Source organism: Balaenoptera ricei, chromosome 13 (genome assembly GCF_028023285.1).
Source record: "Balaenoptera ricei isolate mBalRic1 chromosome 13, mBalRic1.hap2, whole genome shotgun sequence".
In the NCBI taxonomy this organism is placed as follows: domain Eukaryota; kingdom Metazoa; phylum Chordata; class Mammalia; order Artiodactyla; family Balaenopteridae; genus Balaenoptera; species Balaenoptera ricei.
Genome location: NC_082651.1, coordinates 42,634,394 through 42,778,572, shown reverse-complemented (window position 1 = coordinate 42,778,572; position 144,179 = coordinate 42,634,394). Strand labels below are relative to the sequence as shown.

Below are 144,179 nucleotides of genomic sequence, written 5' to 3'. Positions count from 1 at the left end.
AAAAAGAGTCATGTACCACAACGTTCACTGCAGCTCTATTTACAATAGCTAGGACATGGAAGCAACCTAAGTGCCCATCGACAGATGAAAGGATAAAGAAGATGTGGCACATATATACAATGGAATAATACTCAGCCATAAAAAGAAACGAAACTAAGTTATTTGTAGTGAGGTGCATGGACCTAAAGACTGTCATACAGAATGAAGTAAGTCAGAAAGAGAAAAACAAATAACGTATGCTAACACATATATATGGAATCTAAAAAAAAAAAAAAAAAGGTTCTGAAGAACCTAGGGGCAGGACAGGAATGAAAACGCAGACAGAGAGAATAGACTTGAGGACATGGGGAGGGGGAAGGGCAGGCTGAGATGAAGTGAGAGAGTGGCATGGACATATACACACTACCAAATGTAAAATAGATAGCTAGTGGGAAGCAGCCGCATAGCACAGGGAGATCAGCTCGGTGCTCTGTGTCCAACTAGAGGGGTGGGATAGGGAGGGTGGGAGGGAGACGCAAGAGGGAGGAGATATGGGGATATATATGTATGTATGGCTGATACACTTTGTTATAAAGCAGAAACTAACACACCACTGCAAAGCAATTATACTCCAATAAAGATGTTAAAAAAAAAAAAAAAAGAAATATGCCTGCCAAAAAAGGCTTAAAATTGCAGTCTTGGGAAGACATACCCAGTGGGTAAAATTTTCTTTAGGGAAAAGAAACAGGTGGCAGATTTAGAGGACCAGAATGCTTTGAATCAGGATAATTCTTGATTATATGCAATTTAGTCCTTTTGTTGTCTCCTAAGTTTTTAACATTTACTAAGATCAACTGTCTCTCTACAAGATAAGGTCCTCTGCAGAGACCACAGACGGTCTACCTTAATGGTTAAGTATATAGGCTCTGGGCTCAAATTGCCTCGATTCAAATCTTCGTTTTACCACTTAACAGCTGTGTGACCTTAGATAAATCTTTCTCTTTGTACCTCTGTTAAAATGGAAATAACATCACCCCCATCTCAGGAGGTTTTGTGAGGTTTAAATGTGTAGATTAATCATATTGGTCACAACCTAATAATGGGTTTTTCATCCTTTAGTGTGATGTGTGCCTCTTTTTTTTTTAATGTAAAGAAGACAACAGAAATTACCAGAGTACACTGCATGTAGTATGAATAAGTACTGTTCTGCAATAATTTTGTTTCCTTTATCTATATGTGTGCATATATGTTTCAATTACGTAAAATATACTTCTCATGGTGGTTTGCTTTTAAAACTGTGAGAACCACTGAATTAATGCACAAAATAAAGGTTCAAACAGTGCCTGGCACACAGTGAGCACTTAGTGCTATGACTGTCATTGTTGCTGTTATGTACCTACCTGTTAAAGTTGTTTGTAGGATTATCTAAGGTAATATGAAAGCACTTTGGAAAGTCTAATATACAATATTAGTGTAAGTTAAAGGAAGCAACAAGCCCTCCTCTCCACCTCTTAATACCCATACAAGCATAGCCCTGTTTCAGCACATATTTGTTGCTTGGTCCACAAGTTATTTGTTACATTGAACTGAAAAGTCCACAGACCATGACTTATCTACCACTCTGTCATGCTCTGTCAATATCTGCAGAGAAATAGAGGTTTGGTGCCAGAGTAAATTTATTTATTTTTACCTGGGTGGAGGTTGGGATGGGGAAGGCGGAAGTCATGCCCATGGGTAGCTGAAGGAAGCAAGTGAGTCAGAGAAATTGCTTGCTCCCACAGAGCCAGGTAGACTCAAATGCGCCACAAACCAGGCTGGACTGACAGATACTTGAGCCTTTATGCAGGGCTTAATCACTTCCTTCTCTCTATCCTCACCCAGACAACTCATTAAAAAAAATAGCCTCTGAGCTCCTCACAGGCATAGCTCACACCAGGAGAAACTGGGAATCCCCAAATAGATACAAATAGGGGGTGACTATGCAACAAAAAATTACCTGAGGGGTTCCTTGAAATAACAAGCCCACCTAAACGTCCAAATAGCATTTAAATTCAAAACCCTGACTTCGAGAAAAATTTGGAAATGTGCTCACCAATAACTGTATCAGGTCTGGATTCCATCCTCGACACTGTGTGACCTTGAATTAGTCACTGCATCTCTCTGGGCCTAAGTGATTTCATCTGCTAAAAAAAAAAAAAGAGAGAGATAACACATACCTCACAGGGTCATTGTAAAAATTAAAGACAGTATGCAGTAAAATGGCTAGCACAGGATCTGGCACTGGTAAATGCACAATAAATGTCTGTCCCTTCTAGCCTACAAGTCAACAACTATGGCAAACTGAGGTTCACTGGCCAGCTCTTAGGTATCCTAGTCGCTTCATGGAAATTGCCTTTTTTTAAAAAGAAACTTTATAATACCATTTCTTTATCTCTCTAGCACAATAGCCTATGCTAGAAGTCTAGGAAAGCAATAATTTCCCATCTCATTCTTTACAAGTAGTGATTCCTAAATGTTTTGGTACTGAGGGCCCAAATTATGCATTGGTACTGCCCCCCCCCCTTATCCATTATTAAACGAAATGAGCAAGAGACTCGGTATGATGCCTACGTTTTACAGTTATTTGCGTCCCCGTTTCAAATTAATGAGAAATGTATTAAAATTCGCCCGGTGAGGCTGGGACCAGCCTGCGGGGTTTCATCCCAATCTGGTCAGAGCACTCGCTGCGCGGGGAAGGCCCCGGCTCACGGGCGGGACGGGGGGATGGGGGGCGGCCGCGTTCTAGAGCTTTCGGCCCGACCCCTATTTCTCGTTGGCGACGAATATAGGCCACGTGTCGCCATTTTGTGTTCAGGAAACATGGCGGCCACCCCCACGGGGAAGAAAGGGAGGGGGGAGGGAAGGACCGCCACGTTAGCCGCTTTCCCTGGGGGATCCTGAAGCACCCCGCGCACTCGGCCTTTTCTGTCTCGCTCAGCCGAGGAAAAGGAGAAGGGGCAGAAATCACAACTGGCGCACCAAGGGCCCCAGCGACCTTTCTTTACCGGGAGGAACGCGCGGCTCCACACACGGCAAGAAAGGCCCTCCAAGATGGCGGGCCCTGTTGGGGGCCGCCCCCGGAGAGCGTGGGCGCCGTGGCTGCACCGAGCGGGGAAAGGGCCGAAAGGCAGCAGCGGGAGCGTAAGCCGCGCGGGGAAAACCGCAGGAACTCCCCAGAGCAGGAGTAAATGCGGTCCCCCAAGATGCACGCCATTGTCTTAAATGTCTGACGAGGCGGCAGCGACTAAAACGACACCAGCGCAGGAGGTGGGGGTTCTGCGGGTAAACGAAAGAGAGTTGCAAAATGCAGACAAAGCATTATGTAAATGGACGCCATTCTCTTTATGGCCATGTTTCTAGCCCTCCCCAGAAACCATGAGCAGAGCCGTGAATTTGACGGCAGCGCGTGGTGGGTTTTGGTCTTTCTCCCCACCGACCGCCGCCACGGGGCCGAGGCGGGGGTGGGGGCTGGCGCTGGGCGCCCCGACGCCGAAGATGAAGGGGCCCCACGTGCCCGCCCGGGCGGGGGCCCGCCCCGCAGGCCTCGCCTCGCCGCCCCTCCCCCCCGGAAGACCGCGGCTGCCCCTCCCGTCTGCCCCACACCCTCACGCATGCGCTCTGGCCGCCTCAAGCGCATGTTTTAAACCCGCGGCGTCCTAGCAGCCGCCTGCAGTTATCGCCGGGGCTGCCCGTGTCGCTCCGCGCTTAAACCGCTTTTGTAGGGCGGGAAAATAATGTGTCGCCTCCGCGCACAACACTACCGTTTCCAAACATCTGCCGGCGCCTCTGGGGTTAATAAAATACATGTTCGTTTTAAAACTTTGCCGGACTCACAGCTTCTGCCTACCGGGGCTTTCTTTTCAATGCTAGGCTGTTAAAAGTGTATTTTAAAAACTACTCTATGGGGGTTGGCGCAATCTTGTGACCTAAAAAGGACGGGTCCTCATTTTTTTTCAAGGGGTCCTGCGCAGCAAGCACTTCCGGGGTCAGAGGGTACGCGGGGTTGAAAGCGGGCTTCCCGCCCCGCCCAGACCGCCGAGGCTGCCGCCGGAGTCGCCACCGCCGCGCCCTCGCCCACCCGCCCGCCCGCCGCTCCCGGCCCCGCTCGCCCCCTCCGCCGCCGCCGCCCGCCCCTGCGACGACGCCGCGGCCTCCCGCCCGCGCCCGCTCGCTCCCGCGGCCCTCGCTCGCCTCGCGCCGGCAGTTTTGGGCCTACACCGCCCCTCCCCCAGCCAGCCACCAAAGACTTGACCACGTAACGAGCCCAACTCCCCCGAACGCCGCCCGCCGCTCGCCATGGATGCCGGTGTGACTGAAAGTGGACTAAATGTGACTCTCACCATTCGGCTGCTTATGCACGGAAAGGAAGTAGGAAGCATTATTGGGAAGAAAGGGGAGTCGGTTAAGAGGATCCGCGAGGAGAGTGGTGCGCGGATCAACATCTCGGAGGGGAATTGCCCGGAGAGAATCATCACTCTGACCGGCCCCACCAATGCCATCTTTAAGGCCTTCGCTATGATCATCGACAAGCTGGAAGAAGATATCAACAGCTCCATGACCAACAGCACGGCTGCTAGCAGGCCCCCGGTCACCCTGAGGCTGGTGGTGCCGGCCACCCAGTGCGGCTCCCTGATTGGGAAAGGCGGTTGTAAGATCAAAGAGATCCGCGAGAGTACGGGGGCCCAGGTCCAGGTGGCGGGGGATATGCTGCCCAACTCCACCGAGCGGGCCATCACCATTGCTGGCGTGCCGCAGTCTGTCACCGAGTGTGTCAAGCAGATCTGCCTGGTCATGCTGGAGACGCTCTCCCAGTCTCCGCAAGGGAGAGTCATGACCATTCCGTACCAGCCCATGCCGGCCAGCTCTCCAGTGATCTGCGCGGGCGGCCAAGATCGGTGCAGCGACGCTGCTGGCTACCCTCACGCCACCCATGACCTGGAGGGACCACCTCTAGATGCCTACTCGATTCAAGGACAACACACCATTTCTCCGCTCGATCTGGCCAAGCTGAACCAGGTGGCAAGACAGCAGTCTCACTTTGCCATGATGCACGGCGGGACCGGATTCGCCGGAATTGACTCCAGCTCTCCAGAGGTGAAAGGCTATTGGGCAAGTTTGGATGCATCTACTCAAACTACCCATGAACTCACCATTCCAAATAACTTAATTGGCTGCATAATCGGGCGCCAAGGCGCCAACATTAATGAGATCCGCCAGATGTCCGGGGCCCAGATCAAAATTGCTAACCCAGTGGAAGGCTCTTCTGGTAGGCAGGTTACTATCACTGGTTCTGCTGCCAGTATTAGTCTGGCCCAATATCTAATCAATGCCAGGCTTTCCTCTGAGAAGGGCATGGGGTGCAGCTAGAACAGTGTAGGTTCCCTCATAACCCCTTTCTGCTGTTTTCCCATGATCCAACTGTGTAATTTCTGGTCAGTGATTCCAGGTTTTAAATAATTTGTAAGTGTTCAGTTTCTACACAACTTTATCATCCGCTAAGAATTTAAAAATCACATTCTCTGTTCAGCTGTTAATGCTGGGATCCATATTTAGTTTTATAAGCTTTTCCCTGTTTTTAGTTTTGTTTTGGGTTTTTGGGTCATGAATTTTATTTCTGTTTGTCGATAAGAAATGTAAGAGTGGAATGTTAATAAATTTCAGTTTAGTTCTGTAATGTCAAGAATTTAAAAATTAAAAAATGGATTGGTTAAAAAATGCTTCATATTTGAAAAAGCTGGGAACTACTATCTTAAACTCTTTGTTGGTGCATTTCTTTTCTTCCCTTCTAGTGTTAGGCTTTTGTAGGGAGAAGGGTGGGCCCGTCCCTGGTATTTTCTCCAGCCCTTTTCACCTTACTGGTAAGATTCCATTCCCTTTCCATCCCAACAAAGGAGAACGGCAGGCTGGGCCTGCTTTGGGACGTTTGCAGAGACAGTGGGGGTCTCTTGGAGAGTGACATCCCTCCAGCCAGGTTCCAGAGAGAGGCCTCTGCCCATTTCTCTGGTAGAAAACATAAGGGGTTTCTCAGCTGGGAAGAGTATGCCCACTCGGTAGGACCTCTGATGAATGGCAGTGTGTCCTCTAGTCCCACCAGCCCCGCCCTCAATCTCACGTGCAAAACTCTTAGCCAGGAACAAAAAAACGTTCTGAGGTGGGAGGAGCCTGGGGGACCCAGAGAAGAGGTGGGGGAGGGAAGGGCTGGGCTGGGGGGGAAGGGAGGGGCTGAGGTGGGGGAAGGGAAAGGGGCTGGGTGGGTCTAAGGGCTTGGGAGAGGGTAGCTGCTACAGGGTGGTGGTGGGGATAGTGGGCTTGGTTGGGCAGCAAGACTGAATGGGGGATGGTTGCAGCGGGGCGCATGTGTCGCGCATGCACCTGTGGCAAGTGGCCTGTCAAGAGGATGTTATTACACCTGCCAAGTGGCTACCCAGAAACAAAGGAGGCCAGCTTCTAATTCTCCTGCTGTGTGCAATGTTTAGAGAAATCATTGTACCAGGAAATAATTCTGCCTAAATGGGGCAGTCCACACAGGCAGGAATGTAGGCTGATCCATTGACAACCGCCTAAGAATGACCTCAGTGTTAAAAAATGCAGATTCCTGGGTCCCACCCCAAATCTAATCAGAAGACTGCATTTTCAGCAAAACTCCAAAAGGTCCTTAGATGTGAGTGCCACTGATTCTCTTCACCAGTGGAGTAGGAAGATATTGCTGTAAAGGCCTAGCAGCCTCGTGTCAGCCAGTGGGTCTAGGCTGAAACTGATGAGAGAAGAAAATTTTTCCACCATTAGGCAGAAACACTAGAAACAGCAGATTAGGACAATAGACGATTAGGTGCCAGAGTGTGTTGTTCAAACCAGGCACTGTGGGAGATCACCAACAGCAGAAATTCCTGTGGGAGGGGAGTATTAGCCACCATAAATATTTGTTGAGGTTTCTTCTCCACAGGGCATCTGCTCCTGTTTTTGGAGGTACAGACCTAGTTCCGAGGGTCCCTGGAGGTGAGATTGGCGTCTACCATGTACTTTATACCCACTGCAGAGTCAGGCAGTTAGTCCCTGAAAGGAGCCCAAGTCTTGGAGTTAAACCTGAATTTAAATTTGAATTCTGCCACTGCGGCCTTGGGCAAATTACTTAAGTTCTGTATAAAATGGAGGTGTTGAAGTACACATCTGGGCTTGTGAAAGAAAAAAAAAAGCGTGTGTAAAACAGAACAGTGCTTATAACACAGTAAACTTCAGTATACTTTAGATTGCAAAAAGCCAAAGGCCCGTTTCTGCCCCCAATGTCTTTGGGCAGAGAAATATTGAAAGAAAGCAATGTGTACTAAATGATAAGCTGAGAGAAGACAGTTGTCTTGAGGGACCAGGATAGGTAAAGGAGACACTAGTGAAGACCCAGCAATGGGTTTGATGTCTTCTGGAAATAATGAGCACAAATCAAGTTTGTGTAGAGTAGAGCAGGAGGGGATAATTAGGTTGGACCCTCAAACACCACGTTGAATGGTTTGTGAGATATCCTTGAAACTTGCTGGGGGAAGTGGTTCCAATACCCTATAAAAAGTAGGCCTCAAATTTTCCTCAAACCCCATCCCCACCCCTTAAAAGGCAAAGCCGGCAATACTATGTAAAATAATGATTTAGGCAGCAAGGATGGATAGGATAGGATGGGAAGAATGGCAACTTGGAGAGAATAAAGGCAGGAACAGCAGTTAGAAAACTACCTCAGGTAAGTAGGTTCTAATATTGGTTGGGAAGCGGTATCAATAGAAATGCATATAGAAAAGGACCAATGCAAGAGAGATTGAAACTGCATGAGGAGGCCAGAGAAAGAGCTGTAAGGAAGGGGAGCAGTGAATTCAGACATGGTGATTGGAGTATTTGCAGGCAGAAATATTCAAGTAGCTTGAAATAGGAGACAAACTCTGAAGGGAAATCAGAGCTACAGGGAGACAGGTAACAAGAGGAGAGGGCTAGAGATTGAGCTTTGGGGTATAAGCTGGGGGTAAAGGGACCTAGTCAAATTGTTCACCACTGTATCTCTAGTGCCTGTCACCATACCTGGTGTACAGCAGGGGCTCAATAAGTATTTGTGGAATAAATATGGAGGAAGCAGCCAATGAAGAAGGAATAGTCAAAGCAGCAGAAGAAAAACCAGGATAGCGCCCTTGAGCGTAGTCAAGGAGGAAAGTTTCAAGGCCAATGGAATGACAGTAATGCAGCAATTGTGAGGTTTAACAGGTTTGATTGAACATCTATGTGCAAACATAGATTTGAACTAAAACTTGAAGCTTTGGTACAGTTGGGAGATGTGTAATAGCCCATTGTAGTTAGAGCATGTTACTTGGTAAAGGGAGGGAAGGGGAGGTGGAGGGAGCCGCAGAATCATTTGAGGCTAAATTATAAACAGCTTTGAATGCCGAAATAAGGGTTTGAGCTTTATCTTGAAAACCAGTCGTCTCCAAACATTTTCTTAAAGTGTACCCCTTCTGTAAAAAGTCTTTAGCCTATACCCTTATTACATGCTCATTTATTTATAAATTACGTATATGTCTATAGTCATGCTTTTTTATAAACTATATACAAGCATAATTCTAAATATTATGTATATTAGAAAATACAAAAAACTTAAATGTTAACAGTCAAGATAAAAACAAATCTAATTTCTAATAGGGTTTTTTTACTCCCTTTCCCCCCATTCATTTTAGAGATTAAAGGGGATACTGGAGAAGGCAATTTCAATGTCATGAGTATCCTTAGGGAGCAGAATTTCAGAAATATGGGGAGAAGCCAGACTGCAGCAGGAGGGGAGGGCCTGGGGGCTGTGGAATGGAGACAGGAGTATAGATGGCTCAAATACGTGGTACAAAGGAGAGAAAGAAATAGCACAGTGACTTGAGGGGGGAGAACTGGGGGAAAGGTTTTCTGTTGTTTTGTTGTTTTCGAAAGGAATCTCACTAAAGGCAGAGTAATAAGGAAGCAATAGAAAGCTAAAAATAAAAGCTACAGGTTTAAGAAGGCTGTAAATAGAAGAGGGCATTGGAGCAGTGACTATCATCAGGTGCCAGGCCAGTCTGACTACTAGAGTTAAATTCACTTTGTCCCCTCTCTTATGGGGACTTGCACTTCAAGACTCCTCCCCTTTCTCTTTGGGGCAGCTTGAGCAGGTCTCATCCTCTAATGGATGGAGGACTGGAAATGCATGAGCCCCCCCTGCAGATGCTTGTCACAGCCCTATCATTCCTGCCACCAGCTGTTAGGCCACCGCCACTGCCACAGTCTGGAGGAGACTTAAACAGGTTGACAAACACCTGTGGTGTCACAGCCCCTGGAGTTGTCCCCCATATTTAGAAGGCTGGTCTCCCCCCAACCTCCAGTCCCCTCCCTTGTCCCACTCAACAGACACACACACATCACCACCACATGCCCCACCCCAGCCAGCAGTTTGGGCAATGGGTCACCATTCTTGGGTTCACCTGTAGAGCAGTTACTTATTCTCTGTCACCTGTTTGCCAAAAGCTTGAGGTTTGTGAGCTGAATCCACCTCACACAGGTGGATTCAGACATACACACACACACACCACACACACACCCCGCCCCCGGCTACCCCAAGTAGTGAGCCACATATGGTCCAGCATTGCTGGGCCTGTCATCTCCTGCGAAAAGGCAGCACCCAGCCAAACATATAAATAGGCAGTCACCACCGGAGAAGCTGTCCACTGCCAAGTCCTCTGGCCACCTTGCTTGGCCTGGCCACCTGAGGATTCCAATCTGACCACATCACTCCCCTGCTTAAAGGCCATCAAGTCTCACCTCTACCCGTGGTCTACAAAAGAAAATCCAAACTTCTCAGCAGAGTTTCCAGACCCTTCAGGATCTGTTCCCACCAGCCTCACCAGTGAAAAGACTGCTAGTCTCTTGCAGTTCCCCAAAGTCATTCTGTTTGGGCATCCTTGCATTTGGGAAATCATTGTTTCTTCGTAACTCTGACCCTGGCTGTCCTCTTCTTCGTTACCTGCCTGGGGTTCTGGGGTTCCTGCTCTGGAGCATCAAAATTCTGCAAGGAAAATTATACTCTGCTGGGTTCTAGGTTCAGAGACCTGAGTTCTAGTCTTGGCTCTAAGTGATCTGGGACAAATTGCTCCCCCTTCCCGGGTCGCAGTTCTCCCTCTGAGCTAACTGGGTAAGATAATATCCATGGCTGCTTGGGAAATACTGCCTTCGTGGGCACCCACCCCTGGTTCTGCCTCCTGCCACAGGGCTGACTTTTGACACACAGGCCTTCTGTAAACACTCTAAGAGAGAAAAACGGAAGTTAACAAAAAACTGGCAGCAGCAAGCCCCAGCTTGGCATTTTGGGTAACTATTCAACCAGGGCTTGATTGAGGAGGAAGCAGAAAGGAGCTACCAGAGAGATTTGCTCTGAATATCCCTGAAAGTGCTGTCCACTTTAGACTTTCTGGGGAAGAGGAGAGGGCAGTAGGGGGAAAGGCAAAGGGGGCATGCCAGAGAAGGTTACATGCGGGCAGGCGGAGATAGGCCCCCAAGCAGACCCAGGCCCCCTCCCCCTCCTTCCCCTGCTCTCAGGCCCTAACAGTGAGGGCTCTGTGAGATGGCTCTGGCCCCCCTGAGTGCCCCCTGGACCCATGTCCACTAAAGTAGGGAGAGGGTAACTATAGCTGCCCCCTTCTCCTCCCAGCAGCCAATTAAGACTCCGGACATCTGCCACGAGGCTGAGTCCACCGTGGTGGGGAGTTGAAGCAACTAACTCTGCTTCAGTGATAGCATACACATTCCCCAATTAGTCACTCAGGCGGTGGAAGACCCCAAATTGCTTACTCCCTGAGCCATTCGACCATAGCAAGGAGACAGATGCACTTTCTTAAACCTGCCTCCATGTAGATGAAAACCCGTGCCTTCATTTGTTAGTTTACCTCTATTTCAGAAAACATTTTCAGGGCTTGCTCAGTGAGCCCTTAAGAGAACCTTCTCCCACTGGCTCCTGACAGGACGTCAGTGAGGTCAGATGTGGTCATTCCCCAGCCTGCAACCTGAGCCACTCAAGCAACATCTCCAGGACTGGCTAACATTTATCAAAAGCTTGCTATGTGCAAAGCACTGTTCCAAGCACTTTAAATGAATTAACTCCTTGAATCCACAGGGCCCTATGAGGTACAGTTATTCTGATGCCATTTTACAGGTGAGAAAACTGAGGCACACTGCAGTGAGGTGACTTGTCTGAGCTTACAGAGCCAGTGGGAGGCAGAGACCGTATTTGAGCACAAGCAATGTAGCTTCCAAGCTGCTTTCTAACCACCATTCTGGACTGTCCCACTAGGCCAGAAAAACTGCCCTGGGAGAGCCTAAATGGACAGATAGTCTGCACATTGTTTCATTTTGTCTTTAATAACTTTTATTGCCCAATTTTTCAGTTAAGACAGCAATACATATTTTTGTAGAACATACATAAATATATAATACATATGAAAATCCATTTTGTTACGTATTGCTAACTAGAGGTTAACATCCTCTAGCCTTTTGTTTTACATACTGCTCTTTTAAAGTAGCATATATAGGGCTTCCCTGGTGGCTCAGTGGTTAAGAATCTGCCTGCCAATGCAGGGGGCAGGGGTTCAAGCCCTGATCCAGGAAGATCCCACATGCTGCGGAGCAACTAAGCCCGTGTGCCACAACTGCTGAGCCTGCACTCTAGAGCCCGCGAGCCACAGCTACTGAGCCCGCGAGCCACAGCTACTGAGCCCACGTGCCACAACTACTGAAGCCCGTGGGCCTAGAGCCTGTGCTCTGCAACAAGAGAAGCCACCCCAATGAGAAGCCCGCGCACCGCAACAAAGAGTTGCCCCCGCTCACCTCAATTAGAGAAAGCCCGCGCACAGCAATGAAGACCCAACGCAGCCAAAAAATAAATAAATAAATTTATTAAAAAAATAAAAATAAAAAAAATAAAGTAGCATATATATACTACCCTTTAAAAAATGGATATACTCTACACACTAACTTGTATGCTATTTTCCTTTTTATTGCGATATCATTCGTATACCATAAAATTCACCATTTTAAAGTGTACAGTTTAGTGGGTTTTAGTATATTCACAAGGCTGTGCATTTCATCACCACTATCTTATGCCAGACGTTTCACCACCTCAAAAAGAAACCCATACCTGTGACCAGTCACTCCTCATTCCTCACACACCCCGTCTACCCCATTCCTTGGCAACCAGTAATCTACTTTCTGAGTCTATGGATTTGCTTATTCTGGACATTTCATATAAATAGAATTATATAATATGTGACCTTTTGTGTCTAGCTTCTTTCACTTAGCATAATGATTTCAAGGTTCGTCCATGTTGTCACACATATCAATACTTTGTTCCTTTTTATGACTGAATATATTCCACTGTATGGCTATAGCACAAGTTGTTTATCCATTCATCAGCTGATAGACATTTGAGTTGTTTCCACTTTTTGGCTATTATGAATAATGCTGTCATGAACATTCCTGTATAAGTTTTTGTGTGGACATAGGTTTTCATTCCTCTTGAGTATATACTTAGGAGTAGAACTGCTGGGTTATGTGGTAAATCTGTTTAACTTTTTGAGGAACTGCCAAATAGTTTTCCATGGGGGCTGCACCGTTTTACATTCCCACCAGCAGTGTATGAGGGTTCCAGTTGTTTTTCTACCTTCTTGCTAATGTTTGTTAGTTTCTTTTTTTTTTTTTTTTGGAGTCATCCTAGTGGACATGAAGTGATACCTCATTGTGATTTTGGTTTGCATTTCCCTAATGATTTGCATTTCCTTCACTGAGAATTTTTTCTTGTGCTTATCAGTCATTTGAATATCTTCTTTGGAGAAATGTTTATTCAAATACTTTTGCGCATTTAAAAATTTAGGTTATCTTCTTGTTGAGTTGTAAGAGTTCTTTGGGTTGGGTCTTTGTTGCTGTGCGCGGGCTTTTCTCTAGTTGCGGAGAGCGGGGGCTACTCTTCATTGTGGTGCGCGGGCTTCTCATTGCGGTGGCTAAGCTTGCTGTGGAGTACGGGCTCTAGGCGCTCGGGCTTCAGTAGTTGCGGTGCACGGGCTTAGTTGTTCCGCGGCATGTGGGATCTTCCCGGACCAGGGATCAAACCCGTGTACCCTGCATTGACAGGCGGATTCTTAACCACTGCGCCACCAGGGAAGTCCCGTAAGAGTTCTTTATATATTCTGTATACTAGAATCTTATCTCATAGATGACCACAAATATTTTCTCCCATTCTGTGGGTTGTCTCTTAACTTTCTTGATGGTGTCCTTTGAAGCATAAAAGTTTTTAATTTTTTTTTTTTTTAGGCCGCACCTCACACGGCTTGTGGGATCTTAGTTCCAGGGCTCGAACCCAGGCCCTAGCAGTGAAAGCTCCGAGTCCTAACCACTGGACCTCCAGGGAATTCCCAAAAAGTTTTTAATTTTGATGAAGTCTAGTTTATTTTTTTCTTTGTTGTGCTTTTGGGTGTCATATCTAAGAAACCATGGCTTAATCTAAGGTCATAAAGAATTATACTAATGTTTTCTTCTAAGAATTTTTTGTTCTACCTCTTATACTATAAAACTCTTAAAACATAAGTATAAATCTTCATGACCTTAGATTTAAGCCTTTGATCCATTTTTTGAACTAATTCTTATTTATGGTCTGAGTAGGGATCCAAATTCATTCTTTTGCATGTGGATATTCAGTTGTCCCAGCACCACTGGTTGAAAAACTTTTTCATTATATCCTATTTTTTAACTTAATAAACTGTGACTATTTTCCACTGTGATAAATCAATAAATATTATTTTGTAGTAGTATTTTTTTATTAGCCATATGTGCTCCATTACACTCATGTAATTTATTTAACTAATCTCCTATTTACAGACATTTAAATTGTTTTTACATTTTACTGTCTTAAATAATAAAGTGGTGAATATTCTTAGAAAAATATCTTGAGATACATCTCTGATTATTTTCTTAGGACAAATTATTCAAAAGAGTAAAGGCTGGATTAAAGGGCAGCTTTATTTTCAAGGCTTTAGATGCATACCACCACCTTACTTTAGAGCAGCAGTTCTCAAACTTTTTGGTCTGGGGATCCCTTTACACTCAAAAATTATTGCACTTCCCAACAGGCTTTTGTTTGTGTGGGTTATTCTATTCGTATTAACGGTCTTAGAAATTAAAACATTAAACAAATTTAAACATTTATATATTCATTTCAAAATAACTATCATGAACCCATTAAGTGCTAACATAAATGATACTTTTTTTATTAAAAATAGTATTTTCCACAACAAAAAATATTTAGTGAGAAAAGTGGCTGTTTGACATTTGTGCAAACCCTTTTAGTATCTGGTTTAATAGAATATGCTGGAGTCTCATTATCTGTTTCTGCATCAGGCTGGCTGAGATATCACACATCATCTAGCCTCTGGAAAACTGCACTTCACGCCAATGAGAGAATGAGAATGAAAAGGGCAAATAACATCTCAGTATTATCATAAAAATAGTTTTGACCTCTTAGATCCCTAAAGAGTCTCAAGGAGCCCTAGGTGTCCCTGACCACTCTTTGAGAAATGCTGCTCTGTGGAAAGATTTTACCAAAGTATATTCTTATGACTGTACCCTTTTCCCTGCACCTCCAACAACAGTGGGCATCATCATGTTTTTTTTAATTTTTATTTATTCTTTTTTAAATTTTTATTTTTTGTGTTAGTTTCAGGTGTACAGGAGAGTGATGCAGTTATGCATATACATGTATCTATTCTTTTTCAAATCCTTTTCCCATTTAGGTTATTACAGAATATTGAGTAGAGTTCCTTATGCTATACAGTAGGTCCTTGTTAGTTAGCTATTTTACATCATTTTTTAAAATATCTTTATTGGAGTATAATTGCTTTACACATTTTTTTTTAACATTTGCTAATTTGTTAAGCAAAAAGCCTGCTCTCTTTATGATTTGACTTTGCATTCTGTAATTTCTCATAATGTTGAAACTTTTTTCATGATTTTTGTAATTTATATTTTTCTTTTATAGATTGCCTTTTCATATCCTTCTCACGTTTTCTTCCTGAGATGAACATCTTCTATCTCAATGATTGTAAGAGCATTCTATATATTTAGGATCTTAGCCCCTTGTCATGAAAGTTGGATGTGTTTTTGATGTGCATGAGTTTTTTGTTTTGTTTTGTTTTGTTTTATATAAGCAAACCTACCAGTATTTTTCATGGTTTTGTCCTTTCCTTTTGCCCTACCTAAAGTCAAATAAATTGTCCTCTAATTTAATTTACCACCAGCAGTGTGAATGTGCCTGTTTGGCCTAGGAAGGCATCCGGAAGTACCAGATTAGCACTTTTATAGTATTAATAACATCTTCTTATTTTTATTCTATTGATTATGTGGGTATTACACAATGAAAGTGAAATCACATTTGAGCCAGAATGAAGATGACCTTTGATGTCATCATGCCAGGACATCTCCCAACCAAGTGTCCTTGGGGAGAAAATTCCTGCTTACCCAGAACAAGGTGACAGAAGTAAGGTTTATTGTTTGCGTGTCTGATGAGGTGGGTCTCACCTGCTCCGAAGTCTGGAGACTTGTGAGTCTCCTGCTCCTCCCAGGGGAGGAGGTGGCCCATCCGGGTGGGCTCCTGGCCTCATGCCAACGCTGTGGTGCCCAGCAGGGGGCTGTCTCAACGTACCTGAGATGGGGCCAATTTATACCCAAAAATTTAGCAAGGGATTCGGGTCTCCAGAAGTTAAAGCTTTATTAGGGGACAATAGCCAAAGCACTCATGACCCATTTCTTAGGAAGAGCCATTTGAAAATAAGAAAAGGAAACTAGAACTTAACAGTCTGACAGGATATTCTAGCTAACCACAAATTTACAGAATTATAGCTTAGCTACAGAGATATCCTTTCGCAACTTTTTGCAAATCTCTCCAGTACATGCTACCTTCTAGAGCTTGACTGCTCTCTGAAAAAGGTAATCAGAAAGCATTACAAAGTGGATTTTTGCATCCAAGATGACTAAGCCCCGTGAGCAGGGATTTTCCCAGGATTGTTTCCCATGTTCTTAAGCACACTAGAGATTTTTCTTGGCCAATCTGGCAGGTGAAAACAAATGTCATGGCATTGTGTTAATTTTCATTCCTTAGATTACTGGTGAGTAAAAAAAATAAAAATAAAAATTATATGTTTCTCAGCTGTTTGCACTTCTCCTTTGGTGAATTACCTATTAACACTTTTTTCACCTTTTTCTGTTGGGGGTGTTCATATTTTTCTTACTGACTGAGGAGCTCATTATATAGTAAAATATTAACACTTCATCATATATACTGCATTTTCCCCCTCAATTGGTCAGTTTCCTTTCAGCTTCTGCTCTGCAGAAGTTTCTAATGACTAAGAAGCTAAATCTATCAATCTTTAACTTTATGGTTTCTGTCTTTAGCGTCACGCTTGGGAAGTCCTTTCCTCACCACAATTATAAAAAAAAAAAAAAATCCTCTTTTTTCTTCTAGTATTTTATGTTTTCATTTTTTACGTTGAAATCTAATCCATCTGAAATTTATTTTGGTATATATGGTAGGAAAAGCTAATAATTTTTTTTCCCCAAAATTGCTGGCTAGTTGTCCCAATGATATTTCTTGAATAATCCAGGAATGACAAATATGTGGCCTGAGTGTAGTCTTCTGTTCCTGGGCCCCTGGAAGACATTTCTAATCAAACGCAGAACTCCTGGCTAAGCCTAGACTAGGCCTCACAGCCCTCCTAGAACTTCACGCAGCCACCTCCTACTCCTACCTGTGACATTTGGTATCAAGATGAAACTCTTCATCATTCTCTAGACTAATCCTTCCTCTTCCCCATTGATGTGAGAGGCCTTTATTAGAAAATACATTCTTTTTTATTCTAGACTTTCCTTTCTGCCTTATCGATATGCCTGTCTTTTCCTGTGCCCTCTCCACCCTCTTTGGTTATTACTTCTATGCACTAAACCGTAATAACTGGTAGCACAAGGCTTACACCCTTTGCAACACATTCTTGAGTATTTTCTCTCATTTAAACTTGTAAGTTTATTGAATCAAAGTACCTCCAAAATAAATTAATTAAAACTTAAAATACATGTTAGATTTTGCAATCTAGGTAAATAGTATTTCTTTCCATTTTTAAAGACTCCCTTTATGTTTCTGAATAGTTTTATTCTAAGTCCTACACACTACTGATTAAGTTTATTCCTAGATATTTTATATTTGTGGTGAGACCTTTTTTCTAATACAATATGTAACTTCTTATTACCAGAATGAAAGCTTCATGGGAGCAGAGACTACATATCTTTTGTTCATAACTGTAGCCCTACAGCTTAAGAAACAGTGGCTTCACATTGTAGGCTCTATACATTTCTAAGTAAGTGAACATAAAGCAATGCTATTGTCTTAGTGTGTCATTAATTTGTAACAGGCAACTTTGCTGAATTATTGATTAGCTTTGTTTTCCAAGTGATTCTCTGGAATTTTCCACATTTGCAAATATTGATAATTGTTTTCTTTCCAACATGTATTGTTCTTATTGACTTTTCTTCTAAGACTTATTGAACTGAATAGATCTTTCTATTCAGGTTTCTGTTGTTCTTTCAGAACAATCCAAAATAATAATGATGGCAGTGGGCACCTTTTTTGTGTTCCTAACTTTTATGGTAATACTTCTAGTGTTTCACTGTTAAGTATGATGACTAGAGTAAAAGCAAGTTTGATGGAAAGAATATAACGGGTCCCATTCTGGACGTGTTCAGAGGTGTATTAGTGTGGAGATGTCCAGTAGACAGCTGGACATATAAGAAACCTGGGCTAGGGACTTCCCTGGTGGTGCAGTGGTTAAGAATCTGTCTGCCAATGCAGGGGACACAGGTTCGATCCCTGGTCTGGGAATATCCCACATGCTGCAGAGCAACTAAGCCCGTGTGCCACAACTACTGAAGCCCACATGCCTTAGAGCCCGCGCACCGCAACTACTGAGCCCACGTGCCACAACTATGGAAGCCCGCACATTCTAGGGCCCATGCTCTGCAACGAGAGAAGCCACCGCAATGAGAAGCCCACGTACCACAACGAAGAGTAGCCCCCACTCACTGCAACTAGAGAAAGCCCGCATGCAGCAACAAAGATCCAACGCAGCCAAAAAAAAATAAAAATTAAAAAAAAAAAAAAATCTGGGTTAGAGGGACTTCCCTGGCCATCCAGTGGTTAAGACTCTGCCCTTCCAATGCAGGGGGGACGGGTTCGATCCCTGGTCAGGGAACTAAGATCCCACATGCTGTGCGGCACGGCCAAAAAATAAAGTTTAAAAAAAAAAAAAGAAAGAAATCTGTGCTAGCGACAAAGATTTGGGAGTGAACATCATATAGGTAGGAGCTGAAGCCTTGGGATAGATAAATTCACATAGAGAGAAGGTCAAGGATAGAACTGGGGAACACCAATCTCAAGGCTGAGTAGAGGAACAGGAAACCATCAAAGAGATGAGGGGAAATCAGTAAAGGAGTCACAGGAGACCAAAGATGAATTTCAAGGGAGAGGAGGTGATCAACACAGCCAAAGAGTGAGGAGGGGAAGATAGAAAATAGGCCAAGGATTTAGTGTCTAGGAGGTCACCTGTGACTTTAGCGAGTGTCAGGAGTGTCAGCATTGTGATGGAGCTGAGCTCAGCTCACCTGTGGGGGGTTGGGGAGAAGTGAGAAAGTGCAGACCACCATGAGGATGAGGACTCCTTCAAGAAGCTTAGCAAGGAAGAGGAACAAAGAGATAGAGTACTAAACTGAAAGGGAGACAGAATTGAGGAAGGGATTCCAATTTTTCAGGTGGTAGTGACACGAGGATGTTTATAAGCTGAAAATGAAAAGACAGTGAAGCAGACTAAAAGTCTGAGAAAGAGACAGAGGAAAAATATAGGTGAGCAAAACACAGAAGGTGTGGAAGGGATGGACTCCTGTGGTGGGGACCCTGTTAGCCTCGGTCTCTGCTTCCTCTGAAGTGGGAAGGACATAAGATGGGTGAGGATTGGCACCTCCCGAGAAAGTAACTTCCCACCTCTGTCCTTTCCCACCTAGACTGGCAGAGGAAGGAGAATGGGAGTCCAGAGGGCAGTGGAGGTGTGGAATCATGGCCTGGGCCTACTGACTAGGGAGCCCTGAGGGGCTGCTGGGCAGAACTTAGGGTTCCAGCTCAAACTGGAAATCATAAACCCACCTGGTCACAGAGTAAAAGCTTCAAGAAATTCCAGTTTAATTGGTCTGGTTTTGGGCCTGGGCATCAGAATTTAAAAAGCTGCCCCAGTTAAACAACAAGGTCCTACTGTACAGCACAGGGAGCTATATTCAATATCCTGAGATAAACCATAATGGAAAACAATATAAAAAAGAAAGTATAGGGACTTCCCTGGTGGCGCAGTGGTTAAGAATCTGCCTGCCACTTCAGGGGACATGGGTTCGATCCCTGGTCCAGAAAGATCCCACATGCCATGGAGCAACTAAGCCCGTGCACCACAGCTACTGAGCCTGTGCTCTAGAGCCCGTGAACCACAACTACTGAGCCCATGTGCCACAACTACTGAGCCTGCCCTCTACAGCCCGCGAGCCGCAACTACTGAGCCCGAGCACCACAACTACTGAAGCCTGCGCGCCTAGAGCCTGTGCTCCGCAACAAGAGAAGCCACCGCAATGAGAAGCCTGCACACCGCAGCGAAGAGTAGCCCCCGCTCGCTGCAACTAGAGAAAGCCCGTGTGCAGCAACGAAGACCCAATGTAGCCAAAAATAAATTTAAAAAAAATTTTAAAGTATATATATATAATTGAGTCACTTTGCTGAACAGCAGAAATTAGCACATTGTAAATCAACTATACTTCAATAGAATAAAAATTAAAAATAAATATTTATAAATAAAAGAAAAATAATAACTTAAAAATAAAAAGCTGCTCCAGTGATTCTAACATGCAACCATGGTTGAGAAATGGTGGGGTCAAAAAGTACATTTGTGGGAATTCCCTGTTAGTCCAGTGGTTAGGAGTCTGCACTTCCATTGCAGGGGGCAAGCGTTCAATTCCTAGTCGGGGAACTAAGATCCTGCAAGCCACGTGGCATGGCAAAAAAAAAAAAAAAAAATTCATTTGTGCATATAGAGACTCCAAGCCTAGCGGGGAGGACAAGGAGAGGCTCAGCTACCCTGGCTGAACCTCAATGTCCTGTGGGGCTGTGGGCATCCCCCCAAGTGACAAGAGGACAGATTCCTGACTTGTTCTGCCCTTTGGTCAGGATCTGAATTCCTCTCCAACCTCTTGCCTTGAGTTAAACCACAGAAAGTTTCCCTGACAGAGAGACCCAGGGAGCCCTGGAATAGCAGTGGAGGGCCAGGTTGAGGAATATGACAGTAATTATGGCAAACAATACGCTTTCCCACTTAAGAACCAAGCCCTCGGCCTGGCTCACTGCTAGTGTGTGTGCCTGTATGTGTGTGTGTGTGTTTCAGGCGTCCTATTCAACTGAAATACAAAAGCGGCTCTGAGACTGGAGGGGAGGTTGAACAAGTGACCAGGATGAGTCATGCTGCTTGGCTGCAGAGACCAGGAGGCTGCCACGCCCAGTGGGGTGGGGCCTGGGTGGGAAGAGCGGCAGGTACAGCAGTTCCTGTGAACTTTCCACCCTGCCCCTGGGCAGGCTGCCTTTTGGGTCAAGCAAATATTTTTGTAAAAATTAAGACAGAAAATGTAACTTTCCGCTTATGGCCACAAATTTCTGGTGCAAGCAGACAAGCTGAAGCAAGGATGAGGCCAGTGGATCTTGCAAAGCCCTGGGATGTTTGCACAAGGGTCGGGTTTACAATATCAGGCAGAAAACTGTGACCTTTTTCAAAACAGGCTCCGGATGGAACAAGAGAAGGGCTGCAGGGCATGGATGCCCCTGTGAGGAGGGGTCAGGAGTTGGAAACGGCCCAGAGGAGCACTTTTTTTTTTTTTTTAATAAATTTATTTATTTATTTTTGGCTGCATTGGCTCTTCATTGCTGTGCACGGGCTTTCCCTGGTTGCAGAGAGCAGGGGCTACTCTTCGTTGCGGTGCGCGGGCTTCTCATTGCGGTGGCTTCTCTTGTTGCGGAGCACGGGCTCGAGGCGCGCAGGCTTCAGTAGTTGTGGCACACGGGCTCAGTAGCCGTGGCTCGCAGGCTCTAGAGCGCAGGCTCAGTAGTTGTGGCACACGGGCTTAGTTGCTCCGCGGCATGTGGGATCTTCCCAGTCCATGGATCAAACCCGTGTCGCCTGCATTGACAGGCGGATTCTTAACCACTGCGCCACCAGGGAAGTCCCTAGAGGAGCACATTTAATGGACATTTTCAATGTGCAGATATTGGGACATGAAGGAAACTGCCCAACACATAGCCCCTTGCCACGTGTGGCTGGTGAGCACGTGAAACGTGACTGATCTGAATTAGATGTAAAAAGCACAACAGATTTCAAAGATATAATACAGGGGGAGAAAAAAGTGTAAAATAGCTCATTAATAACTTATTGATACTTTTTTTTATACTGACTACACATTAAAATTATAATACTTGAACATATGAAGTAAACTGTTTTATTAAAATTAGTTTCACCTGTTTCATTTTACTTTTTAAAATGTTGCTATTAGAAAAGTTGAAATCACATCTATGGCTTCCATGATATTTCTGTTGGACAGTGTTGCCATATGCCCTTCACCCAGTGAACTTTTATTGGACACCCACTTTGCCCAAGGAAGCCATATAATATTAATAATGGCTCCAGTTTTTATAAGGCTGACTACTTGCCAGGCACTTTGCACTGATTTAGTAATTTGCCCTAGTTAAGAAAGTACACTGGCTTCCCAAACCCCCATTATTAACCAATTGGCCAAACTGCCTTCCTGGCGGCAAAGACCCTGGGGTATAGTTGGGGTGCATCACAGATGCCTGCTCCGACATAATAAAAGGGCTGTGTGAAGCCGCGAACACCCAAGTTAAAAACCCACCCTCAAGAACACATACACTTTAAATGTTTTTTTAACATGATTGAAACACACAACCATCTATCTGCATTCTCTTTCCCAATATTTTTTACAAAGATTGCCAGACTTTTTTGACATACTGGTCAGTTCCTCTGAGGTTCAGGATGTGACCTGGGGAGAGAACAGTGGTCCTCCACCTCGGCTGCACAGTGTAATCAGCTGGGGAGCTTGGGGAAATGCTGATGCCTGGGCCCCATCCTTAGAGATTCTGAAGTAATTAGTTTGGCGCCTGGGTTTGGGGACTTTTAAACCAGGGAGGGGGTGGTTCTAATGTGCAGTCGTGGATGAGAATCACTGGAGTAAAAAGTTAACTGGTCCATATGGAGATTGGATCCCACAACCCCAGGCTCCCTCATTTGCTCTCTTCTGATTCATTCTGCCCACCTGACCAGCTGAAGGTGTGCTCATGTCCGGAACTCATTATGAGGGGCTGCTGGGGTGAACAGAGCTCAGTACAAGGAAGGGGACACGACCATAGAGCTTCTTAAAGGCTAAGCATTTTGACTTGGGCTCTTTCTGAATGTGTGCATTTTTGAAATATAGCTACTCTAGGGCATAGTCTGTTCAGTCTGTTAATAAACTTAATTCATCTCTTAAGTTTTATTTATTTAAAAATCTATACCCGGACTTCCCTGGTGGCACAGTGGTTAAGAATCCGCCTGCCAATGCAGGGGACACAGGTTCGCGCCCTGATCCGGGAAGATCCCACATGCCGCGGAGCAACTAAGCCTGTGCGCCACAACTACAGAGCCTCTGCTCTAGAGCCCGTGAGCCACAAATACTGAGCCCACGTGCCACAACTACTGAAGCCCGTGCGCCTAGAGCCTGTGCTGTGCAACAAGAGAAGCCACCCCAATGAGAAGCCCGCGCACCGCAATGAAGAGTAGCCCCCGCTCGCCACAACTAGAGAAAGCTCTCGTGCAGCAACAAAGACCCAACACAGCCAAAAATAAATAAATAAATTTATAAATAAAATTAAATTAAATTTAAAAATATGAAATGTTTAAAAAAAAATCTATACCCACATACACACATGCTAGTGGATGAAATCAACAGGAGGTTGTGGAATGTACGATGGACATTAAGCCAAGAGCACTTGCAAAGAGTAGTAAATAAGCCCTAGAGATTTAATGCACAGCATAGTGAATATAGACAGCAATATTGTATTATAATCATCAAATCTACTGACAGACTAGAATTTAACGGTCCAACCATTAAGAAGAAAGGATAATTATGTATCATGACAGAGGTGCTAATTATTGCTACAATGGCAATCATATTACAATATATAAAGGTATCAAATTAACATGTTGTGTATCTTTTTTTTTAACTTCTTTTATTCTTTTTTTTAAATATTTATTTATTTATTTATTATTTTTATTTATTTTGGCTGTGCCAGGTCTTAGTTGCGGCACGCGGGATCTTCGTTGCCCCATGTGGACCTCTTAGTTGCAGCATGTGAACTCTTAGTTGTGGCATGTGGGATCTATTTCCCCGACCATGGATCGAACCCGGGCCCCCTGCGTTGGGAGTGTGGAGTCTTAACCACTGGACCACCAGGGAAGTCCCAACATGTTGTGTATCTTAAATTTACACAATTACACAGTGTTGTATGTCAAATATATTTCAATTGGAAAAAAAAAAGCCAAGAGCATTTGTCAACAGGTCCAGTCTGCCACTTCAGAGATCTCAATGTCCCTATCTGTAAAATGGGTAGGTTGGCCTAGACAGGTCTAAGGCCCCTTCCAACGTAGACACTGCAGAATTCTAGATTGAGGTCAGACTCTGCCTTAAATTTTGTGTCTGATTCCCCAGCTAGAGAACAGGGCTGGTTCCCTCGCTAGTGCAGATCCAATGCTGTTGGCCATGACGGAGACAACTTTTGAAAAAGAAATTTCCTTCTGCATCCTATCTTGCTAATCCCCACCCTCCTCACTCCCACCCTCCTCATGTAAATCAGCCCGGGGAATCAGATCTTGGAGAAACTTTGATCTCTTTATCTGAAGGCACAAAGATAGCATTGCAAAGCCTGATGCTGGTGTGGAGGTGGCATGGTTCGGAATGCTTCACATTCTTCTAGCAAGTTTCACTGCTACTGTATTCTCAGAGGAGGGACCTTCCTGCAGCAAGGCCCTGGGGAAACTGGTGATGGAATGTAGGGAAGAACAAGGACAGGGTAGGAGGGAGTCTTCTTTGAAAGGAAACATCAGCAAGTTCTGATATGCAAAGATTTGAAAAATCCTTCACATCAGTCACTCAGAAAGAACCTGGGACTGGGCTACGGACTTGGCTCTCTCACTGTATCATTAAAAAAAGACGTTTCATGTTTCCAGGCTACTAAGTGCAACAGGCCTCTCACTGAGCCCCTGAGTCCCTCCAGCCCACCATCTGTCTGCACGGCTGCCAGCGCTCGCTCTGAAATGCACATCTGACCATGTTCCTCCCTAGTTTAGGATCAGTCTCCAGCTCGACTCCTACCCCGCAGCCTCCATGACCAGTAGGAAAAAAAAATCTAAACTCTATGTCCTTTGAGGCCCTTCAAAATCTGGTCCCAGGATGCATTTTTTATCTCATCTGCAGATCTGCGCCTTTCTCCTGCTCTCCAGACCACTGAACCTGTTGCCCTGTGTGTCATATCCGGCTCTGGACAGCCATGAGCTCCACCAGGAAGGGCAGTGGCTGGACCCCTCTGGCCGTGTCCATCCTCCAGCACCCATCCCAGTTCCTGGGACACGGGCTCAGTTAAGGTTTGATGCCTGAATGACCAACTAAATGAGCAACCATGTAAATTAAGGCCCTTGTACTGGACAATTCCTAAATTCTCTTCTGGCACTAGCTTCTGAGAACTGTTCCCCAGGGCCGAGCTCAAAACTGCTTAGAACTTGACCCAGTTCATACTAACAGTCACTGCAGTTTCCAATCCAGAAAAATGGAGACAAGTGGTCTGACAAAGGGTTTAAAAGTTTTTGTTTATTTTTAGTAAATCATAAAAATTTTTAGTAAGTCCTATGGTTGCATAACAATGTGAAAGTACTTAATGCCACTGAACTGTACACTTAAAAATGGTTAAGACAGTAAACTTTATGCTATGTGTTTTTCACCACCACTTTTTAAAAAAGACCTCTCTGAGTGTTCAGTTGCTACCACAATGCCCCTAGCCCTTCTGTCTAGTGAGATTTCAAGGTGATCAAACAAAAACCCCTTTGAGTAGGAAAGGTATCAAAACCTTTATTCTTAAAGAAAATGGAGAAAGAGAGGATTCCTGGTTTAATAAAATGTTCAAATGCAGTGATACTCAAAGCACCCTAATATCACACATTTCCAGAAGCTTCAACTATCTATCACGGAGCCCAGGACTAAGAAATAAGCAAAAATAGCCTCTGAGTGACCACAGTAAATGTCACTAGACTAATTAAAGAACCGATTTTATGAGGTAGGCGATCATCTCCACTTCATGATCAAGGAACTTGGGGCTTAGAAAGGGTAACTTGCCTACATTTATACAGCTGGCCAGTTAAAGAACCAAGATTCAAGACTACTCTGGATGTGGAAAGATTTTAAAAAGAAAAAAACCCCAAGTTCATGCTCTTTCTACTTCACCATGCCTCTACTTCTTGGATGCTATAATATTTATAATGTCTTTCTTGTTTCGCTTGGTTTGGTTTTTGTTTTGTTTTGTGTCGTTTTTATTGAGGTATAGTTGATTTACAATATTATATTAGTTTCACGTGTACAACATAGTGATTCAAAATGTTTACAGATTATATTCCATTTAAAGTTATCATAAGGACTTCCCTGGTGGCGCAGTGGTTAAGAATCCACCTGCCAATTCAGGGGACATGGGTTCGATCCCTGGTCTGGGAAGAAGAGAAGCCACGGAAATGAGAAGTCCGCACACGGCAACGAAGAGCAGCCCCCATTCGCGGCAACTAAAGAAAGCCCGCGTGCAGCAACGAAGACCCAACACAGCCAAAAATAAAATAAATAAATAAAGTTATTATAAAATATTGGCTACATTCCCTGTACAATATATCCTTGTAGCTTATTTATTTTATACATAGTAGTTTGTGTGGTTTTTATTTTTTGTTTTTGTTTTGAGTCCTCCCAAAACAACTTTGACTACCTGCTCCAAATGGGACTTTATTGGAAGGAGACTGTGGGCTCAGAGAACTGAAGGAACAGTTAGCAAACGGGGCCAGACTGGCAGGAACCGGGCAGCTGGGGGACCGTCTCTCTAGAATGTGGCAGTTCATGTGACATACACCTGAGCTTGCCGGGCTCAGAGACTCTCCGTTCAGGTTTCAAAGTCCCAGGAGGGAGAATCGGTTTGCCTGCCTGGGTTAGGTGTCTACAGCCCTATTAATCAGCTCTGCCCAGGGAAGTGGAGGACTGGACACCAGTCTTGGCCACTGGGGCTCATCCTGGGTGTTGGCTCTTCTCAGAGAAGGGGGGGAGTCCCTGTGGGCCAGGCAGACCCCCAGATGTGTCTTCAGAAGGAAATTTCCTGGGGGAGGGAAGAAGGCAACAGGAGTACCCTGGCACCCCGAGAGGCCCCTGTGGAAATGCTCTGAGCTATAAATTCAGCCTAAGCTTTGCATATTGTTCCATTCACAGTTTCATCGTTATCCGGAGTTACAAACTTTGACAGCATATCCGCAATTTTGACCTCAGCGGACTTAAAGTGTTAAAATTCATCTCACCTGTGCCAAGGTGGCTGCTCTGGAGCTTGCCTTCCAAAGTAACCCTATAGGGGGTTTAGTGGGTCAGAGGGCCGCTCAGGGCAGGAAGAAATGAAGGCCTACAATCCAGAAAGCTCAGAGCTGCCTGGGTGGCAGGCTGTGCTCACTCTCCAGGAACCCCTGAGGGCTCTCTAAAAAAGACAATTAATATGTAATGTCATGCATTTGACTCCATTTAACTGTGTGTTTGGGCTCATTGCATAGAAACCTGCCCCACACAGCCAGTCTCATCAAGCAATAACCAAGCCTGGCCTAAATTCTAAAACTCATTTAAGGCTATTAAAACCATTAGCTCTAACTGAAGTTCAGCTTATAGGCACAAACCACTAACCACATTAAATGGCCAGTAGTTCAGCCAGCCTTTCAAAGTCAGGAAGGCCTGTATGTGAATACACAGCAGCAACTACCATTGCACAGCACCTTACTGCTAGTTCAATTTCATGTCTCTACAATCCTGAGAAAGCTGCTATTATTACAACTATTTATGGATGAGAAAAATGAGAGGCACAGAGGAGTTTTGACTTGGCCCTAGAACAGCATATTGGGAAACTCCATATAGAATGAGGTCTTGAATTCAGGTCTTCTAACACCAGAGTATGTTACCTAATGATTCTTCACCTTTACACAGAGGGACTGGTTTCTCCATGCCAGTGTACTTTTAAAGAATGCATCCGATTAGTTTCTCTGCCCAAGAAAATAGTGTCACCCTTTTCTTGGGCTCTAATTGCAAGAACAGCTGAGCTGGAGCAGATCCTGTTGACCATTTGTTGCCAAATCCCGGATTACACAGTAGACAAGAGGAGTTTTCTAGGACTACATTAAAGTGAGTATAGTTAGGGTGAGGATTTCAGGACCATGGAACTAGAAAGAGCTTTATTCTAAACCTCAGGATTGAAATCCAAAACCAGTTTTTGCTTTTGCCTGTTAGATGTCAATCAAAGCTTAGTTCAGCTTCAGTGCTTAAACACAAGGTCTTCAGTGTTCTCTATGGATTGATGATTGTCTGGCCTCTCCATCACCCCTGGGTGTGGGAGATGAGTGAAAGTGGCATGGAAGTTGGTACGATTTGGGGAGAGTGAAAATCAGCCTCTTCATGGTTCTGATCTGTGTTTTGCAAACTCTAGGTCAGGCTCCACTGATGGGTTAAGTCAATTTACTGAGCCAAGACTGACACCTTTTTTAAATGAAATAGAATAGAATTAGTCAAACAGGAAATAGACTATATCACATGTAGTCAGGGTAAGTAATGTTTCATGAAACATTTTAAAATACATACATTTTTTAAAAACCAATTTTTTTTTAATTAATTAATTTTTTTTTTTGGCTGTGGCTTGCGGCTTGCGGGATCTTAGTTCTCCAACCAGGGATCCAACCTGGGCCCCAGCAGTGAAAGCACCAAGTCCTAACAACTGGACTGTCAGGGAATTCACTGAAATAATTTTTTAAAATAAACATTTTTGTGGGTAGTGGCTTGCAATGTAAAATTTATTTTTTACGAGTCACAGTTAAACAAAAAAGTTTGAAAGCCACTGGCTAGGTGGACTGAGCTGGAATGCCTAGGTTTATAATCCTCTCCACTTAATACTAGGTCTCAGCTGTCAGGGAATATCATGGGGGCTATTTAAAACCTGCCACCTAGAAGCATGAAACCAAAACCAAAAGCTGCAAAGAAAAGATTTAGAAACTTGGTTTTGAAAATATTTCTAAATTTTCTACATTAAAAGGTGTAAAACAGAATTGAAAGGTAAAAAACAAACTGAAAAAAAAATACTTGCACACAAATTTCAGAGTAAATGTTCTTAATATAAAAATGACTATACTAACACAACGTTGCAAATCAACTATACTGCAATAAAATAAATGTTTAAAAATGATTATAAATCAAAAAAAAAAGTCTAAATACCCAATAGAAGGAAAAAGGGCAGAGGCAAATCATTTAAAAAAGGGAAATAAATGAAAATATGTACAACTTCACCAATAATGTTAATTAAAACAAAATATCATTTTTTCACCTCCCAGTGTTTTTTTTAAATACCCAGTTTTGTCAAAGATGTAAGAATATAAAAGGCATCACATACAGCTGGTGAGACTATAATTAGATAAACTGGAGGAAAAATTGGCAATCCACACCAGAAGCCTTCAAAATCGTGTACCCTTTGACTCAGTAATTCCTCTTCAAATAATTTATCTCAAGGAAACAATCATGGGTGTGTTCAAGGTTACCGACAATAGTAAAAACTGGGAAAACACCCTAACTGTCCAATAATAGGAATGTTATGATCTCCTTTGTGTAAAAATTGAAATAAATAAATAAATAAATAAATACACACATAGCAGAGACTCCTAGCTAAGCCCAGCCTGGGCTTAGAGTTTGGGCCATTTGTGGGGCTGGAAGGCTGGTAACTCCTCTGGGAGTTCATTTTCCTGAGCTGACAGGTGAAGGTAGGAGGAAGGAGGAGTTTGGGGAACACAGGATTGGGGGCCGGGAAACGCAGACAATGGGACTGTTGACTATCAATGGAAAGAGAGACTTGAGACAGAAGCAGAAAAGCTGTTTTCATGAGGGACTTTGTGAGACTTTAAACTGTTGCCTGGGATGAACGAAAAAGATATCATAGGTGTGGTGGTGAAAACTCTTCTGGAGAAAAGTAAAGCAGATAAGAGAGTATAGGGAGTATGGGCGATGGGGGACTTTGCAGGTTTATTTAGTGTGGTCAGGGAAGACCCCTCTAATGGATTGACATTTGTCGGAGACCTGAAGGAAAGGTGAGAACTACCAAAGGAGTCTAGGCAGAGGGAACAGCAAGTGCAAAGTCCCTGAGGCAGCAACACACTTGCTGTGTTTGAGGACCAGCAAAGGGGCAATATGGCTGGAGTGCAGTGAGCCAAGGGGAGAGTGAGAGAAGACAGGTCAGTGAAGTAGCCAGGTCAGGTCATGTAGGACATTGTAGCCATTCTAAGGATTTGCCTTTTACTCTGAGTGAGTCGGGGAGCTACGGTGGGATTTTGGGTAGAGAAGGGACATGACCTGACTTACGCTTTTAAAGGATCGCTCTGGAGAATGCAATGTAGTTAATAGACTTAGGGGTCAGGTGTGAGGGCTAAAGATAGAAGTTGAAGACTAGTTAGGAGGCTACAGCAATAACCCAGGCAGAAGGCAGTGGCTTGGACCAGGGTGATGGCAGAGGAGGTGTTAAGAAGTATTCATATCCTAGATATATTTTGAAGGTAGACTGGCAGGATTTGCTAATGGATGGGGTGAGACTTGTGGGCTTATGTGTGTTTGTGTGTGCGTGTGTGTGTCTACATTGGGACCCCCCCTCATCTCAAGTGAATCAGATCGTCTGCATGCAGATAGTTCATGATATTTCTTGAAAGTTCCACAGGAGATTCTAACCAGGGTTGAAAACCAATGCTCTAAGTTGGTATAGGCTATAGGAGACTTTTGTTCTTTTTTAATCTTTATTTTCTACAATAAAAGTTGTAATAAGGGGGAAAGATATTTTAAACAAAACATCTCTCTTCCCCCACTCTGGGATATAAGATGTGGGTAGAATAACAACCATAGGGCTTTATTTTAATGATACCTCCATTTGCCAAATTCCTACCACCCTTCCACGACCAACATAAATGCTACCTTCTCTCTGGAGTCCCTTGAGCTTCCCCAACCCCCTGTGATGGCTAATTTTTGCCCATTCCTGTGGCCCGTGGCCCTTCCTCTTGGAGCTTAGTTCTCTAGTGTTTGTGCGCGGAGTCTGCGTTTTGGCTAGAGGGAGTGGTCTTGTAAACCCAGTCTGGAAGCTGTGAAAGCAGGCCCTGAGGGGTTCTATTTGTCTGGAGGCCACAATCCAACTGGAAGAAGTGGTGGAGAGATGACCTGGAATATCAGCAGGGGGAAACAGGCAGGCCGAAGGCCAGCCCTGGATCTGGGACAGGCTGTGGCCTCCCCTTAGGCACTTGGCTCCGGGTTCATCTGTCCTGAATCCCTGACTCTGGGGAGGCAGGGAGTGAGCTATTTGTGTAAGACTCTGGTCGTGGAATGTATCCCAAGTTCTCCGGCACCAGGCGCCCAATTTGGAGGCCTAGTAAAAAGCTAAGAAAAGAGGTGGGGAAAGCTCCTTACCCTCCTACACCTCTTCTCCACATGCACTATTTAGTATCCTGCTTTTTAAACTTTCATGTCAAATTATGACTAGTTTCCCATGTCATTAAACATTCTTCAGAAATATAATTTTGATGACCACATATTATTCCCACTGCCTAACCATCCTTTAGTCATTCCCCCATTGTTTAAAATTTAGATTATTCTGGGAGGGGGGAAATAAAAAATAAATGAAAAAGAAATAAATAAAAAGAAATAAAATTTAGATTATTTCTAGCTTTTACTACTATATTTAATACCATATATTTGATCTAAAAGGAAGAATTAGAATGCCGTCCCCAAATTTTGAGAATGCAACCAAGAGGAAATGCTCTCTCGTTTTCCAAAGATTTCCCCACTTTTTTTTTCTGCTTTGGAAAGGCAATCACTCTTGCCAGCATCTGAGTAATATTATCTTTACTATTATTATTTAGATCTGTATATAGCTTTACGGTTCACAAAGCACTTTTTCACACGTCATCTAATTGACGCACCAACACTATGAAACAGGTTGTTATTCCCACTTTACATTTGGAGAAACTGACGCTCGGAAAGGCTATGTGACGTGTTCAAGAAAACAATTATTGAGTGTCAGAGCTGAGACTTGGGTCCAGGTCTTGGGACTCCTAAAACCATATCCTCTACGATGTACAAAGTATTATGCTGGGGGTCGTGGGGGAGAGGTAGACAGCAGTAGAAGAAGAACAGGTATGGAACAAATGTACAAAGCAGACTGGTCAGTGCCATTGATGAGATACAGATAAAGTGCTACCAACAGTGGCCTTGCAAGAACAAAGCGGTTCCTCTCACTGGGGGACATTGTAGAGGCTTTTAGAGAAAAAAGACTGAAAGTCAGGTCTTCAAGGATGATTAGGATCTGGATATTTAGAATAAGAAGGGGGCTTTCCAGGGGCGCAGTGAGAGGGAAAGGAAAGTGTGGCTGATTGGGAAAAGGACCAGCACAGGGAGTGGGAGATGGGGTGGGGCTGGAAGGAATGGAATGGTAATTGTAGCCTCACAGAGGCTAGAGCCAGAAAGGCCTTGGAGCTCATCTGGTGAGGAAATCAGAGATGGGGAGGAATTTGCTGAAGGCAATAACAGGCAAGGAAAGGGCAGGATCTCGATTCTACCCTGGTCTCTGGTCACCCAGGCCAGTGCTCCTTCCATGCAAGAGACTTTTATCAATCTCCAGAAACCAAGGGGCCATTTCCTTGGCATAGTCTTTGCGATGGATCAACGGCCCGCAGCAGGATGAGGGATCAGCACCAGAGCTTGGGAGGAGACGGCCAGGAGGCTACTGCAGTGGCCTGGCAGGGTGACCGATGAGGCCCGAAGAAGGAGGAGTTGGAGGAACAAAGAGGAGGGATCAGAGAAATAAATATTGCAAAGGTCACACTGCCAGGACCCAGCACCTAATCTGATAAGGGAGGCAATCCAGAGGAAGGGACTAGACCTGAGTTTCCAGCCCCTCAGAAAAGGCAGCTTTGGTGGTGTGAGGAGACCAGAAGCAGAGAGGGGGTGAGAAGTCAGGTGAGGAGCCAGAGAGAATAGATAGACTGTCAAGAAATCCTGCAGCATTGTAGAGCAGTCTGCACCTCTGGCTATTGTTTGTGAAAGATATATATGTTGCTATAATTCTTCTGGAAAAATACGCAAGGAAGTGGTATCACTCGGGGGCCTTGGGAGAAAAATGGGTGGTTAGACAGGGGTCTGTTGTCTCTCCCATTTAGATTATACCGTTGGACAATGAGCCATGGACATGTAATATCTAACAGCAAAATAATTAGAAGAAGGTTTTCAAGTTGTGTAGAAAATGGAAGGAAAGAAGTAGGACACAAAGGAGTAACAGCTTCTTTTTTCCTTAGGAAGGGGAGACTTGAGCACCTTTGGAAGATGAAATTGAAAATGGGAGGGGGAGGGGGGAGGTGAAAAAGGGCCCGGGAGTGGAGTGGGAGGAGAGAGCTCCGAGGCCCAGGAGGAAGTCAGTCTTGCCGGGGAGGAGAAAAGACCTTCAGGAGGAGCAGGGTGGAAGGGAGGGAAATGGAGGGGACGTTGCCGGCGGATTCCATCTCAGAAAGCAGGCATGATGAAGTGACACTGACACCCGGCGGGCCGGCAAAACGTTCATGGGCCTGGAGAGAACGACCTCTCAGACCTCACTGGTGAAAACGGGAATTGTTCCGGCTCTGGGGGCTGGATATTCAAGACAGCACCGTTTATGGTGGTAAAACACAGGAAACAAAGGGAAGAGCATAAACAACAGAATTATTAAGTAAACCGAGGTGCTTTCATGCCGTGGATTAATATTCAGCCATTATTAGAGTGAATCCCAACTGGGATTTGGGGTTTCCATGATGTACTAGAAAAGCAAGACGCAGAGTAGTGCAGATTATATGAAGCCATTTTGGAAAACAAAAGGAAGTACTGTGTGTGTGTGTGTGTGTGTGTGTGCGCGCGCGCGTGCCTGTGTCTGATTTTACGTGGTCATGGGGAAAATCACGTAAGTATATCGGTTAAAATTGGGATAGTGGTAGATGAGGAAGGGAGAGGGGGAAAACCCTTCCAACTTACACAGTAAAAGGAGCAAGTGCAAAACAAAAGCAGAAACTACCCAGGTCCCGAGATCGGTGATAAAGACCCTGAGGCCAAGGGTCTGGGCGCAGTCAGAGGAGCAGCAGAGCAGCGGAAGCGCCCGGCAGCGTCGTTTCCAATTCGTGGGCGTCGGTGCCGGCTTCCTCCCTGCTCTTTGTTAAGGAGGACGTGAAGAGGGGAGGGCGTGCCGCGCCGCCAGCGCCCGGCGAAGGGCAGGGGAGGGTGTGCGGGCGGGGTCCGGGACGGTCCGCCGTCCGTCGGCCGGGCCCTGTGCCCGCGTTAGCGTTTCCCCGCGGGCGGCCCTCCCCAGCCTGGGCCGCCCCGCGGCCCGCGCCCCGCCTTCGCCGGGCAGCTGCCGCCTTCTGCTCAAAGATGCCTGCGCCGGGCGCGGAGCTCCGGCGCCCCGCATGCACCTCCGCCGGCCCTCTGTCCCCCTCTTCCTGCCGCCGCCCTCCGCCCCGCTCCCCTCCGAGCGACCCTTTGCTCCGCAACCCCCTTTTTTTTTTTTAATCTCCTCTCCCTTCCGCCCCTCAGCTCCCGGTAACCTCTTATCTACTCTCTCCATCTCTACAAATTTGCCCGTTCTAGGTATCTCATGTAAGGAATCGCACAATATTCCCCCTTTGCGTCAGGTTTATTTTGCTTAGCATAATGTTTTCAAGATTCATGTTGTAACGTATATGAGGATTTCATTCCTTTTATTTTTTATTTTTATTTTTTAAAATCTATTTATTTATTTTTGGCTGTGTTGGGTCTTCGTTGCTGTGCCGGGGCTTTCTCTAGTTGCGGCGAGCAGGGGCTACTCTTCCATGGGGTGCGCGGGTTTATCATTGCGGTGGCTTCTCTCGTGGAGCACGCGCTCTAGGCGCACAGTCTTAAGTAGTTGCGGCGCGCGGGCTCAGTAGTTGTGGCACGCGGGCTTAGTTGCTCCGTGGCATGTGGGATCTTCCCAGACCAGGGCTCGAACCCGTGTCCCCAGCATTGGCAGGCGGGTTCTTAACCACTGCACCACCAGGGAAGCCCCTCATTCCTTTTATTTTTTATTTTATTTTTTGCGGTAAAATGTACATAACCTGAAATTTACCATTTTAACCAAATTTCAGTGTACGGTTCAGTGACACTAAGTACATTCACATGGATGCGCAACCGTCGCCACTGTCCATCTCCAGTACTCTTCCATCATCCCAAACTGAAACTATGTACCCATTAAACAGTAAGTCCTCCAGCCCCTGGCAACCACCGTTCTAATTAGTCTCTGTGAATTTAGGGCATCCATCACCTTGGTGGGGTATCTGCAATTGCCCGTGTTCCCTCTTTGTGGGTTTGAGGGGGACAAAGCCATACACTGGAGAATATCCAGATGTGGATAACGAGGATGAAAAACCTGGTCATAGGAGAAATCATATATAAGAAAGAGTAGAGGAGACTAAGAATATTCAAGAAAGTGAGGTCCTAGGATGATTTTAATTCATGTTTTAAAAATAAATAAATAAAAGGAAGGCAGACATTTAAAAAAACCCTCAAAACCCTGGAGGTTTTAAGTTAACAACACATTTTTTAAAAGTCAACAACAGGCTCCCTTTCCTTCACCTGAGGACATAGCAAGAAGATGGTTCGCCATCTGCAAGCCAGGAAGAGGGTTGTCACTAGACAGTAAATCTGCTAGCACCTTGATCTTGGATTTCTCAGTCTCCAAAACTGTGAGAAATAAAAGTTTGTTGTTTACACCATCGGAAAAAAAAAAAGCCAACGATGTGATGTGACTGGAAAAGACTCAAGGGACCACAAAGGCTCTTCACCCAAGTGAAGGATGGCAGCAGAGGAAAATGGTTAGAACTGTCCTGTCAATAAAAATATAAAGTGATTCATATTTAAAATTTTCTAAAAATAGAAAAAAGAGGAAAACAATTAAAAAAATAAGATAAAATAGGGAATTCCCTGGCAGTCCAGTGGTTAGGACTCTGCGCTTTCACTGCTGAGGGTGCGGGTTCGATCCCTGGTCAGGGAACTAAGATCCTGCAAGCCATGTGGCGTGGCCAAAAAAAATAAATATAAAATAAAATAAAATTTTCTAGTAGCCACATCAAAAAAAATTTTTAAGCAGTAAAACATTTTACTTAGCCCAATGTATTAAAAATTATTATTTCAACATATAATCGATTTAAAAGTTAATCATGAGATCTCTCCCATTCTTTCATACTTGGGCTTCAAAATTAGGCTGGCCACATTTCAAGTGCTCAGTAGCCACATATGGCTACTGTACTGGCCAGTGCATGGTTGGAACCTGGGATGGGTGTCAGACAGATAGCAAGAGCCATATTCCATCCCTTACTAAGGCTGTGTAATCACAAATTACTTGTTCTCTCTTACCTGTTTCTTCATCTATAAAATGGAACTAACAACAGTACCCACCCTATAGAGTAATTGTGAGGATTAATGGCACATGAAGCACTTAGTACGTGCTCAGTAAATGTTGATTATTATTAGTGGTAAATTAGGTGATTATTAATTTGAATTAATGAGATTTTGGTATTACTGTTAGTGTGAACTCATTCATTCCCATCAGATGGTGTGCTTTGGAGACAGTCCAGAGGGACAAAGTTAAAAGAAATGGACAAACTGGGAAAACTTATTTGCAACATATATGATAAGCAATATGTTATTTTCGATATGTAGGAAGTGCTTGCAAATAAATAAAATGAGGAATATGACTGGGGAATTCAAAAAAGGACACAAACATCAGAAGATTTTTTGTTTTTTTTTTTTAAAGGAAGACCCATTTGAAGTTAAGTTCAACTATCCTAGGGACTGGATGAAAATAAACACATAATACCATTGTTCAGTAACAAATTGGCAACAACCAGAATTTGGTGGCACCTAATATTGAAGACGGTGTGAGGAGATCAACTCTCTATTCAAATCAAGATTTTCTGAAGTTTCCATCCTCAGATCTGATCCTAGATTATCAGGGTAAACAAGCTGAGTTCTGGCTTCAAGGGGGCGCTAGCCAGACACCCTTTTCTACCCACCTTTTCCGTCTTCCAGGTGAAACTGAACAGCCACAAACACCTTCTAGCAAGTTTGATTTATGTTTCTTTATCACATGTGCAGTCACTTCATATTTGCTTCGCTAATAGTCCTTTACCACTGTTGTTGACATTTCACGTGGCTTGAAATAGCCCCAACATTGTTCCAAATTTGGGCAGGGCTAACTGACATTCTTACTTAAGCCACAAAACCCCCAGAATGTTCTTAGGCTTTGGCTAACTCCTTCAGGAATGCTTTATCTGCCAGCAGGTTCAGCTACATATTTGCGGGGCCCAGTCTGAAATGAAAATGTGGGACCTCTTTTTCATAAAAGAAGGAAAAAATGCTTTTCCCTTTCTTCTGCAGTCTCTCTCTCAACCTGTTATGGTGGTTTTTATTTGCTATTTTTTTGTTGCACTCTCAGGCATGGGAATACTCAGGGGGCAAGTGCAGACCCTCACAGGTGCCTGGGGCCCTGCATTCTCAGTCTGGGAAAACTTGATCTTCTGGTAGGGGAAGAAACTAACTCAGACTGATCTAAGTCGGTCTTTGCTCTCTGCATTCTGCTCTACAGCCGTACATTGAGGTGAAAGATGCCTCATGGTGCAGTCATCTCAAAGGGAGGGAGGGTTACAAGGTAACAGGAAACAGAGAAAAAAATATGTTGGTTAGGAGGTCAAAATATTATCCCTGTGCATCATCAGTGTCTGAGAGTTGGGTTAATGAGTCAGCCCCCAGAGAGCTGATCCACTCTTCGCGTGTTAATAAATCAGGTCTTGAGCCAGGCAAGGCTGAGGGCCAGTCAGACTAAGCTCTGAGGTGAGTTGACACCACGGGGAATCTCTGTGGATGGCCGGCCAGTCTTACGGTGGTGACCCCATTCTGTCTCCTTTCACACACTTATAGGAAGTTGCTAGACTGTTCAGGGGCCCAAATAGGAGAGAGGACGGTTAGCTAAAATCCTGTTTTATTGCATCACAAGATGCCTCTCTTCAAGCACTTCCAGGCCCCTACTTTGGAGGGAAAAGCTTTCTGTACATTCAGTAAAAGATAGTTATGTAGGAAGACAGGGCTGAGGATGCCTTCAGTTACAGTTTAGGGACCAACGTGTCCCACTCACATAAAGCCAGTTTCTACACGTGTGTGTTCCCTGCCTCCCCCACTCCCTGGAAGTCCAGGATTAAAAGAAACCAAAGCAGGTCCCTCACTTTAGTCAGCCAAAGGATGAGAAATGATTCTTTCCTGACTCAGAGGGATGGGCCTAACACCCAAACACTGGCAACTACATGAACCAAAGAGGAAGGCAGGAGGTGGGGGGGGGGGGGCGGGAAAGCACCAAGCTGGCCTCATTTGGTGTCCTTTCTGACATCTCCCTCGCCCCTGCAGTGTCCTTAGGGTTCAACTCTTCCCTGGGAGAGTTCCCTCCTGTCTGGTCGTTATGGTCACCCTCTGCCCCACCTGGACCATGTTCCTGTGACCACTTGAGCTTTGAGAAAAAGAGTGAGAAAGTTGAGGGCTTCTTATTAGTCAACATCACTCTTTTCCTGTCGGCAGCATTTATATTATTAACCATCTTCTTCTGAAAAGCCTTTTTCCTCTTTTTCAGGGGGTGGGGTGAGGATATATTATCTCTATTCTGGTTCATTCATTTGTTTATTCACTCAATCGTGCCTGTTGTATGCCAGGCATAGTAATGGATATGGGGACAAAAGGTAAGACTCCTGGTGTCTGTCTTCAGGTTCATCACTCACAAAGGATCTCCCCTTTCCCTGGCTACTTTTCCACCTCCCCACTTCCTCCTCTTCTTCCTCTCAGTGCTTAAAGATGACATCTCCTGAGGCTTTTTCCTTTGGTCCTCTTCTTTTCTCCTGCATGCCTTCCTTCACTCCCATAAGTCCAATGCCACCACAGTGCAAAAGTCTCTGAAATCCTACCCCCAGTGTAAAACTCTCTCCTGGCTTACATTAATTGATTTTTCCAACAACTGACCAGTTATCCTGGATGTCCCACAGTAACTCAATTAATATGGTCCAAGAAAACAATTCTCTAACTTTCCATCACTCCCACCCCGTCCTGCCTCATGCCTCCTGACCACCTTATCCTACTGACTTGAATGCTTGTGTGAGCATAAACACTCTTTCCCAGGATAAAAAGTATGCTTTGTTTGACTCATTACCCATGGCCCTGCCCTTCCATAGCCAATCCGTGGTCAGTTTCTATAGATTGTACAGCCAGGCTGTGTCCCACAGATGTCTCTTTATTTTCATTCCCACCTCCACCCTGGCTGAGTCTCTCCTGGACTGCTAAAAAGCCATCTATCTGGTTTCCATGCTTGTGACTTTTCCTCTTTTTAATGCAGAGCTCCCAGCATGCCTTTTTCTTATCTGCAAAGTCTTCAGGGGTTCACCACTAACAATCACCAGAATAAAATGCAGAATCCCAAACCTGGCATCCAAGGCCTCATCAAAACAGCCCTGTCCTTTCCCACATATTCTACTTTTCCTCAACACAGGCCCTGAGCTTCAGCCAAACTGAACCACTATTTTCTCTTTTTTTGCTCATACTGTTTGTTCCACTTAACATGCTTTCCTAACTCCTATTTCTCCCAGTCCAAATCAAAGCCCAACTCAGATCTTTCCTATTCCATGAAGACTTTTTCTCCCAAATAGTTGAATTTTCTTTTTCTTCTCTAAAGAATCACAGCCCTCAATGTGTACCTGAGAGCCACTCATCTTGTTTTGTCTTACCTCTCCTAATGAAGCGTAATCCTGAGGCAAGAAGAGTTGATTTCCCATGGCTGCATCTTCCAGGGCCTAGCACAGAGCCTTATATAGAGTAGCAAAAAAATGAAGTAGAAAGAGCAAGAACTTACAATGAGAAGGCCTGGTTACTGTTAAACTTAGGTCACGTCACCTAATCTTTCTCAGCCTGTTTCCTTATCTGCTATTTCCTACCTCATGGGGTTTACTGTACATCAAGTAGATATATATGTGAAAGGCTTTATAGATAGCAAAAATAACCTACATGAATTTATTTAGTCAATAATATCAATATTTATTTCATTGAAAGGGAAAAGGTTAAGGAGAATCATAAAGGGAACATGGGAAGATATTCAGGAATAAGAAAGCACAGTGGTAAGCACTACCATAGAGGGCTTCTACTAAGTTGCCTAAAGAGTCTCCCCTCCGATTGCACCTGGTCACACGGTGGAGACAAAGTCATCAGGCCCACCCCTAGCATGTGTGGGGCTCGGGACAAGCATGTAAATGGAGGCCCATATACCATATGCCACATACCTTCATGACAACAAAATTGCAAAATATGAGTGAAACTATGGTTTTATACAATTGAAAGTCTCACCAAAGTCAACTGAATTTAATTACTTTTACATATATTGGAGCATACTTTGATAGACTGGTAATATAAAGTAATAAACAGAATCTTAATTCTTAAATTATCATACGTTCCATAAAATTATTTTTCTTGTACTCATTTTGGCAAAACCTCTAAAGATGTGTTGTAAGTGTAAAATACACATGGATTTTGAAGACTCATTACAAAAAAAAAAAAGAAATGCAAAATATCTCATTGATAATTTTTGTATTGATTACATATTGAAATGATATTTTGGATACATTGTGTTAAATAAAATATATTATTAAAATTAATTTCACCTATATCTTTTACTTTTTAAGATGTGCTACAGAAAATTTAAAGTTATGTTTTTAGCTTGTGTTATATTTCTTCTGCATAGTGCTGACCTAAGGATTAAAAATTAAAATGTATTTGAAGTGTATAAAATTTGAATAATTCATAAAATTTTAAACTAATGTAAAATATTTAAAAAATTAAATTATTTTTCATGTTTTCACAAATATTTATTCTAAGATATTGAAAAATATTAAAATTAAAAAGAAAAATATAAATTATAATTAATATCAAACATTTAAATCAAAATTATTTAAATGAATTCAAAATTTTACTTAATTTTTTAAAAGTTTAAACATAATGACGTATTTCTATAAAACCAGAACTATTTATAATTCTAGGAATATATATATATTGACTTTACAAAGAATTATGCATGTAACAAATACATTTATGTAAATTTAAGAGTAATATGAGTCTTTTAATATTGCAAAAGTTCATTTCCTAAGGTGTCATATGCAATGCTGTGAATATTTGGTAAGTCATGACTATGTCTGTAACCATGAACTAGAACACAAAGAAAGAAAATTGATAATCTGCACTACTGGGAAACCATACTTTATTTTGCAAGAATCTGTTGTATCTCTGCTATGGTACGTTGATGGTAGAGAAGGCCTTATCCTAATCCCCAGAACTTGTGAATATGTTGCCTTTTACGGCAAGAGAAACTTTACAAGTGTGGCTAAGGTAAGGATCCTGAGTCGGGGGATTATCTTTGTGGGCCCAATGTAATCACAAGGGTCCTTATGAGGAGAAGGCAGGAAGGTCAGAGAGAGAAAGATAGATTGGAAGATTCTACATCACTGGCTTTGAATATGGAGGATGGGGCCATAAGCCAAGAAATACAAGTGGCCTTTAGAAGCTAGAAAAGGCAAGGAACCAGATTCTCCTCTAGAGCTTCCAGAAGGAACCGAGACCTGCTGACACCTCAGTTTTAGGACTTCTGATCTCCAGAACTGTAGGATAATAAACTTGTATTGTTTTAAGCCATTAAACTCGTGGTAATTTGTTACAGCTGCAATAGGAAACTAATACTCCTGCTATCTGAGAAGGATCCAACAATTAATTTGTTTTTTCTCATAATAAAGTGGTCTGTTCCTCATATCTTCCCTGAACCCCAAAGCAATCTTCCAACACAGAGGCACACAACCCACAACCTTCATAGCATCTGGATGCAGTCCCCTCTTGTGTTGAGGACACAGGTTAACAGATGGAGAAGAGTGTTTCCAAAGGCCTGAATACAGTTAGTCATAAGAGTAGGTGTTTAGGGTTATGAGAGGGACTGGGCTGGAACTGAATACAAGATCCTGAGTGACAAAGATTCCTGTGAGTTCTTTAAATAATTTATTATTTTATGTGTTTGTGATATATGGGGCCCTCTAAAGTATAGGTTACAGAGTAGGCACTTCTTGCTTTAGTCTAAGCTCTAAAAGTAACAATTTGTTACAATTCAGTAACAAAGCAGGAAAGAGTGAATTAGTTGGGTTTGTTTGTTTAGCACCGATCTAATTAATTTCAAATCTAGAAGCAAAGGCATTGACAGAAGACCTCTTTTTTTTTTTTTTGAAATTCACGTTCTTTTATTTATTTATTTATTTATTTATTTATGACTGTGTTGAGTCTTCGTTTCTGTGCAAGGGCTTTCTCTAGTTGTGGCAAGTGGGGACCACTCTTTATCGCGGTGCACGGGCCTCTCACCATCGCAGCCTCTCTTGTTGCGGAGCACAGGCTCCAGACGCGCAGGCTCAGTAATTGTGGCTCACGGGCCCAGTTGCTCCGTGGCATGTGGGATCTTCCCAGACCAGGGCTCGAACCCGTGTCCCCTGCATTGGCAGGCAGATTCTCAACCACTGCGCCACCAGGGAAGCCCCAGACCTCTTTTTTTGTGACTAAAAGATCATAGAATTGTCTTGTAAAAGTTTGCAAACCAATAGTTTGATTATACTCAATGGAGTAACTCTAGAGTTATTCCTTTAAAGGCTAGAACAAGGAAAGAATGCTCACTATTTTAAAACATTGTTCTAGAAATTCTAGCCACTGCAGTAAGACAAGAAAAAGAAGATATTTGAAAGAAGACAAAAGTGTCAATATTTGCAGATGATATACTACTTTACCTGAAAATATTAGAAAAATTTCTGAAAAACCACTAGCATTAATAGGCAAATTCTTGATTATGTATATCCCAATTACAAAATATCTACAAAATAAACATACACAAAAGTGACAGATTTTCTATATGCCAATAATATAGTTACAAAATATAATGGTAAAAAAAAAAAAACCTCAGAAACACGTAGAGCCTATGTGAAGAAAACTATCAAACATTACCTAAAGACTTAGAATAACTAGAGAAACATTCTGATTTGCATGGAAAAACTAAATATTATTCCAACGTATGTGTTTCCAACACCACCAAATACTTCTCTAATTCTTAGTGGACACTGACTATAATTTAACTCAATTCTGACACTATCTTCCTGGAGGTGGTGTCTCCCACTTCAGACACCAATTGCAAGTCCAGGTTGTTACCTGTGCTTCTGAGTGACCAGCTATAAATTGAGAGGCTCTCATGACCCCCTTCCTTGGGTTCAATTAGTTTGCTACAGTGGGTCACAGAATGCAGGAAAACAATTTACTTACTAGATTACTAATTTATTACAAAGGATATTAAAGGATAGGAATGAACAGTCAGATGAAGAGATGCACGGGGCAAGGTTTGGAAGGGTCCAGAACACAGAAACTTCTGTGCCCGTGGAGTTTGGCATATGCCACCCTCCTGGCAAATAGATACATTCTGATTAAGCAAACTGGAAGCTCTCTAAATCTCATCCTTTTGGACTTTTTATGGAGGTTTCATTACATAGGTATGACTGATTAAATCATTGGCCATTGTTGATTGACTCAACCTCCAGCCCCTCTCCCCTTCCCGGTGGGTGGGACTGAAAGTTCCAACCTTCTAATAACGTGGTTGGTTCCCCTGGCAACCAGCCCTCATCCTTAGATGCTTTCCAAAAGTCACCTCATTAACATAAACTCCAGGGGACTTTCCTAGTAGTCCAGTGGTTAAGACTTCGCCTTCCAATGCAGGGGGTGTGGGTTCGATCCCTGGTCGGGGAGCTAAGATCCCGCATGCCTCACAGTCCAAAAAAAAAAAAAAAAAAACCAAAACATAAAACAGAAGCAATATTGTAACAAATTCAATAAAGACTTTAAAAATGGTCCACATCAAAAAAATCTTTAAAAAAAAAAAAAAACAAATACATATAAACTCCAGTGTGGTTCAAAGGGGATTGTTATGAATAACAAGACAGTTTTTTGCTCTTATCATTTAGAATAAAATTCCAAGGGTTTTAGAAATGGGATGAAGACAAATATATTTTTTTATTATAAATCACAATAACCCAATTATAAAGATGTCAATTTTTCTCTGTGGTAAACTGAGAAATGGTGCCCTCAAAGGATATACACGTCCTAATCTCTGGAACTTGTAAATGTTACCTTATTTGGAAAAACTGTCCTTGCAGATGTGATTAAATTAAGGATTTTGAGACGAGGGGACTGTTCTGGATTATCCAAGTGAGCCCCAAATGCCATCGCAGGTGCCCTTATGACACAGAGGCAGAGGGAGATTTGACACGTACTGAGGAGGGGATGATGTGACCACGGAGATCAGGGTGATGCAGAATTTTATGTTATATGCACATTTGGTTAGAGAAATAACTTGAAAGACAGATCAAAAGTTAGCAGTAATTTTTTGCAGTGGTACGAATATGGGCTATCTATATTTTCTTCTTTTTACTTACCTGGATTTTTTTTAAAACAATAAACATGCATTGGTTCAAAAAAAAAGTATTTAAATTTATGTGATTATTTAATTAGGAGCAATCAAAGTATCTTCAAAGTCAAGGAAGGCCAGCAGCCACCAGAAACAAGAAGCAATGAATGGATTCTCCCCTAGAGCGTCCAGGTGGAGTGTGGCATTGTTGACACCTTCAGTTCTACTCAGTGCCACTGATTTCAGACTTCTGGCCTCCAGAACGATAAGAATTAATTTCTCATCGTTGTTGTTAAGCCATAAAGTCTGTGGTAATTTGTTATAGCAGCCATAGGAAACAAATACATCCTCAAAGGGATGTATAAATTAAATATAATTCAATTTTTCATCCAATTCCATTTTTCTAGAATCTGGAAAAATTATTCTAACATTCTGAGAGAATAAGAAAATTAAAATGGCCAATACATTCTTGAAAAAAAGAACTGTAATGAAGGACTTATACCAGTAGATATTTAAGCATACGTTAATGAAATTGTGATTACTGCATGAGAACAGAGAAGCCAATCCGCAGAATAGAATAAAGTCTAAAGTCAAATCCATCTATACATATATAAGGATTCAGAATATGATTAAGATAGCATTTCAAACTGGTGGGGTAAGTGTGGCTTGTTCAGTAAATGATGTGATGTTGGGCAATTTGCTAACTATCCATTTGTAAAAAAAAAAATAATAATTTAGATTACTTACCTCATACCATGTATCACCATTAATTCCAGAAAGACTAAATATTTATGTGTAAAAATATCTACCCAGAGAGAATTTTAAATAAATTATTGTAAATCCAAAGGATGACATACTAGGCAGTCATTTAAAACAATGAGAAAAATATTTTATGACACGGAGAGATGATTGCAACAAAAAAGCATGTACAGCACCATTCCATTCAGAATTTTATATTATATGCACATTTGGTTAGAGAAATAACTTGAAAGACAGATCAAAAGTTAGCAGTAATTTTTTTCAATGGTACAATTATAGGCTATCTATATTTTCTTCTTTTTACTCATCTGGATTTTTTTTAAACAATAAACGTGCATTGGTTCTGAAAAAAAGTATTTAAATTTATGTGATTATTTAATTAGGAACAATCAAAGTATCTTCTTTTTCAAGATTAAATTCTAATATGCCCAGTTGCAAGGTATATTTTTTCACTGAGCACCTACTGTCTCTCAAGTTCTTTGTATATTATTTAATCTTTCACAATAATCTTATGGGACAGGTAATAAAAATATAAAATAATCCCCATTTTATGGATGAGGCATTGAAGGCCTAAAATCAAGCATCAGACTAGGATTTGAAGGCACATCTGTTTTTTTGGGTTTTTTGCTTTTTTAAAATTAATTAATTAATTTATTTATTTTTGCCTGCGTCGGGTCTTCGTTGCTGCTCGCGGGCTTTCTCTAGTTGCGGAGAGCAGGGGCTACTCTTCGTTGCGGTGCACGGCTTCTTATTGCGGTGGCTTCTCTTGTTGTGGAGCACAGACTCTAGGTGCGCAGGCTTCAGTAGTTGTGGCACGCGAGCTCAGTAGTTGTGGCTCATGGGCTCTAGAGCGCAGGCTCAGTAGTTGTGGCGCACTGGCTTAGGTGCTCCGCGGCACGTGGGATCTTCCCGGAGTAGGGCTCAAACCCGTGTCCCCTGAATTGGCAGGCTGATCCTTAACCACTGCACCACCAGGGAAGCCCGGCACGTCTGTTTTTAAGGTCCATGCCGTCATTTGTAATACCAAAAGACTGGAAATAACCTAACTGTCCATCAGGTGAACCAGTTAAATTACAGTACATTCATACAATGTAAAACTCTGCAACCATAAAAATAAAAATGAGAATGCTCTCTATACACTTATAAGGAAATGTTTCCAAGACATAGTGTTAAGTCAGGGGGAAACCCAACAAGGTGCAGCAGGTATGCGTAGCATGGCACCATATATGTTAGAATGGAGTAAAGAAGAGTATATGCCTGTTTTAGATTGTCTATGCATAAAAACATCATTAGAGGGATAAACAAAAACCTAGCAACAGAGTTATCTATTTGGGGTGGGGGAAATGGACAGATGGGGCACAGGAACAGGAGCGAGACTTTTCACTATATACCTTTTTATATTATTCTAGTTTTGAGCCATGTACATGAATTACCAATCCAAAAACGTAAATACGTATAAACACTTTAAAAGCAGAAAAAAATTTAAAAAAACTCCTGTCCTTTCTGCTCTTCCACATGCCTTAGACATCTTTGGAAGGCAGTCTGCATCTGCTTTTCAATGAGACACGCAGGGCAGCAGGCCTCTGGGCTCCTCCGGTGGCTGGAACAACAGCGTCAGCACACAGACCAGGAAGATTGCCTGGCCAGCAAGCAGCGCCAAGCCAAGCACAGCCTCTTTCCTTATCCTTGACTTAGAAAAACAAAACCAATACACAAATCCACTCATCAGCATTTCTGTAGCCAGCTGTTAACCAATCCTCTTCCTGCCCTTTACTCTTTCTTTTCTTCCTTTTTCCAGAAAAACCTGGAAAGCTCTGCAAAACTTTGTAAAAGGACTTACTAGCTCTGGCTGCCTTGTTGTTTTCCTTCTCTCCTTTGGCCTGTGTCATCCTCTCGGGCAAGGACCGCAGTCTGACTTCCTGCCAGTTCGCCTGCTGGGTTCCTTTCAGTGTCTTAAAAAAAAACAAAAACAAAAAAACCCCAACTATATTTTCCTAAACCTACAAACCTCAAGTTAGAGGTCATTTTGTCCAACTTCATCCAAAGTAGAACATCCCAGTTGTAAAATTTAGCAGAGTAAATGTAATTGGTTTTAAAAACACAATCCCTTGGTTTCACTTTGTCTATCCAATCAACTCGGAGTGACAGCTCTCATAAAATATCTGCTCTTGCTAAGAATCCCACGGGGCAGGTCTATTTGTGTGTGGAGTTTAGCAGAGCAGAGGGCCCCAGTAAATTTCCATTTAGTAATTCAGTGACTGTCAATCGACACCTAATATGTATCCGTGGCTGTCTGAGGCCCTGGGCTGGGGACAAAAACAAACATGACACTCAGCTCCAGCCCTCAATCACTAATAACCCTGTTAGGGCACCTTCAGTTCATTAATGTGTCTGGACTCATTCGTTCTGTTCTTTAAATCCATTTGCAAGGTAACAAGTATATCACTAAGTTGTGGACATTTTCATGGTTAGCTGTGTGTCAGAAATATGATGTACAAGAATGGCTTTCTCCAGCCTCTCCCTTTTTTTAAGATTTTGGGGAAATAGCTTTTGCATTACAAAGATCATAGTCAAGAGTTCAAACTCTAGGTAATGTAATCCACACAAGATTCTCTAACCTTTTAGGGTGTTAATTAGTTGTAACAGTGTCAGAGCGTTCAGCTTTCATTAGCTATAATTCCTTGGCTCATATGCAGGAAATTTGAGACATATGTCAGGTGCATTCAATGAAAGGTTCTGCTCAAATCAAATGTGAGTCTAAAAGCAAGTCATTCTCAGTGACACTGAGCTTGGCAGGGATTCAGGTGTCCAGAACCATACCATGTACCTCCCCTGAGGGTGCTGGGCCAGAACACTGCCATCGAGCGAGCGCTGCTAAATTTGCTGGGAACACGGGGCAGAAGGCCCCACGGAGACTGCAGGCCCGCTCCTGTTACACAGTGTACAGCATCACCACGAATGATACCATGAGATCCATTCTGTACTGGCTTATTCTCAGAGGAAAACCCCAACCGGATTGAGAATAAGGAACACCACAGACTGAAAGAAGCAGCCAGAAACTACTGCACCACTGTGGCTTCCATAGATACATACAAAACACACTGGCAGGAAGGAGTGTTGTGTTTCTCAGGTTTCCTGTCAGGACATCCTGGCTTGAAACACAGTTTGTCACTGAAAAATATAAGCTAATTGACAGATGGGAAACTGCCAGATTGTGTCCTTGAGAATCTCAGAAATCTGTCAGCTTGCAGAAGAGAGCTCAAAAGCAGATATGAAAATAACCCATTTCCATTAATAACAGGTAGATTTTCTTCCAGGTAAAGAAGAACACGGGAACATGGGGGGTATGAATTGATTCAAGGAATGTGGCTTGGGGAAGGTTCCATGTACGGATCCTGAGCAGCAGGGCCCTGTCGGTTTTTTCTTTTTGGCTGTGCCTCAAGGCTTCTGGGATCTTAGTTCCCCGACCAGGGATCGAATCTGCGCCCCCTGCAGTGGAAGCGCAGAGTCCCAACCACTGAACCACCACGGAATTCCCAGGGCCCTGACTTAAACAGCCTTGGACCAAATTTACAATAAGATTTGACAAACTCGGGGACTTCCCCGGTGGTCCAGTGGTAAAGAATCCGCCTTCCAATGCAGGGGACGTGGGTTCGATCCCTGGTCGGGGAACTAAGATCCCACATGCCGCGGGGCAACCAAGCCCAAGCGCCACAACTACTGAGCCCATGGGCCCTGAAGCCCACATGCCACAACTAGAGAGAAGCCTGTGAGCCACAACGAAAGATCCCGCACGCCTCAACGAAGATCCCGCGTGCTGCAACTAAGACCCGATGCAGCCAAAAAAGTAAAAAGAAAAAAAGAAAAGAAATTGTTACAAAAAAAAAAAAAAAAGATTTGACAAACTCAGGGTACAAGCATTACAGCGTAAGGTGGAAGGCCCCATTTTGCTTGTGATTCTGAAGATCACCTGTGAATTCCCCATTGCCCCATGGACTCTGCTACCCGCATTGAACAGTTCAGTTCAGCATAACAGTATAAGGCTATATATTGAACACTATAAGCCATCTCCCTGGGAGAACTGCAAGATAAAAGAGGACCCATTAAAAGGAGAGTGTAGGCCAGGGCCCTGTTCTCCAGGTTTGTCATGGCAAGCTCCGGATTACACAGAGCACTCATACATTAATTAATTTATTCATTTACTCATTCAACAAACATTTATAGAACACCTCTGAGGTTGCAAGCACTATGCTAGGTACTGGGAATGCAAAGGTGCATAAGACCCAGATCCCTGTCTTTGAGAAGTTTAAGGTCAAATGGTGGAGAGCCAAGAACACCAACACTTAACAGTAAGGCAGTATGTGGATGTTTGCACAGAGTGTGCCTGCCTTGTTCCAAACGTGGTGGCACAAAGAGAGTTAGGGAAGAGTGATCAGAGACTGTGATGCTTGAGCTGAACACCTGAAGAGTAAATACAAGCCAGCCACGGGAAGCAGGGGAAGGAAAGAATGTTCAGGCAGTGAGACCAACATGTGCAAAGGTAGAAGAGAAAGAGTAGACATGGCTGTGTGGATGGAGAATAGAGGGTGGGGTGGAAGAGATGAGGGTGGATGAGGAAATTAGAACCAGGTGACCAAGGCTCTTGTTGTCATGCTTAGGCAGGGGCTGGGTCTCATGTTTGTTTTTGTCCCCCATGGGGCTCAGAGACACTGGTAGATACGTATTAATTGCCAATAAATATCTGAAGACAATGAGGGGCCACTGATGGGTTTTAAGCAGGGGAGTAACATGACCAGGTCTGCATAGGAGACAGGCATATCCGGGGAAGACTTGAAGAGGCTTAGAGTGGAGGCAGGAAGACCATGGAGGCACCTGCAGTGATTGAGGTAAGAGATGAAAATGGGCTGAACTAAGGTAGTGCCAGTGGGAGTGGAAAGAAGTGGGTGGACACAGGATGGGTACATCATATAGGAGAGAGGGGGCTGCCATTTTTAGATCAAAGAGTATGGATATATCTATCATGTCTCATGGGCACTGCCAGACCACATGCAGAAATTATTAGTCAACCTGAAGATTCTTCAAAACCAGAGACTGAGACTGTAAAGCTGGTGGTCTCCGCTGCCCATTACTGTGTCTGGGTGAGATGCCACTTCTCAGGTCCCCACAGAACTTCTCTTGTGCTTATACCCATTGCCTCTTCTGTGCAGAGGAAGCAAAAAGGGAAAACACTGTTCAGAAAAGAAGGACACCTGATTATCTTTAAGTGACCAACCTCTGTCCACATGAACAGGTTGGGTTATAAATGAAGAGGCCCCCATCTCTTTACAGAATGTCTAAGGGAACAACAGGGATCAATTCAAGTCCTTCTTGCACAGAAGAGGAAGCCAGAACTCCAAGAGGGAGAGAGACTTGCCCAAGGCCAGAGCTAGAGAGGAAGAGAGATAGCCAAGAACACCCCCCACCAACAGAGGAAGTCCTTTAACTCTCCCCCAACCTTATCATTAACAGAGGGGGGAGGAGGAGGGGAGAGGTGAAGCCAGGAATGTAAGCCGAGCCAAGTTCAGTTACGGGCCACACCCACTTCCCCAGCTTCAAAGAACAGAGATGACTACTGACTTTGACACTTGCAGGTCAGTGCAGACTTTTGAGGCCCTGTTGTACATCCCTCAGCCTTGTTCCAGTGGGTACTGTTAACACTCGTAGTCACACTATCCACCTTTAATCTCTCCCTCCTCAACCACAAGCTTCTACCTCTTTGACTATTCTGTCTTATCATGCTCATAAGCCATCAAAACATCTTCAGAATGCCAATATTTTCGTCCCAATTTCACATCTGGCACCAAGAAGGAGTATGATAAACTTTATAGCTCTGAAAGCCTTGGTCAGCAAACAGTGCTGTGACACACAAGGTGGGCAGGCTGAGATCCCTCCTCAACTTCGTATCTCCAGCCTCACAGCCCCATCTGTGAACAGGGAACCTCCTGAGGAAACACATGTGGTCTCTGCAGATTCCACAGCCACCCTGTCTCAAGACCTGACTTCCTCCCCTCCCCTCCCCCACCCCCTGAGCAGGAAAAAGAGCATAGAAGGTGCTTCTTTAGCTCTTTCCTCTTCCCCGCTTAGCTCTATCACATCTCACGAGGTCAACACCTATTTTCTTAGAACCATGATGTTTATATTTAGGGGTTTAGGGTACAAGTCTGTTTTCCTCTATCATTGCACCTGGTTTTTCTGGCTTTCAGAAGAAGTGCTCCATTCATAGATCGTGGCTTATTTTTCCCCAGGCAGTGAGTCATATTCACAGACAAATTTTATCTCCTCGGTCACAACTTGGTCAGCTCCCGCAACTCACAGAAAATGATCAAAGACTATGTGTACTTTTACCTTTATATTAGCTTGCACATAATTCATTAAAAATTTAGAAGAAAAACACCTCAGCACATCCTCCAACCTCCCCACCCCTTGCTTTAATTTTCTCCACAGCACATCTGATATACTGTATAGCCCTTCATCTAACCCTCCTTCTTTCCCTCCCTCCTTCAGTCTCTTCTTTCCTTCCTTTTTTTTAATACATTTTTAAAAAATTTATTTATTTATTTATTTATTTAGTTTTGGCTGTGTTGGGTCTTCGTTTCTGTGCGAGGGCTTTCTCTAGTTGCGGCAAGCGGGGGCCACTCTTCATCGCGGTGCGCGGGCCTCTCGCTATCGCGGCCTCTCTTGTTGCGGAGCACAAGCTTCACACGCGCAGGCTCAGTAGTTGTGGCTCACGGGCCCAGTTGCTCCACGGCATGTGGGATCTTCCCAGACCAGGGCTCGAACCCGTGTCCCCTGCATTGGCAGGCAGATTCTCAACCACTGCGCCACCAGGGAAGCCCCCCTTCCTTCCTTTCATAGTCTTTCTTTCTCCTCACTAGAATGTAAACTTTTTGAGGGTAGGGCTTTTGTCTGTTTTGTTCATTTCTATATCCCTAGGACACAGCTCAGTGCCTGGCACATAGTAGAAACTCGATAAATGTTACACGAACAAACTGTTGAATGAACAGTTGATTTCCCTTCCTTTTCTCTGGAGCCTACCACTCCCTCTTCTGCCACAACAGTGTTTTTTCTTTGGCTAACAGCTAAGAGATCAGATGACCATGTAGTTTACATCAGCTCTAGAGGGGAACTTCACTGAAACGGCAGTGGGTATTTCTTCTCCACCTCCAACATCTCCACCTATTGAAATCGTATCCATTTGTCAAGTCCTACCGAACTCTTCGGTGGCACCATCCTTTAACCTCCTACAGTAATCTCCCCTACCTCTGAAACCACAGCACTCAATGCCTGCATCACTCATCTAGAATTTAGCACCTCCTGCCTTATGCTGATAATATAATTTTCCTGAATGTGACTGCAACAGGAAGGTCAACAATAAGACAAGGGTAGTATTTCCTTGGCAAAGCTGGCTTCCTGCCCCTGCTCCCCTTCCTTCTACCCGCTTTCCCACAGATCCCCACTTAGCAGTGCTTATCTTGCTGAATTGAACAAGGACCCAGATCTGGGCTTTACACTTTCAGGCTGGCCCATGTGAAGGGACCCACCTCTCAAACACCTATTAACCAAGTTCACACAGAGGTCGCAGGGCATATAAACCAAATGCCAATGTACTGATGCATACCAAGGAACAGTGGACATTCTATGGACTGGAATGCTTGAATTGGCCTGACTAGCTGATCTTTTCCTCATGGGCTAACGAGTGTTTGGTAAACAGGGACTCAGAACAAAAGTAACCGACCTAAAGTCACCTCTCTCCTTTATGGCAGGGTCCCCCTTCCTTGCTACAGGAGCAGTCGGACCAAGGCAATCACAGCGCTCAAGTCCCCTTAGTCAAGACCTGCCCTTCCTCAGGCAGTACCAGGCCCACTTCTTTACTTCAGAGGATGGCCAAGTCCCTTCTGCTCAGTTCTCCAAACTGCTTTGTAACTTAACCTAAATTACAACCACTTTCCAGCCCTTCCTTCCTGAGATTGCTCCCAGACATCTGATTAGTGTTCAGAGTGTCCTCAAACATTTGGGCAACAAATTTACAGACACTTTCTAGGTTTACTTTCATGGAGAGCTAATCATCCATTACATGTGGGTTTTACTGGTCTGAAAGCAAACTTATTTCCTGTCACTTAGGTATACAAGCTACACTGACAAAATAGAAGACATTTCTCCAAATAAGCACCTGAGGGCCCATGCCTTGTAGATTTCAGTAAGTTCCTATGACAGTATAGAAAGGACTGCTTTGGCAGCAAAGAGGAAGAAAAAAAACTCACCCTCCATTTAAAGTGGCCCAGGGTCAACTAATGAGGCTCATCTGCTCTCTTGATCTAAAACACAAAAGCTATCTGCCTTGCTCAAAACCAAGGAGTATTTACCTATAAAGCCCCGGGTTTTGAGGAATGACTCCAAAATACCTGGGACCTTATTAGTTTACCTTATCTTGGGAATTTCTCTACCTTTTGCTCTAGCCAAGTTCAAGAATTTACAAAAAGAAAGAAAAGAAAAGAAAGTGGAGAGGGGACTTCTGCGTTTGTTGCCTTTCTTTTGTCTCTTGCAGTTCCACGTACAACTTAGCAGTGAGTATGGGCTGCCATTCTCAGGACATAATACAGAGAACACAGACCCCCCCGGAGGTAACAGTGAATCTAACTTACACAGGCACCACATTTCTGCCCTTCGCACCGTTGACTGGCAAATGAGCAATGGTTTGCAGATAGAGCAGGTGCAGGAGAGGTGGCTCCTGCCAGACGGTGCTAAAAAAAGGTCCAAGTGTGATACACAAGAGTCCTTCCATTAACCCATCCATGACCAAGGCAAAGTATGTGGGTGGGGTTGATCTTTCTCTGACTTTTGGGGCTTCTAGAGTCTCAAAGGGTACCCTTAAGTGATCCATCGCTTAACCTGGTTTTGCCTTGACACAAATGGCAGGGATGGCCAAGAGACAGGGGATATGGAGGGGAAGCCTTTAGTGTAATATGCCTTCACTCATACCTTCTAGATGGTCCTGAGCTTCTCATACCCCAGAAAAGGGCTGACTAGGTACTGCCGCTTTCTTGCCAGAGTCCTGCAGTGGAACTTCAGTATGGCCTCTGAGAGCACTTCGTCTACCATATTCTTGCTGTAAGATGTGATGCATGCCATTTACCCTGCTGAACCAGTTTCTTCCTCTATATAAAGGGAGAATTCCACCTAGCTCACACGACCAGCTGTGGGGATCTAATGAGGTAACTTGTGTGAAAAGGCAAATACAGTCTCCGATGCGTGCTAGATAAGCACTCCAAGATACATCAGTTTTCTTCTTTCCAGGAGATAGTCTTGCATTCTGTTTACTCAGACCAACTTCCTATAAACTACTGGAGGCTAGCTTGTCCCCAGGGCTCGGGCCATTCCAGGAAAGATGTCTTGCCCATAGCAGTGTAACATGAGATGAAAAATTCCAGGAAGGGGCAGCTAGAGGAGAAAGACAGCTGAAGGGTGCCACAAGGCAGAGTGTGCCCTAGACAGGACTCCCAGCAGGAAATCCTGCGGCTTCTCACTTCAGCAGTATCACAGATGCTTGGGCCCAGAGAAAATCCCCCTAACCACCCTTCCCTAAATTCTGACCAGACCCCAGGTTCAACTCATCAGATCATGGATGAACCCTATGCCTTTTCCTCCAAACCCACTGGGCAGGCTGTGGAGCTCATGCTAGGAAAAGGGAAGCTTCTGTCCATTAAAAATCAGTACAGGGAACCACACAAAGCCTTTTGTTTTAAGGACTACCCTGGGATTAATGCCCCTGCAAAGTAGCTCTAAGGACCCGGTGAGAAAAAGTGGAAAAGCAATTTTTGTATTTTGACTGACCGACTACCACGTGCTAGACACAGACTAGTGAGTCTGTGGAGTGGGTATTTTGCAAAGGAGAAAACCGACAGAGATATGAACGACTCGCTCAGGGCAAACAGGCTGGCCAGAGCCCACGCTGCCTCTCGTTCCCCACCTGGCAGGCCAGCCAGGGCGAGGCTCGGCCAATACCGGGAAGACGGGAGGGGCCCGGGTCCCCGGACGCAGCTGCTCCTTCCCCGCAGAGCCGCGCTGTCTGCAGCTCAGGGTGCGGCCCAGCCCCACGTGCCCCGCCGCCCCGGCGGACCCGTGGGCAGGAGTCCAGGATCGGCCCCGCCCGCGCGAGGGTGCCAGAAAGTCGGTGCCCAGCCTCAGAGCGGATCTGAAGGCACCTGGGGCACGCCAGGGAGCCCGGCCGACTAACGACCTCGGGAAGGCCTCGTGCCGGGTCCCGGCACCCCTCCCCTCCCAGCTCGCCTCGTCAGCACCTTTCCCGCAGCCCGGCCCGCCGCCCTGGCCCACCCCGGCCCCACAGTGGGTCACGAGGCAGCGCCGGAGCATCATCGACGGGTGTGGCCCGGTCAGTCCTGGCGGGGCCAGCGCTCGGCGCCACCCCCCGCCCCCGCCCGGCGCGCGCCACGTCCCCGGCCCCGCCCCCGCGAGCCACGCGGGGAACCCCGGTGACGTCACCGTCCTCCAGCTCTCGCCTTCCCGCGCTCTCCAGAAAAGACGCGAAGGTGGTGACGTGTCCGGGGGTTTAATGCGGCTGCGCAAGAGACGTCCGCAACAGAACGTCCTGCGGCGCCGCCTGGTGGAAGAAAAGCACCAAACCCGCCGGAAGCGGCGGAGCGGGCGAGAGGAGAACGTGACTGACATCAGCTCGCGGAGCCGAGGGGGCGGCAGCCGCGTGACTAGCCCCCGCCCTCGGCGCCGGGAGCCTTTCTCTTCCTCTTTTTTTCAGTACAGTGTGGAAGCTTGATTATTATGCCCCTTCTTTTAAGGTTTTAACCTTGCCTTTTCTCTAACTTATCAATAGAAGTTATATTGCTATAGAAAATTTGGGGGGGAAAATAAAGGAAAAGATATGAAGATAAGGAATAACAGTACCCCTTTTCATATTTACTTCCAGACTTTCTTTTACTTTAATCTTGCTGTATAGCAGTGTAAGTACAAAAGCTCTTAAGGAGGGACAAAAAGCAGAGCTAAGTTAGAAAAACACCGTAGAGACTTCCCTGGTGGCGCAGTGGTTAAGAATCCGCCTGCCAGTGCAGGGGACACGGGTTCGAGTCCTGATCCGGGAAGATCCCACATGCCGCGGAGCAACTAAGCCCGTGCGCCACAGCTACTGAGCCTGCGCTCTACAGCCTGCGAACCACAACTACTGAGCCTGCTTTACCTAGAGTCTGTGCTCTGCAACAAGAGAAGCCACTGCAGTGAGAAGCCTGTGCACGGCTACAGAGAGTAGACCCCACTCACCACGACTAGAGAAAACCTGCGCACAGCAATGGAGACCCAACGCAGCCAAAAGTAAATAAATAAGAAAACACGGTAGAAGAGAGAAGTGCAGAACAATAGGCGAGACGAAAGGGTAATAGTATTTAATAAGCGTTTAACAGACTATCTTATTTACTCTGCACATCATCCAGACGAGGAAACTGGGGCTTAGAGAGTTAAATAATTTGCCCAAGGTTGTACCGTTAATAAGCGGGTAGCAGAGTGGGGGTTTGAACCCAGGGGTTAAAATCTGAACCTTAAGATGGTGGTCTGGGGAGAAGGGCGAAAAACGGCAGGGAACATATATGGGAGCAGACTGGCTTTGTACTTCTGTAACTGTCGGATGGGAACTAGTTCCTAGGAACAGGGCTACTGCCTCCATCAGTTGGATCAGGTTTGCAGGAGCGTGCCATAAAGCAGCCCAGACTAATATGCTGCCTTGAAACACCTGGCTATATGCAAGGGCCACTAGTTGCGGAGTGTCACTGACCCCAGCACTGCCAGTGAAAGGTGGGGGTCAGCGCCTGCTCAGGTATTAGGTCCTGCAACTCAAAGTGAGGCTTGCAGTGAGGCAGCGTTTCTTCAGTCCATCAACTTTCTTCATTCAGCTTGATGTTACAAATGCGGAGTCTTGGACCCTACCCTGGAACTTCTGAATGAGAATATGCTTTCTAACTAGATCCCTGGGTGATTCCTATGCACACTAAAGAACTGTTGTTAACATGTCACCCTGCTCCCTTGGTGATACAGGTGGGATGGTAGAAAGATGTGAAGGGAGCCTGTGGAGCTGGATGGTGGGAGGGCAGGGACAGGAAGGAGGTTTTGGTTTTTTGTTTTGGCTGCGCCGAGTGCCCTTTGGGATCTCAGTTCCCCGACCAGGGATTGAAGCCAAGGCACAGCAGTGAAAGACTGGAATCCTAAGCACTAGGCCACCAGGGAACTCCCTGTAAGGGGGTCTAAAAAGAGGATCAAGTAAGGAGTATCAGCAAATATCACAAGATGTGAAGGAAGAAAACTAGGAAATCGGAATCTGGGAGATTTTTTTAAAAAAGGAGTATGTTGAGGGGGGAAGCAGGTCCATCTTGGGAAAATTCACCAAAAAAATAGACACAAGGGCTGTTCTCTGTGACTGACTTTTCTGTGTTGTCTGTGACTTATGCCTGAGAGGGTCCATTCACTCGAAGGGCTGGAAGAGGGCAGCCCCTGCCCATTCCCTCACCTTCAGCACATAGAGTGGGATTTCTCTGAATTCTAGTGGAGGGCAAATTTTGGCCTGTTTCTGACATGGGACACCAGGCAGTGACAGCAGAGTGCTTCTTGGATGACATATACAGGTTGCACTCTGTAAGTGGCCAGGCCTGGGGGCTGGTGTGGGTGCATGTGTATGCACATGTGGGCTGGAGGGGAGGGAAGTGATTGGCAGATCAGACATGACAGGAATCAGTGAAAGATGGGGTGGACATATGTGACTGGAAATTGCTAGGCCCAGAAAGTCACAGAGCTGATGACATCGGGTACCTTGAGAGAGCCAGGTGGCAGGCCAACAGAACTTCACTTAGGTGGGTGCTTCTTGGAGTCAGATTTTCTGGAGGTCTCTGAGTGGCCTATCACTCCTCTAAATAGTAGCAAGCTGTTGAGATGATAGCAGTTCTGGTAGAGGCAGGTGTGAACCAAAGTGTTCTAGGTGTAGGAATAGCAAGCTGTTCTCATGATGCCCATCATGTTAGGGGCCCCCCCCATGTTGCCTGGAGGAGGAGTTAAGATGCCATCCATCTCAGACCCAGCAATACACTCAGTCTGAGGATGGTCCGTCTGTCTGTGCAGTAGACAGGAGGCTGTGTGGACCTGGAGGGTCTTGCGCTGCTCACTTCAGAACACAAATAGTGGCTGCAGCTTGGGAAAGCAGCAGGTGGGCAACCCTCAGAGCTGGGAGATTCCAACAACTAATGGGGGTGTGCAATGGATGGTACAGATGGGAGTATGTGTGGGTGGGTGCAGGGTTTGAAGAGCACTGGACTGATGGGAGTAGCTAGGACCACTCTACTCTTCTGGCATGGGGCAAGTCTGAAATGAGGTCAATACTGATGGTGTCCCAAAGGTGTCTGGATGCTGGGAGTGGGTGCAGCGACCCTACTGGTACTCCTAGGACCATGCTTGACCTGGTAGAGAGGGTATCAATGTAGAAAAGGTCAATGTAACTCTGAACCCCATTTCAGATTTTGATGAACTGTGTTGGTGGGCTGGGGTGGTCCTGGGTGGAAGACCTTAGCACTTGAGTGGGGGCCTCTTTGGGTGAATTATTTGCCCCAGCCATGTGTTTTACGGCTCCTGTGGTTCTTCTGGCCCCTGTGGTTGGAGTCAGGTACTGCTAGACCCAGCCAGGATTTGCCTGTCACTCACAGGTTTGGCTTGATCAAAAAGCTGTGACTGATGTCCTCAAAAGTACTCAGGTTGAAGGACTTCTCAGAATAGGCCAACCACTGTGTTTCCTTGGGTGTTTTTGCTTTTCAGGCAGACACTCTGCCTCACCTAGTTTTAATTTCTCCTCTTCTCTATACCTATCCAAGCCCTTCCTCTCCTTTATTTTATTTTATTTTATTTTATTTTGTCCGTGCGGCACAGTTTGTGGGATCTTAGTTCCCCGACCAGGGATCAAACCCATGCCCCCTGCAATGGAAGCGTGGAGTCCTAACCACTGGACCGCCAGGGAATCCCCACCTTCCTCTCCTTTAAAGCCCAGCACAAGGTCTAATTCTCCATGGACCTCTGGATTCTCCTCAAGGATTTCCCCCATTGTCAGAAGCACTTGGGAGCTCTCCACACAAGCTAGCTCCTCAGTCGTAGATAGACAACCCTTAATTTGCCTACCCATCCCCCTCTTGTAGGGGCACAGCTCCCCCTTGTACCTAAAATGCTCACAGACTCCCCCACCCCCACCCCAGTTAGGCCCAGCAGAGTCTTTCTTTCGGGGATTTTGAACTTTGGATCAGGGAGAGTAGAGCAGTCAGTCCTGCTCTAGTGTGGAAGTGAAAGCCATACTTTCAGGTGCATTAGGAGCCAGAATTCCTACCAGGAGATGCTCGGTGCTGAGAGAGAGTGAAGCCTCAGGAGAGGTGGAGATGGGTCAGATGGACCCTGGCTGCAGGGCTTCAGAGGCCTAGCCACACCCCAGCTCCACCCCAGGATGGTTGGCCAGCCCTATTTTAATGTCCATGAACCAGTCATTCATTCGCATTTTTGCCTGAGCTGGTTAGAGTTGGGTTTTTGTTATGTGCAATCAAAACAAAAAGCCTACCTAAGGACTTTTCTTGTCTTCCCAAGGACAATGAATTATAAGGAATTTATATTATAAAGCAACATGACAGAGTGGAAAGAACATGCACTTTGGAATAAAATGAAACATTTTTAATGCTGTTTCCAGCAAGATACTTAATCTCAAAGAGACTGTTTAAATTTATAAAAGAAGGGGTGATGGCTAAACTCAAAGAATGATGAGGACTAAATGAGAAAAATTATCAAATGAGAATCTAAATGAAAATGCCTGGAATGTAGTAGGCAAACAGGAAATGTTGATTCCCTTTTTTCTCCTTAAAGGCAGGCTTTCATTCTGTATCTTTCAGTATCTCCATTCTGTGATCAATGAATTAAAAAACAGGAATTGAATTTTACCACCTGTTAAACTTTTTGGAGAGTAAAGAAGGAAATAAAAAATCAAGTAAACAAGCAATTACGAGCATTAGTTTGAAATGTCAAATACTGCCTTGACACCTGGATCTCTTTTTCCTGTTTTACTATCACCTAAATCTCCCGAAAGGTTTATAATTTTATAATTAGGCCAACATGAGATATAATTTGGAAAAACTAGTGACACTGTGCTTTGAGAAGAGAATAAAAGGGCATGACTGGAATTCTGCCAGGATGATCTTCAACATTCTGCCCTAACCAGGGTATTACTAACTTTCCAACACTGCTGGTGTAAGGCAAGTGCTGCGAACTTCTTAGAGAATTAGGAAAAGGTTGAAACAAACTCTAAAGGTGAGTTCTTCGAGAAGGTATGTGGGCTGGTTTTCTTTTTGTTCCTTTAAAAACTAGCCAGGAATACCACCCAATTTATAATGAAGACTATACACAGCAGCACCAAAAGGGCTATGTACAAGAAGAGTTTTTCTTCAACAGAATCCACTTGAATGTGTTGAGAAACCGCATCTTAGCTAAGAGTAGTTCAGTAAGGAACAGAGCCATCTAAGTGCCTAACTAGTATTTAAAGTTGTCAAAGGGTGGGGATGTGCAAATTTAGCAGCGAAAGACTCTTTTGTTTTGCCTCAAGGGAAAGTGATGGTGGTCAGAGGGGCCAGTTCCAAGGGCTGGTCCAGGGGGGGCCGCTGTTCTTGGTACTCCGCCACATGCCCATTGCGGTGGTGACCATACTCAAACTTGATCCGCAGCTCGCCAATCTTGGATTGGGGAAGAATATCTGGGATCCACTCAATGATGAAAGGTGTTGGCTCCTTTTGATCTGGGGAAGTGTTGCCTGAAGAAAAAAGAAAAGAAAAAAGATTGATTAGTACAATTCCAAAATAAATTTGAGTCTGGACAGGACTTCCCTGGTGGCACAGTGGTTAAGAATCTGCCTGCCAATGCAGGGGACATGGGTTCGAGCCCTGGTCCGGGAAGGTCCCACATGCTGCAGAGCAACTAAGCCTGTGTGCCACAACTACTTAAGCCCACGTGCCACAACTACTGAAGCCCGTGTGCCTAGAGCCCGTGTTCCGCCACAAGAGAAGCCCGCGCACTGCAATGAAGAGTAGCCCCCACTTGCTGCAACTAGAGAGAGCCCGCGCGCAGCAACAAAGACCCAATGCAGCCAAAAATAAATAAATAAATTAATTAATTAAAAAAAAAATTGAGTCTGGACAGATCTTACCCTGTTCACAAATTTTAAAAGGAAATGAAAAAGAAGTTTAAAAAAAAATATATATATGAGGAAAAAAAAGGGGGGGGGCAACAAGAAGAATCAAGGGAAGGGAAAAGTGATTACTGCTATATCTATCCAAAACAAAGTTTCAGGGAACTGTCTGGCATCCTCAAATAAAATAAGACCCAGCTTTTATGAAAATAGGGCCAAAAGAATCATAAGGAGAGCCCAGACGAAGAGGAAAAGAATGCTTTTGAAAAAATGTAAAATACTAGCAGAATTAAAAATAAGCATATGGTATCACCTTCAAAACTATGGAGACAATTAAGCATAGAAAACATAGTCCATTTAGCAAAAAACAGAAGAACAAAACGAGACAGAAGACCAACTATATCAATTATAATAAAGGGGATAAACTATTGAAATTGGACAAAAATCAAAACCAACAATATAATATTGATAAGAGATTCAATAAGAACAAAGTGTCACAAAAAAGTTAAAAGGATGGCAAACATCAGAAAAATGTAAAACAAAAGAAAGCTGGTGTCACTGTTGTAATATTGAACAAAGATGAATTTAGGGCAAATATTATTTTTACATTGATAAAGTATTGCTATAGACTGAATCTACATTCTCCCAAAATTTCTCCCAAATTTTGTATCCTCCCAAGATTCATAAATTGAAAACCTAATCCCCAATGTGATAGTACTTGGAGGTGGGGCCTTTGGGAGGTGATTAGGTCATGAGGGCAGATGAATGAGATGAGTGCCCTTATTTTAGACCCCAGAGACATCCTTGCCCTTTCTGTAATGTGAGGACACAAAGTGAAGACTGCTGATGGCCGTCTTTGAGCCGGGAAGCAGGCCCTCACCAGACATCAGATCTGTTGGTGCCTTGATCTTGGATTTCCCACCCTGCAGAACTGTGAGAAATAAATTTCTGTTGTTTGTAAGCCACCCAGTTTATGGTATTCTGTTATAGCAGCCCAAATGGACTACGACAATATATTTACATTGACATCTGTCAATAACTCTGATGTACCAAAAACATTGCATTACAATACTCAAAGCCTTTTTGCAATATCAGAAGACATTTAGAGAAACATAACTGTAGTAGGAAATTGTATCACAACTCTGCTATCTAAGTTGTATAAGTCTTAAAGCTACACAAGACTTTACATTGTATAAATAATAACATCTTTGCTAGCACAAATTAATATCATACATTAGGTTAGTGAGAAAATATTTTTAAATCCCTAAAATAAATAGAAATTGAAAAGGCACATCTTCTGACCTCAAAATAATAAAAGTAGAAATTGATAACCTAAGAATATAAAAATCAAACCAACTCAACCAACTGGAAATTTTAAATAACAAAGTGTTGGGGACACAGAGAAACTAAACTATGATTAGAGACTATTTAGATATTAAAAATAAGAAGAAGAACCTTAAATGTTCTTATTATCGAACATGAATTTTAAAAATTAACTGATAATTCCAAAAGGTATACAAATTTAAAAATTCCAAGAAAATGTTAGAAAAAATTTTTAAAGAGTTAGGATAAATTTTTACAGACAAAAGCATAAAATAGTTCAAAACAGACATTCAGATAAATACAAGAGCCAGTTCTTTGAAAAAGACAAAAAATTCTTGGAGTATATAACTATAGACCCAGGTTGTAAAAGTTATGTGATTATCCTCTATACCAAAAATTATAAAAATGTACACAATTTAAATTTTGAATGAAAATAGAAGAACTTTTTGGGAAAAAAAAATTAAAATTGACTAAAGAAGAGATAGAGACTGTGAGTACAAATATAAATCAGAAGAAATTAAAGAAGTTTTTAGAGAACTGCCTGCAAGTAAAGGTTAGGTCCAAGAGAATAAATTCTTTCAAACATTCAAGGAACAGATATTTCCTAAGCTATTTTTTAAAATTAATTTTTATTGGAGTATGGTTGATTTACAATGTTGTGTTAGCTTCTGCTGTACAGCAAAGTGAATCAGTTATACACATACATATATCCACTCTTTTTTAGATTCTTTTCCCATATAGGTCATTACAGAGAATTGAGTAGAGTTCCCTGTGCCAAACAGTAGGTTCTTATTAGTTATCTATTTTATATATAGTAGTGTGTATATGTCAATCTCAATATCCCAATTTACCCTCCCCCCCAAGATATTTAATTTGGTCCAAAGCTTTCTAAATCATTTTCTATATAACTATTACAAAAACCCAAAAAAGATAGCCTCCAAAAAAGAAACTGTAGTCAGTTAATACTTATGAATCGATAATAAAAAATCCTAAAGAAAGTATTAGCAAATAGAATCTACATACATATTAAAATAAAAAAGACCACACAGAATTTATTCCAGAAAGGCAAGATTACTTCAATATTAGACATTTATTCATAAAACTCACTTTGTAAATCAATTATACTTAAAATAAATAAATTTCATTGCACTTGGGTCAAAACCGTTTATCTTTTGAGGTTTCTCAAAAGATGGTAAAAAGGTATTTCAAGGGACTTCCCCGACGGTCCAGTGGTTAAGACTCCGCCTTCCAATGCAGGGGATACATGTTTGATCCCTGGTCGGGGAACTAAGTTGCCACATGCTGCGGGGTATGGCCAAAAAAAAAAAAAAAAAAAAGGTATTTCAAAAAGTTAAATTCTAGGGAGTTCCCTGGTGGTCTAGTGGTTAGGATTTGGTGCTTTCACTGCTGTGGCCCAGGTTTAATCTCTGGTTGGGGAACTCCCGCAAGCCATGTGGTGAGGCCAAAAAATAATACATAGATAAATAAAAATAATTTAAAAAACAACTACATTAAAAAAAATCAATTCTAGTTCCTAATAAAAATACTTAATAAACCAAGAATATGATATGCTGTTATAATAAAAAATTTTATCTGAAATCAATAACCTATTGGTTAGTGAAACACAGAGCAGCTTTTCCCAGAAAAATTCTATGAAATGCTAATGGTATTCCCCTGAAAAGTGTTGACCAGTCAAATAAACTGGGGAAAACTTAAGTTAAATAAAGTTCAACAGGTATTTTAATTTCAGAATCTTTTTAATATGCAAATTTATAGGATGAGTTACTAAGAGAGATACATTATATTCTAAGACACTACTCCCTACTGCCTCCCTACTCCACTTGTAACATTTTCTGAGATCTGAGTATATCATACAACCAGGGAATTTCTCATGTGGCAAAGCTTCTTTTCCCACCAAAAAAGTTATTACAAAATTGACTGAACATCTTACAGTCAAGGGTCTTAGAATCAAAGAAATACAGTATGTAGCATTTCTCAAACTTATCAGATCATGGAACACTTTTTTCACAGCATACTTATCACTATCTCTTCTTCAAGATAGAGTTGGAAAATGCTATGCTGGAGGAGTTTTTACTATAGTAAAAATGATAGTTTTACTATAGTAAAATGAAAATCTCAGCTGCTAGCTTTACTATTATTCACTGTTGCTCTTGAAGTTGTAGCTAATTTAACAAGAAAAAAACAATGAGATATAAACATTTGAAAGGAAACAAAATTATCATTATTTTTCAAGTGATATAATTGATTTCCCAGAAACAACAGGTAAACAACTATCATCACTACTAGGAACTCATTAAGGAGGGCAATTTGATAGTAATTATATCAAAATCAAGAGCTTTCCATACATGGGCAGTAACAAGTTAGACACATGATAAACATCTTATTCACAAGAGCAGCCAAAAATATATTTCACAAGAATTTGACAAAATAATTATAAATTCTAAATTTCTTGGTGACATTGTTCACTGCCCTGACACTGCTTATAGCCTAGTCAGTGGAAAGACAGGTGAGTGTTGGATGGCTAGGAGTGAAGGCTATGGAGTCCAAAACTGCCTGGGGTTGAGGACCAGCTCCACCACTTTACTAGCTGTGTAACTCTGGGCAGTTTACTGCACCTATCTTCACCTCAGTTTATTCATCTGTAAATGGGTATCACAGAATCTACCTCTGAGTGGGCTGATGAGCATTAAATGGATTAATCTAGGTAGAGAACTTAAAATAACAGCTGGCACAGAGTAGGTGCTCATTAAGTGCTACTTGTTATAGTTGTCATTATTATTATTAAATTATTATACCCAAGTTAAAAATAGACAAAAAGCAATTCATCAAATACAAATGACTAATATGAAAATTTACTCTCATTAACATTTGAGGGCAATGCAAATTAAAAGAATGATAGGGCTTCCCTGGTGGCGCAGTGGTTGAGAATCTGCCTGCCAATGCAGGGGACACAGGTTCGAGCCCTGGTCTGGGAAGATCCCACATGCCGCGGAGCAACTAGGCCCGTGAGCCACAAATTACTGAGCCTGCGCGTCTGGAGCCTGTGCTCCGCAACAAGAGGGGCCGCAATAGTGAGAGGCCCGCGCACCGCGATGAAGAGTGGCCCCCACTTGCCGCAACTAGAGAAAGCCATCGCACAGAAACGAAGACCCAACACAGCCATAAATAAATAAATAAAAAGAATGATAGAACATTTTTTGGCTATCAAATCAATAAAGATTAAAAAAAGAAACTCTTGGGGACTTCCCTGGTGATGCAGTGGTTAAGAATCCGCCTGCCAATGCAGGGGACATGGGTTCGATCCCTGGTCCGGGAAGATCCCACATGCCACGGAGCAACTAAGCCCGTGCACCACAACTACTGAGCCCACATGCCACAACTACTGAAGCCTGCGCACCTAGAGCCCATGCTCTGCAACAAGAGAAGCCACTGCAATGATAAGCCCGTGCACCGCAACAAAGAGTAGCCCCCTGCAATGAAGAGTAGCCCCTTTCTCGCCACAGCTAGAGAAAGCACATGGGCAGCAATGAAGACCCAACACAGCCAAAAGTAAAAAATAAAAAAATTAAAAAAAACTCTTTCATGCATGGCTAGCAGGAGTAAACTGTAGAAGTATTACAATCTTTCTGGAGGGCAGTGTGACAAAAACAATCAAAAGTCCTAAAAATGTACATAACCTTTGACCCTCCTGTTTAACTTTTAAGAATTTACCTGAAAGAATATCCTAAATAAATTAGGAAATAATTAAGGCTATAAAAGGTTTGTCTAAAAGGAAGTTAATTATAAAAGGAAGCATTATTCATAATAGCAAAAAGTTTGAAACAACTTAAATTCAGGATTGACTAGAGTGAGATAACTTAATGAATGAATTTTATGAAGCTGTTTAAAAATGTTGTATTCACAACAGCCAAAAGGTTGAAGCAATCCAAGTATCCAAACAGATGAATGGATACACAAAATGTAGTAGATACATATAATGAAATATTTTTCAGCCATAGAAAGGAAAGAAAATTTGTCACATGCTACAACGTGGATGAACCTTGAAGAGATTATGCTAAGTGAAATAAGCCAGTCACAAAAGGACAAAGACTGTATGATTCTAATTTGAGTAGTCAAATTCACACAGACAGAAAGTAGAATGGCAACCAGGTCTGGCGGGAGGCAGGAATGCAGAGTTAGTATTTAATGGGTAGTTTCAGTTGAGAAAGATGAAAAAGTTCTGGAGATGGATGGTGGTGATGGTTGCACAACAGTGCAAAAGTACTTAAGGCCAGAAAACCTTATGCTTAAAAATGGTTAAAATGTTAAGTTTTATATTACATGTTTTATAATAATAAAAAAAGTTTAAAAAATAATGTTGAAAACAGACATGGAAAGCTGTTCATGATATATTTTTAAGTGAAAAAAGCTGTTGAGATATGATCCCATGTTTTAGAAACCCTTTTCTTTTTCTCTTTTTTTAAAATTAATTAATTAATTTGTTTGTTTTTATTTTTGGCTGCAGTGGGTCTTCGTTGCTGTGGGTGGGCTTTCTCTAGCTGCGGTGAGCAGGGGCTACTCTCCTCTAGTTGCGGTGCACGGGCTTCTCATTGTCGTGGCTTCTCTTGTTGCGGAGCACGGGCTCTAGGCACGCAGGCTTCAGCAGTTGTGGCGCACGGGCTCAGCAGTTGTGGCTTGCGGGCTCTAGAGCGCAGGCTCAGTAGTTGTGGTGCACGGGCTTAGTTGCTCTGCAGCATGTGGGATCTTCCGGGGCCAGGGCTCGAACCCGTGGTCCCTTGCATTGGCAGGCAGATTCTTAACCACTGCGCCACCAGGGAAGTCCCTAGAAACCCTTTTCATGCACAGAAAAAAAAGTCTGGAAGAGTATACACCAAAATCTTAATGATGATGTCATCTACAGTGGGTGGGTTTACAGGTGGTTTTTATTTTTCTCCTCCTTTATGCTCTATAATGAAATCTATGATTTCTGTATAATGAACAGGTATTACTTCTCTAATTTTATTTAATTTTATTTTTTTAAAAATAAATTTATTTATTTATTTATTTTTGGCTGTGTTGGGTCTTCATTGCTGTGCTCAGGCTTTCTCTAGTTGCGGCGAGCGGGGGCTACTCTTCGTTGCGGCACGTGGGCTTCTCATTGTCGTGGCTTCTCTTGTTGCGGAGCATGGGCTTTAGGTGTGCAGGCTTCAGTAGTTGTGGCACATGGGCTCAATAGTTGTGGCTTGCGGGTTCTAGAGCTCAGGCTCAGTAGTTGTGGCGCACGGGCTTAGCTGCTCTGCGGCATGTGGGATCTTCCAGGCCAGGGCTTGAACCCATGTCCCTTGCATTGGCAGGCAGATTCTTAACCACTGTGCCACCAGGGAAGCCCTCTAATTTTATTTTTAAAGTACTGGCTCAAATGAAACAAAACACCTTATCCCATGACTGCCTTTACAAAATGTGTGAATGTGTCTTCTTTGTTCAAGGTCAAGCCCCAAAGTCGAGGATAGCGTAATACACACACAGGTGACCCTCAAAGGAAGGTGTGCTATTGAAACCACCAATTTACTTACCAACTTTGAGAAAAGTTTTTAGTTCCAAGGGTCGCAGCACTGGTTGCTTTTCTATACGACCATAGGTTTCTGCTATGCTCTCTACTTCTACTTTAGGGCATTTAAACAGCTCGTAAGTCCCATCCCGGTTCTGGATAAAACTCCGGGTGATTTCCAAAGGCATCTGCATATGGAGACAATACCAAGAAAGGTGAGAAAAGAAAACTTTCAAAGTAGACAAACATTGGATGACAACAGATTTTATTCATTCTTTTCTGCTAAGTACACTCAAATTAACTAAAATTTCCCCTTGTATTTTCAAGTAAATTTTTTCAACAGTTCTGCCTTTCCTTTTTCTCTCTGTAACTTTCACTTGAACCCTTACCAAACCATACTGAACGCCTAATACCTTCATGGCTACATGACTGCTACTGGCACAGACCTGCTCTAAAATCAGTTTTATTCCCTCCCTACTGCTCTGCTAGCAGCAATCTTCTCCTAAAAACCCTACCAATGGCACCTATAGCTGACCTCACATCCTGTGTGCTTCCACCATCCTTGGGACTAAGCCAGACAGAGCTTGAACTGAATTTTGCCTTTGCCACTAAACAGCAGGCTGAGCTTCTCATAGCCTGTTTCTCATCTGCAAAATACAGTTAATACCAGTGCATGGTTGTGAGACTGAATGGGGTGATACAGGTAAGTAACGTGCAACACAGAAGCTCCACGACTTGACTTTGCTCTGGGGGCTGCTGCAGTGCCTCCCTGAACCCCACCCTTTTCAGGTTAGAAGCTGTTTCTGCGACATCCTGCATTTAAAGAAGTTCCTCAAGTGTCTTTAGTGCGAACATAGGCCTTTCCTAGAGTTCCCATGTAAGTTCTATAGTTACCAAACAATTTATTTTTCTGAACATAACAGTGCCTCGCAATTCAGCTAATCTTAATGTATTAAATAACATGATGCTGAGTTTTCCACACTATTCCATTATCATAGGAAGGGAAAATCCTCACATTTTTAGGATCTGCTTGAAAAAAAATGTTTAAAAATGTCTAATATTGTCCCTGTGAAAAAGAGCACAAACTAATTAAGAATCATTTCTCTAATGAGAACTAAATTGCAGTTTGGAGAAGAACATTGAATTGTGCTGGACCCACAGACTTCACAAACAGTATATCATCTCAAATTATATATATACTTTCTAGCTGCTTGCCAGTTAACCTAGGGCTCACCATGGCTAGTAGGGGATCATTATTTAATTTACAAGAAAAAGCATCCCTGTTTTCTGATCCCAAAGGCAAAGAAAAAAGGATACTCCAATTTAAAATACAGCCTCAAGCTACAGGGAATACCTATTAAAATCAGAGTTGGAACAATAAAGCCATGAATATTTCTTAATATGAAAAAAAGGAATTCTCTTTGGTGTCCATGACTCAAGGAGCTGGTGCAAACATACTACCCGCACTTGCTTCCCTCTCTTCCCCTCTCTGCCCTCCCACTACTGTAGAAATAAACTCTTACCTCTGGGGTATCTAAGATTTGTTTAACTTGCAGGATATTCGTGATATGCCAGGTATACTTGGAAAAGGTTCCCAGTGGCAAAGCATCTTTGCGAACAAAAGCTTCAAGGTAAAAAGGGGGTAAAATTAGACTATCGAAAAATAACATGCTCTTTCACTGAATTTGTTATCCAGTTTCTGGAGAGTTCAGTGAAGTGATATTCCTGCCTTATAGAATCTCAGCCCTCTAAAAAAGGTATTTTATACACACACACACACACACACACACATATATGTTTTGGGTTGGCCAAAAGGTTTGTTCGTTTTTTTCCATAAGATGGCTCTAGTATTGCTTAGTGGTCTTTAACTTCATTTGAAACAATCTTGTTAGATTGTATTGTGACAACTGTCATATCAGTTGCATTTAAAAAAAACTTATCAAAATTGGTGACTTTTTGTGTAGCCATTTTAATACTGAAGATGGAAGAAAAAAAGCAACATTTTCGGCATATTATGCTTTATTATTTCAAGAAAGGTAAACACGCAACTGAAACACAAAAAAAGATTTGTGCAGTGTATGGAGAAGGTGCTGTGACTGATTGAATGTGTCAGAAGTGATTTGTGAAGTTCTATGCTGGAGATTTCTTGCTGGACGATGCTCCACGGTCGGGTAGACCAGTTGAAGTTGATAGCAATCAAATCGAGACATTAATTGAGAACAATCAACATTATACCACGCGGGAGATAGCCAACATACTCAAAATATCCAAATTAAGCGTTGAAAATCATTTGCAGCAGCTTGGTTATGTTAATCGCTTTGATGTTTGGGTTCCACATAAAAAAACCCTTCTTGACTGTATTTCCTCATGCAATTCTCTACTGAAACGTAATGAAAATGTTCTGTTTTTAAAACAAATTGTGACAGGCGATGAAAAGTGGATACTGTACAATAATGTGGAAGGGAAGTGATCATGGGGCAAGAGAAATGAACCACCACCAACGACACCAAAGGCCAGTCTTCATCCAAAGAAGGTGACGTTGTGTATATGGTGGGATTGGAAGGGAGTCCTCTATTATGAGCTCCTTCCAGAAAACGAAACGATTAATTCCAACAAGTACTGCTCCCAATTAGACCAACTGAAAGTAGCACTCAATGAAAAGTGTCTGGAATTAGTCAACAGAAAACGCTTCATCTTCCATCAGAATGACGCAAGACCGCATGTTTCTTTGATGACCAGGCAAAAACTGTTAGAGCTTGGCTGGGAAGTTCTGATTCATCTGCCGTATTCACCAGACATTGCACCTTCAGATTTCCATTTATTTCCGTCTTTACAGAATTCTTTTAATGGAAAAAACTTCAATTCCCTGGAAGACTGTAAAAGACACCTATAACAGTTCTTTGCTCAAAAAGATAAAAAGTTTTGGGAAGATGTGGGATTATGAAGTTGCCTGAAAAATGGCAGAAGGTAGTGGAACAAAAGGGTGAATACGTTGTTCAATAAAGTTCTTGGTGAAAATGAAAAATGTGTCTTTTAATTTAAAAACCGAAGGAACTTTTTGGCCAATCCAATATATATATTTTTTGTCCCTGCCGCGCAGCTTGAGGGATCTTAGTTACCCCACCAGGGATCGAACCTAGCCCCGGCAGTGAAAGTGCTGAGTCCTAACCACTGGACCACCAGGGAATTCCCTAAAAAAGGAATTCTAGAAGCAAATCTATAATAGAGTTTTGGCAGAAATGTGATGAATCAAATGATAAGGATTTCTGCTATAAAAAGTCTCTGATGCTTCTTTTGAGATACTACTTATTTTTGACATCTTGGAAACTTGTTTGTCTGGTAAGTCTATACACAGAGGACTCTATTATAAAACAGCCTCTTACAACTTTAGATAAGTCAGAGGTCAAATCATAGTCCTTAAAATAACTACATAGAGTTTAAGCCTGCTCACATGGTTGCCAATCTATTGCCCTGTCTCCCAGATTATAAAGGGGTTCCACTGAAGGACCCAAAAATATCTAAGCAATGGGTTAAAATTAATGTATCCAGCCTAAAATGGTTTGTTTTTGTTTTTGTTTTGGCTGCACTACTCAGCATGCGGAATCTTAGTTCCCCGACCAGGGATTGAACCCATGCCCCCTTCAGTGGAAGTATGGAGTCCTAACCACTGGGACTGCTAGGAAATTCCAGGCCTAAAGTTTAAACTGGAAGCATCAACACTGTCTCAAGGGACTTCCCTGCTGGCACAGTGGTTAAGAATCCGCCTGCCAATGCAGGGGACATGGGTTCAAGCCCTGGTCCAGGAAGATCCCACATGCTGCGGAGCAACTAAGCCCGTGCGCCACAACTACTGAGCCTGTGCTCTAGACCCTGTGAGCCACAACTACTGAGCCCACGTGTCACAGCAAATGAAGCCCATGCGCCTAGAGCCTATGCTCGGCAACAAGAGAAGCCACCAGCCCCTGCTCGCCGCAACTAGAGAAAGCCCGTGTGGAGCAACGAAGACCCAACACGGTCAAAAAAAAAGATAAATAAATTTATTAAAAAAAAAAATACTGTCTCAAAAGTCAGATAGATAAGGTGTAAAGACAGAGATTTTTATGGCCCTAAACAGAGAGATTCACAGCTTGTACTATTCAAAGACAGAATTAAACATCAGTCCTGGGAATTCCCTGGCGGTTCCATGGTTAGGACTCTGAGCTTCCACTGCAGGGGCACAGGTTCGATCCCTGGTCAAGAACTAAGATCCCGCATGCTGAAAGGCTTGGCCAAAAAACAAACAAACAAAAACACTTCAGTCCCTATTACATCATCAAATAACAATTTACTGAAGAAATAGCTCTGATTTCTAGCTGTAGTTACTCTTGGGCTATTTGTCCCTGAGCAACCTTTTCCTTCTCCTTTTCTCTCCCTTATTTCCTTATACTACCAAATAAGTATCTTGAGATCTCCAGAAGAAAGATATTATATAAAACCAAGAAATAAGTATCAGAATACTGTAATTATAAAATGTTCCAAGCCTGAGAATCACTCTAAAAATAAAATCTCTCTTTATCATAAATGGGGAATCATGAAAAACAAGTTTTCGTTTTTGACACATACTGTAATATGCTTCCAAGAAGCCAGCGCAAACAACAATTGGAGCCTGCAATGCTTTTGTTGAAACTGGTTCATATCCAGAAAATATCCAACTTCTTGGTGGGCACCTTCATTGTGCTTCATCGGTGATTCTTTTACCAATCTTGTGCTTTCGGAATCTTTCCATCAACTCTTACTAGCATAAGCATGGGGCCTTTGAAGAGTGTGATCATTATTCTAAGAGCTGATGGGCTAAGGCTTCATGCTCTGAGCATGTAACTAGAAGTCCTAATCATGAAAATTCCACACAATTTTCCCCAAGCATTATTCTCTAAGGTCAAGACATCTATTGCTATTCCTGAGGAAAAATCCCATACCTGTGGTAGAGTTGGGAAGCCGTTTTTTTGCACTTCCTATGGATATTCTCTGTTGCAGGGCATCAAAAAAGGACTGAGGAATGTGGAACACCAGTGGCTCTGGTTTGCCTATAGGAAATAAGAAGAAGCTCATTTAAGGAAACTCAGTGGGCTTTCTGGTGTGTAGGGGAAGGTGGAAGAAATGGAATTGATGGGTAGTAATAACTAAAAATACCACTGAGATTTCTTTATACAGGGGCAAAAAGAAGGCTTTGATTGACCTTTATGAGTCAAGCACTGTCACCTGCCCTACTCTTGATCCCTTGCAATTATAACACATACAGCACACCCTTGTCATCTACCAAAGATAACTTTTCAAATCCCTAATTTTGTAAACACTGCCACAGCACAGACTTCTCCCTTTAAAGAGGACATGAAATGAGATGAGAACATTGAGGCTGAGTTGAGAAGGTAAACTTGATTCACTCCTGCTCACTATCCCAGGCACCTGCTGTTTGCATTCATTTTCTCAGATGGCCAGGACCGTGAATGCCAGAGACTGCAAAGTTAGGACAATTTATCCAATAAGCATCAGTCTTCTCTCTGATGTGAAGACAGGCAAACTGTTTGAAAATACGTAACAAACCTCTTTTAAAAAGTTGCAAGACACTAGGTCAACAAAAAGTCAACAGAAAGAGTGTTCAGGGGAGAGGGTGAAAGAGTTCAGAGTTTTCCTTAAAAACTCTGCCCAAGAAGCAAGCTCCAACAGAGGGGAAACATCCAGAACCACATGGCTTAACATGTAACTTCCACCTGCCTGTAGAAGGTGTAATTCTTTTTTTTTTTTTTTTTTTAAATTTTTATTTATTTATTTATGGCTGTGTTGGGTCTTCTTTTCTGTGTGAGGGTTTTCTCTAGTTGCGTCAAGTGGGGGCCACTCTTCATCGCGGTGCGCGGGCCTCTCACTATCGCGGCCTCTCTTGCCGCGGAGCACAGGCTCCAGACGCGCAGGCTCAGCAGTTGTGGCTCACGGGCCCAGTTGCTCCGCGGCATGTGGGATCCCCCTAGACCAGGGCTCGAACGCGCGTCCCCTGCATTAGCAGGGGGATTCCCAACCACTGCGCCACCAGGGAAGCCCAAGGTGTAGTTCTTAAAGACAGTTCAGCTGCCTTTCTGAAATAAAGATCAAGCCAAGAAAAATGAAAATGAAAGGTTTTCTAGAATTCCATATTAAGGTGTTACATTCTATCAATTGATTTTACCTACTTAATTGAGTGCAGAATGCCAATGACAAAACTGTCACTGCTTCTGAGCCACTAAAATTTTTTTTTTTAATTTTTATTTATTTATTTTTGACTGCATCGGGTCTTAGTTGCGGCACGCGGGATCTTTTGTTGCGGCACGCGGGCTCTTCATTGCCGTGTGCAGGCTTCTCTCTAGTTGTGGCGTGCAGGTTTTCTCTCTCTAGTTGTGGCGCATGGGTTCCAGAGTGCGTGGGATCTGTAGCTGTGGCACCCGGGATCCAGAGCGCGTGGGCTCTCTAGTTGAGGGGCTCGGGCCTTAGTTGCCCCACGGCATGTGGGCTCTTAGTTCCCCGACCAGGGATCGAACCAGCATCCCCTGCATTGGAAGGCAGATTCTTTACCACTGGACCACCAGGGAAGTCCCAAGCCCCTAAAATATTAATATCTGGGCAGTTTCGAGAAGTCACTACAGAAAGGTTTTTAAAATCTTTCATCTTGAAATTAGATTATGGGCTATCTGCAGAGATCATTACAACTCTAAAACTGCTAACTTACCACAACTCAGCTGATGGGATGCTAGGGTTTAGGTAAATTAATCTTGAAAAGTCCTTGTACAAGACACAGAATCACAGTCCAGGAGAGAGCTGACGGTGACTTTGACAAAGGTGGTGGTAATGGAGATGGTGAGAGGGGCTGTTACAAGGAATGGGATGAAAAAGGACCACAGTTTATAGCTTACGTTATTGTCAATGTTCTGGGAGGTGGGTTAGTAGGTATTTATTATATTATTTAAAACAATATATAAATAAATTTTTAAAAGAAAAGGAAAACATAGACTTTCTCTTTAACCTTCCCTAGCTTATTTTGTTTTTCTAAAAAGTAACTTCTGAAGTTTTATTTATTCTGAATTAATATAAATAAAACTAAGCATGTATTTCAACACCTCCATTCTTGTCCCTTTCTTCACCATGAAGCCACAACTGATCTAATCTTTCAAAACTCATGTCCTCCTACTGAGTGTCTGCAGTTGGGCTACTATTCAGTTTGGGGTGCTTTATTTTTAAAATGATGTTCATAAACTTCAACATGTTCAGCAAAGAACATCAAAATGATGTGAGGTTTGTAAATATGCCGTGAGGAGTGTTTGAAGACCTGAGATGTATCACTTGGAAAAGAGAAGACCTGTCAGGCAGAGCAAAGGGTGTGTGCAGTGGCAGGGACTGTTATTTGAAAACAGGAACAGACTTATTCCATGTGACTAGAGCACAGAATTAGAACCAACAGGAAGTATTATCAGCAAACATTTCCACTTAGTATGAGGAAGACCTTCCTCACAGTTCTCACTGTCTAACAATGTCAGGAGCTGCCTCAAAAAGCAGTGAGCCGGGGCTTCCCTGGTGGTGCAGTGGTTGAGAATCTGCCTGCTAGTGCAGGGGACACGGGTTCGAGCCCTGGTCTGGGAGGATCCCACATGCCGCGGAGCAATTAAGCCCGTGCGCCACAACTACTGAGCCTGAGTGTCTAGAGCCTGTGCTCCGCAACAAGAGAGGCTGCGATAGTGAGAGGCCCGCGCACAGTGATGAAGAGTGGCCCCCGCTTGCCACAACTAGAGAAAGCCCGCATGCAGCAACGAAGACCCAACACAGCCAAAAATAAATAATAAATTAAAAAAAAAAAAGAATAACAATGATTTTTAAAAAAAAGTATTAAAAAGCAGTGAGCTGCTCATCACTGCACAAAGCCTGGAAAACCATCCATCAAGGATGCTTTTAAGGCAATGGGCAAGACTCGGTTGGATGGTCCACCTCTGAAACTGCTGAGGTTCTATGAGGCTATCACGATCAGCCCAAATCCAGCTTGTGTTCTCTGATCTTCCTTAGCATGTCTGTGTAATTTTATATGACTATCTTAGTCTCACAGGTTTAGATTTTTTCTAAACTTTTTCCTCCCTTGCTTTAAGTTTGAGGGTTAGAATGATCTTCTAAGGTTTTGGTATCTCCCTTACCACACACCCATGCATACCCCAAGACCAAGGCTCTCTACCTTTACTTATTATTTGCTGTGGTTTTTCTCTTCCATCTCTAAATTCATTTTGCTGGTCCTGCATTTTGATTATGTGATTATTCCTTCATTTCATTTAGATTTCTACTCTCTTGAGGCCCAGTGCACTCTAGACTAAAGCCCAATTACTTTTTCTATCAAAACAGAGTAGACCTATAATACAATTACTTTAATTTCTCCTACTTTCAGCAGTAGCCCAGTTGGATGACCAATACTTACCATCAAACTGATAGTGCATGGTTTGATGGATGCGTTCTGTGACACTGGCCAGCCAGTCTTGGAAGGATAAGGTCACTTGTGCCTCATCTAACAGCTGACTACAGCCTAGGGAAAAACAAAGCAAAACACTTCATTAACTTTTTTCTTACAGAATTTAACAGTTAATTGAAGTTTGAAAAAGCTAAGGAGTTTATACATAAAAGAGGAACAAGCTGAAATTCAAAGAAAGTAGATACAATAAGTGAAATGGAATATTGCAGGATTCTTTTAAATAATCCAACTAGAAAAAAAAAGAAATAGAAAGCTCTGAGAGACTAATGGGTTTAAGATTATTAACCACAAAAAATTTGCAGCCTTTCAACATCAAACTGCAAATTGAAGAATGGCCTTGTATAATGGTTGTTTTAGAGCCAATAATTGGCCCTATTCCTGATGAATATGTCTATATACCCAATGACCTACCATTCTATTCTATTTCTTCTCCTGAAATGTTTTCATATGCCTGAAGTATATATCCCCTTTTATTATTATTATTTTTTTAATAAATTTATTTATTTTATTTTTGGCTGCATTGGGTCTTTGTTGTGGTGCGTGGGCTTCTCACTGCGGGGGCCTCTCTTGTTGCGGAGCACAGGCTCTAGGCGCAGAGGCTTCAGTAGTTGTGGCTCGCAGGCTCTAGAGCGCAGGCTCAGTAGTTGTGGCGCACAAGCTTAGCTGCTCCGCGACATGTGGGATCTTCCCAGACCAGGGCTCGAACCCGTGTCCCCTGCATTGGCAGGCGGATTCTTAACTACTGTGCCACCAGGGAAGCCCTATCCCCTTTTATAAAGAGATAATGATGCCAAAACTACTATTCATTTAAATTACAATTCTCATAAATAAATGCATATAGTGATAATTTGGATTAAAAGCTATTTTCTTTTTTCTTTGCACCAAAGTGATAAAAATTTGTTTAAAATCTGCTACCAGATACTTTTGATTTGTTTACTTCCTGACCTTCCAAAAACATTTATTCTTGGACTGTGTAAGTTCTTAATTAATTAGTCAATTAAGATTTGGTCTTAAAAAAAAAAAAAAAAGATTTGGTTTTGTATTGTTTGCTATTTATGTATCGGTCTTGTCTTCAAAACCAGAGTATGAGGGCAGGGATAATGTCTAATTTTTAACACCCAGCCATATTATATGAGAGTTAAGAAAATGTCGACCCCCAAACATACAAGATTAACTCTTCTGAGTAGAAAATTGACGCATATAAATTTATAAGTTATATTCAAATTAAGTCATTCTGTCTCTTAAATGCTACTGCTTTTAGGTGTTTTCAAAGTTCACTAACTTTGGAGAACAGACTATATTTGTCTTCCTCAACAAATATTTTCAGTATAATTGTAAGATATGTTTCTTCTTCAATTTGGAACCCCTATACCAAATTGCACATGGGTAATCAGCAACAAAAGGAAAATATTTTACAAAATATGTGCTGCCAAAACATGTCAGTAATTTTTGTTGCATTTGTTATTTAAAGACAATTTGGGGGACTTCCCTGGTGGTCCAGTGGTAAAGAAACCACCTTACAGTGGAGCGGACGCAGGTTTGATCCCTGGTTGGGGAACTAAGATCCCCCATGCCACGGGGCAACTAAGCCCAGGTGCCACAACTACTGAGTTCGCGAGTGTCAACTAGGGAGCCCGTGTGCCGCAAACTACAGAGCCCATGCATTCTGGAACCTGCACGCCACAACTACAGAGCCCACACGCCCTGGAGCCTGTGCGCCACAGCTAGAGAGAAGCCTGCACACCACAACGAAGAGCCCGCGCACCGCCACGAAAGATCCTCACGCCTCAACGAAGATCCCAGGTGCCGCAACTAAGACCCGATGCAGCCAAAAATAAATAAAATAAAGAAGCAAATAATAAATAAATCTTTAAAAAAAAAGACAATTTGGTTTTGAGCCTGATTTGAGACCAGTGGGACCGACAGCACAGATCTTAGCCTCAGTGCCTGCTAGTATTTATCTAGGGGGACAATATGCAGCATTTCTTTTGATTATATTGTTTTGGGCATCATTTTTTTTTTTTTTTGCCACTCTGCTCAGTCTGTGGGATCTGACAAGGGATCCAACCCACGTCCCTTGCATTGGTAGCGCAGAGTCTTAACCACTGGACCACCAGGGAAGTCCCCTCTTTGGGCTTCTTCAGGATGATTTTCCACCTCTTTAGCCTATCCTGGGGAAGAGAAACTTACCCTGCCTTTTTAATGAAGAAGCAACCACAGGCTTTTTCAGGCCACTTTTCCTTAGATTACTGCTCACTGCATCTTGAGGCAGCAGTGAACTGTTCGTCTGTGCACCTAAACCACAAATCATTATAGTGTTTAATAAAATGTCTACAGAATATAAATCGATTCAATATTAATTTCTGAAGTCTGAAACATAAAAAGTCTTTGCTAATTTCTAAGTTAGCTTCAGTTTCTAGAAAGAATGAGCATTAGCCTTTATACATAACATCTTAAGTGTCTCACACCCTTTACAGGAAGTCGGTGGGGGGGCTAGAAGTGAAAGGAAGAAAAAAATTCACCCTTTGTTCCCACCTTTCAGACGATCACTATTAATTTTCTGGTGAACTACTGTCCATTTTCCTTTTTGTAAATAGTTTATTTTGCTGGTTTTGTGCTTTAAGTAGCTCTAATTATACCGGGATTGCCAGATTTAGCAAAAAAAAAAATTTTTTTTGAACTTCAAACAAACAAATAATTTTTTAGTATAAATATGTTCCAATGATAGCATGGGAAGTACTTATACCAAAAAATTATTCACTGTTTATCTGAAATTCAAATTGAACTGAGCATTATGTACTCTATCTGGCTACCCGAGTGAGCTAACATTTCTCCAAACTCTTTATAGTCATTTTTCATGGCTGCCTGGTATTCTATCAAGTGGTTTATCATGGGTCATTTAACTATCCCCAGTGGTTGGCCCTTAGTTGTTTCTAATTTTTCAATATTATAAATAACTACACAATAGGCATCTCTGGACAAAATGCTTTTCCTGTACAAAGGATTATTTCCTTAAAAAAAGATTATTTAGAAGTGGGATTACTGAGATAGAGGGTAAAAAACAATTTTTTTTAATTTCAAGTTTTCCTGGGAAAGACCCATAATCAAACATTTAACCACAATCTCTGCTCTATATTGCTGCCAGAATTACCCCTCAAAAACACAGAAATAACCATGTCGCTTTGTTTCTCCATCTTTCTCCAACTTCCCAGCACCTGAATGCCTGTGCCTGACCATCTGACCCACCTGCAGCAATACTCCCTCTATGGGTAGGAACATTTTTAAGGTTCTTAGCAGATACTACAAATGATTAAAGCAACTTACACTACACTAGCCATGCTGAAGAACACTGATTTTACCTTTGCCTGTGGTCTCGTCGCTTAAATATCTTTGCTAATTTGGTATCCCAAAGTATCTTGTTTGAATTCTGCATTTATAAAATGTTTGCATTTCTCTCTTCACTAGTGCATTTGGAGTTTGGTCCTCAGGTGCGGACCGGTAATATTTTCCTTTTGTTTACAGCCTAGGTCTTTTTTTTAAAATTATTTTTAAAAAGATTTATTTATTTGGCTGCGCTGGGTCTTAGTTGTGGCATGTGGGATCTTCGTTGCCACGTGTGGGATCTTTAGCTGTGGCATGCTAATTCTTAGTTGAGGCATGTGGGATCTAGTTCCTGACCAGGGATCGAACTCAGGGCCCCTGCATTGGGAGCACGGAGCCTTAGCCACTGGACCACCAGGGAAATCCCTAGAGCCTAGGTCTTCTAACGCTTACCGACTAGGACACTTCAGCATTTTCATACTGATTTATATGAGTCTTTAACTGACACTGATATATTTGAATTTAAAAAGAAAAAAAAAACATATATGGTGCCACCTGCTGAAAATGCACATAACATACTATATTGCTAAATTATCATGGAAAATATAATTAACCATTGTCACAAATTAAAAAAAATATATCTATTGATGAAAATTTCGTAACACTGTCCTAAGGCAGAGTAAGGTGTAAGACTAGTCTGAATGATTAAGGGATGAGAAAACTAAAAGTGGAGTTTGGTCAGATCTTATACTTGGCCAGTAGGACCGACTCTTAGCTTTACTTGAGAAAGAATCATCAAGGGAGAGTAAAACTTTTTTCAGGAAACAACAACAACATTATTTCTTATACTTGCTGAGATTCAGTGAAACACATAAAACACAGTAAAACCACCTCTAAAGGTAACACCACCAAACAAACAAACCCAACAGCTTCTCACCAGATACTTCCTCCTTTTTCCTCTTCTTTGGCTTAGAGGCAGTAGACTCACAAGCTGATACTGTTGATTCTGAATGGCAACCTAGCTGGGGCACAATAACCTCCTTTAGACCTAAAATATAACAAATTTCTGAATTATTAATACTACCCAAGAGTAAGTATGGGTCCCTATCTAGAGAAAATTAATTTCTAAAAATCTAAATCCCCAAAACAAATTATAGAGTGACCGTCTTCTTTAAAATCAGTTCCTTTAAAGAACTCTCCCAAACATATGTTTTTGTTCATAGACCATTAATATGATAAAAGGCTCTACAGAGAAATGTAAAACTAAAAAGTTGGGAGCTGCTGCCAACTAAAGATCGTTCAGAAATGAAAATAAAAAGCATCTACAAGATAAAAATGTAAAAAACATAAGATGATGTAGAAACATTTAAAGACCTTTTGAGCAAGGTACTAGTTTTCCCCATCTTCAAAGATAAGAAACAAGCAAGCAAGACAAAATAAAAGGGATTTTGTTTGTTTGTTTGTTGTTTTTACTAACATAGGGCATCTGTGGAGTAACAATATCAAAGCAAAGCTAACTTTGCTAGATTCATTGTTTCAATGAAAATGCACAAGTCTCTTGACCATTAATTTCAACTAGCCAACCAATCGAACTTTATGCAAGTATGCTCACTGGGATTAAAAGAAGGAATGCTTTTCATTTGATTTATCTAGCAACTGCTTCTGAAGGTTGCTAGGACAATCTCCAAATGCCATCAGTGGGACACTTCCATTGCCATTTTAGAAAAACAGAGTAACTGTGTCAACGACACCACCTACCGCTGGAATCAAAATTCAGGAAGTCTGAGAATTCCTGAGCCAATGTCTCATCACTGGCAAAGGCACAGATGCAAGCAAAGAAATGAATGCATCTCTGGACCGCCTCATCCTTGGAGGCATTCGACTTCTGTGATTTCAGAGTCTGGCAGGAGCAGAAGAAACGGCGCTCAGGCAAGCTTTTGGCACTGATTTTCTGCACAAATGATGTATGCAAATACCCCAAACTATGCTTCTGGCTTGCCTTGCATTTCACCACCAAAATGTTTTTAGTAATCCTCTGTACAAGGGGACCTGTGGGTTCCGTGGCCAACTGCCAGATGGTTTGCTTGGTTTCTGCGGAGGCCTGCACTGCATTCAGGACCGAGCTCTTTAGCGTCAGAGGGGTGGCCTCTGCCCGGCAGTTCACGGCCAGCTTGATGTGTTGGCACTGGTTTTCCACAACACCCTGGGTGGCAGCTTTCAAGCATGCGGGGACATAACACCGTCCAGAGCTCAGCTGAGTGATGATCGTCCCATCCACTGTCTGGATGGTCGTCTCTGAAACACCTAGCTCCACAAAGCATCGGTAATCAGGGCCCCGGTCTCTTTGCCGCACCGAGTAGACTTGCAGATCAGAGCCTGTTATGATTTTGACAGCTTCAACACTAGGCTGCTTCCGCGCGCCATACCGGAAGATGGTTCCACATGTCTTGTTCTTACAGCTCAGTCCCCGGGTTCCATTGTATGTGCCACAGCGGGGACACTTCCTGATTCCCCTCAATGTGGCCTTCCCCAAATCAGATAAGAAAGCTGGGACTTTTGTCCTTAGAGAGTTTGGTTCCATTTTTCACAGGTCCTAGAAAAGGCAATAAGCCCATCAGCATGAGTATACATGCACACACACACACGAAGTTAAAATCACTTATGATATTTAGTATACAAAGTAAAATGTAAGAAGCTATCCACTATTTTCAAATTGTACCCTCAAAGAGAACATCCACTTAAACCCTCAAGCAAAATAAAAGTGGGAGGAGATATGGGGATATATATATATGTATAGCTGATTCACTGTTATAAAGCAGAAACTAACACACCATTGTAAAGCAATTATACTCCAATAAAGATGTTTAAAAACAAAAAAGTGGAGGAAACTTTGCTTTTCACATTTCACATCTCTCTCTCTCTCTATATATATATAATTTATTTTTTGGCCGCATCTCATGGCATGCGGAACTTTCCTGACCAGGGATCGAACTTGCGCTGCCCCTGCGGTGGAAGCACGGAGTCTTAACCACTGGACCACCAGGGAAGCCCTCTCTCTCTATTTTTTAAGTCCTAATGTAATAACTGAAGCATTTTTCTAGATTCAATCCTATTCTATACAACAACCTAGATTAGTTAACCTACATCTTTTTCTTTTTTTCTTTTTTTGGCCACGCCACGTGTCTTGTGGGGATCCTCAGTGGTGAAAGCACAGAGTCCTAACCAGGGAATTCCCTAGTTAACCTAATCTTTACATGCACAGATGTTTGACTTGAGCAAAGACTGGAGAATGGGAAAGATGAGTTCTTTCCCTTCCACCATTCCCCACAAAACCCAGCCCAATCCTACCTCTATCAGTTGCCAGAGCATCCAGAAAAAGTGTAACCTAAATTCATAAGACCTAAAAGGTGCTTCATTAGTTTGTGATGATCATATAGGACAGACGAAGGCATAATCATGTGCATAGTAAATGACACTGCTTAACTCAAAGTCTTCTGAAGTTTGAGCTCTGTGGTGTAACAATGCAGACATTCTGCCTTCTCCTTCTCAACCAGCCAATGGCAAAGCTCATGTCCAATGTTCCACAGTCAAAGATTCCCACTGCCCTAAGTGGAGACCTTGGCAGTCTATAAGTAAAACAGGAAAAAAATATTAAAGTTATACAAAGACAGAATGATTCTTTCATCCTAGAAAAGGAATCTAAGTCTTTCACAAATACTTGAGAAATATTTGATAGAAATTGTTATGGTTGCTTTATACTTTGAATCTCAAGAAGGTAAAACAGTGTTAATGTCATTACACAGGGAGTTGTCAAGAACACCTAGAGCCATGGTATATAATTGGTTGAACACTCATCCTTCCTAATAGTAATGCACTGCATTTTTAGAGTACTTTATGCTTTTCAAAGTGATTTCACATTCACTATTTCATTTGAACCTCACCATATTAGTATCTTATTTGAGCCAAACAACAATTGCTCTTCAGATGAAAATCAAAAAGTTAAGTAACTTGCCTGAGGCCACCCAGCAAAATCAGCAATGTGGTTTCTACTAACCCAGAGTCTGCTAAAAAGAGTGCGAATCTGTTTTTGATTTCCCCCAATATTATGAAAATTTTCAAACATATAAAAAAATTGAATTATACAGTCAATCTTCATATACCCACCAACTAGATTCTACAATTAACATTTCACTATATTTGCTTTATTACATACCTACCCATCCCTTTCTCCATCTATCAATCCCTTTCATATTTTAATGCCTTTCAATGTAAGTTACAGGTATCAGATCGGCATGCACATTATTAACTAAAGTTTAATATTTTTAATGCTTTTTAGAAAGGTAAATCTGCTTGTGATTTTGAAGTAGGGTGTTAGCTTTGCTTTTCCTCCCTGACCCCAAAGAATGGTCATTTTTTTTTTTTTTTTCCGCTGAGTTGGGTCTTCGTTGTTGCACGCGAGCTTTCTCTAGTTGCGGAGAGTGGGGGCTACTCTTTGTTGTGGTGCGCAGGCTTCGCATTGCGGTGGCTTCTCTCGTTGCGGAGCATGGGCTCTAGGCGTGTGGGCTTCATTAGTTGCAGCACGCGGGCTCAGCAGCTGTGGTGCACGGGCTTAGTTGCTCCGCGGCATGTGGGATCTTCCCGGACCCGGGCTCGAAACTGCATTGGCAGGCGGATTCTTTTTTTTTTTTTAATTTATTTGTTTGTTTGTTTATTTTTTTATGGCCGCGTTGGGTCTTCGTTGCTGCACACTGGCTTTCTCTAGTTGCAGCGAGTGGGGGCTACTCTTTGTTGCGGTGTGCGGGCTTCTCATTGTGGTGGCTTCTCTTGTTGCGGAGCACGGGCTCTAGGCGAGTGGGCTTCAGTAGTTGTGGCACGTGGGCTCGTGGCTCGTCAGGCTCCAGAGTGCAGCCTCAGTAGTTGTGGCACATGGGCTTAGTTGCTCCGCAGCATGTGGGATCTTCCTGGACCAGGGATCAAACCCTTGTCCCCTGCATTGGCAGGCAGATTCTTAACCACTGCGCCACCAGGGAAGTCCCAAGAATGGTCTTGATAAAAGATTCTCCCTTCACATCTTCTATAGTCCACTGATTAACAGACTGGGAAGTACAAATTAAAGAAGCCTAAGAATGCCCACCTTCTCATTGGCTATGAACTAATCCCCCAACTGTAATATCTGCTGAGTGAATAAAGCTTTGTGAAATATGATTTACAGCAGGGTTCTCCACCTTGGCACTACAGACGTGTAGGGCTGGGTAACTCTTTGTTGCGGGGGGCTATCCTATGCATCACAGGATGTTTAGTAGCAACCCGGGTCTCCACCACCAGATGCCAGTAGCAGTCAACACACTTTCCCCAAGTTGTAAAAAAACAAAAATGTCTCCAGATATTGCTAAATGTCCCCCTGGGGGCAAAATCACCTGTTAAAAACCACTGACCTAGAGACATTAGCCTGTTTACACAGCATTTCCTTCTTAGGTCAATAAACTTCTTTGATAGGTATTGTCATTCAGCCAAACATGGGTTCTTAGGAGAAAATGTTCCAAAGTCAATTATCTCTGTGACCAAGTCTTTTAACTTCTGAGCTTCAGATTGTTTTATATATAAATCAATTTTTTAAAAACCTTTTTTATTTTTTATTTTTAATATTTATTTATTTTATTTTGGCCAAGTCGGGTCTTTGTTGTGGCACATGGGATCTTCGTTGTGGCATGTGGGATCTTTCATTGCGGCGCACGGGCTTCTTTCTCGTTATGGCGTTTTCTCTTTTCAAGTTGTGGCGCGGGCTCCAGAGTGCACGGGCTCTGTAGTTTGCGGCACAGCAGGCTCTGTAGTTGAGGCACGCAAGCTCAGTAGTTGTGGCGCGTGGGCTTAGTTGCCCGGTGGCATGTGGGACCTTAGTTCACCGACCAGGGATCGAAGCCACGTCCCCTGCATTGTAAGGCAGATTCTTTACCACTGGACCACGGGGGAAGTCCCATATAATTCAATTTTAAAATTACACTGATGATGATGATGTCATATTATTAAAGTGTAAAAACAGAACAACTTTGCTCGTTAAGGGAGGAATTATTTGCCAGTTATAGTTTATTTTGTAAATAAATCATGTAGAGCCGTGGTGTTGTGCTGTGGGGAAGGGATTTGTAAACCCCAGAGCGAGGTTCTGCCTACCCGAGGCCACTGCTGTGCGGAGACCCTGGGGGAAACCACCGTCACCATGTCTGGCCAGGAGGCAAAACTTTCAACTGAGGACTTGGGGGATAAGAAGGAAGGAGAATATATTAAACTCAAAGTCATCGGACAGGATGGCAGTGAGATTCACTTCAAAGTGAAAATGACAACACATCTCAAGAAACTCAAAGAATCATACTGTCAAAGACAGGGAGTTCCCATGAATTCACTCAGGTTTCTCTTTGAAGGTCAGAGAATTGCTGATAATCACACTCCAAAAGAACTGGGAATGGAGGAAGAAGATGTGATTGAAGTTTATCAGGAACAAACAGGGGGTCGTTCAACAATTTAGATATTTTTATTTTTTTTCTTTTCCCTTAATCCTTTTTTATTTTTAAAAATAGTTCTTTTGTAATGTGGTGTTCAAAACAGAATTGAAAACTGGCACCCCATCTCTTTAGAGCATCTGGTAATTTGAATTCTAGTGCCCATTATTCATTATTGTTTGTTTTCATTGTGCTGATTTTTGGTGATCAAACCTCAGCCCCATTCATATTGCCCTCTCCTTTTTAAAAATTACGTGTGTGCACAGAGAGGCTGCCTTTTCCAGGATTGTGCATTTACAGGCTTGTGATAAATAAGATTGACTAATGCGAGTGTTCATAATGACTTTCCAATTGGCCCTGAAGTTCTAGCATGTGATCGCTTCACTCCTGGACTGTGACTTTCAGTGGGAGATGGAAGTTTTTCAGAGAACTGAACTGTGGAAAAAATGACCTTTCCTTAACTTGAAGCTACTTTTAAAATCTGAGGGTCTGGACCAAAAGAAAAGGAATATCAGGTTGGAGTCAAGGTGACAGAGGTGGTGAAAATAATGACTAACTCCAAAGATGGCTTCACTGAAGAGAAAGCATTTTAAGATGAGAGAAAAATCTTGTCAGAAGATCCCAGAAAAGTTCTAATTTTCATTACCAGTTAAGTTATTCATGCAGAAGTGTATACAGCAGAACGCTGCTCTTTTTGACTTTATTTGTACTTTTTGGCCTGGGATATGGGTTTTCAATGGACATTGTACCAGCTTCATTAAAATAAACAAAATATTTGTAAAAAAATAATAATAATAAAAAAAATAAATCATGTAAATCTATGATCTTTTCAAAAATGCAAATTGAAAAAAATGTTAAAAGACAAGAGTCATCTTACAAAATAACAGTGTAAAAGCAAACTAAAAAGCTAAAGACCCTTTTATGCCCCACTATTATCACTACCACTATCCCCACATGCCCCCCAAAATCCTCACTTTTCAAGAGTAAATACAGTTAACAGGCTGCCATATATCCATCAGATTATTTTCTTTATAAATGAATAAATACATATATGTACGGATGTGGGTTTTTGTTTTTAGAAAAATTGAATTATATTATACTCATTGTTCTGAAGTTTGCCTTCTTAACATTTTTCCACAGATTTCTTCCCATGTCAGCACAAATGGCTTTAACACCATCTTTAGCTGCTGAACAGTAATCTGTAGTGTGAATAGACCATAGTTGAACCAGCTCTACCAGTGGGTTTTTAGTTCTAGACAATGCTGCAATGAACATCCTAAACACTGACCTCAGTACATAGATGCAAATATTTCAGTAGAAAAGATTCTGAACATTGTTTTTAGTTTTCTTAATTTATTGGGTACAGAATAAGATTTTATTGGGAGAAAAAAGTTCTACTTCTAAAAATATTATCATCATTAAATATATCTTATTCATCCTATCTCACTTTCTATACTCAAATACATTCCAGGCAGATAGAATATTCAAATACAAAAGATGGAACTGCTAACGCAGTAGAATAAAAAAAGGAGAGAATATTTTTCTTAAAATATTTTTTAGGGGGCTTCCCTTGTGGCGCAGTGGTTGAGAATCTGCCTGCCGGTGCAGGGGACACGGGTTCGAGCCCTGGTCTGGGAAGATCCCACATGCCGCGGAGCAACTGGGCCCGTGAGCCACAACTACTGAGCCTGAGCGTCTGGAGCCTCTGCTCCGCAACAAGAGAGGCCGCGATAGTGAGAGGTCCGCGCACCGCGATGAAGAGTGGCCCCCACTCGCCGCAACTGGAGAAAGCCCTCGCACAGAAACGAAGACCCAACACAGCCAAAAATAAAAATAATAAATAAATAATAAATAAAAAATTTAAAAAATATATATTTTTTAAGGATATCAGATTGAGGATGGCCTAAATGACACAAAACCCAGAATCCAGAAAATATTAAATATTAAATCCAGAAATGATTAATATTTTCCTATTTATTTCAGTGGGTTTTTTTTAAACTTCTTTATTGAGGTACATTTTACATACAATAAAATTCACCCATTTTAAGTGTACAATTCAATAATATTATAAAATTTATAGAGTTAGGTATTCATCACTACAATTAAGTTTTGGAACACTTCCATCACCCCAGAAAGATCCCTCTTGCCTTCTGGAGTCAATCACCATGCCCACCCTTACGCAATCACTAATCTACTTTCTGTCGCTATAGATTTACCTTTTCTGGACACTTCATATAGATGGAATCATACGATATGTGGCCTTTTATGTCTGCCTTCTTTCATTCAACATGATGTTTTCAAGGTGCGACCACATTGTAGCACATATCAGTACTGCATTCCTTTATATTGCTGAACAGTATTCCATTGTATGGTTATATCATTTTGTTTATCCATTTACCACCTTACAGATACTTGGATTGTTTCCACTTCAGGGCTATCACGAACACTGTCGAGAACATTAACATGCAAGTCTTTGTGTAGACAAATGTCTTCATTTCTCTTGGGTAGATACCTAGAATTAGAATTACTGGGTGGTAGGGTAAGTTTACGTATAAGTTTTTAAGAAACTGCCAAACTGTTTTCCAAAGTGATTGTGCCATTATACATTTGCACCAGCAACATATGAGGGTTCCTTTCTCCATTTCCTGGCCAACATGTGTTACTGTCTCCTTGGTTATAGCCATTTGATTATAGTGGGTGTGAAGTGGTATCTCACTTGGTTTTTATTGCATTTCCCTAATGAATAATGATGTTGGCAAAATTTCATGTGCTTACTTAGCCATATGTCTATCTCTTTGGGGAAATAACTATTCAAATATTTGGCCCATTTAAAAATTATGACTCATTATATTTGATTACCTAAAAATGAAATTTTTCTGCATGGAAAGAAGTACCTTAAACTAAGTCCAAAGATGAAAACAAACTAAGCAACAAAAGCAGTGCAAGACTTGTATGATGAAAATTACAAACCATAATTGAAAGAAATTAAAGACCTAAAAAATGGAAAGACATCTTTTCATGTTCATGAACCAGAAGACTTGATATTGTTAAGAGGCACTATTCCTCAAATTGATCTACAGATACAATGTAATGTATCCCTATCAAAATCCCAGATACCTTTTTTTGCAGAAATTGACAAGATGATCCTAAAATTCATAGGGAAATGCAAGGGACCTGGAAGAGCCAGAACAATCTTGAGAAAGAACAAAGTAGAAGGACTTACACTTCCTGATTGCAAAATTTACTACAAAGCAAATTAAGACAATGTGGACAGAGAAGGACAAATACTGTATTGCATCACTTATATGTAGAACCTAAAAAAGCCAAACTCATAGAAGCAGAATAGAATGGTAGTTGCCAGGGGACTAGGGGATTGGAGAAATGGGGAGATGTTAGTGACAGGGTACAAACTCTTCCAGTTATAAGATGAATAAGTTCTGGGGATCTAAAATACAGCATAGTTATTATAGTTAGCAGTACTGCATTATATACTTGAAAGTTGCTAAGAGTAGATCTTAAATGTTCTTACCACAAACAAGAAATGGTAATTATGTGATGTGATGGAGGCATTAGCTAATGCTATGGTGGTAATCATTTTGCAATATAAGTGTATCACACTTTAAACTTACACAATGTTATATGTCAATTACATCTCAAAAAAGCTGGAGAAAAAAAAGACATTGTGACTTAGACATACAGATATACAAATCAGTGAAAGAGAATTGAGAATTCAAAAGTGAACCCTCACATTTACGGTCAATTGATGTTCAACAAGGACGCCAAGATCATTTAAGGGAAAATGACAGTCCTATCAACAAATGGTGCTGGAACAACTGAATAGCCACCTGCAAAAAAATGAAGTTGGACCCCTGCCTCACACTGTATATAAAAATTAACAAAGTGGATCATAGACATCAATGTAAGAGCTAAAACTCTTAGGAAGAAACACAGGCATAAATCTTCATGACTGGGACTTCCTTGGTGATCCAGTGGGGAGGACTCCACGCTCCCAATGTGGGGGGCCTGGGTTCAATCCCTGGTTGGGGAACTAGATCCTGCATACATGCCACAACTGGGAGTTCGCATGCCACAACTAAAAACAGTGCCACAACTAAAAGATCCCGCATGCCAAAGTGAAGACCCTGCATGCCGTACCTGACACCCAGCGTAGCCAAAATAAATAAACAAATAAATAAATATTTTTTAAAAATATAAATAAATAAACAAATAAATCTTGTGACCTTGGATTAGGCAATGGTCTCTTAGATATAACACCAAAAGCATAAGTGACAAAAGAAAAAAAATGGAAAAATTGGTCTTCATCAAAATTAAAAACATTTGTGCTTCAAAGGACACATCAAGGAAGTGAAAAGATAGGGACTTCCCTGGTGGCACCGTGGTTAAGAATCTGCCTGCCAATGCAGGGGACATGGGTTTGATCCCTGGTCTGGGAAGATCCCACATGCCATGGAACAACTAATCCCGTGCGCCGCAACTACTGAGCACAAGCACCACAACTACTGAAGCCCGCACACTCTAGGGCCCACATGCCGCAACTACCGAGCCTGTGTGCTGCAATTACTGAAGCCTGTGTGCCTAGAGCCTATGCTCCAAAACAAGAGAAGCGTCCGCAATGAGAAGCCTGTGCATTGACAACAAAGAGTAGCCCCCGCTCGCCACAACTAGAGAAAGCCCGCACGCAGTAATGAAGACGTAAGGCAACCAAAAAATAAATAAAATTAAAAAAAAAAAAAGGAAACTGAAAAGATAACCTACAGAATGGGAGAAAATATTTGCAGTCATATATATGATAAGGGACTTATAAGTTAACAACAAAAAGACAAATAACCCAATTTAAAAATGGGCCAATGAGACTCCCCCTTGTGAGAGCACCAGATTCACAACTAACTGCTGAACAATCATCGACAGGAAGACACTGGAACTCACCAAAAAGGATACCCCACATCCAAAGACAAAGGAGAAGCCACAATGAGACGGCAGGAGGGGCACAATCACAGTAAAATCAAATCCCGTAACTGCTGGGTGGGCGACTCACAAACTGGAGAACACTTATACCACAGAAGTCCACCAACTGGAGTGAAGGTTCTCAGCCCCACGTCAGGGTTCCCAACCAGGGAGTCTGGCAACGGGAGGAGGAATTCCTAGAGAATCAGACTTTGAAGGCTAATGGGATTTGATTGCAGGACTTTGACAGGACTGGGAAAACAGAGACTCCACTCTTGGAGGGCACACACAAAGTAGTGTGAGCGTCAGGACCCATGGGAAGGAACAGTGACCCCATAGGAGACTGAACCAGACCTACCTGCTAGTGTTGGAGGGTCTCCTGCTGAGGTGGGAGGTGGCTGTGGCTCACCGTGAGGACAAGGACACTGGCAGCAGAAGTTCTGGGAAGTACTCCTTGGTGTGAGCCCTCCCAGAGTCTGCCCATTAGCCCCACCAAAGAGCCCGGGTAGGCTCCAGTGTCGGGTCGCCTCAGGCCAAACAACCAACAGGGAGGGAACCCAGCCCCACCTATTAGCAGACAAGCGGATTAAAGTTTTACTGAGCTCTGTCCACCAGAGCAACACCCAGCTCTACCCACCACCAGTCCCTTCCATTAGGAAACTTGCACAAGCCTCTTAGATAGCTTCATCCAACAGAGGGCAGACAGTAGAAGCAAGAAGAACTACAATCCTGCAGCCTGTGGAACAAAACCCACATTCACAGAAAGATAGACAAGATGAAAAGGCAGAGGGCTATGTACCAGATGAAGGAACAAGACAAAACCCCAGAAAAACAGCTAATTGAAGTGGAGATAGGCAACCTTCAAGAAAAAGAATTCAGAATAATGATAGTGAAGATGATCCCGGAACTCGGAAAAAGAATGGACGCAAAGAACGAGAAGATGCAAGAAATGTTTAACAAAGACCTAGAAGAATTAAAGAACAAACACCAGAAGAATTAAAGAACAAACAAACAGAGATGAACAATACAATAACTGAAATGAAAAATACACTAGAAGGAATCAATAGCAGAATAACTGAGGCAGAAGAATGGATAAGTGACCTGGAAGACAGAATGGTGGAATTCACTGCCACGGAACAGAATAAAGAAAAAAGAATGCAAAGAAATGAAGACAGCCTAAGAGATCTCTGGGACAACATTAAACGCAACAACATTCGCATTATAGGGGTCCCAGAAGGAGAAGAGAGAGAGAAAGGACCTGAGAAAATATTTGAAGAGATTATAGTCGAAAATTTCCCTAACATGGGAAAGGAAATAGCCACCCAAGTCCAGGAAGTGCAGAGAGTACCAGGCAGGATAAATCCAAGGAGAAACACGCCGAGACAAATAGTCATCAAACTGACAAAAATTAAAGACAAAGAAAAATTATTGAAAGCAACAAGGGAAAAACAACAAATAACATACAAGGGAACTCCCATATGGTTAACAGCTGATTTCTCAGCAGAAACTCTACAAGCCAGAAGGGAGTGGCATGATATATTTAAAGTGATGAAAGGGAAGAACCTACAACTAAGATTACTCTACCCGGCAAAGATCTCATTCAGATTCGACAGAGAAGCTAAGAGAATTCAGCACCACCAAACTAGCTCTACAACAAATGCTAAAGGAACTTCTCTAAGTGGGAAACACAAGAGAAGAAAAGGACCTACAAAAACAAACCCATAACAATTAAGAAAATGGTAATAGGAACATACATATCAATAATTACCTTAGGGCTTCCCTGGTGGTGCAGTGGTTGAGAATCTGCCTGCTAATGCAGGGGACACGGGATCGAGCCCTGGTCTGGGAAGATCCCACATGCCGTGGAGCAACTAGGCCCGTGAGCCACAACTACTAAGCCTGCGCGTCTGGAGCCTGTGCTCCGCAACAAGAGAGGCCGCGATAGTGAGAGGCCCGCGCACCGCGATGAAGAGTGGCCCCCGCTTGCCACAACTAGAGAAAGCCCTCACACAGAAACGAAGACCCAACACAGCCAAAAATAAATAAATAAATTTAAAAAAAAATAACAAATGTTCAAAAAAAAAATTACCTTTACCGTGAATGGATTAAATGCTCCAACCAAAAGACACAGGCTCGCTGAATGGATACAAAAACAAGACCCATCTATATGCTGTCTACAAGAGACCCACTTCAGACCTAGGAACACATACAGACTGAAAGTGAGGGGATGGAAAAAGATATTCCATGCAAATGGAAATCAAAAGAAAGCTGGAGTAGCAATACTCATATCAGATAAAATAGACTTTAAAATAAAGAATGTTACAAGAGACAAGGAAGGACACTACATAATGATCAAGGGATCAATCCAAGAAGAAGATATAACAATTATAAATATATATGCACCCAACATAGGAGCACCTCAATATATAAGGCAACAGCTAACAGCTAAAAATAGGAAATCGACAGTAACATAATAATAGTGGGGGACTTTAACACCTCACTTACACCAATGGACAGATCATCCAAACAGAAAATTAATAAAGAAACAGAAGCTTTAAATGACACAATAGACCAGATAGATTTATTTGATATCTATAGGACATTCCATCCAAAAACAGCAGATTACACTTTCTACTCAAGCGCGCATGGAACATTCTCCAGGATAGATCACATCTTGGGTCACAAATCAAGCCTCAGTAAATTTAAGAAAACTGAAATCATATCAAGCATCTTTTCTCACCACAACGTTATGAGATTAGAAATCAATTACAGGGAGAAAAACATGAAAAACATAAATACATGGAGGCTAAACAGTACATTCTAAATAACCAAGAGATCACCGAAGAAATCAAAGAGGAAATCAAGAAATACCTAGAGATAAATTACAACGAAAACACAAAGATCCAAAACCTATGACATGCAGTAAAAGCAGTTCTAAGAGGGAAGTTTATAGCAATACAAGCCTACCTCAAGAAACAAGAAAAATCTCAAATAAACAATCTAACCTTACACCCAAAGGAACTAGAGAAAGAAGAACAGACGAAACCCAAAGTTAGTGGAAGGAAAGAAATCATAAAGATCAGAGCAGAAATAAATGAAACAGAAACAAAGAAAACAATAGCAAAGATCAATAAAACTAAAAGCTGGTTTTTTGAGAAGATAAACAAAATTGATAAACCATTAGCCAGACTCATCAAGAAAAAGAGGGAGAGGACTCAAATCAATAAAATTAGAAATGAAAAAAGAGAAGTTACAACAGACACCGCAGAAATACAAAGCATCCTAAGAGACTACTACAAGCAACTCTATGCCAATAAAATGGACAACCTGGAAGAAATGGACAAATTCTTAGACAGGTATAACCTTCCAAGACTGAACCAGGAAGAAATAGAAAATATGAACAGACCAATCACAAGTAACGAAATTGAAATTGTGATTAAAAATCTTCCAACAAACAACAGTCCAGGACAAGATGCCTTTGCAGGTGAATTTTATCAAACGTTTAGAGAAGAGCTAACACCCACCCTTCTCAAATTCTTCCGAAAAATTGCAGAGGAAGGAACACTCCCAGACTCATTCTATGAGGTCACCATCACCCTGATACCAAAACCAGACAAAGATACTACAAAAAAAGAAAATTACAGACCAATATCACTGATGAATATAGACGCAAAAATCCTCAACAAAATACTAGCAAACAGAATCCAACAGCACATTAAAAAGATCATACACCATGATCAAGTGGGATTTATCCCAGGGATGCAAGGATTCTTCAATATACACAAATCAATCAATGTGATATACCATATTAACAAATTGAAGAATAAAAACCATATGATCATCTCAATAGATGCAGAAAAAGCTTTTGACAAAATTCAACACCCATTTATGATAAAAACTCTCTAGAAAGTGGGCACAGAGGGAACCTACCTCAACATTTTAAAGGCCATATATGACAAACCCACAGCAAACATCATTCTCAATGGTGAAAAACTGAAAGCATTTCCTCTAAGATGAGGAACAAGACAAGGATGTCCACTCTCGCCACTATTATTCAACATAGTTTTGGAAGTCCTAGCCATGGCAATCAGAGAAGAAAAAGAAATAAAAGGAATACAAATTGGAAAAGAAGAAGTAAAACTGTCACTGTTTGCAGATGACATGATACTATACATAGAGAATCCTAAAGATGCTACCAGAAAACTACTAGAGCTAATCAATGAATTTGGTAAAGTTGCAGGATACAAAATTAATGCACAGAAATCTCTTGCATTCCTATACACTAATGATGAAAAATCTGAAAGAGAAATTAAGGAAACACTCCCATTTACCATTGCAACAAAAAGAATAAAATACCTAGGAATAAACCTACCTAGGGAGACAAAAGACCTGTATGCAGAAAACTATAAGACACTGATGAAAGAAATTAAAGATGATACAAACAGGTGGAGAGATATACCATGTTCTTGGATTGGAAGAATCAATATTGTGAAAATGACTATACTACCCAAAGCAATCTACAGATTCAATGCAATCCCTATCGAACTACCAATGGCATTTTTCACAGAACTAGAACAAAAAAATTTCACAATTTGTATGGAAGCACAAAAGACCCCAAATATTTGCAAATGAAGCAACTGACAAAGGATCAATCTCCAAAATATATAAACAGCTCATGCAGCTCAATATTATGAAAACAAACAACCCAATCCAAAAATGGGCAGAAGACCTAAATAGACATTTCTCCAAAGAAGACATACAGATGGCCAAGAAGCACATGAAAAGCTGCTCAACATCACTAATTATTAGAGAAATGCAAACCAAAACTGCAATGAGGTATTACCTCACACCAGTTAGAATGGGCATCATCAGAAAATCTACAAACCACAAATGTTGGAGAGGGTGTGGAGGAAAGGGAACCCTCTTGCACTGTTGATGGGAATGTAAATTGATACAGCCACTATGGAGAGCAGTATGGAGGTTCCTTAAAAAACTAAAAATAGAATTACCATATGACCCAGCAGTCCCACTACTGGGCATATACCCAGAGAAAACCATAATTCAAAAAGACACATGCACCCCAATGTTCATTGCAGCACTATTTACAATAGCCAGGTCATGGAAGCAACCTAAATGCCCAATGACAGATGAATGGATAAAGAAGATGTGGTACATATATATAATGGAATATTACTCACCCATAAAAAGGAATGAAATTGGGTCATTTGTAGAGACGTGGATGGATCCAGAGACTGTCATACAGAGTGAAGTAAGTCAGAAAGAGAAAAGCAAATATCGTATATTAACTCATATATGTGGAACCTAGAAAAATGGTACAGATGAACCAGTATGCAGGACAGAAATAGAGACACAGGTGCAGAGAACAAACTTATGGACACCAAGGGGGAAAAGTGGCGGGAGTGGTGGTGGTGGTGTGATGAATTGGGCGACTGGGATTTACATGTATACAGTAATATGTATAAAATGGATAACTAACAAGAACCTGCTGTATAATAAAATAAATAAAATTCAAAAAAATAAAAATGGGCCAATAATCTGAATGGATACGTCTCCAAAGAAGTTATACAGATAGCCAATAAACACATGAAAAGATGTTCAATATCACGTCATTAAGGAAATGCAAATCAAAATGTCAGTGAGATGCCACTTCACAGCCACTAAGATGACTAAAAAAAGATAGACAATAACAAGGGTACAGAAAAACTGGAACCTTCATACATTGTTGATGGTATTACAAAATGGTGCAGCCACTTTGGAAAATTGATCGTTCTTCAAAATGTGAGAGTTACCATATGACTCCCAAGAGAATCTATATCTGTATCTATATCTATCTATCTATATCTATATTTATATCTATATATGCCCAATGGAATTGAAAACATACAAAAATTTGTACTGGTGTTCACTGTAGTAGTATTCATAAAAGCCAGAAAGTAGAATCAATCCAAATGTCCATCAACTGATGAATGGGTAAACAAAATGTGATATATCCATACAATGAAATATTATTTGGCCATAAAAGGGAATGAAGTTCTGATACATGCTACAGCATGGATGAATGAGCCTTGATATATTAGGCGAAGTGAAAGAAGCCAGACATAAAAAGCCTTACATTCCATTTAAATGAAACATCTAGAATAAGCAAATGCACAGAGACAGAAAGGTTGCTAGGGTTGAAAGGGGGGACTGGGAGTGACTGCCATTGAGTGTGACGTTTCTTTCTGGGGTAATGAAAGGTTGCACTACTCTGTGAATATACTAAAATCGCTGAATTGTAACATTTTAAAAGGGTGAATTTTATGTTATGTGATTTATGTTTCAATAAATCTGTCATTAAAAATAAAGGGAAAATATTTGGAACACAAATAACAAAGGGTTAATTTCCTAAAATAAGAATTTTTACAAATCAATAAGAAAAAAGAAGCAAACCCACTAGAAAAAATGAGCAAAGGGTACAAAAAGACAGCTTATGAAAAAGAAAAAAAAATGATTTTTTTTGGCGGTGGGGCTTGTGAGATCTTACTTCCCCAACCAGGGATCGAACCCAGGCCCCCAGCAGTGGAAGAACTGAGTCCTAACCACTGGACTCCCAGGGAATTCCCGAAAAATGATTTTAAACGTCCAAAATTCAACCTTACAATAAGCAAGAGGCAAATTAAAACAAGACTTCAGCAAAGTGACAAAAAAGATAAATGTTATCACATGAAGATGTGGAGAAATAGGCACTGTACATTATTGTGGGAGTGTAAACTGCAATATCATCTTTAAAGGGATGTAAATAAAATAAACTTAAAACACACTTTGACTTAGGAATTCCACTTTTAAGATTTCACGAGTTCTAGTCTCACATGAACACAAAATATGTACAGGGGTACTCCATGCAAGGCTGTCCATAACTGCACAAGAACAGAAGCAGCCTAAGAGCTAACTAAATAAATCATGGTGTAACCATACAATATGCTACTATAGAGCCACTAAAACGAATCAGATTTATATGTATTGATAAGCAACAAATATCAAGATATACTGTGGAGTAAAAAAAGGTACAATACTTCGTGTATAATGTGATACTCTTGGTTTAAAAAAGAAAAAAGACAGGGGAGATACACACATACAGAATATGTTGCCTCAGAAGAAGTGACTGGGGACTTGAGAAATAGAAAGTGGGAAGGAGATACACATTTCACTGTCCCATACGATTTGAATTTTAAACTTGTACTAGTATCACTTATTACAGATTCTATATTGAAAGCATATATAAACAAGTAACACAATTTGTAAATGATAGGGATAGAGTAGGATTAGTTAGTTTAGAAATCCCACTAGGGGATTAAAGACAGAAAGGGAATTTTAAGGGAGTTTGGGAGACTGTTGTAAGCTAATGACCACTCAAGAAAAGAATCCAGTAACCTAGCAACAATCTACACTATCTTGAAGGAAGACCAGGTGCATCCAAGCACCAGACATACTCAAGCCACAAATCCTGGTAGTTAAAACACAAGACAATAGATATGGGGTCTGAATCTTGTTACATGAAGTCAGGGAGTTAATGATCCTTGAAGAGTAGCATTTCTGCATGTAGCCAAGACAGGAATATAGATGAAAGGGGAAAGAAACTAGGTGAGAAGGGGACATTATACAAAAACTTGAGATGAATTACCATATTTTAGTATAATTTACCACCTTTTTGCTAATATACATATGATTTAAATAGCGCCAAGGCAGTCCGGGTTAGACCAGATAGGGTCAAAGGAGGAACTGATGATGTGAGCCTTGACGTCTGCCCTAGACTGAGGAAGAAGGTGGTGTTCTCCCCTCCCCACTTTTTCTTTGATTATAAAAATATAGCCCTCTTTGTTCTCAGGGCTGTGCTCCCCTGCTGTCCAGTTCGTATCTCTCACAAGCCTCCTATGCTAATAAACTCACTCTTCACCTGCCACTTTGCCTCACGCTGAATTCTCTGAGCTTCAGTAAGTCCTGACACCAGGTGAGCAGTTTCAACTAAAAGACAGTGGGTTCGAGTCCCCTCCTAAGTCAGGGATTGTGGGTTCAATTCCCAATGTGAGGTGCAGGTGGGTTGGAGCCCCGGTCTGAGTTTTGGTTGGGTCCCACCCAAGAAGGAGTGCAGTTTCATAAAGAACCTGTATTTGAATCCTGCCTAAAAAAGGGTCTCCTCTCCCTGGCAAGTTTACTAAACAGCCTCCTCAGATGGTGTAAACGGACTGGTGCTGGAAGAGCTACCCTACGAACACTACCTGTAGTGCTGTGTTTTCAGCCCCGTACTATTCGGCTGTAGAGCTATATACAGTTTGGTGAATGCTGTTTAAGGCTTGTGAAGCACAGTAAGTGAAGAGAACGATCACCATAAATAAAACATAAACTTGCTAACGTTTACTGAGTACAAGTAAGCTTTTCCCATGCATTTACTCATGTAATGCTCACCACGATCCTGTGAAGTAGGTATTATTTTATCTTAGAGATGAAGAAACTGGCTCAGAGAAAGCAGTGATTTGATTAATGTCCCTCAGCCAGCCTCTAGATAATCTAACGTGAGTTTGGAATCTGCCGGATTCCGTCAAACCACAAGTGAGAGGAAGGGGCAGGACTAGAAGCCAGGACTCTCAACTCCAGGTCCAGGGTGCTTCCATTGCCCCGCACTGCCTCCGCATAGTGGAGAAAGGCCTCCGGGGCCATGCGGACAAGACCCCTGTCATCCGGCCTGCGGGACCCACACCTCCCACCTAGCTTCCGGGATGCGGCCAGCCCCCGGACGCACCCACCCGGGGACCTGCTTCCCGGCATCCTCCCCGCGCGACCGCTCACTTCCGGTCCTAAGTAGGCCCAAGCAGAAGCATCACCTGGCCGGCACCCTGCTCTTGGGAAACGCTATCCGCCGGGATTCCCAGCTCTACGCCCTTGTCCCATCGCCGCCCCCGCCTTCTGTCAACACAGCCCCCTTACCTGCCCTGCGCCCCCCACCCCGCCGTCCCAGGCCCCCAGCTGATAACCGCCCTCACCTCCTCTCTCTTCGCCTGCCACGGCCTTTTACAAACGCGGCCAAACTGTTCGCTGTAACGACAGTCGTTATTGGTCAGAGCCGCCCACGCGCGGCGAGAGCCCGCCCACCTCAGCTCGCGTTGTCTGACGGGAGTTGTAGTTTCCTCCTCCGGGAGGCGGCTGACAATTGTTGGGGAATCCGGTGGTGGAATGTGCGCCTACCTGGCGGCTGTACTACTTAGGTTCTTTGCTGTGGAAAGAGTGCTTCTGGCCAACCCTGCTGGTACTGGAAGGCACAGACAACTCTAGGGCTGGTCATGACTGTTTCAGGCCTGAGTGAGTCCTATTTCTGAGTAGAATTCCATTGGTCATTGATGCAAAAATCGCCTTAGATTTTCTACATTATTAGCAGATGCCGGCTGCGATTTAGTGTTTTGTCAAGGGGGTCTTGTCCACCAAAGTATTCGCTGTTTCTATCACTTGTGTGTTTGCATCAAGTTATCTTTTTCTCCCTTAATTATATTCTGACATATTACTTGAACGTTTTCCCATATAAGGCGTTGGAATTGGGTTCTGGTATGACCTAGTTTTGGTCCTTGGAATCGCACAGAATAAATCTAATAAATAAATCTAATCAAATAAATAAATTTGTGCTCCTGAGTACAAATGTGTTAAGGGTGAGGCCTGTGTGTGTTGGAAAACTCTGGAATGAGATTTCCTGCACCTTTAGCCTTCATCCTGCTACTTATTAGTGGTGGCACTGTGGGCTGGTCGCCTGAGAACTGTCAACGGAAATAATAAAAATATTTAAAATAAAAATGTGAGAGCTGTGAGTTTCAGTTTTATTCAGGGACTTACTTAGGACTATAGTCAGGGAGACAACCTCTCAGTTAGCTTTGAGGAAGTGATCTGAAGAGGTATGGCGAGAGGTGAGTACATCTGTGATTTTGCAGAAGGGGTATGTGCAATCAAGCACACAGCTTGGTAGAAGATTGCTGCTGGTCACAAGGCACAGATAATGATTTCAGTGTTTTTCTAAGTATGGGAAGATGCAAGAAATTGGGTTCATAAAATCTCCCGAAAATATCTGTATGAAGTCCTATTCTGCCAGTTTTCCCAGAGCATGGAGTGCCCCATTTCTGATCTCCACCCTGAACTCCTTTCAGGGTGTATTGAAGGTCAGTGACTGCAGTGGCTAATGACTTAATCCTTGTTGAGCCAGAAGGTGAGTGACATTCTTTAGCTGGCAGAAGTGTAGTAGTCTTCTCAACTGTTAATAAGAGAAGTGGTCCCTTTCATGATTAAGGTTTGCTATGTTGTTTCTGAAACTGGAGGTAGGGGGAGAAGGGCACATTTTTTTCCAGGAAATTTTTCCAATTTTGTCTTTCCACTTCAATTATAAGGTTTTAAATGATCATCAGTATATCCTGTATCATCTAGATGATCACCTAATAATACTGTGGGGTTTCAATGCCTGGTTATGTTTATGATTGTATTAGTACCAAGTGATTATCTAAAGCAGTTGTTCTCAACTGGGAGCACTACTACACATCTAGTAGATGACATGGAAGATCCTGCAATGCACAGGACAGCCCTTACAACAAAGAATTATCTAGACCAAAATGTCAGTAGTGCCACAATTGAGAGACCCTGTTGTAAAGAGAGAGTGTTTACATTTTTTTCAATGGAATTGCCCAAATGTGTCCTAAGAGATCTGTGGGTTTTCAGCTGAGACACATTATCTGTTCCAGTCAGAAAGGAAGCTATCAAGCAACCCCATTCTTTTTTTTTTTATAAATTTATTTATTTATTTATATATTTATGGCGGTGTTGGGTCTTCGTTTCTGTGCGAGGGCTTTCTCTAGTTGCGGCAAGCGGGGGCCACTCTTCATCGCGGTGTGCGGGCCTCTCACTATCGTGGCCTCTCTTGTTGTGGAGCACAGGCTCCAGACGCGCAGGCTCAGTAGTTGTGGCTCACAGGCCCAGTTGCTCCGCGGCATGTGGGATCTTCCCAGACCAGGGCTCGAACCCGTGTCCTCTGCATTGGCAGGCGGATTCTCAACCACTGCACCACCAGGGAAGCCCAGCAACTCCATTCTAAAAGAGGTTTCTTTCTTCCAAGCCAGACACTCAGGGTTCTTCCATTCCTTCTTCAAAGAAGGGCCTTTGAAGAAACATTGCCATCATCGAAGTCCTTTCTGAGCCCTCTTCTCATAAGTAGGATTCTCAGAATTGCACAACATTCTCAAGTTATGGTCCATTTTGGTATGTTAATTTTCAGTATGTTAATATTTACCCAGTCACTTTACTTAATTCTCTCATTGTTTTTTTTTTTTTTTATATAGACTATTTTTTTAAAGTTTATTTTTGTCTGCGTCGGGTCTTAGTTGCAGCGCACAGGCTCTCTAGTGGCGCACAGGCTCCAGAGTGCGCGGGCTCTGTAGTTTGTGGCGTGCGGGCTCAGTTGCCCTGTGGCATGTGGGATCTTAGTTCCCCAACCAGGGATCAAACCCACATCCCCTGCATTGGAAGGCAGATTCTTAACCACTGGACCACCAGGGAAGTCCCTGCCCATTAATTTCTAATCTTTCTTTTCTAATATAAGCATTTAAGGGTATACATGATTTTCAAAGTGCCATTTTACTTGCATTCCACAAATTTTGATATACAGTATTTTTATTTTCTTTAAATTTTAAATAATTTTAAATTTTCACTATGGCATCTTCTTTGACTCATAAGTTATTTATACATGTGTTTTTGTACTTGATTTCTAACCTAACTTCTTTATGGTCAGAAAACATGATAAGCTACTTTTTTTTATCTCATAGAAACTCTGCTTTATTTATTTATTTGTTAATAGATGAATAATAGCTTCTGATATTTAAAGGCATTTCCAATAAAAAGAATCTGTGTGGGCTTCCCTGGTGGTGCGGTGGTTGGGAGTCCGCCTGCCAGTGCAGGGGACGCGGGTTTGAGCCCTGGTCCGGGTGGATCCCACATGCCGCGGAGCAGCTGGGCCTGTTCGCCACAACTGCTGGGCCTGCGTTCTGGAGCCCGAGAGCCACACCTACTGGGGCCACATGCCGCGACTGCTGAGGCCCGCACGCCTGGAGCCCGTGCTCCGCGGCAGGGGAGGCCACCGCGGTGAGAGGCCCGCACACTGCAACGGGGGGTGGCCCCAGCTCGCCGCAGCTAGGGAAAGCCCGCATGCAGCAATGAGGACCCAATGCAGCCAAAAATAAATAAATAAAATAAATAAATGAAAAAGAAATTAAAAAAAAAAAAAAAGAATCTGTGTGGTATTTGCACATTAGAACAAATATTCACAGTTCTTTGATTTTTGCCAATTGGCAATAATTATTCGTCAACTTCCCTTACCCTTCTAACTCCTGTGACCTTTTAAAACCAATATTTTCTTAAGTATTCCATGTGTGCTTGAGAACAGATGTGTATATATTTTCTTTGCTATTAATTTGGCTACATCAGCTTCATTTAGGGTTTCCTGGTATGTATCTTTCTGCATACTTTTGTTTTAGATGTTGCTTCTAAGCAGTGCATCTAGATTTTAAAAATCCAATTAAACAATCTCTTTTATTAGTTTATTACATTTATTATGCTTGTTAATCCATTTGGAATTATTTCTACCATCTAATTTTATTTCTACCATCTACCACCTAAGATTGGTTTGTCTGGCTTTCTCTCTGTTTCTTTTCTTTTTCTGCCTTCTTTTGGATTTCTTTTGTTACCTCCTCTTTTTGGAAGTTATATGCTCTATTTTTATTATTTTAGTGACGATCCTTTACATTTTAACTCGAGGCCAAAGCTAATACATTTTTCTGCTATTCTCCTGAAAAAAATACAGTGATCTTAGAACACTTTAATCACCTCCTGTCATATATATTATTATTATCCAGTATTTTATTTTAGTTCTCCCTTAGAAGAAGGCACTATTATTGTTGCTTTAGATTAAACTACATATGTATAAATTTCTTTGCTTACCATTTCTCTTTGCAGCTCAGACGTTTGTTTTGGGATTTTTTTCTCCCTGAAATATATGCTTTAGAAGTTCATTTAGTATTGGATTTATTGTTGGCAAATTCTCTTGGCTTTTCTTTTTCTATTTCATCCTCATTCTTGTATGATTGCTTTAGGTTGTTGTTTCTTTCAGCACATTGAAGATATCCCTCTGAATTCTGGCCTATTGTCTTGCTGTTGAAACATTTGATGTCAATCTAATTGTCATATCATTGTAGTAGTCTTCTTTTTTCTCCCCCTCTCTGCTGCTTTTAAAATCTGTCTTTGATAATCTGCAATTTGACTATATATGTAAGCATGGACTTCATTTTATTTATCCTTCTTGGGATTCATTGTGGATCTTGAGTCTGAGAGTTCCTACCCTTCAATAATTCTGGAAAATTCTCAGCCATATCTCTTCGAATATTTCCCATCCCAAATTGTTTTCTCTCTTTATGGAACTGCAGTTTAAATATATTTTAGATTTCCCATTCTATTCTCCATGCTCTCTTCATATTTTCTACCTCTTTGTCTCTGCACTGTTGTACTGTTCCAATTCAGATTTCTTCAGCTGTATCTAATTTGGTTTTGTCAGTCCATTGAATTTTTAATTTTAGCTTTTGTGTTTTTAATTTCTAGAGGTTCTATTAGTTTCTTTAAAAATTCTGCCTAATCATTCAATAGTCACTTCTTCCTTGCTCATATTTTTACTGCATCTTTTATTTCTAAAGACATATGAAATATAGTTATTACATATTCAACATGTGATTATTATAATGTCTAAAAGTCCTTGGAGGTCAAATGGACAAAGGACACAGACAGGTCACAGAAAAGAAACACAAACAGCCAACTATCATGGGAACAAATCACTAACTTTACTTACAATCAGGGAAATAAAAGAGATCATTTTACATGCATCAGATTGGCAAAAATAAAAGCTTAATAACAATCAGCATTAGTAAAAGTAGGGGGGCAAACGAGTGTTTTCGGACATTATTGGTTGGAGTGTAAAATGGTACAGCTTTTAAGAGCTGTACCGTTATAAAGAGCTGTACATTATAATGTACCAATATAATTTGACAACATATATCATACAATTTTTACAATTTACATTCTTTAATCCATCATTCAATTCTGAGTATCCTAGAGAAACAGTACACACATGCACACAAACGCATTCTTTAACTGTTCCGATTTTCTATATAAAACGGAGGTGAATGTTTTTTGTTGTGTATTTCCGAATGAGTGAAGAGTGGGGTTGTTTTTTTGGTGGTCATTCACTTATCTTTGTGATTTATTCATAGTTTATTGTATTGAGATTTTTAAAAATTATTGCTTTCTTAAACCCATCTCCTCTTTCTTCTCTCCTTCCGTCTATAGCCCACTGAATCGGGAAGGCAGTCTGCACTAGTTAACTATCCCCCACCTCCCACTCCTTAACCCAATACAGTCCACATTTTGCTCCTACTACTTCACTGAAAATGCTCATTTTTAAAGTCACCAATTACTTCCTCATTGCTAAATCCAGTGATTTTTTTTCACAACTTGTATTTTTCCCCTCTGCCATATTTGACTCTTGACTACTCCTTGAATGTTTTCCTCCTTGATTTCTGCAACATCATGGACCCTCAGTATTTCTCCCACCTGTCAGGCAGCTCTTCCTCATTCTCCTTTGCAAGGTTCTCTGTCTCTGCCCCCTTCAATACTGATAGACCTAAGAGTTCTGTCCTCAGTCCTCACTCTAGTGTCTCTCTGGGTGATTGCCACTCCATGGGTTGAACTACCACCTAAATGCTGATGACTCCCATCTCTATGTCAGCCTGGATCTCCCTTCCAAATTCCATATCATTACCTACTGGCTATTTCTACCTGAATGTCACACATGTCCAACCGCCACATTTTGAAAGGCAGACCTCATTAGCTTTCATCTTCTGCCCTCTAACTAGCATCTATCCTTACTCACCCTCACAAACTGCTCTTCTTCCTTTTCCTACCCCAGTAACTAGCCCCAACCATCCATCTAATTGCTCATGCCAGGAACCTGGAAGACATCTTGATTAAAAACAAATTAGATCAATGGCTCCCTAGGACCTTTAAGATAAAAAAAAAGTTCAAATTACTTGGCATGGCATAAAGAATTGGCCCTGGTTTGGTCCTTTAGTTTTAGCTCTTATCACCTCATACCCAGTACTCTAGCTGGTAGTACTATCAGCACATGGTAGAAATCCATTTGGTTAAAACAAGATTGAGATAATTAAATTAATTGATTGATTTACTACCTACTGGGTATATACAGCACTGAACAGTCACCAGCTTTTAGTGGGCAACACAGGTTTTAAAGATATAATCGCACAAATACATAATTTAAAATGATGACAAATGCTATAAAGGAAAAGTAAACATAAGATGGCTTGAGAGGCTACTGATTTAGATTGTGGGTAAAGAAAGGAAGGCATTTCAGAGGAAGGGACATTCAAGTGGAGAGCTGAAGACAAAGAGCAGACAAAAGGCATTCACATGGCAGGGCTCTGCAATGGGAGTCTTGGTCCCCAATCCACCCTTCTTGGCCTTGCTTTGTGAAACATTTCTTCTTTGTCAGTTGGCTCAATGTTAGGCTTTGTCAATAGAGGGCACTGGGGAAACATGGCAAGGTGATAGTGACAGGAAGGCACATTCCTTATGGGTTCTGGTTCTATCTTTTTATTCAGTGTGCAAGCCAATGGATCAGTGTACAGAAGACCCAGTGGCCCTCCCGTCAGTGGTTCTCTGGACCTGCCCCAGCTGCACCCTCAGGCCACACTTTCCTTACCTGCAGCTGTTTCCATGGCAGCTTTGGCTGCAACCCTCTCGAGGACTGACAGATAAAATACAGGACACCCAGTTAAACTTGGATTTCAGTTAAACAACAAGTAACTTTTAGTATGTTTCTTGCAATATTTGCGATTGTGCTTTCACTTGCTGAATCTGGCAACCCTAGCTCCCCCACCTGGTGGACCATTTCTAAAGACTATCTCCAGCCCACCCACCTCTGGCCAATGGTAGGCAGCTTCTAAGGACCAGCTCTGGCCCACGCCCTCTGGCATGTTTGTTCACTAGGCGGCACGTTCCTATGATAATCAAGCCCACTTTGAAGAGGTGAGAAACTCAGTGCTCTCTTAAACCCTTCATTTCTGCATTGTCCACTCTGTCCATAAATAGTAGCTACTTTTTTTTGCACCTGCAATTTCTGGATCCCTTTTAGTAGTTAACCATTTTTTACTATTTAACAACTATTCACATTAAAATCTCCCTTTTCAAATTTTAGTGTTGGCTTCTGTCTCCTGACTGGACCTTAACTGATATAAAGTGTTTACTTATTCAGGAAACTGAAAGATGACCATGGAGCGGAAGGGCTTATGGGAGACTGGAGAATGGCTTGCTGTGAAGTTGGGTAAGCACAGACTGCACTTTAGAAGGCTCTGCAGGCCACATTAAAGATGTTAGATTACTGCTAAATACAATTTGAAACAAAGACTTTCAAGCAGGGGAGTGTCATGATCAGATTTACATCTGTTAAAAGATTCCTTTGGTCTTCTGATTCTGGTAGAAATGTTAGCAGCCTGGTTCTGGATCTTTCCACTTCTCCTGGAAACCACAGGGTGCGACAAGGAAAACATATGACCAATTGACTCCCACAAACAGTATCTTAAGTGAAACTAGGGATGCAAAGAAAAGTTATGCATTCCACATTGAGTGGAAGTGTGGTACTGGATGGGAGGCCAACTGAGTGCCATGGGGGAAGGACAGGGAGTGAGGAGGGGGCTGGTGGTGGCAGATCTCAGAAATCACTCGCAAATATTCACTCTGAGAAGAGAGCCAAACCCTGAGTGGAGCCTGCTGTGGGGAGGACTGAACAAGCATATGAGTGTGGGAGAGGCAGGGAGGGAAGGTGTGTGAAGTGCCTAAGGGGTGCAGAGGTGATGTCTTTCAGAAAGCAAGTCAGGGGATCTCCTTGAAGACAGGAGTTAGGTCCCTTAATGTAGCAGATGAAGGAACCAAGGGAGCTCAGAGCTGGCACAGAACTTCTGAACAAGATCACATCCCAGAGAAGACCCATGGCTACACTTTTAAGGAGACAATTCATTGTAGCCACAGAGGGAGGTGAGAAACTTCAACAAGGTCTTTCCCCTTCATCCTCCTGCTGGTACTTGGTCTAGGAAAAACCAACTGTTTCAAATATGAACAAATAGAAATAAGCACAGCATTTGTACCAAGATACTGTAATTAAAAATAAGACAGCAAAACTTACCTAGAGTTTCCCTGGAGAAGACTCACAGGAAAAATGTTCCCACAAAGCAGTTGAAAATAATATAGACATTCCAATATGAATTTTAAAAATCTAATGAAGTAAGTGCAGCTAAGAAAAACAAGAATTCAGGGAAGAGACATCCCTGAAGTCAAACAAAAATTGGTGGAATTTAGAAAACAGAAAAAAAATTTATTTTCAGAAATGAAGATTACATTAAAAGGAACACAAGTGAGTCTGGATACCACAGGAAGCATATTAAGGAACGGAGATTAGAAATGAAAAAAGCAAACAAAAAGATAAAAATAATTAAGAACAAATGATAGAAACCGATGTCAGGCAGAGGAAATCCAACACACAATTGGAATTGCCAAAGAAAACCAAAGCAGTGGAATAGTATTGATACAAATATTTGTGACTATAATTCAGGAAAACATGAAATATTACCTTGATGCATGTACTTGGCTCAGGGAATGTTTCCTTTCTTATAGAATGCTTTCCCTGACAGTTGTCTCTTTCCATTTGCCTGATTTTCTTCCAGTATTTAGTCTTTTCACATGCTCCATAGTTCCATAAAACATCTCACAACACACAGGCTGGCGTCTCAGATAACCTTAAGTCTAGCCCTCTGACCATCAGTCTGGATTGGCTGCCAGGTCGCTTCACAGCTGCAATCCTGGGACTTCCCGTTATCTCACTCGTGTTTGATCCTGTTTCTAGACGCTACATCATATTTTTTCTTTGATTTACTCTTATTTTGATGGAGTTTATCCAGTAACTGAGAATCAGTGAACAAGAAGAAAATCTTTTGAGAACTTGCATGTCTAAAAATGTCTTTATTCTATTGTCACCTAAGACATAATTCATTCAAACTTTTGAAGACAGCACCCCATTGATCCCTAGGTTCCAATGTTGCCATTGAGTATTTTCCTCGATCCTTTTTCTATCTGGTAAATTTTTGAATATTCTATTTATAGGTCTGGCATCCTAAAATTTCATAATGGTATGGCTTCGTATGGGTCTTTTATATTTATTGTGCAAATTCAACATTAGCTTTTTTTTTTAACCTTGAAACTCAAAATTTCATCAGGGAAATTTTCCTTTATTTAATAAATTCTACCCAATCCTCTATTTTGTTTTCTTCCTGGAACTCCTATTGATTTAATATTAAACCTCCTGAATTGATCCATATTTATTTTTTTCCCTATACTTTTGATTTGTCATAGAACATCTCATCTTTTAATACTCTCACTGAATTTATTCATATTCTAATTTCTTGTTGTGACATTTTATTAGTATTCTGTTCTAATTTCTTGAGTACAGTATCTTATTTGAGGATATGATAGCTGTTGAAGTTTTCTGATTCTTGAGAGTTGCTTTTATTTAGCTCTACCTTTTACAATCAAAGTTTTTCTCAATTTCTGGTGATCTTTGGCTGTCTTTATTTATAAGTGAAGCACTAAAAACCTGTTTGGAAGGTTTGTGTACGTGGGCAGGGCTTACTGATTGGTACGCTCCACTGTAAGGGGACTCTTGGCCAGTTACTATTTGGAGGGGACCCTCAAATGTCAGCATCTGTCTTTTCACTCAAGAGTTGCTTAGTTTTTCCACAGTAGGAGCCTCCAAATCTTGCCTGGTGTGTGTGTGGCTGTTGGTTTTCTAGAGCTGAACACAAATAAGGAGCTAGGGATCTCATTTATCTAGTATATAAAACTGCTTAATAACTATTTTCTGCACAGCCTCTCACCCGAGCTTATTAACCCTGAGTCAGAAATCTACTTTTCCCTTTCTTAGGTGAATTACTATCAGAATAACTTCAGCCTTCAACTTTAGAGACCATTAGCGTAAAGTCCTATTCAACTCAGAAACATTCACATACATTTTATCAAGGCTCTTAAATTAAAATTTGTTGTTTTGGAGGTATGTTCTTCAAGTTCTAAATAGTCAAAATGCAGTGACTGGAAAAAACGTAACAACCCCCTACAAAAAGATTTTGTTTTTAGAAATCATCACTCTTTCATTGAAAGGGCTTGTTCTTTATTTCCTACAAACACATTTTATTTTTCCAATTCAACTGTAACCTCAAGAGCACCCTGTAGCTCTTGGTAAACTTAACTCTCTTTGTGTATGCAAACTAGTCCTTATCAACTGCCTTCTCAAAAGTAATAGAACTCTAATACATACAAAAGGAAGCTGAGTAAGCACAGGGACAAAACAGGAGAAGAATAAAACTAGAATGTGAATCTCATTTTCAACAGGGAGAGAATATTAACAAGGAAAATGAGATCCTGATTTCATAGTGAGTTAAATCTACAGCAATTCTTTGTGGTATCAAACAGTAACCCAATGCAAACCATGGTTTCTGAAATAAGATTAAAAAGAAATCTAACAAATACCTGAGTGAATATAACAATATGACTAGACCAAAAAGAAAAAAAAATCTCTCACACACAATAATCACTGCAAGAAGATCCCAAAGGTTATAGAAAACATAAAGGAACTTTAATATCCAAACAGTCAGGGCAAAGAATACTGGATTAATGACCCATTAAGTGTGAACCACTTTAGGTTCTTTACAGTACCAGATGTATTTTAAAGTAAAATCTGAATGCTTATTGCAGAGAATGAATCCATTTAAAAAAACTTTAATTTCCTTACCTGATACTAATACCAGTATGATTTTTAGACTGTAAATTTTTTAAATGATTTAACACTGAGAGTAAGATTTAAAGCAAAGTTAGCAATGTTCCTGAATTGCAAATTTGTTCAGTAGTAATAAGCCTTTGAGTAATGCTACTTTCTTCTCAAAAAGTAGTCAATGTACATTTTAGAATTGTGCAATAAGAAAATATTGGCTGATAAAAAGTGTTATTTCTTGAGATAGTCAAGATGAAAGAAAAACTATACTTTTACTTGGATTATTTATGCCCAAATAATTTACCCTGCAATCCACAGATGTATAGGACATAAAATACTTTTGAATAAGAGAAGAGTGAGGGTCCTAAAATAGGAACATAAACCAGAAGAATCTAAAAACAGCATCCTGTTATTTTATTTTTTGAGTATTTAAGCTGCTTTTGGTTGCATGCCCTGATCTGTAGAAGGTTAATTAACAAGGAAATAAAATTTCCAAGTGTTTAAAAAATTTACTCATCTTCCATAAAGCAACTTTTAATGTATCAACACTTAGAAAATACACAGTGACTTGATGACAACATCAGTACAACTGCATAGAATTGAGCTCCAGAGAATTATACATTTATGAGCTGTCTTTCCTGGGCTCTGGTTTACAGGAGTATTGGCTTAGAGACCAGCTTCGAGTCATCTGCTCCTACCTGGAGGATACAGGCCAGGAAACTCTTAGGATTCCATGGGCCTTTTCTGTTCCTAAATAAAACACCAGGAGCTCTCTGGTCTTAAAAACAACGAAGCATCCAAATATGTATACTGGGGACCCTTCCCCTTTGTGAGTCAAAGAAGAGGAGAGTTTGTGACTTTCGCTGAAAACAAAACAAAACAAAATCTCCCACAATTCTTCTAAGAGACTGAAATATACTAGAAATTTCAAAACTAGAACAATGCCATCAAAGATTAAACCTCTTAATGCTCGGAGCCACCCCAAAATAATAAAATTGGGAACTCCAGGAAAACAGGTACCAAAAGAATCAAAGTAATGATTGCACTGAGGATTCTCCTCTTTGAAGGCTGTTTAAGGAGGTAGGATTTCACGGTTTTTTGTTTGTTTATCTTTTGGCCTCTGAACATTTAAAAAATGCTTTGCCCGGCTGGTCATTCAGGCTAATTTTGGAGTTCACAAGAAACTCCAAGCCTGACATAAGGATATTCTACAGTTTCACAGCTATCATTTGTACATATTAAAATCAAGTTGATTTACTCTTTTTGAGTAAATATAACTAGAATATGGCAAATTAATATATTTCTTTACATAAAACTTTGTGTCTCAAAGTTCTTGAAAAACAAGAGCAGATGACTTTGTATTCAAAGACTACCAAAGTGTGTATTTGATATTCACATGCAAACAAAACCTTATAAATCTCCTGTCAACTCTGCATGATGCCTTTAAGGAGGAAATGACATACAAAGTTTGCTAACTGTGCAAAATATTAAATTGCTAAAACATTTTACATAATGAAATGATACATGTAAATGTAGAAGTTGACACATGAAATTAACATGGGTTCATAAGAACTTATCACATTTCAGAGATTTTCTTTCGTAACAAGTTTTTGTTTTTATATTTCCTGGTACACAGCAAAGTTTATCACAGAAGATAAAAACCCTTTTAAACAAATTCAACAGGGAATTCTTGAGGCACCTTCTCATATAAAACACAAGATGAATGCAATTATCAATCCATCTGAGAAAAGTTTTCAATCTAAAGATCATTTTTTTCCATTTAAGTATACTTTATAGAACTTTAATAAGGCAAGACAAATTTGTGAAAAAAATGTAGATACAAAAATGATGTAAACTAATAACTTATATTTAAAAACCCCAAAGGGAAAACAGTGGAGATGGGACAGCTCAAACAATGCCTATTTCAAAAAAACCTAAAATAGAATTGTGCATAAGCTGAAGATTACAAAGAACTTCTAGACTCTGCACAGTTTTGGTTTTCCTTTTTTCTTTTTTTTTTTACATCTTTATATTACATGTTTTAAATCATATCAGGAATGCAAACTAGAACTGCACACTACTTCAGTGGAAAAAAGTTCAACATTGTGCAATTTTCTGCCTCAATTTTAAAAAAGTGGCAGCAATCCCTGCATTTGTATTTGAAACAAGGATTTGAGAAACTTTATCAAAAAAGGTAATGAAGGCAAAAATTGGCAGACATCCAGCATATTGTTTCTTTTTAAAACAATGCGGATGGTAAGTAATTTCATGATTAAAAAATGAATCTTTTAAATAAATACATTGTATCTGACATTTGCACTGACTGATTTGATAAATCTTTAAGTAAACAACGGCTTTACTACACTCCCTGTAGCCTTAAGCCACTGGCTTTAGATTCTGGAGTCCTTTTTCACTGGGTTTCATACCCTGCGACTCGATACCCTGCAGGCTGATTAGGCATCATGCTGCCATTCTGTCCTGGAGGCGGCTGCACTCCATAATTTGGTCCCATCCACGGTGCAGAAGACTGTGTCTGACTGGTGGAGAACGTGAAAGAAGCAGAGGGGAGGGGAAATCCACTGGTTAAAATAAAATGTAATGCCAAGAATAAATAACACATACGTGGGAAATATCCTTTTTCTTAAGCCCAAATATAAGAATAATTGTTATGCCAGAGAAAGCAAAGGCAAAAGGTTTTTTCTTTTAAAAACAAGCATCCTTGTAGCTTTAATTTGTACAGTTTAATTCTGTTAGTTTAACTATAGCTAAGAAAATATCCTTTATCTATAAACATTTATTCCCTTGAACTCAGAAAAACTCATCTCTAATCTCAGAACACTGTCCATCGGGGGTTTGACATATGTTGAACAAGCCACTACCTGAAGGAAACGTGATCATTTGGTATGATACGGACTTGCATTTATATTACTCAAAGATGAAATTAAGATAATTATTAGTATATGTAAGCTCATAAATTTTTTCAACATTACAAGATTCCTTTTAATAAAAAATGGCAAAGCGTTTTAATTTCCAGTTTGTTTTTCAGAAATTTAAGTAAAATTGTAATTCAGGATGTATAAAGAAGCTTTCATATAACAATGTATGAATAAACCCTCTTGCACAAAAAAAAAGCATAATGAATAAAGCAACTAGGATCAAAATAACTGTATCCAATAAGCCTAGCAACTATTAAGTTCTTATTTCCTTACTTAAATATTTGTTGATTCACTGCCAAGCATTACCAAAATTCTCATAACGCTGGTTATAAATCAAGACAACACATTTCTAGGCAAAATTTTAAAGATATACACTTAAAACTATAAAGTAAAAACCTCTCTAAGTCTTTCAAAGGCTATGCTTTAGAAAGAAGGCACATTACCTACTAATTACTTAAAATCTCTTCCCAAGTTCTTGACATTTTCAAAGGCTAATAATAAAGGAAAAGAACAAGTATGCTTACTTAAATCCCTGCTGGTTCCATGGCTGGCCATACATTCCATATGCAGGTACTTGCCAACCATTAGGCATATATTGGCCAATTTGTTGTGCATTCCCATACCACTGGCCCCACTGGCCATAAGCTTGTGGATATCCAATTTGATTCTGCTATTAAGTAAAATTGTAACAGATAATTTAATATTATTTAAAGTTATAGGTGCACATACAGTCCTAATATACCACAAATACATAGCCATAACACATAGGGCCATCATTACAATTAAAACTCAAGGATAGGGCTTCCCTGGTGGCGCAGTGGTTGAGAACCCGCCTGCCAATGCAGGGGACACAGGCTCGATCTCTGGTCTGGGAAGATCCCACATGCTGCAGAGCAACTAAGCCCCGGGCGCTACAACTACTGAGCCTGTGCTCTAGAGCCTGTGAGCCGCAACTACTGAGCCCGTGTGCTGCAACTACTGAAGCCTGCGTGCCTAGAGCCCATGCTCTGCAACAAGAGAAGCCACCGCAATGAGAAGCCCGTGCACCTCCACAAAGAGTAGCCCCCACTTGCGGCAACTAGAGAAACCCCATGCGCAGCAACAAAGACCCAACACAACCAAAAATAAATAAATAAAATAAATAAATTTATATATATATTTTAAAAAAACCACTAAAGGACAAAGAAAAGTTTATAAAGTCACGGCTAATAAAAAAAAAAGTGAGGTTATACTGCTTTAACTCTACAATGATGCTCTAAATGGCATACTCTTTGTAAGGCAGTAGGTTAGGGTTAGGGTTATTAAACTCAGGATAATGTTTAGGTGTTTTGTAAATTATCCATATGACTGTTTCCTTTAGCTAGGGAAGATAGGGAAGATAAAGACTATTTATTCCTATATTCAGTTTACTTAACAAAGTTATATACTTTAGGATTTTCTTACTCCTATCTTGATGCTCCATTTCCTCATAGAAATGTTTGTGGGATCAAGTTTTAACCACTAGAACTGCCTGGAAAAACAAAGGCAGCAAAATCTGGAAGAAAATGGCAACGTCCTAAATATATTCATAGCTTTTGTTTCAACTGAATCAAACATGCTTGTGAGGACTTCCCTGGTGGCGCAGTGGTTACGAATCCGCCTGCCAATGCAGGGGACATGGGTTCAAGCTCTGGTCCAGGATGATCCCACATGCCCCAGAGCAACTAAGCCCATGTGCCACAACTAGTGAGCTTGCGCTCTAGAGCCTGTGAGCCACAACTACTGAGCCCATGTGCCACAACTACTGAAGTCCCCGTGCCTAGAGCCCATGCTCTGCAACAAGAGAAGCCACCACAGTGAGAAGCCCGTGCATGCAACGAAGAGTAGCCCCCCTTCGCCGCAACTAGAGAAAGCCCAAGCGCAGCAACAAGGACCCAATGCAGCCAAAAATGGGTAAATAAATAAATAAATAAATAAATAAATAAAACATGCTTGTGAGTTCTCCAAATAGTATGTAAATAAATCTACTAAGTATTAGAAAAAATTTAATACCCTGTTAAGTTTGTTGCAGCATTTTAAAATCCACTGTGTGAGCATGAGTCAATTGAGGTGGTCACATTCATTATGTCACCCCTGCATCCATGAACCACTACTCTGGAACTATAATACATGAAGAGCCCTTATATGCTATCATTTTAGCTAGAAGCATTAACGACGATTATCAACAATTTCATTTAAAAATACCTATTAGCCCAGCAATTACTCTGCAAAGTCAAGAACCTTCTCACCTGTTGCACGGGATTTATCATATCAAGAGTTTCTTTGCCCCAGTAGCATTTCACAACATGGCCTTCAATGGTAGTTCCGTTAACAGAAACAATTGCATGTGCTGCACTTTCATGGGAATTGAACCTATTGAAAATCATATTAAGAATTACCAATATAAATTGTTTAGTATACATATAGCTGATTCACTTTGTTATACAGCAGAAACTAACACAACATTGTAAAGCAATTATACTCCAATAAAGATGTTAAAAATAGTTTAAAGTGCTTATGAATAAAACCTATTTTTAAAAATCAAACTGAGCCTGAAGTATAACAGGAAGTTAATATAAAAGAATCAATAAAATGGAATATTTTCACTTTTTTTCCCCTTCAAAGATCTTATAGTTCTGGGGAAACTTCTTTTAATAGAATGTTTTATTTGCCTTGTGTTGGAAGGAGGGAGCTATTAAAAAAGTGGCAAATATGATAAACACTAGAGAAATTTCTATTTCTTTATAACCAAAGTAAATTTTAAAGAAAACCACTAAGTTAAATGTTCAAAAATGATCTGGGGGGAAACGTTTTTTTAAAAACCACCCTTACCGAACAAAAGAATATCCTTTATCTGGAAAGACTCGAATTTCCATTATTTGCCCAAATGGCGAAAAAGTCTGACGCATTAGTTGTTCTGTTAGACAAAAAACAAAAACAACCTGCATTAAAATCCTACAAATACCAAGCCTTTTAGTTTAAAAATTAATCTCAAGATGCCACATAGGTAAAGCCCCCATACCTGTTAGCCCAGAAGTGACACCTCCACAATATACAGTACAGTTGCTTGGACTAGACTGATTTACGACCTCATCATATGATAGCTGTTTGGTGTTTGCTGGGGAGGAAAAATTTAATATTTTTAATTCATTAAATAAAATGTTCAGAAAGAGTAAAGCAACATTAACTACACTACTGTAATGGTAATATTTACCTTGATCAAAATGCTTGTTTAATACATATTACATTTGATTGAGGATTAAACCTCCCCCAAGAATGTCTAAAAATTACTCAATATTCTCTATTTAATAGGAGACTTGACATTAGAGATATAATTTATTATTTATAATTACAAAAATGAAAACTAAGTACATTTTTGAACAGTAGTCTTGATTTGCTTCTCATCTATTTCTGCAATAAGTCTCCGGGAACAGCTCTAACATTTAAAATCTAGTGTATTTTCCTCCAAAATTCCACATTTCCTTTTCTTCTCCAATTCACCTACACTCATATGTACTCTTTGGAGCTGGAGGCTTTCGGGTTGCCCAGTTAGTTCTGATTTGTCTTCCACCAAGCCACTGGCCACCCATCTGTTGAATGGCGTTTTCAGCATCCTGTTCCACACAACATTAGAAATGACAAAGAAGCCACTATTAGTTGACGTTAAACAATTGTTAGCAATAGAGAAAACTCATGGTTGCTTTTCACAAATGTTTTTTTAATGAAATGCTTTGTGAAATACACAATATATGACAGCTTTCCTAAAACACAATGGTGCTTTTAAACTGTCTTTCTTTTACCTGGATATCAGACTTTGGGAATGTTAATCACCTGAAAGACTCGAGCCCAAAAGCCCTTATGAGGTAGCCGTTGTAAAGTTCATGGAACAACCCATACTATTATGGATGAAAATTGCACTTTATACAATCCAACATGCTTTTAATGACAGTGGTTTCTCATTCATCTTACAAGTAAATACTGAACAGCTATCATGTTCTAGACAGCAGGTTAAGTGCTAGGGAAACGTTGGTCAATGAGGTAGACATGGTCTCTGCTGCCATAGAACTTACATTCTTTTGCGGGGGACAAATAAAGTAATTACAGAGTGTGGTAAATGCCATGACAGAAACAAAAGGTTGAGAGAGAGAATATCCCATGCTGAGATACAGGCATGGGAATCTACTTTAGAGCAGCATGATTAGGGAAGGTCTCTGAAATGACATTTAAGCTGAAGTAGAGAGGAAGAGGAGCTAGAAAAGTCAAAACACCAGGGTGTTCCTGGTAGAGGGAAAAGCACTGCAAGGTGTGTTAAGGCAGGAAAGTATTTGGTACGCATCTTAAAGAAGCATGCGAAAGATGACTAGTTTTACTGGAATCTAGTGTGCAAAAAAGGAAAAGTGCCAGAGGAAAAAACTGATTATTTTAAGAAAGATTATCATGATTCGATTTATGTTTTAAGAAGGCCATTCTTATGTTTTAAGAAGGAGAACAGTTTGGGGAGATAGTAAAAGGAAAAAGACACTTTATGAGACTAATGCAATATCCAGATTAAAAAAAAAGTCGGTGACCAGGACTAATGCAGTAGCAGTGGATGTAATCTAAAGGAAGAGTCAAGAGAACTGGTGGGGAGGGATGTGCACAGTAAGTCAAAGGGGAGGAATCAAAGATAATTCCTAGGTTTTGCCTGGGCAGTAGGGAGGACAGTGCTAGCATTAATGGAAATGAGAAGCCTGGGAGGGAGGAGGGCAACAAGTTTGAGGAAGAAACAAAGACGATTTAAGACACATTAAGTTTGAGATATCTGTAAGACATCCAAATGAAGACCATTTGTTAGTAAGTGTGAAGTAAACGGAGCTGGAGATATAAGATTCAGAGTCATGAAGAAAGACTAGAGAGAAAAGAAAGCATCCTGGGATAGAGTCCTGAAAAACAGCAAAATCTGAAATCTGGGTAAAGGAGAGATCACTAGCTAAGGTGACTAAGAAGGAATAGCCAGTGATGAAGGAAGAAACCCTCAAAAATCTGTCAGAGTCAAGCAAGCAGAAGTCAAGAGATGAACTTGAAAAGGGTAGTGCTGGTATAGAGTAAGAACAAAAGCCACCTTGAGAGTAGACTGAAAGGGACTTCCCTGATGGCGCAGTGGTTAAGAATCTGCCTGCCAATGCAGCGGACATGGGTTCGAGCCCTGGTCCGGGAAGATCCCACGTGCCACGGAGCAACTAAGCCCGTGCGCCACAACTACTGAGGCTGCACTCTAGAGCCTGCACACCTAGAGCCCGCAAGCCACAACTACTGAGCCCGCGCACCTACAGCCCATGGTGTGCAACAAGAGAAGCCACCGCAGTGAAAAGCCCGCGCACTGCAACGAAGAGTAGCCCCCGCTCGCTGCAACTGGAGAAAGCCCGCACACAGCAACAAAGACCCAACGCAGCCAAAAATAAATAAATATACAAAAAAATAAATAAACTTATTAAAAAAAAGAGTAGAGTGAAAAGTAGATGGGATTCAGCTTTGGTTTGCATATGTCAAATGTCAGCTTAAACCAGCACAAAAGAACAGGCAAACTAAAAGCTGTTCTTGAGACACAAAAAGGAAATGCATATTCTTAAAAAAGAAACAAATATTGCTTACCACACTAACAAGTCTGAACTCCATACAATGTTTAATTACTGTTGTGGGTTGAACTGTGTCCCTTAAATTTATATGAAGTTCTATCTACTCTGCCCCATAACTGTGAATGTGACCTTATTTGGAAATAGGGTCTTTGCAGATGTATTAGTTAAGATGAGGTCAATACAAATTAGGGTGGGCCCTTTAAGAAGGGCCGTTTTAAGAAGAGGAGACGCTAACGTGGACACACACAGAGGGAAGAAGGCCATGTAAAGACCAAGGCAGAGACTGGAGTGATGCAGCTACAAGCCAAGGATACCAAGACTGCCAGTCACTGCCAGAAACTAAGAAGACGGAAAGAAGGATTCTTCCACAGTCTTCTGATGGAACATGGCCATGATAACAACTTGATTTTGGACTTCTATCCTCCAGAACTTTGAAAGAATACATTTTTGTTGTTTTAAGTCATTCAGCTACTTTGATACAGCAGCCCTAGAAAACAAATACAATTACCTGCTCACAGAAGAGGGAAAATTTTTTCTGTGGGGTGTATGTGTATCGTGAGTGGGAGACAAAGAAGTGGAAGAATATGCAAACAACTCTTTTGAGAAGTTGGATTCTGAATTATTAAGAGAAATGGGGATATAGATAAGGAAGGGATATGGGGTTAAGTTTATTAAGAGATACCAGAACATGTTTTTTGGTTGATGGGAATGATTCAGTGAAGAGGGAAAGACTGATGACACAGGACTAAAGAACAAGCAGAGCACATATTATACAATTCCATTTATAAAAAATGTTTGGAACAGGGAAATCTATATAGACAGAAGGCAAATTTAATAGTTGCTCAAGGCTGAGGGGAGAGGGTGTAGAAGAAAAAAGCTAGTGACTGCTAATGAGTATGTAGTTTCTTTTCAGGGTCATGAAAATATTCTAAAATTGTGGTGATAGCTGCATAACTTTGTGAATATTCTAAAAACCAATGAGTCATATACCTTAAATGAGTGGATTTTATGGTATGTGAATTATATCTCAATAAAGCTTTAGTCGGGAAAAAAACCAGAATAACCACGTGATCAAAGTCCTTAAAAAGGATGGCGTGGTGGGACCCCAATCATAAGTGATTTGGTCTTTTACAGGACCTTTCCTCCACTGTAATAGGAGGAAAAGGGAGAAGGTGAGTGCATTTAATGTAGGTTTGGTGGTTGAAAGCTCAGGGAATTCCTGTATGATAGCTTCTATTTTCTCAGCTGAAGCTCAGGGTGGTGATGGAGAAAAGAGTGAGGAATATCCGAGGAGAAATGAGGGGGCATGAAATAGTTATCAAAGAACAGGAAATCAAATTTGCTAGAGAAATATAGGTTTGCAAAGACAGTAACATGTACTCATCTAATGTGTGACCATTAAATTAGAAGAAAAACCATTGACTCAGTTTTTCTCTAGCAATACTCAATTACTTCAGAGTAGGCAGAGAGGCTATGTTCAACCAGTACTGGAGTTTGCCTAGCACACACAACACAGGAAGAGGCAAGGGAGCCAGGGGTAATTTCAATCAGCGCTGTGGCACTGAGAATGCCTACCAATCACATATCCCAAATGTACAGAAACTGAAATATAAATTTGGGAAGATCACGTTAAATCACTTACTCAAAGTTACACCTATCATATGATGATTGTCAGGATTACAATCCATCTCTGGCTAACTCCAGAGGCCACACACAGACATCATTTGCTATCTGACTTTCATACTAAATATGCATTAAATAGTGACTTTGATATAGCAGGGGTATATATTCCATAATCTCAAATGGAAAAAATGAGCTCTTAGTCAACCCAAAGCCCTCAACCTATTTCCCCAAGTAGCACAAGACACTAATATCCTATTTATCAATCCTTTAAGGAACTCATATTAATTGTGGCTATCAATCCATTATATGAGGTATTTTTCTACCTTTCCTAAATATTATGCTGTGATTAACAGTAAAGCTTTGAGAACCAGCTACATTCTCATAGTTTTTATTTTCTTATCTCATCTTATACTTGGTAGATGGGACACATACATGACGGAGCTTTTACCCCTTCACCTCTCAATATGCTTTACCATGTGCAACTTTTTTCTAATATACAGATTTTTCCTGACCTCTTAGGCTAACCTACTTCTTAGAAGACATTTTCACTTCATGAGAGGAAGATGATAGCTATACATTTAAACAATGTGATTGCAAGATATGATGTTACTGTGCAAACAGCGGACATACCATTACAGTGCATTCTACCCTCTTTTGCCTTAACTTACAAGCCATGTAAACATTTTTAGGGCAGATTTTTTTATTTGAAAAGTAAATTTGGGGCAAAATAGTTGCAAGCTGACTGCTATAGCAAGTATCTGGATAGTAAGAGTTCATAGGGAGGAATAACCAAACAGTTTCAATGTAAGCAGACACAGGAACTAGAAAAAAACAAGACAATTTGACACTATTTGGCATAACTGCGAACGGGTGTATTTTTAAAAGACTCAGAATGATGCTCATAAATTTGACCTGAAGTCATCAAGAAATGATATCTATTTCAAATACTCCATTTACTAAAGTAAGAAAATCCTTTCTAAAATACATTTTATATTATCAAAAATTTTAATGGCTCATTCTAAGGTACTCTTACACAGAAAGTACAATATTTTTGTAGTAACTGTTGGCAAACAACAGTCGTAACATAGAGGCAATACAATAAAATCTAAGGTTAATGAAACTTTAGTGTATACTCCAAGATTAGTGCATTAAATTCTCCTACCATCCATCCCTATATTTTTAGAAATGTGATATCTCTGCATTTAATTGTTTGGAACCTTGAGTTATCACACTAAAAAAATTACTTATTTGAATTTGTAAATATTTATAAGGTTCAAACTTCAAACAGTACAGTACAGATAGAAGCCTCCTGCCCTGCTGCCCATCTGCCTAACTCTCATTACCTACCCTCCAAACAGGAAACCCTACAAGTTTCTTATTATCCCTGAAGGGGGAAAAGAAATCACACACACACACACACACACACACACACACACACACACACACACACACTCCCTTCTTTTTTACACAAAAGAGCTTTTTCACCTGACAATATACCATGGAAATCTTTCCATAACCAGTACTTACAGAGCTTCCTCATTCATTTTCTTTTTTGTAAACAACAGCACAGTATTATATTGTATGGAGAACATACCAAAGATTTTATCCAGCCGTCACACTACATATGAGCCTTTTCCTTCTTTATACCCTCCTTTCACCTCTCATTTGACAAAATGCGCTATCCTTCCTTTTCTCTGCAAAACCCAGAAATTTCAAGTCCATGCAAATTCATGTTCAGTAATGTTTACTGAATGAAGGAAATGATGAGACATTTTCAAATACATTGACATACAATTTTAAGAAAGGTTCCCACCCACTGGAACATTTTATTAGCTACTTTTGAATTACCATGGGAATATGAAACAGGGACGTAATGAATTAAATATATAAATGAGATTATCAATATCTAACTTTGGCTGATGATTTAAACACCTCTACTTTCTATATTCTGAAAACATTTTATCAGTAGTTTGCATGCATCAGGTGCTAAATAAATGCTGACTAAATGACCAAACAGGAGAAAAAAGATATCCTCTAGTAAGGGTATTAATTATCAGTGAAGTGAACAAATGGCAGATGAGGAAAATGATTAACAATCGAAACAGAATGAATATTTTTATCCTTTACTCTTAAAGCACTACACATGCACTTTTTATTTAGCTCACCCATTTGTTGAAAAAGGAGACAAAGCCATATCCCTTAGACTTTCCTGTTGCCATGTCTTTTACCACTCGGGCATCTCTGAAATCAGAAACAATCGGAAGTTTAGGTTTGCAAACTCTCCTCTGGATATCAAGTGAGAATTTCATACACAACTCATTTTCATGTTTCATCTTCATTAAAACGAACCGTTAATGTAAATTCACCTTTTATTCTATAAAATTTATCATGTATTAGCAAATGAGGCTTAATTTTATAAACATGCAAATCAATAACTTCTTAAATATACATGTATACATTGTACAGAAACTGCCTCCCACTTCAAAAAATTTTTTAAATTTTAAATATTAAGCATGGTAAAAGCAGCTATTCACATGAATTTTACTTAACTTATAGGGTTCACAGGCACACTAAATGAATGGCTTTCTTTAACCATGCAATTTATAATTTGCTATTTGATACTATATACTTACTACCTAATCATTAAAAAATTAAAATAGAAAACTGGAAACTAAAAGAATGAAAAAGTTGTATATTCCCTAAATTAATTAAATTTTTTCATTTTCTCAGATCAGTTCATACCCCCCTTCCGGACTATGGGTAAATTTTGAGAACTTGACTTTTCAGAAACGTTAAATCATTGAAGAAAAATACTAGACACACACTTTAGTTTTATACTATATAAGAGAAGATTTTATACTAAATTCTAAAATAGCAATCATATAAGATTGATTGGAAACTATAAGATATAAAAGCAAAATTTTAAAAAGTCAGAAAGTAAAAAAGCACGCCAACATTTATCCACTGTGAACCGTAGCTTGTAGTTAGCCAGGGCAATTCTGTCCATTCTTCAGAGATACTCTGCAAAATAACCAGAGCCCTATTATTTGAGATTGAGTAAAAAACCCAGCCATGATAGCTAAAACTCCATACCTCAAAAAATTGGACTCAAATTGTGCTTCACAGGCAATCTGCTTTTAAGTTAGCCAGGTATGTCACAATGCTTGTTCTCTCAGGACACATGAACAAAACAGGCACTTTTACAACAAAAACCCAAGTCAGAAAGCCATGCAATATAATTTTATATTAAAGTATACATAAGCATATTTTGATCAATTTAGGAGTGATTTATTAAGTGTTTAGGGTCAAAATGACAAAGAGGTGAAGGTGAAAGGGGAAAACTAATGCAAGCCACTTCTTAATATGTAAAAATACTTATTAAAATTATCTGTATGGTACACATGCATTTAATTTGTAGCTGATTCATTTCTATAGCAAAATTTGTTAGACTACCCTAAACTCAAGGAACAGGAAAAGTTTAAGCTATATAAATTAGGGAAAGAAAGTACTGTATTTTATATACTAAATATTTTAATAGGCCAACATTTACTACACACCTTTTATAAATCAAGCACTGTTGTAGGATCTCTACAGGGAATACCTGACTATCATGAGAACCTTTCAATATATATATTTATCAACTTATCTCCTTTAATTGAAAAAAATCAGGAAATGATGCTACCAACTGAAAATGGTTCCTTCAAATTTAGAAACACTGACTCTTTGGGTAGCCTAAAACTTAGACATCATCTCGACTGAAAATTATAAAACTTAAAGGCCTTACCAAGAAAAAATGATATATACATCAGTAATCATAGTTGACTCTAAGAAAATCTACAGACTATAATTATGATACCAACATATTTAACAAAAAGAAATTATTGATCCTTGATTAAAAAGTAATGATATTACTAAAATTTGAATGTCATTTAACTTAAACTCACCAATTGTTAAACAATCTTTATCTACTGCCAAACTAAAATTCCCATGCTTTCAGAAAAGCTACTGCAATCAAAATCGAAACATTTAATAAAATAGCATTTAATCTGTTAAAATGTTAGAAAAGCCTTTTCTTTTTAAAGGTAAGTTTCAGGGAATGTTAGCCTTGAAATATATTTAATTCTTACTTATATCTGAAAGGATTCTCTAAGGAAGAAGCAGCAAAGATCTATATCAGAGTTCTTTATCTTTTATGGTCCTGTGACTAATCTGAAAATAGGATAAAACTTACAAAGATACTCCACACCAAAATGAAAACAAGCATAAAATTTTGCATACAGAGATTTATAGAAACTTTGAGAGGCCAAAGGTTAATAAGACCTTTCCAATCTAGATATTTGAAAGCCAGCTAAAAAGCCAGCTAACCATAATCAAAGCCCTAAAACAGATTAAAAGGAACAGTCAAGAAATTAGAACTTTATTTTCCTGAAGTCAGTTCTAAGAGACAAAGAAAAATGTCACCTAACAGAAGAGTCCACTTGTAAACCCTAATCGTGTGACTGCCTTTAAAGTTGGCCCCTTACTTATGGTCATTCCTTGGTCACTGTGCATTTTCATCCTCCTACCAATGAACTAAAACTCTTCAAATGAAAACTTCCAAAATTCAACACCAATACCACCAGCTTTTACTGTCCAGTCTCCTTCTCATCTCTGCTGTTGGTCTGTTCATCAAACCAAACCAAAGCTAACATTTCCTTTTTCCTACTCTTCTAGCTGGAATAACAATAATAAAGCAACGAGAAACTCTAAAAATGTTGTTTTCTAAATTCAATGATTACTTCTAAGAACGTGCAATCATCAACTTATTATTCTTACTCCATTACAGGCATGCTTTTCAAAATATAAAGTTCTTTTATGATGAATACTCCTTGAGTGAGCTTTTTATAAAAGGCCTAAACTATACAATTAATAACAAATGCAAGCAAGACAGTGCTTCACAAAACACTAAAAGGCATTATTATTATTGTTAATAGCAACAACAACAACAACAAAAGGATAGATACCCGGGAATTAACATTTAATAACTGCGTTTTAGATTGAATTGTTAAGGTTTCTTTTTGTTAAAATATATTAACAGAAAATGCATGGTATCATAGAAGTGCCAAAGGGTCTAAGTTCCTTAGTCATAGCACAAGTTCACTAAAGATTATGACCAAGCTAGCAAGACACTCATATAAGAAACAATATGCACAACAGCACATTTGTCTCTTAAAAGCTAATGCTAATTGAAAAAGACTTCTAAGATAATTGAAGACCAAAGATTTATTTATCAATGGGAAAAAAATCTTTGGCTGTTAACTGCTTGAATAGTCTCTAAACAGTACACTTATTCAAGTGAATATTAATACATCACATTCAAGTGTTAAAATTAATGTCCAAAATTCACAATAGATTTTCAAATTACTTCTACGTAAGATTGTTTCTAATATAAAGCATTTAAAATTTATCTTCTGTTACTTACGATATTCTTCCAAATGGTGCAAAAGCAGCTTTTATGTCTTCAGTTGTAATTTCTGGACTGAGATCACCAACAAAGACATGGAAATGATCTTATAAGGGGAAGGAAGGGGAAGTGAAAAGAAAAACATAATTTTAGAATTTTAAAAAATGCTAAAATCTATTCAGTAAAGTATTCTTAAAATAATTTATGGATTATAGTAAAGTATAACACTATCCTATACCTAGACAAATCCTATCAGTTTTAAACATAATGAATCAAGGTGACAATACAGGAAAGATTCTCCTAAGGACTGTGATATATCTAATGGGAAACTGACAGTTATATTTCTACTTATAGCCAATTATTATACTGGCCTAAGACAATAAACTAATAATAATAAGTTTTGCAAAAAATATATATAAATATTTATGACTTCATTACCATTCTAATAGTACTTATTTACATTTATTCAGTTTACCTATGTGATATACTTGGTTTAACCATATTTTGTGAAGAACAATCAAAGAAATACCTTGCATTGCAACAGTTTGATGTTAAAGTATTTGACAGTTTTCTCAAAAGCCAACAGTTTTGGTTGCCCAGACATTACACCATTCAGTTTATGTGAATCCATGTGCAAGTGAACTAAGACTGAAGGCAACAGAATGAAAACAGTAATCCCTTCACTTTATATCAGAGCCATTAAAAAAGCACTGGAGAGAAAAAAACGTTCCCATATGTGAAGTTTTCTTAAAAAGACAATGCTCAAAAAAAAAGAAACACTTTAAAAATACAAAATAGTTGGATCAACACTTTAAATGGACATATATATCAATTCTGACAAAGTATATTTGGAAAGAAAAGTTACCCCTATTTGGCAGGCCTTAAGCAACATATTGGGTTGCCATTTGGGAAACACAGTTTCAGGAGCAACTCAAGCAATCAGAAGATCTGGTATGAAGCACAGATCATGACCTCAAGGAAACAGGGTATCCTGCCCTTCAGTGGTGAAAGTATTTCTAAGGCATCAGCTGCTACCAATGGGGATCAGAGAACTTAAAATACCACCAAAGTAGTGGACAAACCACACTTGGTCAACAGTGGGAAAAAGGGGGAAAAATATTGCCAGAGAGACAAATAGAAATACGACCCCTCCCTCCCCGCTCCCCCCAGTATCAAACAAAAAAACTTCAGGTGGTTAGTGAATACCCTTTCAAGAGATTTCATTTTATGTTTAAGAAGATACAATTACCTTGTGAACGCTGTGTGCTGACAACGGTACTACCTGATGACAAAGATTAGATTTGTTCTTAAATTTATTAACACAAACACATTCAATCATATCTTAGGATAACGATCAAAACATTACTGCAAATGTATGATGTTTATATGCTTTACAATAAAACTACTATGTACAATAAACACAAAAGTTCAAAGAGTATAAAATATACTTACTGCTTGTATCTTTCTTTTGACTGCTGGGGGTTGTTGCCCAATTCACTTTGACTTCCTAAAAAAATTTTTCTACATTTATACTCCATAAAAATAAAGGTAATAATCAGATATTACAAGATTTGCATCTATGAACACATAGGTATATGTTTGAGAGGAAGCATTCAAACTTTCTGGTCAAAATTTCAATACTTATTTTTTAACGTACACTTATGCAAATAATGTTAACAAATCCTAACTATACATACTTCTTTGTTAACATTCAACTAACCTTTCTAAAGTACCAATAAATTTTTTTTCTTTTATTCTTCCCCATTAGTATCCAATGTTCCTAGATCTTTCATCAAAGCTTGAATAATTCAACAAATGTCTTAGTATTTACCATGTGCAAGGCACCATGAAGAATACTAACATAAACATACCCTCTAAACGCTTTATCCCAGCTTCTTAATATTAATGTGATCATTTTCTGTAAAGCGAATACAATGCTTCTAAAAAGGAAACAAAACCGTATACAACTTAGAATTTTCCAGTGCAAGTCACCTTCTTTAATTATGACAGCTTACCTTACCCATTATCTTCCGCCCATTCATAGCAGCTAGTGCTGCAGCTGCATGACGATGCTCGTAAAACTCCACAAAACAATATGGATCATTTCCAGCTGTCTGTTGAAGAAGAAACACAAAAGCCAATTTTAAGTTTTATACTCCCAATACCTTAAAACTATACAAAGTTTTATACATCTCAGTATCAGGCCATGGAGAATGAAGGGTCTTTTCTGCAAATAAATGTTTCGATAAGGCAGTAAACACTAAAAAATGAACTATTTTTATAGAAAGCGATCTTCTTCAACAGCTTATACTATACTACTATATATAATTTAATCTTTTATTAATGACTAAGTGTTCTAATTAACCTTCTTAAACCTGTTACTAAAATGTAAGTAAACAGGCTCTGAAAACTGAAGAGGTTCTCTGGTAAGTAAAGTTTTAGAATAGGTTTTAGAATGTGGACTTTCTGACATCAAAATTTTTGCCTGCTTAAAAATCTTTTAAAAATAAAAATTCTCGGGAATTCCCTGGCAGTCCAGTGGTTAGGACTCTGTGCTTCCACTGCAAGGGGCCCAGGTTCAATCCCTGGTCAGGGAACTAAGATCCCACAAGCCGCCGTGCGGCCAAAAAAGAAAAAAAAAACCTCTCTCCTCTTTTCTACTGGTGTTCCAAGTAGTTGAGGTCTGATGACAGGTGAAGCCTGGATGTTTTCTGATAAATTAAAGCAGCAGAAAAAAAACCCAATATTTTACACCCATCAGTACAAAATACCAAATGACTTTTTAATTCTTTCCATAATCTCCTAAGCAGAACTGTTAAAATAAGAAACTAATTGAAAAGACTAGGATGATAACAGAAGAAAGAAATATGCCATTTTGTTTCAAGCACAATTAACAGTTAAAAAAAGTCACTGGCAATGATTTTAAAGAATTTTAGAGCAAGGAGGCAACCACAAAATTGATGACATTGAAACTATCCATTATTTTATTTTAAAAACATTAGAGAATATAAAAATGTTTTTAAAATTGTATAATCAAACTAATGCTATATTTAATGGGAATTCTATTACCAAGATCAATGCTGACAGGCATCAGAATGTGGTTAGAAAAGTGGCTTACACCTAAGAGTAGGACAATCAAATAAATAAGAATGTTCATTTTACTTAATTTGTACCCAGAAAAAAAAAAAAACTACTTTTTAGATTAAAAAAAAATTCTAAGCATATACATTATCAGCCTTTATACTCTAGGGAGTATAAAATTCCTAAATATGAACATCAGTGCATCAATGTGAATAGACTGGAATTTAGACTTTAATAATAATAAAATAATGATAAGGAGGAGGAGAAGGAATAGTTAATCTAAGCCTCTGAGTGACCAAAATCCAAAATTTATACAAAGTGGCAGAGGTAACCTAGCTAGCCTTTTTTGTAGGTCCAGCAGTCATTAACATTTTGCCTAGTGATCTTTAATAGGCAAATATCTAGAAAGACCCAGACACAGAGAGAATAGCAGCCTACAGACCTATAGAGAGAATAGATCAATCTGGGTTTACATCCTTGCTTTGCCCCATTTCTGTATATATTAAATAGGAAGGGCTTCCCTGGTGGCGCAGTGGTTAAGAATCTGCCTGCCAATGCAGGGGACATGGGTTCGAGCCCTGGTCCAGGAAGATCCCACATGCCGCGGAGCAACTAAGCCCGTGCGCCACAACTACTGAGCCTGCGCTCTAGAGCCCGTGAGCCACAACTACTGAAGCCCGTGTGCCTAGAGCCCATGCTCCGCAACAAGAGAAGCTACCGCAATGAGAAGCCCGCACACTGCAACGAAGAGTAGTCCCCACCTGCCTCAACTAGAGAAAGCCGTGCACAGCAACAAAGAACCAAAGCAGCCAAAAGTAAATAAATAAAATAAAATAATAAAAAAAAGGAATAACATCTGCTTTGTAATGTTTCTATTGAGCATTTGTGATAAGGCATTAGCATTAAAATAACAGGCAGTAGGCATTCCATAAATGCTATCACTAAGATAAGGAAGGAGCCCCGAAATGAATGATTGGTTTTAAATTCTCCATCATAGTCCCCTATCTCTCCCTCTTGTCTTTCTCTAAGGGTACAGAAATCTTTTCTTCTTTATCCAAAGGCATACAGATATTAAATGTGATAAGAAAACACTTTAGAAGAGTGTAAAGGACAAAAAACATCTGTTGAATCCATCTATATTATATGTAGGTGACCCTACCACATTAGGAGAAAGTTTTTTTTTTTTGGTTTTTGGCTGCACCCTGCGCCAGATGAGATCTTAATTCCCTGACCAGGGATCGAACTGGCATTGGAAGGCAGAGTCTTAACCACTGGACCACCAGGGAAATCCCAGGAGAAAGGTTTGACATTTTAAAATCTGAGACAACAAACCAAAGCCAACTGGCTAAATAATTATTTTTAAAAATACCAAGTAAAAAAAAGTTAAACTGAAATACAATAGAAGAGGAAGTAGTAGATACAGACACATATGATTTTCTTTCCTGGAGAAAAGAAAACCAAAAGTTTAAAGGTAGGAGAGACCAGGGATAAAAGGATTTCTCTTTAGCACTGTTTTTCTCATCAAAAGAATTTTAAGGTGCCTTTTAACACACATTATGACTCAGGAATAATACCAATTAGATGAGTGAATCCTATGTTTTTTCTATACATTAAGGTCTGATGGATGGGCACTGCCACAATACAAGAAAAACTTGCATCATGACCTTCAAAATTAAGTTAAAAACACTTTCACAGTATCAAAGTCTATTATTTTTTTTACCCAATTTCCCATTTTAATTGTAATAACTGAATTTCTAGTTTAGCCAATCAACTGATATCACATATAAAACAAACAATTCTGATGCCTCAATACACTTTAAAACAAGAGCCCACATATAGTTGTCATCTGCTTTAGACATGATTAGTACCATTCTCTTCTTTACTTTGTGGCCAAAATGGATTCATTACAAATTTACTAAAACCCCTATGAATTTAGACTGTATAAACCAATTTAAGAGTTCCTGGAAGTAATGGATTTAAATAATGTATCATGGACAACCTCAAAGAAAAGAAAAAAAAGAAAGTTAACTAAGTAAAATACCCTTACATCCATAATCATTTTGCAGTTTTTACAAGGTCCAATCTGGCTAAAGAGCTGGAGAATTAAAGCTTCTGTCACATCTCGGGAAAGGTTACCAACGTATCTGAAACACAAAGAAAAACAATTCATCATTTTAAATTTGCTTCTTTTTTATCAGTTCCTAAAGTTGATTACTGGAGAGTGAATATGGGGAATAGGTAGATCTTTGGGATCTACTATTTGGGATCTACTATTTGGGAACTTTTTAAAAGTTTGTGAAAACTTCAAAATCTCTTTCAAAACATATGGAAGATACGTTACTTGCAAATATATTAATGAGACACTGTTAGCAGAGGGGAAGCTAGTGTGTGTCTGTGTTTTTATTCAAGGTTGTACAAATAAAACCTGTTGCTTGTTTCTAAGTTTCTAGGCTTACCTTAGGAAGATATGCTTAAAATCTCTCAAATGAATCATTAAATATGTAGAACATTTTATACAATCGATCCTGGAAAGCTTTGCAATTATTTCTACTTCTACAGTATTACTGAGAACATTAAATTTTCTTCAATTTTTAATTCACATGATTTCCCTAAAACTGTCCAATTTAGGTATACTTAGGTATACTTAGGTATGCTTACACAGTAAACATATTTTTGAAAAATCATGGATAAATCACTTATCAGGTATTGTACATGCTCACAAAAGAATCGGAAACCTTTCAATGGGAAACCTTTCAATGGGAAACCTTCCACTGATCAGTGATAATAGAAAGGGAGTAGAAAGAGTCTAGGAGAGACTTTTAACAGATAATATGAAGTGGTGACTAACAAACTTAATTAGTGTAAATAATGTATTATAAGACCACATGACTGGGATGATCCTTACTTTTTCTGGGGGAAGGGGGATGATCCTTATTTAAAGGGTTTATAAATAATGGGATTTTAAAATGAGATTACCTCCAGACATGTTAGAGTTAGAGGTTTATTACTTCTGAAATCAGAGAATGTTGTCTCCCAACAACTGTAGTTTCTCATTCTTCTGCTAAGAATCCTTCAGGGAATGTGATGAAAGGTATGGCCTCTCTCCCCAGAAAAATAAACATCTATACATGCCAGAAAGTGTGGATTCAATTCCTTCCTTCCATTTACCCATTCAACAGAATATTGAATGCTTACTGTGAAGGCACAGGTATAGGTTAAAATGGCAAAGGGAGAAGTGCTGAGTCTTAAGGAACAATGAACAATTCCTTTATAGAAAAATGCTAGTCAATAAATGTAGACAGAGAGCATTAAATTAGCAATGTGTAAGCCCGACTGAAAAACTGACTCAGGCATGAACCATTAATGGATATAAAACTATTAGGTGAAAGGTTGGTAAGAAAATGGATATTTGCAGGGTGCCTAAGTTATCACATAGATCACTTAACAACTGCAAACGGAAAACCCACCTTAAAAGTGAGAGCTTTTGGCCACTTTGACCCAGTGTTCAAACTTTAAATCATTTTATGGATAAACAATGAGACATTGTGTGTACAATATGAATTATATATCATCATCTATGAAGTATTCAAATCAGAAATATCGAATTGACTCTAGCTAAGCTTAAATTTAGATCTAAGTTTACAGGATATTGGGCATATAAAACAATTACACAAATCCAGATGTGGGATATTATATAAGGCGACTTATTTGATTATCTTCAAAAGATTGTCCTAAAACAAAGTAAAAAGAGGGGAAGACTGTTTTTGATTAAGAGGGACTTAAAAGACACTGACAACCTAATACAATGAATAATCCTTGACTGAATTCTAGATTAGGGTTGGGGGGGGCAATAGCTTTTTCTTACAGAATTCTAATTAATAAATGTAGAAGAAATGAGAGAAATCACCATTAAAACACCTTAGTAATAATCGCTACTGGCAAGAATTCTTTGATACACCTCCCTCTCTGAAGTGAAGCTTAATTTCCCTCTCCTTGAGGGTCGGCTACTCTTAGTGACTCAATTCTAACTGACAGAGTATGTCGAGAAAAATAGTAGTCAGTGTACAGTGGAGAAACAGTACCCTTCAAAAGTGCCACAGTAATGAAAGATATCTCCTTACATATTACAGGAAAGAGACATGACAACTGAACACAATGTGGTATCTTGGATTAGATCCTGGAATAGAAAAAGGACATTAGTGGCATGGGGAAATGGTAATAAAATTTGTAGTTAACAGTACTGTACCAATGTTAATTTCTTAGTTGTGATAACTATATCATGGTTATATAAGTAAGATGTTAACATTAAGAGAAGCTGGGTGAAGGTCAAATGAGAACTCTGTACTATCTCTGCAACTCTTCTGTATCTATTCTTACCCGACTCTTGTGCCTATAAGAAATCCTAAGGATTGCATATGTCTAAATGAAAAAAATGGCTCTTCTGAAAATTTAATTCTAACATCTGCTTTGCTAAAGGTAGATAATCTAGTGACAAGTTGAACAGTATTTAGGGAACCCGGAGTCTATCATTTACTCTTTGCAAAACTTTAAGATTTTCTCAGAAATATTTTCTAAGTGATTTACGTAGTTTGAAGATAGCTAATAATAAAAGATACTTTAAAAAGCACTAAGGTCTGTATGGCCTTTACATTTGTTTATTTAATGTGGCCTGCTATATACTATATGTTCCAGGAGGCTTTATCAATTAACTCTACACAGAGCTGTTTAGAGAAAGTCTCTTCAGAGGAAGTTACACAACAACTTGCTCTCAACCTTCGACACCTTTACAATAAACTACAAGTAACATATATACTTGTAGTTCATTCCCATTTTTATATAAAAATGTTTCTTTAGTTGTCCCATACTTTGTCACATACTATTCTGTTTCTGAAGTGAAAGGATTTCCTCTTAACAGCATGGATTTAAGTTACCTGTGTAACAGATTTTTTTTTTTTAGGCTGCCAAATATCTTCCTGTTTTTAGAGAAATCCTCACCCTGTGGCAAAGCCTGACTCCTCTTCAGAAGATGAAAAGGCTAAATATGGTTATATAGTCTCCCTTGCATGTGATCTGGGCTAGCTCAATTACAGATACCAGTCCTGAACACAGAAGACAAAGATAGGGGTGAAAGAAGCAGAGGCTGAAGAGAATCCACTTTGGTGGCAAACAGCCGCAGAGTTCCATGCCCAGTGAAAGTGGAAGCTGTAGTATCAGGTCCTCAGTAGGTGTGGCAGTAGTATCCTTTCTGGGATGGTCTGTGGCTTGATTAGGACTGTAGGCCTGACAGTTAGTTGTCTCTCTTTCCTGAACATTTTCTAAGCCAGGTTCCATAACCTTCCTGCAAATTCTGGGAGTGTCCAATATCTTTTTAAACAAATTCCTTTTATGCCTGAATTTTTTTGCAGCTTGCGTTTAAGAAAATTCTGAGTGATACAAAAACTGATACTGGAGCAGTTGTAAGCCAAGATTCCCTGTCACAATGTCAACTGGACTACTAAACAAAAATGTAAATTTCTTACATTTATGTAGTTTTAACTTTTCAAGATGCTTTTTATTCAAGAACGTTAAAATATCCCTTTCTATGTGTTCCATGAACTTTTTGTTAACAGCATAGACTGAAGTATCCCATGTTGATATTTATTATATCACCTCTGAGATCATGTACCAATCTTGTGCAGAACTAGAAAGTAAACATCCTCCTTGGGCAACTGGATAAAATATGAGTATAGACTGTGTATTAGTTAACAATGCTGACTCCTTAATATGTAGTCTCCTTAATATGAAAATTATATTGCCGTTACATAAGAGAATGCCCCTGTTCTTAGATGTATTTAGCCCCTAAGTGTCATGATGTCTTCTCAAATGGTTCAGCAAATTTGGCTAACTATTAGCAATTGGTAAAGCCACATGAAAGTTATCTAAGTCTACAACATACTATTTTTGCTACTTTTCCATAGGTTTTAAATTTTTCAAAATAAAAAGCTTCCTGAGGGAATTCCTTGGTGGTCCAGTGGGTAAGACCCCGTGCTCCCAATGCAGGGGCCCTGGGTTCAATCCCTGGTCGAGGAACTAGATCCCACATGCATCCGCAACTAAGAAATCTACATGCTACAGCAAAGATCCCGCATACAGTAAAAATAAAAAATAAAAAATAAATAAATCTAAAAAAAAGCTTCCTGAGAAAATTCAATGGAAAATGTCATCAATGCTAGTGAAAACTTGACAGTTCTGGGATAGGATTTCATGTCAATTTAATATATATTTTAAAGGCTGATATTAAGTTCAAACAGTTATAACATTGGAATCCAAAACATTTTAAATATTCATTTTGATTAGTACAGCTCTAGAAAATTTAAGCTACAAAGAAAAATTTACAAGGCAGAATGCTGTATTGGGTTTGTTATGAGCCACAATCGTTGTATAAAAATGCAGACTTTAAAAAAAAAAATGCAGAGTTTGATATGAGGCCTCTGAAAATCTGAGTGAAAAACATGAATACATTTTAATCGAATGATAAATTTTGTAAGAGTAGATTTTTATTTTCATTCATACTATATATCTACTATCTAGAACCCTGCCTGGAATATTTAAGTGCTCTATAAATATTTGTCAAAGAGGTAACTGTACTCTCTCAGAATTACTTTTGAACATTTGCAATTTGCTAGGGAATTAACCCATTTTGCCTGAGTCACTCTAGTTCAGGGGGAAAAGGTGTACGTCTCCTACTAATTATGAAATTATGACAAGAGTATATTATATGTCACAGGGAATACAGTCAATATTTTCTAAAATAACTATAAATGGAGTATAACATTTAAGAATTGTGAATCACTATACTGTACACCTGTAACTTATATAACATTGTACATCAACTATATTCAATTAAAAAAAAATTATGTATGACAGTAAATGTTTGTTGTACATAATACAAATACTATATACCAGCATCATAACCTTACTATTTTTTTTAAATTAATTTATTTATTTATGGCTGTGTTGGGTCTTCGTTTCTGTGCGAGGGTTTTCTCTAGTTGCGGCAAGCGGGGGCCACTCTTCATCGCGGTGCGCGGGCCTCTCTTGTTGCGGAGCACAGGCTCCAGAGCAGGAGCGCAGGCTCAGTAGCTGTGGCTCACGGGCCTAGTCGCTCCGCGGCATGTGGGATCTTCCCAGACCAGGGCTCGAACCCGTGTCCCCTGCATTGGCAGGCAGACTCTCAACCACTGCGCCACCAGGGAAGCCCCAACCTTACTATTATTTAACAACTGTCTACTCTTCACAAAGGACACTCTGTTGCGTGATAGCTGAAACCCTCTTATTTTATCAGCTAGCACCTCCTTCACTTGGAGATCAGACCATATGCAGCCAGCCAACTCTTGGTACTCCCAGGGGATTGGTTCCTGGACCTGCCCCCTCCCATGGTTACCAAAACCCATGGATGCTCAGGTTTCTTACAACTGGCCCACCATATCTGAGGGTTCCACTTCAGTGGATACAGAGGGCCAACTGTACATAAACCAGTCTGAACGGAAGTATCTAACACTATGCCCAGAAGACTTATTAATAAGATATCCATGCTCTCAGGACAGTTCTCGTTTTTAATTATATTTTACAACAAACTAACATTCTAGATGGCTGATAATTACGCATTTGCAAATTAAAGTTATTGCCGACTTCACTCTCATATTCAACATCCAAACCACTGGCAAGTCTCTATTTTCAAAACATTTCCGGAATCAAACCACTTCTCACAATACGGTTGACCCTTGAACAACATGGGTTTGAACTCCGTGGATCCACTTATACACATGGAATTTTTTCACTAAATATGTACTACATGATCCACGGTTGGTTGAATCCACAGAAGCAGAGGTCTGACTGTAAAAGTTATACATGGATTTTTGACTGCTTGAGGGCTGGAGCTCCTAACCCTTGCATTGTCCAAGGGTCAACTGTACGTTTCCAGAGTACTGCTGACAAGAAATTGAATACTGGCAGTCTCTAACAAGGCACTGCTGAACACTCATTTGTGGCAAAGGAAGGCACTTCCTCTGAGCCATTCAGGTACACAGGTAATACTGAAATTCAGACTGTATCTTACCCTCAAGAATGAGTAAAATCTTGATTCACTGCTTGAAACTGTACCAGTTTTTAAAACAAATTTATTGATCACTTACCATGGACCAGACATTGCTAAGAACATATTAAAAGCCTCTGACTCCCAAGGTTTTTCAAACAAACATTTTATATTAAAAATAGAAACATTGCTGGGAAAAATTAGGGATGAGCACCTACTCATATTTAATCAAGATTGGTCTGACTGGAAGAATGGGAGTTTTGGTTGAGAAAGGTAGAAGCGAGGGAGGGGATAATAGGAAATGTTAAAGCATGGACTACTTTGGGGAAAAGATTTTTGGATGGGGTGTTCTAGTAAAGCATACAAAGCAAAATTAGTCATGAATGTAAGTGTCAAGAGTTGAGGACAGCAGAGTTGCAGGATGATGAACAAAAGGGTATATGACTTGGGATGAGTTACTTAAATTCTAAGCTTAGCTTTTCCTCAGCTGTAAAATGGACCCATTTACTGCAGAATTCTGATGAGGATTACACAAGCTCATAAAGCACTTAACAGAGAACACATGGCAAACGGTAAGTATTCAATAAATAAATAATAAATAATTTAAAATAAATAAATAAATAAAACTTCATTAATTCTCCTGCAATGGTTGGTCCCCTGTGCCCAAGCTAGTACTGCTTGCTTTTGTAGACTGGCCTGGGAAAGCTTAAGTTGTCTTCATTATTTGATACTCCCAAATCAACGTACTAAAAAGGTTAAGTTCTTGGATTATTTTTGGCAGTTTCTGAAATTAAAAATTTCAAAATAAGAATCTTAAAGACATTATAAAAGATGAGTTCTTAATCCAATATGCTGCTGGCTATCATACTTCTAGCGAAGAGGCAAGAGGGAAAAAAGGTTTCCATAAACTCTATGGGGCTGATTTTTTAGGGAGTATTCATCTACAGATACAATCTTTCAAAAGACAAAAGTCATGCGCTAATTGCTGCATCCTATTAAAAAGACACATAATGTAACTAACATTATGAGATAAACTATCAAAAGTTTACCTATTCATTAAGAAAACAAGTGACTATATTTCTCATATAGATTACAAAACTGAAACTATTTTGGTGGCGAAAAAAATAATTGATTACGTTGTACTTCGTAACAACTGTGATATCCAGAGAGTTGCAAAAAGAAACCTAAGAGTGTATTTTTATTGCCTTGAGTTCTCAAACTGCCAGTATTCTAAGAACAAAAACAAAAAAGCTACGTCAAAAACTCATCGGGCTTCTTCTTCTTTTCGAGAAAAGCAACAAAGGCAGGATCACCTCAGCGGATAATATTTCGAAAAAAACAAAGGAGAGGGGGCGGGGAGAGCAACACGACAAAGAAAAGATCCCAAACTAAGATCACTTAACACTAAGTCTAAAAATTCTCAGAGGTGACTAAATATGTTAAGGTACTTATCAATTGTTGCTTCATTAAAAACTCCCCGCTCCTTCAACGACATGTCAATCAGAAAAGTAGCAAGCGACGACAAAAATGCATTATATCCACTTCCCCTCAGTTGATATATACCTCCGGGGTCGAGTTCCATTTTTAAAAAGCAGTTTCAAAATCCTTAAGGGGTCCGATTTGGGGCTTTTTGATCGGGGGAGGGGGTGCCACAGAAGGAAAGCCACAGAGAAGTTCAAGAAAAAACATTTGGCTTTTATCCAGTTGGCAACTGCGAGAATAAAGTTTAAGTCCCTGAAAATCAGTATAAGCATTTTCAAGACAAAAATTCTTATCAACGAAAGACAATGAAAGAAAGAGTTTCTAGAGAAAATGAAAGTAAAATGAAAGTGAGACGGCCGTAAAAATCAAAAGAGGTTAATCGAGAAGCGGGAGAGGGGGATGGGGGGAGAGAAGAAAAGCGTAGAACAAAAAGGCTAGCCGAGTTCTAAAAACGGGTTTGAATGAAAATCTTTTCTCCACGCCTAAGACCACAGAGGGCCCGGGACGAGGCCAAAAGCCACGCTGTGGGGTAGTTACGGTGTAGGGACTAATTTAGAGGGCTGAGCCCCGTCTCCGTCCATCTCGTCCCCTCACAGCCCGGGTCTCGGTCCCTAGGCATCCCGGTGAGCGCTAAGGAGAGGAACCCATGATATCGCGGCGTCCGCGGGGAACAATAGGCTGGGGAGAGGCGCAGAGCCGAAGCTTCGCTCCGGGACCAACACCATCCCGCCCCCCTCATCGCTGCCCCAGACTCACAGAGTCTTAGGCATTTCGTCCTCCATGGCTGCTGCTGTCGCGGCGGCGCCTCCGGGTCCAGCTCTCTACCCTTTACTACCTCACAAATCTTTCGAGCTGCTATGTCTGTGAAATAGCGGGGTTTCTCGGCCGACCAGAGGTTACTCCGCCCCCTGCTTCGGCGGCAATTACACTAAACCACCCGGCCCAGCGCGAACAATGAAGCCCCAACACAAGATGGCGGCGAGCCGGGAGCCTTGGAGCAGCCAGCGAAGTGACCCGGGCCGCGCAGGCGCAGAAGAATCTTGCACTTTCAACCTTCTGGCCGCCAGGCTGCACCTCAGTCCTTATATTCACTCGTTGCGCAGCCGCTCTTCCAGCGACGCTCGTGGATGTCTCAGACTGCGCAGGCGTAAAGGTTAACTAGTTCATGACTTGAGTAAACTTTTTTGAATTCCACCTCCAGATTCGAATGTGTCAACAGTAATTTATAGTGAAATATAAATCTTCATGGAAATGAAAAGTAGTGTTTCCAGAAGAAGAAAGATTATAAAAATTATTTAAGGGAAGGACAAAAGCTAGATGCGCCGCCCGGGAATCGAACCCGGGTCGCAAGAATGGGAATCTTGCATGATACCACTACTCCAGCGGCGCTCACGGAAAGTGCTGTTGCTGAAATGCTTTAGGATTACGTACAAGCAAACGTTTATTCCCGGAAGATTTGTTTATTTATTTAAAAATAAAAGTTAATTGAGAGTCCATATAATCTGTTACTTTTCATATAAGAAATTATTTCTTTTCTCTCATTCCGATACAGTTGAATGGATGTTCCTGCTTTTTCTGTACGGAAAAAATCTCATTAAAAAAAATTTTTTTTTTTTAACTTAAAAGAGTTTCAAGGGACTTCCCTGGAGGTGCAGTGGCGGGACTCGGCGCTTCCACTGCAGGGGGCTTGGGTCCCATCCCTGATCAGGGAAATAAAACCCGCAAGCCACACAGCGCGGCCAAAAAACAAAAAGTTTCATTAAGAATTTGTCTTCTTCATATATACACTACCAAATGTAAAACCGATAGCTAGTGGGAAGCAGTCGCATAGCACAGGGAGATCAGCTCGGTGTTTTGTGACCACCTAGAGGGGTGGGATAGGGAGGGCAGGAGAGAGGGAGAAGCAAGAGGGAAGAGATATGGGGATATATGTATATGTATAGCTGATTCACTTTATTATAAAGCAGAAAGTAACACACCATTGTAAAGCAATTATACTCCAATAAAGATGTTAAAAGAATTTGTCTTCTTGGTGTTAACCAAATTTTTGAGAGCCTGGAATGTATTTCTAGATCTTAGCGGAATTTTTCTTTATATTTGAATTTCCTTGGTATATTCAATGTATACTGGAAAATATTTAAGAAATAGTTATTTAATGCAAATAGGTCCCAAGAATTCTAAAACCAACTGACTCAGAATATATACAAATTTCAACCCTCTTCCAGGGAAGCAGAAAAATTAGGGCTCTGAAATGTACTTCAGTATACTCATTATGTATTTTGTATTGCATTTTATAAGTTATGTAAAAGTTTTTAAACATTGGAAAATGTACATGCCCCAAAATGTGGTGTTTTCTTTGGACTAGTTCCTTTAGACTTCGATACTTTTGGATAACCATTTTTAGAATTGTCTTTAGAATCTGGTGCACATTCTTGGGATTTTATTCAAAGATATCAAATATTAGTCTTTTGGGGATGAATAAGACAAATGTTAATAGGGGATAGTATTTTAAAACAACTTTTTGAGATGTAATTCACATAACATACATTTCTTCCATTTAAAATATACAGTTTGGGAGTTCCCTGGTTGCCTAATGGTTAGGATTCCGGGCTTTCATTACCACAGCCTGGGTTCAACCCCTGGTCGTGGAATTGAAATCCCCCAAACTGGCAGCCAAAAAGCAAAAAAAAAAAAAAAAAAGGAAAAAAATGTATAAAGATAGAACGTACAGTTCAGTGGTTTTTTTAGTGTAATCACAGAGATGTGCAACCATCTCTATAATCAGTTTTAGAACATTTTTCACCCCCCAAAAAATGAAACACTTACCAATTAGAAGTCACTTCCTGTTCCCCATTCCACCCCTCACCACAACCCACTAATCTTCTGTCTCTACAGATTTGTCTATTCTGGACATTATATTGTCCATGAAAAATTTGATTAATAGTCAATCTAAGAAAAAAATAGAGAATTTTATTTGAGCCAACCTGAGGATTATAGCCCGGGAGACAGTCTTTCAGAAAGCTCTGAAGGGCTTCCCTGGTTGCGCAGTGGTTAAGAATCTGCCTGCCAATGCAGGGGACATGGGTTTGAGCCCTGGTCTGGGAAGATCCCACATGCCGCGGAGCAGCTGGGCCCGTGCGCCACAACTACTGAGCCTGCGCGTCTGGAGCCTATGCTCTGCAACGGGAGAGGCCGCGACAGTGAGAGGCCCGCGCACCGCGATGAAGAGTGGCCACCGCTCGCCGCAACTGGAGAAAGCCCTCGCACAGAAACGAAGACCCAACACAGTCAAAATAAATAAATAAATTTATTAAAAAAAAAAAAAAAAAAAAAAAAAAAAAAAAAAAAAAAAAAAGAAAGCTCTGAAGACTCTTCTGCCCATTAGAAGTTAATGCACAGGGCCGCCCGAGGCTGCTGCCGGTCAGGTGAGCTCCGGTCTGTCTGCGCTGCGGCAGGGAGGCTGCCGGATCAGCGAACCAAACCAATGCTGGGTGTGGAGATGGTGCCTCAGCGTCCTCTGGGAAACGAGCAATGGGAATTTGCACTGGTCTCCTCTAAGCCATCACCTCACCTCTAACCTGGCTCAGGATGGGATCAAACTATCAGAGACTTAAGGTGATTGAAATATATGACTTGACTAAAGTAAAGTTAAAATATTGTGGTGTGCATTTCAATTCTCAAGCCATAGCTCCCACCACTGAGCAGATTGACCAGTTTTTCGGTGCAACCCATCCTGGAGTGTACAACTCCACTGAGCAGCTCTTCCACCTCAACTTCAGAAGACTGTCTTTCTCTTTTCAGCTAGATTCATGGACCGAGGCTCCCAAGTACGAACCCAGTTTTGCCCATGGTCTGGCTTCTCTCCAGACAACCCAAGAAGCAATTGTGAAACGAATGTACATCTACAGTGGAAACAGCCTACAGGATACCAAGGTTCCCATGATGCCCCTGAGCTGTTTCCTGGGCAATGTGTGTGCTGAGAGTATAGATGTTCTTTGAGATGGAACTGGACCCTCAGGTTTATGATTTCGCCTACTTGCCACAGGTTGCGGACCCAGCGTATTAGCAGATGCCAAGATGTGGGTATTTGAATTCTTAGTGTATTTTGGCAATTCCTGCCAAGATGTTCTTAGCATGCTTAGCTCTCCACACAAGGTCTTCTACAAGTCAGAAGACAAAATGAAGATTCATTCTCCTTCTCCTGATAAGCAAGTTCCATCCAAGTGCAATGACTACTTTTTTAACTACTTCACTCTTGGAGTGGACATCCTCTTTGACGCGAATATACTCAAAGTGAAGAACTTTGTCCCACACGCCAATTACCCTGGACATTATAATTTTAACATTTATCACCACTGTGAGTTCAAGATCCCACTAACTGTAAAGAGAGAAAACACAGATGGTCAGACAGAAACATGCATGACCTACAGCAAGGGGGGGGCAACATCCAAGAGCTTCTGGGCCATCCTGTGGAGAAGCCTGTTGCCCTGCACAGGTCCTCCTCCCCAGACAACACCAACCCCTTTGGCTCCACATTCTGCTTTGGTCTTCAGCGGGTGATCTTTGAGGTCATGCAGAACAACCACATTGCCTCGGTGATCATTTATGGCCCTCCCAGGACTGGTGCACACCTGAGGACCACGGAGCTCCCCTAGGATCAGCACCACCCATGCCCCTCTGCCCCATGGAACTG

General features: G+C 40.9%; 4 protein-coding genes and 1 pseudogene across 19 annotated transcripts; 3 read left to right on the top strand and 2 right to left on the bottom strand.

The window, feature by feature from the left end:
- The first annotated feature begins 4,159 nt into the window (after nt 1-4,159).
- On the top strand, nt 4,160-5,698 carry PCBP1 (poly(rC) binding protein 1). Its single transcript, XM_059943114.1, has one exon. It carries the CDS (start codon nt 4,315-4,317, stop codon nt 5,383-5,385), a length of 1,071 nt encoding a protein of 356 aa, XP_059799097.1. The 5' UTR covers nt 4,160-4,314; the 3' UTR covers nt 5,386-5,698.
- A 53,879-nt stretch (nt 5,699-59,577) lies between these two features.
- On the bottom strand, nt 59,578-100,345 carry C13H2orf42 (chromosome 13 C2orf42 homolog). 9 transcript variants are annotated; one of them, XM_059942448.1, is made up of 11 exons: nt 100,299-100,324; nt 88,512-88,807; nt 83,150-83,427; nt 81,560-82,394; nt 80,739-80,849; nt 78,671-78,775; nt 76,430-76,534; nt 72,927-73,034; nt 69,495-69,595; nt 67,997-68,159; nt 59,578-60,725 (listed from the first exon to the last, which is right to left on the bottom strand). In XM_059942448.1, exons 4-11 carry the CDS (start codon nt 82,380-82,382, stop codon nt 60,517-60,519), a joined length of 1,725 nt encoding a protein of 574 aa, XP_059798431.1. In that variant the 5' UTR covers nt 82,383-82,394; nt 83,150-83,427; nt 88,512-88,807; nt 100,299-100,324; the 3' UTR covers nt 59,578-60,516. The 9 variants fall into 9 exon arrangements, with proteins under 9 accessions (XP_059798431.1, XP_059798438.1, XP_059798433.1 ...); XM_059942455.1 differs by having other exon boundaries at nt 83,286-83,427; XM_059942450.1 differs by having other exon boundaries at nt 88,512-88,741; nt 100,299-100,316.
- LOC132376821 (small ubiquitin-related modifier 1-like) lies at nt 85,983-86,478 on the top strand. Its single transcript, XM_059942684.1, has one exon. The coding sequence runs from the start codon at nt 86,016-86,018 to the stop codon at nt 86,319-86,321; it is 306 nt and encodes a 101-aa protein (XP_059798667.1). The 5' UTR covers nt 85,983-86,015; the 3' UTR covers nt 86,322-86,478.
- Nucleotides 100,346-111,057: 10,712 nt separating the features above from the next.
- On the bottom strand, nt 111,058-140,540 carry TIA1 (TIA1 cytotoxic granule associated RNA binding protein). 8 transcript variants are annotated; one of them, XM_059943051.1, is made up of 13 exons: nt 140,243-140,540; nt 131,978-132,074; nt 128,865-128,963; nt 128,302-128,356; nt 128,099-128,131; nt 126,868-126,955; nt 123,572-123,647; nt 117,674-117,782; nt 117,191-117,286; nt 117,001-117,085; nt 116,418-116,541; nt 114,675-114,820; nt 111,058-113,751 (listed from the first exon to the last, which is right to left on the bottom strand). In XM_059943051.1, the coding sequence occupies exons 1-13, from the start codon at nt 140,266-140,268 to the stop codon at nt 113,625-113,627; spliced, it is 1,161 nt and encodes a 386-aa protein (XP_059799034.1). In that variant the 5' UTR covers nt 140,269-140,540; the 3' UTR covers nt 111,058-113,624. The 8 variants fall into 8 exon arrangements, with proteins under 8 accessions (XP_059799034.1, XP_059799035.1, XP_059799036.1 ...); XM_059943052.1 differs by having other exon boundaries at nt 114,675-114,817; XM_059943053.1 differs by lacking the exon at nt 128,099-128,131.
- Nucleotides 140,541-142,970: 2,430 nt separating this feature from the next.
- LOC132377083 (phagosome assembly factor 1-like) lies at nt 142,971-144,141 on the top strand (annotated as a pseudogene).
- Nucleotides 144,142-144,179: the final 38 nt, after the last annotated feature.

Bases quoted from the DNA above. Each gene is read 5' to 3' on its own strand.
- C13H2orf42 (XM_059942452.1), bottom strand. From the start codon at position 82,382: ATGGAACCAAACTCTCTAAGGACAAAAGTCCCAGCTTTCTTATCTGAT. The intron at 78,776-80,738 runs GTGAGAAGCTGT...TTTGTGGTTTAG, and splicing joins GAAAAAGGAGGAAGTATCTG to GTGCACAGACGAACAGTTCA. The intron at 60,726-67,996 runs GTAAGTAAATTG...TTTTTTCTTCAG, and splicing joins AAAAACTTTTCTCAAAGTTG to GCAACACTTCCCCAGATCAA.
- TIA1 (XM_059943051.1), bottom strand. From the start codon at position 140,268: ATGGAGGACGAAATGCCTAAGACTCT. The intron at 132,075-140,242 runs GTGAGTCTGGGG...TTTGTGTTTCAG, and splicing joins GACGAAATGCCTAAGACTCT to ATACGTTGGTAACCTTTCCC. The intron at 126,956-128,098 runs GTAATTGTATCT...TCCCCTTATAAG, and splicing joins CAGCACACAGCGTTCACAAG to ATCATTTCCATGTCTTTGTT.
- LOC132376821 (XM_059942684.1), top strand. From the start codon at position 86,016: ATGTCTGGCCAGGAGGCAAAACTTTCAACTGAGGACTTGGGGGATAAG.
- PCBP1 (XM_059943114.1), top strand. From the start codon at position 4,315: ATGGATGCCGGTGTGACTGAAAGTGGACTAAATGTGACTCTCACCATT.